At 43.0% G+C, this 144,179-nt stretch overlaps 1 protein-coding gene across 2 annotated transcripts; it reads right to left on the bottom strand.

Moving 5' to 3' along the window:
- Positions 1-42,598: 42,598 nt before the first annotated feature.
- On the bottom strand, positions 42,599-139,621 carry LOC140486472 (immunoglobulin superfamily member 5-like). Of its 2 annotated transcripts, none has more exons than XM_072585688.1 (9): positions 139,374-139,621; positions 125,712-125,791; positions 103,697-104,011; positions 98,778-99,077; positions 96,482-96,613; positions 95,228-95,252; positions 91,238-91,350; positions 81,031-81,092; positions 42,599-44,317 (listed from the first exon to the last, which is right to left on the bottom strand). In XM_072585688.1, the coding sequence occupies exons 2-9, from the start codon at positions 125,755-125,757 to the stop codon at positions 44,207-44,209; spliced, it is 1,104 nt and encodes a 367-aa protein (XP_072441789.1). In that variant the 5' UTR covers positions 125,758-125,791; positions 139,374-139,621; the 3' UTR covers positions 42,599-44,206. The 2 variants fall into 2 exon arrangements, with proteins under 2 accessions (XP_072441789.1, XP_072441790.1); XM_072585689.1 differs by having other exon boundaries at positions 96,482-96,598.
- Between the last annotated feature and the right edge of the window lie 4,558 nt (positions 139,622-144,179).

Raw genomic sequence — 144,179 nt, 5'->3', positions numbered from 1 at the left:
GATGATGTTGAGTCCACTTGGGAGGAGGTAAATAACAGAAAGGGAAAGAAGACTTGCCCCCAAACAACATGCCATACTGTAGGAAAGGATATGAGTCAACAACTAACAGGAGCATGTAACAAGAATAGAGCAATAATTATGGATGACTTAAATCTACATGTTGATTGGGTTAATCAAATTGGAAAGGATAGTTACAATAATGAATTCATAGACTGTATTAGGGATAGTTTCATACAGTAATATGGAGCCAACCAAGGACCAGGCTTTCTTTGATCTGGTGATGGATTATGTGGCATGTTTAATAAATCATCTCAGAGTAATAGATTCCTGAGTGATCTGGGCAGGTAGGTCCGTGGGAATGACAATAAGTTAGGAGTGGCAGACATCTAAGTAGGTAACTCAGCAAAAATACATCCCAGTAAGAAGGAAAGATTCTAAGAGAGGGAAAAATCCTCCCTGGTTAACCGGAGAAGGTAAGAGTTTAAAGTTGAAAAAATATATCCGGAGGCCGGGATAAATTCAGAATCTAGAAAAGGCAAACTGAAGAGATTATAAAAACTAAACTAAGACGGCAAGCTAGTATTTACTCCATTAGGGTTTGAGTACTGGATAGTGTAGTCTTGTTTCATTTATATAAGAACTTGGTTAGTTTACACCTGGAATGCTGTGTACAGTTTTGGTCTCTTTATCTCAGGAAAGATATAAAAGGCATCATGGGAATGCAACGGACATTTACCAGAATGGCGGACTGTCTATGATGAGAGATTGAACAAACAGGGACTGTTTCCAGAATGTCAATGAATGAAAGATGATTTAATTGAAACTTACAAAAGGGATTGACAGGTACAGTGTATCCCTTGGCTGGGAAATCTAAATCAAAGAGGCCAATTTAAAAATAAGGGAGTTGCCACTTAGATCAGTGATGAGAAGAAATGGCTTTACTTAGAGGGTTGTTAATCTTTGGAATTCTCTGCTTCCAAGAGTTGCAGAAGTTCAGTCTTTGAGTAGAGTTAAGTATAACTTGAAGATGCCAAGATTGCACTGGAGTGGATAAAGTCAAAAGTGACACAGTACCAGGTTATGTTCCAACAGATTTACTTAAAATCACAAGCTTTCAGAGCACTGCTCCTCTGTCAGATGAAGAGTGTGGCGCACAGGCATAGAATATATAGGCAGACGGATAATGGAAAGATAATTCCAAGTAGTTAAGAATATTAACAGACAAGGACAAATAATGTGACTAGAGTGTCAACAGGTCACAGGTCGTTCCAATTTAAGAGAGATGGGTGCAGTGTGTTCCGGAAAATAGTTGTTTATAATGCCGAAATCTAGTTTGTGTTGTCAGGGCGAACTTCAGCTTCCAGTGTTTTATTTGCATTGTTTTGTTGTCTGCAAATACAAGCACATGTTTACATTTATCTGATTGCTTGAATGCATATAATGTTCCCCTATACTGGGCAATGACAAGCTGCGAGACTCCAGTAGTCATTGCAGAACAGGGTAGCTCTGACTTAGAGGGTGTCCAGAAAGAATGTAATTATAGACTGTTGTGAGGTGCTGCAATAGGGGTTGGAAAATGGGGTTATATATATGAGGGAATGTCAGCCATGTGCAGTGTGGCTTTACAGCTGCTGTGCCTTGACAGTGCTGAATTGCTGCAGGTATTCATTGAGTAGCAAACCTCATCTTCAGTAGCTCTATTGTGTGCATCACTACAGCCCTTGTTAAAGCATGGGCAGCCTTGTACCTCTGAACTAGCTTTGACAAATGGGATTAAGCAGAATCCAAAAGGATTCTACAAATACATTAAGGACAAAAGGGTAACTCGGGAGAGAATAGATCAACAAGGTCACCAAAGTGTGGAACTGTGGGAGTTGGGTGAGTATTTTGTATGAGTATTTTGTATCTACTGTGGAGAAGGATATGGAAGATGTAGAATGAAGGGAAATAAATAGCAACTTCTTGAAAAAGTCCACATTACAGAGGAGGAAGTGCTGGATACCTTAAAATGCACAAAGGTTGATAAATCCCTGGAACCTGACCTGATGTACCCTGGAACTCCGCAGGAAGTGAGGGAAGAGATTGTTGGGCCCCTTGCTGAGGTATTTGTATCATCGATGGTCACAGGTGAGGTGCTGGAAGACTGGAGGTTGGCTAACGTGGTGCCACTATTTAAGAACAAAACATTGATGAAGCCAGCATTGGATGTATTGGGCACCAAAGGGGCAGGATTGGTAGCTAATGTGGCAGGTTTTGCAGGATGCAGTGAGAAATCTCAGTAGATATCATGGCAGAAATCCTTCCAAAATAGCCAACACATCGCAGGTCAAAAAAATATAAGATATAACCCAATATTTTCAAGGCTTTTTCCTCATATTCAGATTTCCTCAAACCAGGCAGCAACCGATTGCAGCTTAGATTAACATTTCAGTCTCCCATAAGAAAGGAGAATGTGCTGTTTGCCCTCTAGTGATTGTAGCTTTACAGGAAAAGGGGCTCTTAAAGTATACTTAGTTCCTTATTCAATTTGCAGGGTTGTGTAGGGTCACAGAAATCTGATCCGATGTGATGTGACATTCTAGGATAAGAGCTGGAGGATCAATAATTTATGAGAAAGCAAGGAATAAGGAGCGATGGCAATGATGACGAAGGCACACTGTTGAATAAATAGGAGCACTTTATTGATGAATTGCATTCTGATGGTCCCTTGAAGCTGTCACCTTGGGGTCTTCTGAGTGACAGCCCATTTGATGCTCCAATAAACTCGCTCCTGCTGCTTCTGAAACACCATGATCCAAGAATAGCACTGCGATCATATGGCTGGTAATACAGATACCTGGACTAATGTTCCAATGATATGAGGTCAAATCCCAAACTGGCACATTTCGATTTCATTAATTAATACATGTGTAATTAATTTTAAAAAAACACTACTCTCAAAAACACTATTCTCACTACATGAGAAAACCGATTGATCTAAAAACTTATCTGGTTCACTGAAATCCTTTACTAAAGGAAATCTGCCATCCTTATGTAGATGTGACTCCAGACTCACAGCCAAGTGGTTGACTCAACTCCCTCTGAAAAGGTACCGCAAACCAATCAGTTGTGTCAAACCACTGCAGAAAAGTCCAGCAAGAATAAATCCAGGCAGGTTGACCATGGGAGAATCCTCCTCACTAATATGTGTGCTATATTTTGGAGAAGTGTTCAATAGGCTGTTCCAGCAGCAGCCTGACACAGTCATACTCAGCAAATTTATTTCCAAACACTAGTATATGTACCACCATCACCATTCCTCAGTATGCCCTCCCCTAATGGCAGGACACACCCACCAGATGTGGCCTAATTGCTGAGTCCTAGTTAATCTACCTGTGACCAATGCAGATGTCTACAATGTGGGGTGGCAGCAGTGGGAAGTGGAGTTGAGGCCACATTCAGATTAACCATGACATAATGAATGATAGAGCAAATGAGAGGGCTGAATGGTCTACATCTGTTCCTAATCCTTCTATTCTTCTGACAGCATTGCTAGGAGTGGCCTTGTGGAGACAAATCCCGTTGTGGACATCCTCCACTGTTTTGTGTAGTGCTAGCTTGAAACTAGGAAACCATAGTCACGAACTGTAATCTTGTAATGCTGTAAATGCATATCCTTCACTCTACCATTATCCTTAAGCCCAGGAGAACATGCCAGAAGCTGCACAGAACATACCTAGAGAGGGTTGCTAGCCTGGTGGATCTACAACACAGGATGACTTGCATGCTGAAAGATGCACCCAAGACATGCTAGGCAAAGTTAACTCAAATGCTGACATAGTCTATATTCAAATGCAGAAAGACCTGGAAGATATTCAGATTTGGACTCAGAAATGGCAAGTGTTGCTTGTGCCATACAAGTGGCAGGTAACAGACATTTCCAGCAAGAGAATCTAACCATTGCCCTTTGACGTTCATAGGCATTACTATTGCTGGATTTCCACACTATCAACATCCTGGGAGTTACCATTGACCAGAAGCTGAACAGGACTGAGCATATAAATACTGCAGCTACAAAAGAGAGTCAGATGCTAGGAAGTTCTAATGAGTAACTCATCCTCTGACACACCAAAACAAGGCACAAGTCAGGAGTGTAATGGATCCACACTTGCCTGGATGGTTGCAGCTCCAAGAACTCTTAAGAAGCTTGACACCTTCCAGGAGAAATAAGCCTGCTTGATGGCATCATAACCACCAGCCTCAGCACTCATTCTCTTTCTCACAAACATAGCAGAACCTGTCTGTATGCACTGCTTGAACTCAGCAAGTCCACTTTGACGGTCCTTTCCAAACCTAGGGCTTCCACTAGAAAAGAACATAAGCAGCAGTCACATGGGAAATCACTATGTGTAAGTTTTACATCCTAACTTGACACTATGTTAATTTTCCTTCAAAGTTGCTGGGGCAAAGTCCTGATGTTCACAATATAATAGTACTGTACCTCATCATATGAGTTCGGTGGTACAAGGAAACAGCTCACTATAACCTTCTAAGGAAATTAGGATGGTCAAAGAACGCTGGTTTTGCCAACAGTCTCCATGTCCCATGTAAGGCCGTGCCTCTTACCAGGGATATATTGACACCATCACTGTGCTAAGTAATATAACCTGTGGCCATGTCAAATACACACTGTAGAAAGTATTGTAGAATGAACTCTGATGTGACATAAATGCAAAAGCTCCCCTTTGGGAGCCCCATGATTCTCTCTTTAAGAAGGGTCTGTTTCCACGCTGTACACCTCTCTGATTCTATGAAGTCTCAAGAAACACATACTGTGTTGTGTTAGTCTAACCTGCTGTTCTGACAACTTTTGCACGGGTGATCGCTAAAATTGGATGGTGGTAGCATGTTGCTGCCAAGCTACATGAATTGCCCAAGGTTAATTCTTGAAGTGTGTGTCAGCAGCCCGACGAATGATTCTCCAGCTACCTCCCAGTGTGATGTGACACAGATCCCTTGTGACAATTTCTTTAAATGGTATAAAAGTCAGATGTGGTCATAATTTTTATAACAACCAGTACAAGCTGGCTGGGCAGATGATCTTAGCTGCAGGCTTCCATGCAATTAATGATATTGGCTCTTTAATTCAGTGCATTCTTCTCATATATCATGAAATCACTGAATTCTTAATGGCATCTTCTGGCACGTCCTGTTAGTCACACACTTTACCTCACACTTCAGCTCAAAATGTTTTGGTGCTACAAATTGCTGTAAGTGGAAGCTGATATAGGCATTAATGATGTCAATAGGATCTTGGTGAATGTCTGGACCCATAGTCTGCCTTCATAACTTGATCCAAGAGTATTTAGAATTATTGAACCAAGGTGGGCAGATATAAATCTAACTGAAAATGCAACAAGCTTGAGAGGCTGGATAGCTGGCTGCTATTTCTAAGCTTTTATACTCTGGGAACAAAACGTGTAGCATTCTGATAGACCTTGTAAAAATGTGACAAATGCTTTCTGACAGTCATCCACAAGACAAGCTGTAAAGAATGCAGAACAATCAAGAAATGTGACCTTGTAGCTTGTCCAAAAGAAACGGAATTCACTGGATTTAAAGAGAGAGATAACTGAGGGTAGATTAGTCAGGGTAGGTACATCCTTCTCGATAAACTACGCAAACCAGAAATGAAGATATGATTTGAAATCAGTTTCAGATAAATCACGATTCCCAAATATAAACACCGCACTTCAGCTGCCTGAAGGTCAAGAACAATATGTTTCAGCTTTGTGCAGCTTATTGACAGTGATGTCATAATGATGGATGGAAAAGCTGGTATTGGAGGTAGATGCATTCTGAGCATTCAGTGCTGTTCCCAGCATGTCAGCTGATGTGCTGTAGCAAAAGATGTTTGAAGGAAGATCAAAGACAGATATTGAACTATAGCTTACTTTGCTGATTGCTGGGTTTTGCAAGCAACTATCTAACAATGAACCTGTTGACAAAGGACAGCACTCAAACACAGCAATCCCATTAGAAGTGTCAGCCTTTGTAACTGATCATGCAAGGCACAGGCACAAAGTGTAGGATTGTGTTTTGAAATCAGTCTTGCTATTGTACATACTAGACATTTCAAAAAAGGAATTCAAATCAGCTGTTGTACAAGAAAAGACGACTCTCCCCAAAACAGTCATAGAGCCATAGAGATGTACAGCACGGAAACAGACCCTTCGGTCCAACCCATCCATGCCGACCAGATATCCCAACTCAATCTAGTCCCACCTGCCAGCACCCGGCCCATATCCCTCCAAACCCTTCCTAGACATATATCCATCCAAATGCCTCTTAAATGTTGCAATTGTACCAGCCTCCACCACTTCCTCTGGCAGCTCATTCCATACACGTACCACCCTCTGTGTGAAAAAGTTGCCCCGTAGGTCTCTCTTATATCTTTCCCCTCTCACCCTAAACCTATGTCCTCTAGTTCTGGACTCCCTGATCCCAGGGAAAAGACTTCGCCTATTTACCCTATCCATGCCCCTCATAATTTTGTAAACCTCTATAAGGTCAGCCTTCACCCTCCGACGCTCCAGGGAAAACAGCCCCAGCATTTATTAAAATAAAAAGAGTGTTACTGTTCATTCAGGAAATCCAAGTTACTGCAGCCATATGCACTTCATATGCATATTGTGGTATTACCTTGATTGCCCCTGCTGGGTTGTTAACCACATCTGCCAAATTGTGGTACAGGGTAATCGTTGCTTGAGGTAATTTGCTACCATCCATCCTCCTTTTTTCTAAGTTTTCAACAAACAATAATTGTGCTTTGGTTAAGTCTCATCAGTTATGATACCATATCTCTGGCTTGTGTAATGATTAGTGGTACAGGATATATCACTGTAAAGTCTTTCCAGGAGAGGCATTATTCTAAATTAACAACATGACTTATTGCATTATAGCAATAAGTATAGTAAAGTATAATTACTAGGACCCTAAAAACCAGCAGCAATTATATCTACGCTCTACAAAACCAAGAACCCAAAGACTGGGTGAAATCAGCAGAATGGATGGAATCCAATGTAACAGGAACATTAACTCCTTCAGAACCATTGCATTATACAACGTCTTTCCCAAGCCGTAACCCCAATAATAAGCCCTGCATACATTTGTGTGTATAGCTATATTTACCACTCTCATCTCCCCTCAAGTTTCTGACTTCATCAATGCAAAGTTAAAAATCACACAACATATAGTCCAACAGGTTTAGTTGGAAGCACACTAGCTTTCAGAGCGTCGCTCCTTCATCAGGTGACTCAATCACCTGGTGAAGGAGCGTCGCTCCGAAAGCTAGTGTGCTTTCAATTAAACCTGTTGGACTATAACCTGGTGTTTTGTGATTTTTAACTTTGTAAACCCCAGTCCAGCACCGGCATCTCCAAATCATGACTTCATCAATGCAGGCAGACTTGGAATTTCACTATTTTGCTCGGACACACTTTGTTCTGAAATGGAAAAATGGTTGGTGTTTTAACTGAGAACTGTTGGCTTTGGTTCTGTCGATCATTAAGCTTAGGATATTTTATCTCCTGGATAATCCAGACAGAGTTTGTTGTTCCTTGTTGACTTTGTTATTTGAAAGACCTAAAATCTTGTGAATTTCCTTCCTGGAAGTTAGATGTGCTGTTGAAGTAAATACTTTATTCCATGGAGTGTCCTGGATTTCTGGATCAGGCAATTGTTTTCTAGTTGAGCAAATTGTCTCTTTCTTGCAATTTCCTGGATGTTCCGACCAGGCAATTTCTTCTTTTTGATCATGTTGTGGATCTGCAGGTATTGGTCTGGCTCTCTCGGAGTCATACACAGTTTGTCTCTGTTGAGACAACAATACCGACATCGGTAAAAGTGAAACCCATTTGTCTGTATTTTAAAAATGCAGATTCCAAAAATAACAATGTCTTGTGCCTCTTTATCCCCATAAATTGCCAATCCTTTCACATTTGACTGTATTAGATGACAATGAAAGTCAGTGTCAGGTTATCTGCCACCACAAAGCAGGAGAAGTGGTTAAAGGTGACAGACGATGAGTCAGACTTACCAGTTGAGTCCTGCAGCTGGTCCTTCAGCAAGAATACTTTCAACTTAATAAAAAGATTGAACATTTCAAAGCAAATGAGGGCCCACGCAGGGTAACCAGCATACTGACACCATTCACACATTGACTTCTGCTCCCAGAAGTCACTCCCATGAATGGCCATCAGAGGTCTGCGCAGATGGAATCAAAATTAGCTGGAATGCTGTTTGTGATGGATAGTTTTCAGAAATTGGTCAAATTCTGCATCTAAGCATTCCACAAGACATGGTTAACCTGATATGTGCACCCTGAGTGTCTGGTCAATACAGGAGTCAAAAGGCAGTCACGCTGTATGGATACATCTACAAACAGTAGAACTCGGAACACACCTTCAGACTTAGAGGCACTGCATATGAATGACCTTGCAAATACTGATTTCAGAGAACCTTTTTAGATTAAAATGAAACGGACCTGATATAACCAGTACCTTCCTCATCAAAACTGCCTTCATGGGTCAATGGACTATTGTGAAATGGTTGTATTATTTCAGATTTGATGAGAATTGTTTGAGACAATCTTTGACACAGCTGTGACTTTGGGTTTATAGAAATGTGTATTTCGGTAGAGTAGTATCAGCAGCCAAAATGAACAAGGGGAAAGCAGCAGCCAAAAACCTCAGTGGGAGCACTGCACAGGAACACTCTGTAGCTCAGTAATTTGTGACTGTGAAATTGTTTTAACTTCAGGAAAGAACCAGGGTTTTGATGTTTGTAAGTTCATTTGTAAGTGCTGATGTAAAATGAAATGGTTCCAGAGTGCTTTGTATTGTGCTTGTAAATTTATCATAGAACATCAAACATAGAATAATATAGCACAGTACAGGCCCTCCGGCCCTCGATATTGTGCCAACCTTTTATCCTACTCTAAGTTCAAACTAACTGACACATCCTTCATTGTACTATCTCCCATGTGCCTATCCAAGAGTCACTTAAATGTCCCTAATGTATCTGACTCTACTACACTGCTAGCAGCGCAATCCATGCATCCACCACTCTCTGTGTAAAGAACCTTCCTCTGTTATATCCCCTAAACCTTCCTCCAATCACCTTAAAATTATGCCCCCTCATGATAGTCATTTCTGCCCTGGGAAAAAATCTCTGCCTATCCACTCTATCTGTGCCTCTCATCATCTTGTACACCTCTATCAAGTCACTTCTCATCTTTCTTTGCTCCAATAAGAAAAGCACTAGCTCCCTCAACCTTTCTTCATAAGACATGCCTTTCAGTCCAGGCAGCATCCTGGTAAATCTCCTCTGCACCCTCTCCAAAGCCTCCACATCTTTCTTATAATGAGGTGACCAGAACTGAACGCAATATTCTAAGTGTGGTCTAACCAGGGGTCCATAGAGCTGCAGTATAAACTCACAGCTCTTAAACTCAATCCCGCTGCTAACAAAAGCTAACACACGATACGCCTTCTTAACAACCTCATCGACTTGGGTGGCAACTTTGAGGGATCAATGAACATGGACTCCAAGATCTCTCTGTTCCTTCACACTGCCAAGAATCCTGCCTTTAACTCTGTATTCTGCATTCAAATTTGACCTTCCAAAGTGAATTACTTCACACTTTTCCAAGTTGAACTCCATCTACCACTTACCAGCCCTGTCAATGTCCTGTTTCAACCAACAAGAGCCCTGCACACTGTCCAACTCCACCAATCTTCGTGTCATTGGCAAACTTATTAACCCACCCTTATGCTTCCTCATCCAAGTCACCACCACCTTCTGTCTTCTGTGGGCCAGCCAGTTCTGTGTCCAGATAGCCGGATTTCCCTGTATCCCCTGCCTCCTTACTTTCTGAATGATTCTACCAAACGCCTTGTTAAAATCCATGTACACTACAGCTAATACTCTACCTTCATCAATGTGTTTTGTCACATCCTCAAATAATTCAATAAGGTTTGTGAGACAGAACCTGTTTTTACCCTCACAAAACCATGCTGACTATCTCTATGGCTTTCCAAACAATCATAAATCCTGACTCTCAGAATCCTCTCCAATTCATTGCCCACCACAGATGTAAGACTGAGTGGTCTGTAATTCCCAGGGTTATCCCTATCCACTTTCTTGAACAAGGGAATAACATTTGCCACCCTCCAATCATCTGGCACTACTCCAGTGGGCAGTGAGGACATAGAGATCATCCCTCGCTTCCCATAATAATCCCATTTGGATTTATCTATTCTTATGTTTTTCAAAATTTTCAGCACATCCTCCTTCTTGACATCAATGTGTTTGAACATATCAGTCTGTTTCATGTTGTCCTCACAAATGTCAAAGTCCCTCTCAGTAGTGAATACTGAAGCAAAGTATTCATTCAGCACCTCCCCTATCTCCTCCAACTCCAGGCACAAGTTCCCTTCACTATTCCTAATCAGCCCTACCCTCAGTCTGGCCATCCTCTTATTCCTCACATAAGTGTAGAATGCCTCATGGTTTTCCTTAATCCTACCCAGTAAAACTTTTTGTGCCCCCCCCCCTTCTATCTCTCCTAAGTCCATTCTTCAGTTCCTCCCTGGCTACCTTGTAAACCTCTAGAGCCTTTTCTGATCCTTGCCTCCTCAAGTAAGCTCTTGACTAACTGTTCCACATCCCTTATCAACATCATTATAGACTAATAAAAGAAGAACAGAGCACCATTTCCAATCACTCCATCTTGATATAATCCTTGAAAGTAGAATCGCAGGTAGACAGGAGAGTGAAGAAGGCATTTGGTACACTTGCCTTTATTAGTCAATGCATTGAGCATAGGAGTGGAGATTTCATGGACCCACTGTTCAAGACGTTGGTTAGGCCACTTTTGGAATACTGTGTTCAATTCTGGTGTCCCTGCTATAGAAATGATGTTGTTAAACTTGAAAGGGTTCATAAACAATTGACAAGGATGTTGCTGGGGTTGGAGGTTTCCAATGATAGGGACAGGCTGAGTATGGTGGGCCTTTTTTCCCTGGAGCATTGGAGACTGAGGGTTGACCTGATAGAGATTAGTAAAATCATAAGGGCATGGCTATGGTAAGGTCTTTTCCCAGGGTAGGGGAGTCCAAAACTAGAGGGCATAGGTTTAAAGTGAGAGGAGAAAAATATAAAAGGGACCTAAGGGGCAATGTTTTCACACAGAGGATGGTGCGTGTATGGAATGAGCTGCCAGAGGAAGAGGTGGAAGCTGGTACAATTACAACATTTAAAAGGCATTTGGATAGGTATATGAATAGAAAGGATTTAGAGGGAAAAGGGCCAAATGTTGGCAATTGGGATTAGATTTATTCAGGATATTTGTTCAGCATGGATGAGTTGGACCAAAAGGTCTGTTTTCATGCTGTATATTTCTACGACTCTATCTGGTTGAACATAAGGGATAGAGATCACAGGGAGGTGAGAGTTCCCTCATCATCATCTAGAGTGCATAGGTTTTAGCAAGATCCACAAGGCAGGTTGCTCATTGCATTAAAAGTTCATGGAAACCAAAGGCAAGCCAATGGCAAGCTGGGTTCAGAGTTGTTCGCAGGAAGCGAAGGAAAATGGCCAGCAGTTGTTTCTGTGGCTTAAAGATTCTTTCCCCTTGGTTTCTGCTGGGCTGAGGCTCCTTGTTGCTCATCGTGTATATCAGTAAATTGGATTTAACTGGATAGCACATGGTTAAGCAATTCACAGCCAATTCAAAAATTTGCTGAGGGATTAACTTGAGGAAGAAAGCTTTACACCATAGGTAGATATCAGTGGACTGGTCTGGAGACCAGGGAAGTGACAAATGAGTTTCAATCCGGGAAATGTGAAGTGTGCATTTGTGCAGGGCAGACAAAGGGAAATCCACAGCAAATAGTAAAATACTACAGAGTGTAAAGTAACAGGAAGATATTGGAGTACATATCCCTTAAGGTGGCATGACAGGGAAATAAGATGAAGTAAAAACAATAACTGCAGATGCTGAAAACCAAATACTGGATTAGTGGTGCTGGAAGAGCACAGCAGTTCAGGCAGCATCCAAGGAGCAGCGAAATCCACGTTTCGGGCAAAAGCCTAAGATGGTTAAGAAGGAATTATGGGACACTTTCTTTTAATAGCTGAGAAATGGAACGTACCAGACAGTAATGTTAAAACTGAATAAAATGAGTTACGCCACAAACAAAACAGTTTCTTTTCTTATTCACTCACAAGACGAGGGCATCACTGGCCAGGCCAGCATTTATTACCTATCTCTAATTGGCCATAGGGTAATTAGGAGTCAACCACATTGCTGTGGGTCTGGAGTCACATGTAGGACAGACCAGATGAGGATGGCAGATTCCTTCCCTAAAGGACATTAGTGACCCGGATGGGTTTTTCCTGACAATTGGCAATGGGTTCATGATCATTATTAGATCCTTAATTCAAGATTTTTATTGAGTTCAAATTCCACCATCTACCATGGCAGGATTCAAACTTGGGTCCACAGAACGTTACCTGTTTCATTGGATTAGCCCAATGATAATACCACCAGACCATTGCCTACCCCTGTAAAATTCCTTACTGAAGGAAGGACGTGATTGTTTTATAAGGATTTTGCCAGGATGGCAGAAAAGATTTAATAGACTGGATTTGTTTTCTTTGAAACAAATTAGGCTATTGGGAAAAGTGTTTGAGGGGGTCAGACAGAGTGGAAGGTCCAGTTTCCTTTAGTAGACAGTCAATAACTAGGGGGCATAGTAAGACACATAGAAAAGAAACAAAGAAACACAGAAAATAGGAGCATGAGAAAACCATTTGGCTCCTTGAGCCTGCTCCACTACTCGATACAATATTCGCTACTTCCTGCCGCGCGAGATCACCTCCGCTATCCTGACAGCAGTTTACATACCACCCCATGCGGAAGTGAAGAGTGGTCTTGATGAAATGTATACTGCTATAAATGGACTTGAGACATATTACCCTGAAGCCTTGTTCCTTGTAGCCAATGACTTCCACTAGGCCAACCTCAAGAGGGTGCTACCAAAATACTATCAACATGTCCCCTGTCCTACCAGAAGGCCGAACATCTTTGATCATTGCTGCACAACCATCAACAGGGGATGAAACATCTGCAACACAAATTCCCAGCTCGGCGAACAGAATCACAACAACTTCTTCAAAAACTCAATCAAGTTTGTGAGACATGATTTCCCATGCACAAAGCTATGCTGATTACCCCTAATCAGTCCTTGCCTTTCCAAATACGTGTAAATACTGTCCCTCAGGATTCCCTCCAACAACTTGCCCACTACCAACATTAGGTTCATCGGTCTATAGTTTCCTGTCTTGTCCTTACCACCTCTCTTAAATAGTGGCACCACGTTACCCAACCACTAGTCTTCCGGCACCTCACCTGTGACTATCAATGATACAAATATCTCAGCAGAGGACCCAGCAATCACTTCCCAAGCTCCCCACAGAGCTCTAGGGTACAACTGATCAGGTCCTGGGGATTTATCCACCTTTATGTGTTTCAAGCCATCCAGTACTTCCTCCTCTGTAATATAGACATTTGTCAAGATGTCACAATCTATTTCTCTACATTCTATATCTACCATGTCTGTCTTCACAGTAAACACTAATGCAAAATATTCATTTATATCTCCCCACCTCCTTCACTCAATCTCTCCTGTCTATACCTGACATACGCTTCTTTCTTTTTCTTAACAAAACCCTCAATTTCTCTCGAGATCCAGCATTTCCTACACCTACCAGCCTTTCCTTTCACCCTATCAAGAATATATTGTCTCTGGACTCCCATTATCTCATTTCTGAAGGCTTCCCATTTTCCAGCTGGCCCTTTACCTGCAAACATTTGCCCCCAATCAACTTTTGAAAGTTCTTGCCTAATACCGCCAAAATTAGCCTTCCTCCAATTTAGAAGTTCAACTTTTACATCCAGTCTATCCTTTCTCCATCAGTATTTTAAAACAATTAGAATTATGGTCACTGGCCCCAAAGTGCTCCCCCACTGGCACCTTAGTCACCTGCCCTGCCTTATTTCCCAAGAGTAGGTCAAGTTTTGCACCTTTCTTCCACTTTGTATGGTATGATCTACCAGTACAGCATGCAAAACAAAACTTTTCACTTTACCTCGGTACATGTGACAATAATAAATCAAATCAACAAACCAAACCAATAAATAGATATGACCATAGCTGATTGTCAAACTCAATACTTTGGTCCCACTGTCTCTCCATACTCTTTGATTCCTTACTAGCCCTAAGAACTGTACCTAACTCCTTCTTGAAAATGTTCAATATTTTGGCCTCTAGAATTTTAAAATTTGATATTCTCTCATTTTCCTTTGACTGATGCAAAGCTAACAGACCTGTAGCTCCCTTGTTTCCTTTTAAATAGTGAGGTGACATTTGTTAGATTACAATCTGCAAGAACCATTCCAGAATTTAATAGTTCAAAGAACCGGAGAGGCGATACAAAGTTTTTTTCTTGTCTCACACTGAGGGCGATGCAAATCTGGAGATCTTCTTCTGAAAGGGTAATAATTGCCAGAAATCCTCATCGCTCCTGAATATGTGCTTGAAGTTCCATAAAGCTCCAAGGTTACAGAGTAAGAGCTGGGTAGAGGAATTACCTGGATAGCTCTTTTCAGATAGGCACAAACACAGGGCTGAATGGCCTGCTTCTGAGCTCTACATTTGTTGATAGCATGAGGAATGACTTTTTTGGTCAGCGAGTGCCAAGGCACAACTATGATTAGAGTTTGGTTATTTGGGGTAATGTCAGCTAGTTCACCTTTAAGCAAAGTGTGGTGAGAGCCTAGAATTCTCCCCAACCACCCTCCACTTCCACAGCTATTGAAGGGTTAATTGGAAAATGTAAAAGTGTGATTTTATTTGACAAATATCTTACCTAGTACAAGTGAAGTTATGATCCAGGTGAGTCATGATCAAATTAAATGGTGGAACATGCTTGCGGGATTAAATAGCCTACAGTGTTGTCTCTATCATCCTGCGAATGCAAATACTCTGCAGGATCTGGTAAAGTAGAATTTGTGTTTTGAAATGGCAGAATGTCATGAAAGTGGATCTCATTAATTATGCTGAGTTCTTCCAAGAAGAACAAAGTGATTGTGCAGGTCCCACAGGAGGTAGCCTCAGCTGTGAAAGCACAGCTTAAGATGCTTCACACATCAGCTAAGATACTTTTGGGGAAACAAAGATAGTCAAGTATTTAAAACCAAACAGTGCAACAGCTTTTCTGTTAACTGTATTAATGACAGGAGGGCTCGCACATAAACTTTATGCAGAAACAGGCCATTCAGCCCATCAGATTGATTTTGGTATTTATTCTCCACGAGTCATCTTCTACCCCTCTTCATCCAACCCATTCCTTTTACTCCATTCGTTTTCATGCATTTATTTGGTTTCCTCTTCAATGTATTCCTTCGGGTATAGAACTCACTTCCTGGGAAAGACGTGCTTCCTGAATTCTTTATCGGACTTATCATTTCAAAGCTTCATAGAAATGTAATGTACAAATGTAATGTACAAGGAAGTTGTTTTAAATGTGTATTGAATACTTGGCCCAACCTCAAGTGGAGAATTGCTTCAGATTGTAGGCATCACACATCAAAAAGGAATGTGGAAACGTTGGAGATGATACAGAACAAAAGGATCCAAGGATGAGGAATTGCATTTACATTGAGAATTTGGAAAAGTTGGGACTGTTTCTTTTGGAGTTAAAAAAAACTAGAAGCGAGAGGCAACATCAACTGAAGCACCAAGCAGAGACTTGGGTTATTATTTGGAAAGAAAGAATGTGCAGAGTTACAGAGAGTGGATATAGGTTAGCTTCCCGCCAGTGTGGAAACAGGTCCTTCGGCTCAACAAGTCCACACCGACCCTCCGAAAAGTAACCCACCCAGATACATTTCCCTCTGACTAATGCACCGAACACTATGGGCACTTTAGCCTGGCCAATCCACCTAACCTGCACATCTTTGAATTGTGGGAGGAAACCAGAGCAAACCCCCACAGACATGGGGAGAATGTGCAAACACCACACAGACAGTCACCCAAGGCTGTAAGCGAGCCTGGATCCCTGGCACTGTAAGGCAGCAGTGCTAACCACTGAGCCACTGTGCCACCCACAAATGTGAATTGCTTCTTCAGAGAGGCAACACAGTTACAAGAGGCTGAATGGTCTCCTTCTGTGCTGTAACCATTCTGTGGCATAGTAGCTACCGCGCATTTATAACCCCTGAGTTCAGAATCCAGCAAAATGAAGAGTAAGAGCAGGGAACTAGCTGGCTGAATGGTACTCGATAAACCAACTGGACAATTCATATTGTATTATGTACAAGGGCAAGGATGCAATATGATACATTCACTCAACCAAACATTGCATTTTATTTGCAGCATATCAAGCTGCAGTGATGTTTCTGAGGAAGAAAGATCTCTGGTGCAGTTCTCTGGTGACAAGACAACCTGCAATCAAATTAAAATTCAACACAAGCTGCTCATAGCTCACCCGACAAATCCATCACTGATCAAGGAGAGAGGAAAGAGCAGAGGAGTTTCCCAAGCTGCTGAAAATGGCTGTAATAAAAAGGAAAAATACTGATAAAACTTCGGAAGGTGAAAAAACTTTGGAAGTTGAGATTTGAAAAAACATTTGTTTGGAAACTTGAATAAGTGTTATAGTGGACTCAAAACATTAACTCTGTTTCTCTCTCCACAGTTGCTGCAAGACCTGTTGAGTTTTGCAGTGCTTTCGCTTTTTATTTCAGATTTCCAGCAACCATAGTATTTTGGTTTTAATGGAATGAATCGATACAAAGTTCCAGTGGATGTGGGTTATGTGCACTGATTATAAGTGGGCGGCACGGTGGCACAGTGATTAGCACTGCTGCCTCACAGTGCCAGAGACCCAGGTTCAATTCTCGCCTCAGGCGACTGACTGTGTAGAGTTTGCACGTTCTCCCCGTGTCTGCGTGGGTTTCCTCCGGGTGCTCCGGTTTCCTCCCACAGTCCAAAGATGTGCAGGTCAGGTGAATTGGCCATGCTAAAATTGCCCGTAGTGTTAGGTAAGGGGTAAATGTAGGGTTATGGGTGGGTTGCGGGTCGGTGTGGACTTGTTGGGCCGAAGGGCCTGTTTCCACACTGTAAGTAATCTAATCTAAAAGTGTATACAGTGCAGCAACTGGAAGTTTGTAGATGCTTCAAAGGCAAACAGGCCCTAAGTGTTCCCAAAGGCAAATGTGGCTTCTGTATGTTTTTTTGTTCACTTTTGGTATTGTTGAATTAGAAGTGAATGTTTTGAATATTTTGAAGGTTTCTGGCTGCATTAATTGGGCTACACTAGACATTGGGAAAAAAGTAGCAATCTCTTGGACAGGACTTGAAGATGACTGTGTGTTGTCCATAATGTTGTTTAGCTAAATGCAACTGGTCAGAAGATGTGTACAGATGAGAAACCAGTGCATTACTCTATAAAACAAAGCAGAGCCAGAGAAGACCTAAATAGAAACTGTCCTCAGAACCATACAATTCTACGCCACACAAGAAAGCCATTCATCTAATTGTCCCTGTGCTGGCTCAGTAGAATAGTCATCTCATTGGTTCCATACTATTCTTCCTTCCAAACAGCTCTACATTATTTTTCTTCCCACGTATATTTCCTGTTGCTACTTGGAAGTTGCGATTAAAACTATTTCCTTCACCCATTCAGGTTGTGGTTTCCAACTCATGATAACCCAGTGATAAAAGAAAGCTCCTTATTTCCATCTAGTTCCTTTGACAATGATCTTAAATCTGTATCATCTAGTTATCGAACCTCTGTCAGAAGAAACAGTTTTCCCTTATCTAATGTATCAGAACCCTTCATAGACATTGAAAAAAACACCTTGATTTATGCTGTTTGAAGCACTGAAGCAGCAAAACTGGGAGATAAATAACATGAAATATTTTTGAATCTGTGTATCTAAAGCTTGTTTGATAAGTGGACGTGAGCAGTGTGGGCACAAAAACTGACTCCGAGCCAGAAAAGAGAAATGTGAATTGTTGCTTTTTTATAGACAACTAGACAATGACATTTCCTCAGTGACTAGTATTAGAACAGAACAGAATAGAATCCCCACAGTGTGGAAACAGGCCCTTAGGTGTCATACTTACACAAAAGTCAAAAATCACACGACACCGGGTTATATTCCAACAGATTTATTTGAAACCGCTTTTGTAGCACCTGCTCTTTCCTCAGGCTCCAAATGTTTGCAGTTGCAAATAAACCTGTTGGACTATAACCCAGTGTCATTTGATCATCAACTTTGTCCATCCAAGTTCAATATCGGCACCTCCACATCATGCTTATACAAGGTCCACGGAGCAGTTCATGAGGTGCAGATTTGAGCATATTTCTTAGTTTCTTAAGTGTTCCAATTTAAAAGTAATCCAAACAAATGATAATTTATTTTGTTACTATCATCAAACATTGCTAAGTAAAAGTGATTGTTATTATCTTAAAAAGACTAAAAGTAGGTTTGGATAAAAGATACTTACAAAGATGAAATAAGATCAGGTATTCGTTGCAGATCTGTTATTTCCCTGTAGACTCTCTTTCTGAGATGAAGGAGTTGAAATGCAAATTCAGCTTTTGCATTGGCTTCAGTAGTTGAATGGCTGGAGGTTTCCTCTACTGGTGAACTAAGCAGAAAACATTCTAGGTGGGAATCAACATGAATTTATTTTGCCTTTATGGCACTACACGATGTGACTCTTCATAGCCTGACTCTCTATAGCATTCTTGATGAAGAGCTTATGCTCAAAAGGTCGACTCTGCTGCTCCTCGGATGCTGCCTGACCTGCTGTGTTTTTCTAGCACCACACTCTCGACTCTGATGTCCAGCATCTGCAGTCCCCACTTTCCCCTGACCCAACACAGCAGTCCATCAGCTGGCTTGGCTTTTCCCTTGTGCTTCTTTTGGCTGAGACCTCTCCTTTCTGATGGTGTCTCCACAGTTTTTCTTTGAGCTCTAAAAGATGCGTCTCATAACTTGTCTTGTACAGATTAAAATTCCAATGGCTGTGACATTAACATTGATTAATTATTGTTTCACAAAGCAAAATTCTTTGGAATTTTCTGTGGTGTTCTTCCAATTTTCTGTCTTCTCTGAAGCTTTTAATTCTCAGACGCTTAGAAGGGTCAACAAAATCAGTCATGTTTTGATTAGAGTGGCGCTGGAAAAGTGCAGCAGGTCAGGCGGCACCACTCTAATCTAAACTCTGGTTTCCAGCATCTGCAGTCCTCACTTCTACCAAAGATCTGTCATGTACTGGGGGATCTCTGGGAGATGCTGTGTCCATTTGGAAAGGTTACATTAGCCTTCTTTACAAAATATATATAATTTTGTAAAGACACCATCATGACAACTACTCATTTGGATCGAATGATTTGAATATAATGGATGCAATTTGCAGATGATATAAAATGTGCAAATGCAATGAGGAACATGGTAACAGGCTGCAGGAGAACATAGGCAGACTGACAAAATGGCAGACTAACTACAATGTAGAGTAAGTTTTTGTTTTCTCTACTGCAAACATTTTTATGAACGTTCTCTTCGTATCAACCACAAACACCCCCAGCAACAAATGAGAAGAATTAGAAAACTTCTTTGTTACGAAGAATGGCCTATCCAGTCAGCTATTTCAGTGGCTTTCTCCCTTCTCCTAGCCCTGCAGGGCTAACTATCTCAAAATGAGGTAGTCAGCCTTGACACGTCAATCTAGTTCTAAACGTGCATCTTTTTCTGGTTTCTCTCTTATCACCTCTCAAGCCTTTCTGAATTCAACACTTCAATGAGAACACCTCATCCTGCATTTTTGACTACATTTAACTAAACTGCAGACTAGTTAACTTTAATTCCGGACTCCCATTATTTAAACATGACTATTGTGGAGAAACAACACATTTTGTTAAAGTTGTTGCTGAGTTTGAACTCCTCCAGTCCCAGCTATCCCAACGCAAACCAACAACTAGTGAAGGCACTGGATACACAAAAGCACATACATATTCCAGAATTCCAAATGCTTTGACAATTCTCACAGTGAATGTCTATCATTGTTGTAAGACCTACCTGGAAATGTACATTCACAAATCTGACAAATGGACAGGAATAGCCATCTTTATTAAATGTGACTATAGCATTTGAACACCGCTCTTAATGATAGATTCAAATCTGCTTCCACTGGCACTGCCTTTCAACCTGACCTGCAATGTTGCTCAAACATGAGCTAAAATATACTTGTTGGGTGTGTGTAACAGCCCAGCTCTCTTAAACATCTTTTAGGTCCATGAGAGACCTATCGTTGATGGAATGAAACCTAACATTCTAATCTTCCATATTTCTGGCATGTTGATAATGTCTTTGGTATATGCAAATCTGCTGCTGTATATATGAATTTCCTAAAGTGTCTTAATTAACTCTATTTTGCACAAATTCACTTTTGAAATGGAGCAGTAAAATAATCCTGAAATAGATTGCATCAAAGTCATTCTTTGGAAAGTTAAAAATCACACAACACCAGGTTATAGTCCAACAGGTTTATTTGGAAGCACTAGCTTTTGGAGTGCTGCTCCTTCATCAGATGGTTAAAGTGGTAGTGCTTTGAAAGTTAGTGCTTCCAAATGGGCCTGTTGGACTACAACCTGGTGTTGTGTGATTTTTAACCTTGTCCACCCCATTCCAACACCGGCACCTCCAAATCATCCTTTGGGATAACGGCTACCCTGATCCTAACATTTCTCCTTGTTTATCACACAACTCCTGAATAGGTCTAGGCCACCCCTTTTATTCTGGAAAGTATCCAGTTAACCTCAGGTTACCCTGCAGGGTTAAGGAAGCTCAAAACTTGGAGCAGAAGGGGAAGCTAACTATCTAAACTGTTATTGTGCAGGAGTGACATGAGTGTGCTCACCATTAACAGGAAGCTGCCATCAAAAATTAGATACTACCTATCACTCAAATAAGTAATGTGGTACGTGAATTTCAGTGTCAGTGTGATATAGGTAGGGTATTGACCACATGTTTGTAAAACTCAAAACACAGCGTCCAGAAACAGATCTGATGACATGATTTGGAAGCATTAGTCAAATAAATGTATTTACAGCTGAGAATTGTGCTGACAACGAAACTAACTTGTCAGACAGGCTATTGTATGTTACATTTGCACATACTGGAAATTACATAGAGTAATGAACAGGGCACTGCTGGTTGAAGACACTGCATCTAGTTGAACTGAATAATATAGGTGACAGTTATTCTTTGGTTCATACCACAAGGCAATGCCTTTACCAATCACCATCAACCTGCCTAATTTATAATGTAAGCAAAGTTTAGCATTTACCTGTCAGTCATAATCATAGATTCATAGAGTCAAACAGCATGGAAACTGACCCTTTGGTCCAACCAGTCCATGCTGAACATAATCCCAAACTAAACTAGTCCCACCAGGCTGCTCCTGGCCGATATCCCTCCAAACCTTTCCTATTCATGAATCTATCAAAATGTCTTTTAAACATTGTAATTATATGAGCATTCACCACACCATCTAGTTTATGGATTCTCCATGACAACACCTCTACCAATCAGAGTTCGTTGTCGGCCAAAGATACATTTTGTCCTGAGGACTACATCACAAATTGCTTGGACAAAATGTGTATTTTTTTCGGTAATACCCATGGTCTGTGGCACCAAATAACTATTTAGGTGGGAAACAGTCCCCTTTCCTCAGGTTTTGACCATCCCCCACTTTCATTATCACCCTTCATCACCACTGCATCCTTGCAAACTGGCTCCCCAGCACCAATCTCCCTTTCCTTTCTAAAGTACGTGAATATTCTGTTGTTTCCTAAATATGTGCCAATGTTTCCAAATACTCAATATTTGAATCCATCAATTGGATATCTAGCCCCAGCACAATACCAAGACTTCTCTTATCATAATACTGACAAAGGGTCTGAAGAAGGGCTGCTTGTCTTGAAATGTTAACTCTGTTTCTCTCCCCACAATGCTGCAGACCTGCTGAGTTTCTCTAGCACATTTTCTTTTTGTTTTGCATAGGACATCCCATGTGACTGAGAAAAATAAATTATTCCTTTTCATCCTTCAGGGGAGGCGATGAGCTCACGGTATTATTGCTATACTATTAATCTAGAGACCAAGATAATGTTCTGGGGACCTGGGATCAAATCCTGCTAAGGCAAATTGTGGAATTTGAAAACAATAAAAATCTGGAATTAAGAGTCTAATGATGACTGTGAAACCACTGTCAATTACTGGAAAACGTATCTGGTTCACTAATGTGCTTAAAGGAAAGAAACTGCTCTCCTTACCTGGTCAGCTACATGTAACTCCAACTCACAGCAATGTGGTTGACACTAGATTACTCTCTGGGCAATTGGGGATGAGCAATGAATGTTGGCCTGACTAGTGACACCCATATCCTGCGAACGATTTTTAAAAATTTCTTCTCAACCTATTTCCAAGCTTGACAGAGTTGACCACATCGACCTCCTCCGTTGTTTCATCCAGTTGGATAAAATATCATTTGTCTGGTCCTGTTCATTTCTAATCACAGCCTGAGATGTCTCCTTTTTCTATTCGTGCGCCTTATCTCTGGTATCCTTCAAGTATCTATATTACGTTTCAACATCCTGCTCCTTGCTAACAGCAAGTTAAAACAATTCCATATGTACATTGATGTCAACCTGCTGTAAAACACCATCTCCATAATGCTTCCACTCTTTAAATTGTCACACAGTTTGTCCAACATTTAATGCTGGAGTGGCAGAATTTTCCTTCAAATTCCATCCCTTTCTCCACCACAGTTTTCTGAGGTTGAATAAGCTGGCCCACAACCTTTAGTTGAATTTCTGACCTTATATTTGACCCATCATTGAGACTGAGTGTTTCCACCTCTCCAACACCAACTGACTCTGTCCCTGCCTCAGCTCTTACATAACCAAAACTCTGATCCATGACTTTTCTACTTCTAGTCCTGGCCTGTCCAACACAGTCCTGGACAGCCTCCTATTTTCTAACATCCATCAATTTGAAGTGCTCCAAAACCCAGCTGCTTGTGCACCAAGTTCTGACCCTCAATACTTCACTGACCTACACTAGCACCGAGTTAAGCAAAGCCTTGATTTTAAAGTTATCTTCATTGTTCTAAAATTCCTCAATGGCCTACTCTTCTACATCTTTACAATCTTTTCTCGCTCTGCAGCCAACTGAGATATCAGCATTCCTCCTATTCTAGTCTTTGCCATCCCTAGACATTTCAGTATTGGTGATCATACCTATAGCTAAGCTCTGAACTCTGAAATTTCCTCCCTTTACCCCTTTGCCTCTCTACTTTGTTTATCTCCATTAAGGTATTTTTAGGAACCTACTTTATTCATCTGTTGTAATGTGACTCAGTGCGTAATTGTGTTGGAAACACCCCAGTGAAGAACCTTGGGACTTTTTACTATATTTGAGGCAACGTTTTGCAGGCTATCCATGAGTATTTCCCTGCTCCTTCCCAAGGAAATATGACCTCTTCCTTCCTGTTCATCTCCATCACTCCAACTATATGCTCCTGAACCTTGGAGTCCTCTCTCTACTGTCACCTTCTTTAGATTTACAGTAATTGCCTTTGACACTAGCCTGTCATGATTGCATTGCTTTAAGAGGGACAGGCTGCCTTTAGGAGCAGAAAGATGTTGATGCAATGTGCTTTCTGCAAGCACAGCTGGATCCCAGAATATGCAGCATGCCCTCTGTTTGGATAAATACTACAATGAGGAGGCAGGATATGGTTTGCATGCTACTTACCTCCATGACAATGGGCAAACTATGGATCATTTGCCAGGCGGCCTGAAAATAATGTGCAGCAAGCTTTATTGATCATCCTTGTATGTGTCCAAGAATTTTAGGATTGACTGTGTGTTTTTGCTGTACTCATCACTTTTGGTGCAGGACAAATTGAATGAGCTGGGAACTAGTTTTGATAGGACACAAAAACACCGGATGCATGGATATCCATCAATGATTCTGCAGTGGAAACCGAATGTAGAAATCCCCATTATTGATGCTATAGGCTGAAAACACTTGAGAAGGAGCAATCAACAATATCACAGGTGACATGGTATATTTCAGTTCATCAGTAACATTGCACACCCACTGAGTGACCCTTACCCTTAATGTTCCCTTATTTAGCAAACAGAACTCTAGTTGCAATATTTACATTTTAAAGCTGAAGGAACTATTCAAGCTGCACTGTAGTACTGGCAAGGTGTCGTAGAGTATAGCATACAATTCATACTTTAGTACCTGTCACTGAAGACATGCTTGAGGTGTGATTTCTCCATTAGATTTCATAGTAAATTAGAATTAGCAAGCTACCTATGGGTGGCATGGTGGCTCAGTGGTTAGCACTGCTGCCTCACAGTGCCAGAGACCTGGGTTCAACTCCCACCTCAGGTGACTCTCTGTGTGGAGTTTGCACATTCTCCCCAGGTCTGCGTGGGTTTCCTCCGGGTGCTCCGGTTTCCTCCCACAATCCAAAAATGTGCAGGTTAGGTGAATTGGCCATGCTAAATTGCCTGTAGTGTTGGGTCGGTGTGGACTTGTTGGGCCGAAGCGCCTGTTTCCACACTGTAAGTAATCTAATCTACCTTGCCTGATCTGCTCCCCAGCTCTATTTCATGTTAGAAAAAAGTCAGCTCTTCAAAAATACAATTAGTAATATGAAAACTGGAATTATGCACAAGAAATGAATCTGTCGGTCTTCATCAATTTTTAATTCCAAGAATTGTTGCAGTAGCTAATTAAAAAGAGATAAATGTTGTCCTATGTGATTGGAGCTTGAGCTGATTATTAACAGTATGTTGAACATCCATTCTTTTAATGAATGTGCGCAAAATTACAAACCATACTGGCCCCCCAAACACGTGTGCCCAATGCACTGTCTGGTGTAGACCTATTGCATATCATACCAGGAATACACAGCTCCACTCTCAGCTTTTACTGAATTAAGTCAAAGTGATATAGCAAACGCTGCCTATCATTCAGAAAAAGACTTGCATTTTTATAGGTTTTATCACACTCATTGGTGCACTCAATGACAATGAATTACCTTGATGTGCAGTCACCATTGTTGTATATTTATGTTGCTAGGTGACCTCAGTGCTTCGGAAAAAGGAGGAGAAAATTAGTTACGAACAGCCCTCCAAGAAATCCAGCTGAAACATTTGTGGACATCAAGTTGAATTATGGTACCATCTGTGCTGTAATCATCTACAGTACTGGTCTTCATTATCAAGAATTAGAGGTGGAGGAGATGGAATGATTATCGAATCATAGAGTCATAGAGCATGGAAGCAGACTGTTCGGTCCAACCAGTACATACCGACCATGGATGAACATTCAGGAGACGGGTGGAGAAAATTGAAGATAATGCCGAATACATTTCTCATTGCTGAGTGAAATGTGTCATTTTTAGTAACATCTAACCTGCCTAGATCTTAGAGGGATACAGCAAGGAAACAGATCCTTCAGTTCAACTAGTTCATACCGACTATGTTGCCAAAGTAAACTCGCCCCTTTTGCCTGCATTTGGTCTAGATCTCTCCAAATCCTTTCTATTCGTGAACTTATCCAAATGCCTTTTAAATGTTGTAACCATCCTGCATCCATCACTTCCACTGGCAGTTCATTTCACGCACGAACCTCTCTCTAGGTCAAAACGTTATCTCTCATGTCCTTTCTAAAACTTGCTCTTCTCAGTTTAAAAATATGCCTCCTGCTTTTGAACTCCCCCACCTTAGGGAAAAGATCCTTGCTGTTCAACTTCTTTACGCTCTTCATGATTTTATAAACCTCTACAAAGGCACTCCTCAGTCTCCTATGCTCCAGATAAAATGCCCCACCCTATCTAATCTATTTTTATTAGCAAACCCTCCATTCCTGACAACATCCTCAAAATCTTTTCTGAACTCTCTCCAATATCTTTCCTAAAACAGGATGGCCCAAACTGGACACAATACTTCAGAAGAGGCCTCACCAACATCTAACATGATGTCCCAATTCTTATACTCAAAGGTCTGAGCAATGAAGGCAATGTCTTCTTAACCACCATGGCAACCAGTGACACAAATTTCATAGAATGAGGTATCTGAATCCCTAGGTCTCTCTGGTCTACAAAACTACCCAGGGCCTTACCTTAACTGTATAAGTCCTGCCCTTGTTTGTTTTACCAAAATATGGTAGCTTGCATTTATCAAAATTAAATTCCATCTGTTATTCTTCAGCCCATTGATCTAAGTGATCAAGATCTGCTTGCAATCGTACAAAACCTTCTTTGCTATCCAATATACCACCAGTTTTGGTGTCATGCGCAAACTTACTAGCCATGCCTCCTCTATTCTCTCCAAATTGTTTATATAAATAACAAACAAACATGGACCCAGTACAGACCATGAGAATCTGCCAAGGTAACATGGTTTCAGACATCTTAAAGGTCCAGTTCAAAAATAGGAAAACAAAAGCTCAATTCCAGTTTCTGGTGGAATTGACTGTCCTTGGCATCAAGGTAGCACTTGACCAACTGTTACATCAAGCAGCCTTAGCAAAGTGAAGCTTCTAGGAATCAGAAGAAAAATACTTTCCATTGGTTGATAACATACTTAGCACAAAAGAAGACAATTGTGGTGGTGGTTGAAAATCCATTGTCACAGTTCCTGTGTATTGTTGCAGGATTACTCAGGGAAGCCTCCTGGGTCCAATCATCTTCAACTGGAGAATGAAGCTTTTTCATTAAGAACTTCTCTCCAACATAAGGCCAGAAGTGGAAATGTTTGCTGATCCTCAGATGCTCAATCAGTCCATGCTTTCAAGCAACAAAAAGCCGAACAACATTCAAACTTGGAAGATAACTGACAATTAATATTTGAGCCACACATGTACTAGGCAATGATCTCCTTCAACAAAATATAATCCATCCATTTTGACATTCAATGTCCTTACTATTACTGATCCATTACCACTAATATTCTGGGGACTGCCATTGACAAGAAATTGAACTAGGCCAGCCATGTATGTACAGAAGTTGCAAGAGCAGGTCAGAGGTTGGAATTCTGTGATGACTAACTCATCTCTCCCCCCAAACCCTGTCCACCATCTGCAAGGCATAAGTTAGAAATGTGATGGAATACTCTTCACTTGCAGCTCCAACAACACTCAGGATGCTCAACATTATGCAATACAAGACAATTGATTTATGATGCTAAACATTGATTCCTTCCACAACCTGTATGCATGACAGTGATGAGCTCGATCTATAATATGCACTGTAATGGCCTCATTGTAAGCACCTCCCAAAGCCACAAGCTCTATCACTGAGGAAGACAAGGCCAACACATACATTGGAACACACGTGAGAGGCCCTTGAAGATGCATGCCATTGTGAAAAATGTCACTGCTCCTTCAATGTGGCTCAGTGAAAATCCTGAAACTCCCTCCTGAGAACATTGTAGGTGTATCTGCAAATCATCCGTTTCAAGAAGGCAGCTCACCACCAGCTTCGTAAACTAAATTAGGGATGCTCAATAAACTCTGGTCTTACCAGCCATGTCAAGATCCCAAGAATAATAAGTTAAACAAATTCTTCTGTTCCCAGTGATATCAATAATATCATTTTGCATTTATATTGTACTTTTAATAAAGTGTAATAATTCAGTCAGGTGCTTCATAGGAGCATTATTTAGCAAAGCTGTAGCACATGGCCACATAGTGAAGTAAGTGACTAAATGTTTACTTAAAGAGAAAGTTTTTAGGGGAAAGGAACAACTAGATATGGAATGGTTTAGGGAGGGAATTCCAGAACTTAGGGTTAGGCCATTGAAGACCTGACCAGCAATTATATCGGGGAAGCACAAGAGGTCAAAATTGAAGGAGTATAGATATCTCAGTACATTTAAGGTTAGGGAAGACTATCGAGATCAGAAAGGGAAGTCAATGTAAATCATCAAGAACAATGTGATGGATGAACAATACTTGGTGCAAGTTAGCATACAGGTAGCAAACACTTAGATCACCTCAGGTTTATGGAGGATAGAATGCAGGAGGTCAAGCATCAGTACATGAGAATAGTCAAGTCGAGAGAGGACAAAAGCATAGATGGGGATCTCAGCAGGAGATGTCCTGAGATAGCCACAGAGTAGAGCGATGTTACAGAGATGTAAATAGGTGATCATGATGACTGCATGATTATGCTCTCAGAAGCTCAACTTGGGGGTCAATGATGACACTGAGGTGCCAAGCAGGCTAGTTAATACAGTCCAGAAACCTGGTTCATACAAAGGGCTAAGGACTTCCCTTTTTTAATTGGAGAGCATTCAAGCTCAGTAGAAATTGTTAGACAGTGGACCAGGGCAGAGATGGGTATTATCGGATCACATGTGGAAACCACCAGATGATTCTCATATGTCACTGAAGAGCAACATCTGGATAAGAAACAGAAAGGGTTCAAGAATAGATCTCTGGTGATCCTTGAGACCATGGTACTGCCACTGCAGACAGTTCCCTGACTATGACTGGACAGATAGACATCCTCAGTGAAAGGTTGACAGTTCAGAATGTTTAATCTCTCCTCAAATTAAGAGGACAGTAAGTGGAAGATCAGCCAGAGTTTCTCAAAAGTTTCTTGTGACCAGTTATCAAGCAGGGCAATGGAGCTTCAGTAACTAGATCACCTGGACTAAGGATAATGTAGCAATATGGAGCGATAAAGGGCACAGGAGAAAAACAACAATTTATGAGGAAAGAAATTCTAGCAGCTAGTGTGGAGTAATCCTTGCCTCCCTTAATATTTCCAATGCATAGCATGCAGGTAGCCTCTCAACTCAAGCTGGATGTATTGTGAGAGGTTTGGGCATATGTTTGCCAACCATTTCTGGCATTGGTCATCCAACCCACCCAACCGCCTGACACACTGCCGACAACTGACGAGGCACTCCATTACCCGATGATATGATTCCTGGTCTAGCAGCCCTTGCTAAAAGCTCACTCAATCCCCACCACATCTTTGGGGTTCTTGTTAGTACCTTTCTGCCAGCTTACTTGCAGTAATATCTATGGAGGCTTGAGGAAGGAATTAATCTGTACTTTCTGAAGTTTCAGCTCGATTAATCGCGTGTGTGTGTATCTTTGTTCAGCTATCACCACAGCAACAGGCAAATGTTAAACAGCAAAGTCGATATTTCCCTTGCATTCCTACTTTCCGTCGTTGAAAGCATCTCGAGGGCCAGTTGTATTCAATCTGTCATTTATTGTGCAAATTACAATTGAATTTTGGAGTTCAATTTTTAAATGAATTAAACTTAAGCTGAAGTTAATTTCCATTTAATCACAAAATCATATGCCTGCACTGAAAGCATGCATATGGAATTCTATGAAAACAATTTACAAAACCTCACAATACTGTCAACTTTCTTGACTTACAAATCAATTACATTATGGATGCAAATCAAGTAAAAGAAATTAAATTTCACCACTAGACAAACAAAACATTTGTAGACTAAAATTAGAAATGCTTCCTGGAGGTAGAATGAATCAACTTCTGTTTAGGTTTATTCTGAACATAGACAAAAAGGACTTGCATTTATATAACAGAGGTGGACAAGGGGCTAAAGGGTTATTGGAAGGTAGGCAGGAATGTGGATTTGAGGTTCTAATCAGATCAGAGAAGACTTTTTAAATGACAGAGCAGGCTCAAGAGACAGAATGAAGTCAAGATTAGAGTGGTGCTGGAAAAGCACAGCACGTCAGGCCGCATCCAAGGAGCAGGAAAATCGACATTTCGGGCAAAAGCCCTTCATCAGTCCTGCTCCTCGTATGCTGCCTGACCTGCTGTGCTTTTCCAGCACCACTCTAATCTTGACTCTGATCTCCAGCACCTGCAGTCCTCACTTTCGCCTCAAGAGACAGAATGAGCCATTTCTGCTTCTTGCCAGTATGTTTATATCTGGAAGTTTATTAACAACTGACCCTGTACATTAATGTGACAAGCAAACTTACTGATGGTGTGGATTCTGTGCTTGCTTAACTTACTATTACACCAGATACAAAGTTGACTGAGTGTGTAGTTGACGACTTGTCTAAGTAATTGCTTTCCTAAACAATTGATTGACTGCACAGAGTGTAAGATGGTGAATTTTTATACAAAAGCATCACATGCTGTCAAGCAACCTTAGCGATCGAGTGTCTTTCTGGGATCTGTGTAATAATACATTAGTGCCCCAACAGTCTCTCTGCCTTTAAGCCCATCCTCGGGAGTTTCCATGAAATCTAGCTTACTCTCCTTACCATAAAATGAAAATGTTTGCATGTCTGAAATGAAACTAAAACTAAGTTAATCTACAATAGACCAAGAGTGGGCTATTGATTCTTTAAACCTGTTCTTCCATTCAATCAGATCATGGCTGATCTGTACCACAAAGTCATCTACATGCCTGGTTCCAAACTCCTTAATATGCTTATCGAACAAAAAAACTATCAATATTCCATTTGAAATTATCAATCAATCCCCAGATTGTATTGCTGTTTGAGAAAAGAAGTTCCAGATTTCCACTAAGCTTTGTACTTCCTGACATTAACCCAGAATGAAATTGCTTTGATTTTAAGGTTATCCTTCCCTGTTTTTGGACTGCACAACCTTTTCAGTCTATGATTTGATTCCACTAAACTAATCTCAGGTATTAACTGCAAGGCATGAAATAGATTAATTAATCTGCCAACCAGGTATTAAAGGATTATTTGTTGGAAGATGCAGCTACATTTACAATTTAAATAGAATGAGCATTGTGTTGATTATGATGCATGTCCACACATTAACATTTTTTAACTTCAGCACTTCTGCCATTGTTTAAGTTTGAAAATGTCGCCCCCATCTTCCTTGATTCGTATTTCATCTAACCAGTTTCCATTTCTACATATTCGATTGTGACTTGAATTTCACGATAGAATCTAATATTCTTATCTCTTGACAACCATTAACCAATTGTCCATCTAGCAGTTAAAGATCCCATGGAGGAGAAGAGCAGAATCAATGTTTGACTCTTTACTTTGCTCAGTGCTGACTGTAATTCTTCCAAGTACCAAAGATGGTATTCAGTTGACCAGCCGAAGCATTTTAGTACAAATATCTCCACACTTGCTGCTGTCTCCTTTAACCAGTTCAAGCTCAAAGGCTTTAACTCTGGTAAATTGATATTTCTCAGAAGAATAACCAACAATTGTAAATAAAAGTATTCAGCTCCTCAAAGTCTTATCCCTCACAGGATAGATGTCAATGAGAATGGCTTCGGTCATGTTATTTGTGGTTGCTAATAATCTTTAAATGCTGTTGTCCTGCTTTTTAAATATGGATTATTCACTGTCCTTTCTGAAAAAGCACACTCCACAGATTAAATAAACTTTACCAGAGCGAAGAAACCATTCACCCATTTTGTGCATCTTATTTGGTCTGTTTTTCCTTGAAGGGTAGGGAGGTTAATACATTGGTCTTTATACTGGCTGAACCTTCATGTCCAGTAAAGCATTAAGCTGTTTCCTTATGGTACCATGAATTGAACTCACTGTTCAGTATGAGCAAGATTTTAGTTTTGCTGTAGCTTATTTTTAATTAGGAATTTAAGTTTTTTTCTTAATCATTCCTGGGATGTGAGTAACTTTCCTTCCAGGTAACTTGTAAATCCTCCTATTGCACCGATTGTAGGTGCAGAGAATACAGGAGTCTCCTGACCCAGCCACAGAATCATGTAGTAGCAGTAACACACAGCTGTGTTACAATATTCAAAAGTCTTCAGGCACAGGTTCTTGTCTCCATGGTAATCATCCTCCTCACTTGATAATATTGAAATTTCTTTAGTTAGTTTTTCTTTAGCCACAGGTCATCAACTAAAATATGACCATACGACCATAAAACATAGGAGCAGAAGTAAACTGTTCAGCTCCGCCAATTAATGAGATCATGGCTGATCTGATCATGCTCAACTCCACTTTCCTGCCTATGCCTCATTGCCCTTGATTTCCTTACTGATTAAAAATCTGCCTACTTCGGCCTTGAACATACTTAACAGTCCAGTCTCGACAGCCCTCTATAGTAAAGAATTCCACAGATTCATAACAGCTGAGACAAGAAATTCCTCCTCATTTGTGTCTTTCATATGTGACCCCTTACTCTGAGATGCCATCTGATTCTAGAGTCTCCCACAGGAGAAACAACTTGTCCATATCTACCCTGTCAAACCCCCCAAATAAAGAATCTGTTATGTTTCAGTAAGGTCACCTCTCATTCTTCTAAATTCCAGTGAGTACAGGCCAATTCTACTCAACATCTCTTCATAAGACAATAACTCCGCATGCTAGATATCAGCCTGGAGAACCTTGACTGGCCGGCCTCCATGACATAGCCAACAGTTTTTCCTGTAAGTCCAATAATAAATGCGCAATTGTGCATTAAAGTTAGGGATGATGGTGAACTGGCTTAATCAACTGATCACAACCAAGAGCCATTTATAAACTGTGCATGTGGCTTCCCTGAAGCAATAAACTCAAATCGATTGTCGGGCGATAAGGGGTTGAGGTGATCCCTCTGTCTCATTTGCTCCACAGCTAAAAAGACTTTCCAGCACTCACAACACAAGGGGATCTACTTTGGAGAGGTCCTGGATGAGGGCCAGGCCAGTCCATCATTTACCCCAGTGTAAGCCAGAATCTTCAGGAGACAGGTAAAGAATAAATCATTTGTTACACAACAAAGGGGAAAAGAATTGTGGTTTTTCTTTGGAGTTCTTGCTTAAGCAGTGTTATACAAAATATAAATCTTTTGTTGCTTGTCACTGATACTGACTGGAGGTAGAATGTCTAAAATGGCCATTAACTGCAATAGATACTGACTGTGAAACCTAAACTCCCTCACACTGTCAGGATGACGTAGGTTTGGAATGGAATCTAGCTGCGATTAGCTTCAAGTCCATTACTGTTGCCATATGACATAACAGAAAAGGTTAAAGATACCACCACTGTAATGGATTGTTAATAGGCAACTTGTTAGTTTTGTTAATGTGCCTAGAGGGGTGACATCCATTTCCTTGAGCTTACCCTACACTCAGCTAAACCATATGCCCTGTCACATTATAGTTTTTGACACACTGTTCCATTTGCATAAGTTCATGAGGCTCTATTTAATTCAGGCAGAATTGTTGCCAATAAATAAATGTGCCTGGAGGGATAACATTATTTTGACATAGCAGGAATCATAACAAAGAGAATTACAAATGTCCTCGTCAGCTCTGATGATCTACAGGAGCACAGTGTGAAAGATGTGTAGGAGCACTATGTGTTTTATCGATATGTGCTGTTAAAATCCTTCCTTCAACCTTCCTCATTGTTATAGAAAACAGAATAAAGATGAGGCCATATAGCCCAGTCAGGCTCTTGCACCATTCAAACACCAGCTTCAGCCTCGACTCCATTTCCTATCCTTTAACTCCTGAAGAATCTGTCTATCCCAACCTTGAGTATAGTCAGAGAGAAGCATCCACAAGCCACTCGAAGAGACAACCTTTGAGTGAAGAAGTTTCTTCTTATCTCAGTCCTAAATGATTCACCTCTTACCCTGAGACGGTGCTTCCATTTCTAGATGCCCCAGGCAGAGGGAAACAACCTGTCAGTATCCACCCTATCCAAGTTCCTTTAGAATCATGTATGTTTCACAGAATCACAGAATTGCTAAAGGATTAGTGGTGCTGGAAGAGCACAGCAGTTCAGGCAGCATACAAGGAGCTTCGAAAAGCCCTTCATCAGGAATAAAGGCAGTGAGCCTGAAGCATGGAGAGATAAGCTAGAGGAGGGTGGGGGTGGGGAGAAAGTAGCATAGAGTACACTGGGTGAGTGGGGGAGGGGATGAAGGTGATAGGTCAGGGAGGAGAGGGTGGAGTGGATAGGTGGAAAAGGAGATAGGCAGGTAGGACAAGTCCGGACAAGTCATGGGGACAGCACTGAGCTGGAAGTTAAGAACTAGGGTGAGGTGGGAGAAGGGGAAATGAGGAAACTGTTGAAGTCCACATTGATGCCCTGGGGTTGAAGTGTTCCGAGGTGGAAGATGAGGCGTTCTTCCTCCAGGTGTCTGGTGGTGAGGGAGCGGTGGTGAAGGAGGCCCAGGACCTCCATGTCCTCAGCAGAGTGGAGGGGGAGTTGAAATGTTGGACCACGGGCCGGTGTGGTTGATTGGTGCGGGTGTCCTGGAAATGTTCCCTAAAGCGCCCTGCGAGGAGGTGCCCAGTCTCCCCAATGTAGAGGAGACCACATCGGGAGCAACGGATACAATAAATGATATTAGTGGATATGCAAATAAAACTTTGATGGATGTGGAAGGTTCCTTTAGGGTCTTGGATAGAGGTGAGGGAGGAGGTGTGGGCACAGGTTTTACAGTTCCTGCAGTGGCAGGGGAAAGTGCCAGGATGGGAGGGTGGGTTGTAGGGGGGCGTGGACCTGACCAGGTAGTCACGGAGGGAACAGTCTTTGCGGAAGACGGAAAGGGGTGGGGAGGGAAATATATCCCTGGTAGTGGGGTCTGTTTGGAGGTGGCGGAAATGTCGGCAATGATTTGGTTTATGCGAAGGTTGGTAGGGTGGAAGGTGAGCACCAGGAGCGTTCTGTCCTTGTTACGGTTGGAGGGGTGGGGTCTGTTGGGCAGAGGTGCGGGATGTAGACAAGATGCGTTGGAGGGTATCTTTAACCATGTGGGAAGGGAAATTGCAGTCTCTAAAGAAGGAGGCCATCTGGTGTGTTCTGTGGTGGAACTGGTCCTCCTGGGAACAGATCCGGCGGAGGCGGAGGAATTGGGAATACAGGATGGCATTTTTGCAAGAGGTAGGGTGCGAAGAGGTGTAATCCAGGTAGCTGTGGGAGTCGGTGGGCTTGTAAAAAATGTCAGTGTCAAGTCGGTCGTCATTAATGGAGATGGAGAGGTCCAGGAAGGGGAGGGAGGTGTCAGAGATGGTCCAGGTAAATTTAAAGTCAGGGTGGAATGTGTTGGTGAGGTTGATGAATTGCTCAACCTCCTCGCAGGAGCACGAGGTGGCGCCAATGCAGTCATCAATGTAGCGGAGGAAGAGGTGGGGAGTGGTGCCGGTGTAATGACGAAGATCAACTGCTCTACGTAGCCAACAAAGAGACAGTCATAGCTGGGGCCCATACATGTGCCCATGGCTACCCCTTTGGTCTGGAGGAAGTGGAACGATTCAAAGGAGAAATTGTTAAGGGTGAGGAAAAGTTCGGCCAAACGAATGAGAGTGTCAGTGGAAGGGTACTGTTGGGAATGTCTGGAGAGGAAAAAACGGAGGGCTTGGAGGCCTTGGTCATGGCGGATGGGCCCACAGCTTCCAACCTCATAGTCTGGGAAATCTCCCACCCACAGCTTCCAACCTCATCGTTCAGGAACACCGCACTGCCCGGTTCTACCTCCTTCCCAAGATCCACAAGCCTGACCACCCTGGCCGACCCATTGTCTCAGCATGCTCCTGCCCCACTAAATTCATCTCTACCTACCTCGACACTGTCCTATCCCCCCTAGTCCAGGAACTCCCCACATACGTTCGAGACACCACCCACCCCCTCCACCTCCTCCAAGACATCCGTTTCCCCGACCCCCAACGCTCATCTTCACCATGGATATCCAATCCCTCTACACCTCCATCCACCATGTCCAGGGCCTCCAAGCCCTCCATTTTTTCCTCTTCAGATGTCCCTGTTCTCTGCCACATCTCTTGCTATCAGTCTTTTCTCACAGTTTTTCAGCTTTTGCCAGGCTTCCCCTCTCTACAGTCTAATGCCTATGTGACCCTTGAACTCTACCTGTTGTTTGCTGTGATCACTGAGCTTTTCATCAGGCATTTCCTTCACCTCTGTCATTGGATCACTGCACCAGGTTAGTCCTTCACTGTGCCGTCTCTGGGCTCCACTCAAGCTGTGGTCTGTTGCTTGCCTTTAGATTTAAGTCTGGTCATTGTGTGCCATCAAGTAGTGAGATGAGGTCCACTCATTTGCACGCAAATTTTAACAGTTTAGTTTTTTTTAAATTCTTGATGTGAGTGCTGCTGGCTAGGCCAGCATTTATTGCCATCTCGTGTTGCCCCTTGAGAAGCTGTTGGAGTGAGCTAGGTTCTTGAACGACTGTAGTCCGTGTACTGGAAGTAGATCCAGAATGCCTTGTTCCTGGGAGTTCCAGGATTTTGACCCAGTAACAGTGAGGGAACAGTGATATATCTCCAAGTCAGGATAGTAAGTGATTTGGAGAGAAACTGGCAGAGTGTGGTGCTCCCATGTTTCTACTATCCTTGCCCTTCTAGATGGAAGTGTTTGTGAGTTAGGAAGGTGCTGTGTTTCAGCTTTATCTTTTATACTGATATAGTAGGTTGCTCCATTATTGAGGTTAGGGATAATATCATATGGGAACAGACTGAATGCATGCACCCAGATGAAGGATAGCAGCCAGCACTGTTTGGCTGAAGGACTCATCTCCATGCTGCAACTGGCATGTTTTTCAAAGTTCTCCCAATACAGAGACCTCTTTCCGCAACCGACCTTTACGACAACTGTATAAGAATGGACTCTATTGCACATAAATTGAATTAGTATAGTTTGGTGTTTGTTAGTTGGCATTGACATGGTGGGCCGAAGGGCCTGCTTCTATGCTCTATGACTCCATGACTGTCTCTATGACTCTGGGACATATTCTGGTGCCCTACAGATTGAGGCTTCAATTCTGTGTAACCTGACATATCTTGAACATAATTCTTTAAGTACATGTTCAGTAGCTATACATTAAGTAAAGGTAGGGTTAATCTTTCACTCCACATGTAGATTCATCCCTACAGTTTACAGTGAATTGCAGTCACTGCTAAACTGCATCACACAGGTCTTGTGACAGATACATAATGAATGACAGATGATAAAATGATGAACGATGATTCCATACTTAGATTGACAATATCAAAAGTACTTCACTGGCTGGAAACTGTTTTGGTACATCTGGAGATGATAACAGGTACTACAGAAAGAGAAGATTTTCTTCTCCCATTGTAATCTGTTACCGAATCATTGCTTGATATAATTGTGCAGCACATCAAATGTCATGTCGGTGTAAATGCTTCATTTATGTTACAACTAACCTACTTGAAATGCTAGTCAAACAGCCTCCAACCCTGGTTGGACCAGTGGTTTCCATAGAACTGATTAAAGCAGGCACACCATATACATGCACGTTAACATCAGCTTCCTGTGTTCAAGTGTGCTGTTGAGGTAAAACCTGACCTCTTCCTGGAAGAAAACCTGGGAGAGGAATGATTAGTGGTTTATCATTTTTGAAAGTGCTCATCAGACCTGAATGTAACAAATTCTGGGCTGTTAAGAGTGAGAAAACTGCCAAGGTTCAGACCATTACTTTCCAATCCAGTCTAGCTACAGGTGACATGCCAGAAACCAAGAAGGCACCTAGTATCATTCCATTGCTTAAATAAAAAGAGAAATAAGAACAGACTGGGAAATGAGAAGTCAATCAGCATCAGTTTGGTGGTGGATGAATACTTAGATGGATCCTGTGGAATGTTATAAATTACCATTTAGAGAGACCCAAATTAAACAAGGCCAGTCAGCATGGACTTGTTAAGGGAAGTCATGTCTGACTAAAATAGTCAAAAAAGGTGAGAGCTGACCTGACAGCATCTGTGGAGGGACAATTAATGCTTCGAGTCTGATATGGCTTCTTAACAGCAGAAAGGGATTTGAAAATTATGGTTTTTATGCTGTTGACAAAGTTGGAGAAGACTGAGTGGAGCAGATGGTGAGAATTCTAATGGTAGTAGAGGAGCTTTACAGACAAAGGATAGATGTCAATGGTAAAGGTTCACAGCAGAAAATAGGTGAGCTCTATTGAGAGCAAGTCCATGAAAGCAATAGGAATATTGTTTCCATCAGGATTCTTGTGTTTTGTGGTATTTATTGGTGATTTAGACTTAATGTAGGGTAGAATAAGAATCGCAATCATATAAAAATTACTCATTTGGCCGATAGTGCTGAGGAAAACATTCAAGCCATCCCGATACAGAACTGGCTCGAAGATAGAAGACAGAGGTTGATGCCGGATAATTGCTTTTCAGACTGGAGGCCTGTGACCAATGGTGCACCTCAAGGATCGGTGCAGGATCCACTGCTTTTCATCATTTATATAAGTGATTTGGATGTGAACATAGGAGGTATGTTTAGTAGGTTTGCAGATGATGCCAAAATCGGAGGTGTAGTGGACAGTGAAGAAGGTTACCTCAGATGGGCCAATAGGCCAAGAGGTAGTTGATGGGATTTAATTTAGAGAAGTGTGAAGTGCTGCATTTCGGAAAGGCAAGTCAGAGCAGGACCTATATACTAAACGGTAAGGTCCTGGGGAGTGTTGCTGAACAAAGAGACCTTGGAGTGCAGGTTCATAATTCCTTGCAAATGTAGTCACAGGTAGATAGTTTAGTGAAGAAGGTGTATGTTATGCTTGCCTTTATTGGTCAGTACATTGAGTATAGGAGTTGGGAGGTCATGTTAGAGCTATTCAGGACATTGGTTTGGCCACTTTTGGAATACTGCATACTATACTGGTCCCCTGTTACAGAAAAGATGTTGTGAAACTTGAAAGGACTTAGAAATGATTTACAAGGATGTTGCAAAGGCTGGAGTGTTTGAGCTATAGGGAGAGGCTGAATAGGCTGGGGCTGTTTTCCCTGGAGTGTCGGAGGCTAAGGGGTTACCTTATAGAGGTTTATTAAATCATGAGGGGCATAGTTACAGTGAATAGACAAAGTCTCTTCTCCGGGGTGAGTGAGTCGAGAACGAGAGCGCATAGGTTTAAGGTGAGAGTGGAAAGATATAAAAGTGATCTAAGGGCTAACTTTTTCATGCAGAGGGTGGTGCGCTTATGGTGGAGGTCGGTACCATGACAACATTGAAAAGGCATCTGGATGGATACATGAAAAGGATGGGTTTAGAGGGATGTGGGCCAAATTTAACTTAGGATATCTGCTCAGCAATGTCGAGTTGGACTGAAGGGTCTGTTTCCATGCTCTACAGCTCTATGACTATGACTGCCAGGAGTTAGCTGTAGATTGGGAGAAAAAAAGCCACGATGCATGTGGCAAAGTCTAACACAACAAAGAAGTGCAAAATAAATTATGAGAAGTGAGAGGGGAAGTGCAAGGGGATGTTGGAGACTGTATCTACAAATATCTCAAGGTAAGGGCGTGGAATGTCCTGCCTGCCAATGTAGTTAACTCAGCCACATTAGGGAGATTTAAACAATCCTTGGATAAGCACATGGATGATGATGGGATAGTGTAGGGGGACTGGGTTTAGATTAATTCACAGGATGGCGCAACATTATGGGCCCAAGGGCCTGTTCTGCTCTGTATTGTTCTATGTTCGATGTAACAGGACAGGTAGGTAATATGGCTTCTGCATGTTGCTGTTTATTACCCAAGGCTAGAATAGAAGAGCAGGTAGTGAAAATTGAGTTTATCACTTACAGTTTTGTCACTGCCTTATAGAAAAGATGACAGAAAGGATTCCCTTACCACCCAATGTCTGGAGGAAAAACGTCACATCTTAATCCTCGGGACCCTCCAACCCCATGGCATCAATGTGGACTTTTCCAGTTTCCTCATTTCCCCTCCCCCCACCTTACCCCAGTTCCAACCTTCCAGTACAGTACCATCCTCATGACCCGTCCCATCTGTCCATCTTCCTTCCCACCTATCTACTCCACATTCTCCGCCAACCTATCACCTTTACCCCACCTCTATCCACCTATTGCACTCTCAGCTACCTTCCCCCAGTCCCACCCCCCCCCCCCCTCCCATTTATCTCTCCACTCCCAAGGCTCCCAGCCTCATTCCTGATGAAGGGCTTTTGCCTGAAACATCGATTTTCCTGCTCCTCAGATGCTGCCTGACCTACTGTACTTTTCCAGCACCACACTCTTGACTCTAATCTCCAGCATCTGCAGTACACACTTTTGCCCACAGAAAGGATATGTTCACTCTGAAGAATGTACAGAACAGACTTGAAAAATGCTCATAGGACCAGAGAAAATTAGCAATGAAGAAAGAGTGAACACATTGTGATTATTTGCAACAGAGGAAGCTGAGGAGACAAAAATGGAGGTGCATAGAATGGATTTAGAATGGATAACAAGAAGCATTGACTTACATTAGCAGTAGGAGAAACAAAGGACAGCTGAAAAATAGATTTTTTTTTTACCCAGAATGTGGTGGGGATCTGAAATGCGCTGCCTCAAGGAGTGATGAGGGCTGAAGCCACCATTGTATGCAAGAATTACTAGATGTGCCCTTTTTAAATTCCATTAATGTGTGGAGCTGTGAACCAAGAGCTGGGAAGTGAGATAATGGCTTGTTGGCTGGCAGATATATGGTGGAATGAGTGGCCTCCTTCTGTGCTGTAAATTTCAACAAATCTATGGCATTATTAACTGTCCTGGAAGCACAACAAGAAACTCCTTGTCACTTTTCTGATGCTTTTTCATCACTTCAGTATATGAAATGTTCAATATTTTTTCGCGAGAATTAAATGTAGGAACATGCTAAAATTGACAAGCAGGAAAGGATTCTCATGCCATTCATGTGCCATGATGGCTGGCACAACATAGACTTTTTTTATACACTGGATGTTGGCACCACTGGCTAGGCCAGTATTTATTGCTCATCCCTCATTGCCATCTGAACTGATATTTCAGAGGGCTGGTGTGGATCTGGAGTTATATGTAGGCCAGACTATGTAAAGATGACAGATTTTCTTCCATGAAGAGCATTAGTGAACCAAATTTTTTTTATTTTCAAAACACAAGAAATGTTGCATAGTCACCATCAAGCCAGCTTTCAATTCCAGACTTCCATTTATTCAAATGTCACCATCTGCCATGGTGTGATTGGAACCACATCTTCAGATACTAACCTGGGTTTGCTGGATTACTAATACCAGTGACAATATCACCACACCATCTCTCGCTCCCTGCATTCTCCTCCCCTCCCCTTTACTTGGGAGAAAAGTGGAAAGGATGGTGTTGGAAAGGAAATCGATGCCTCTTAAATGTTGTTTGATATTTGCAGTACTTATCAACGTCAGGATTTTCAATGCTGGCAGTGAAATACTTTTCCATTTCAGAGTTCAGACATCAGCATTAAATGTGATCAGGTCAGACTTAGATAGATAAAGAAATGTCATCCATTCATTAACCATATATGTGTTTCACTCTGATTATTGCAGTGCCCTCCCTTCCAACAATATCAGTTGATTTTTTTTCCACTTACTTACTGAACAGACTGCTAGGTTCAAGCCATTTGGTGCCACATTATGCACGGTTTTGTGCCTACATTACCCTAGAGGGTGAAGTAAGACTACCTAAGTAGGTCACTGAAGAGCTGGCTGAAACAGTCGACATCAAATTCATCCGTAGATCCCAGCACTGACAGCCAGCTCAGTATATTCCTGTCTGCTGCTCAATTAGCCACAAGCAGGTGAATTTGAATTGCTTATTTTTCCCAGATGAATGTAAAAGATGGCTGGTACCAAGTTGGTCCTGTCAGTGCCAGTAACATCCATCTGATCCTTCAAAACCACGTCCTTGAAGCCTTCAGAAATGCAACCTAATGTCCATGAATAACAGGAGGAGAAGGAAAAGAAAGACAAGTCAAAATGCACAGTGCACATTACGATAATCATGATGGATACTTGCAGGCTGCAAAGGACAGCATCACTACTTCACCATTCACCCCATGAAGTAGTGGGGTAAAAGGAAGGGAGTTCAACACGAGGCCTAACTAGCTGGAGATGTTGCCAGTTTGCTGTGATGAAGAAGGAATGCGCATAACTGGTGTGGGGGTTTGGAGGACTGGAAGAAAGAGATCGGAATTGAAACACAAGGGTGATCACTTTTGATGTGTTGTTTTTGGGGACCCAATAAGGACATGCAAGGAGAGCTGTTCCGAGTGACGGGGAACTTAGTGCAGGATAGGAGATGAGCAGCAGAACTTTGAAGGAGCTGACATTTATAGATGGGTAAAGATGAGAGGCCAGCAGGAGATCACTGGAGTTGTCAGGCATGGATGAGAGAGAATGTGTGCCAAGCTAAAATAATTTCGGGTAAAGGCTCAGAAGTATCGGTCATCTGTTCTAAATGGCATTGCATTTCATAGACAACTCAGTGCAAATTCGGACTGTCCAACTGCAAAATCATGTATTAGCTTATTAAAGCAATTTTAATAACATACAACAAATCAGTTAATTAATCAAACTCATGTTCAGTCAAATAACATCCGTGAATTAACAGTCAACAGCATTTGGCAATGGTATAAAAATTGTTTATTAACCATGCAATCATTCAGGAGGAAATATGGATGCAGCAGCAAGAATAAAAAACAGCCTTACACGGGCAAACTGTCTGAAGGACAGGCCATCAGCAAGAGGTGAAACCATTGGGATAAATGTTCCTCACTGTCTAGAGAGACAGCGTGATTTGATGGAGCTGACAGTTTGTCTTTAAGAGCAGAGGAGTTCTCCTCAGTGTCCTGGCTAGTAATGTAGCACCTCCATATCTGCAGATTCGGTTTCCGTGGTTTCAGTTGTCTATGATTTACGGCGGTTTCAAAATATTACATGGAACATTCCAGAAATAAATCTGGAGGTTGCCAGGGAGGTAAGCTTCCCATTTGAATGATAGAGTTCACCATTATCTGCAGTTTCAGGCATCCATGGTAGGTCTTGGAACGTATCACCTACGGCTTCGGGGGGACATAGATATTTAACTCTCAATCAACATTATTGGTCATTATTACATTGCTGTCTGTGGCAGCTTGCTATGTGCAAATTGGCTGTTGTGTTTCCTACATTGCAACAGAAACACTGCTTTGAAAATACTCTGGGATGCCCTGAATTGTGAAAGGCGCTATGTAAATGCAAGTTCCTTCTCTCTTTGTGAATGTGGATTTAATGGAATGAGAGTGATCTAGAAAGGGTAATGTTCCACTGACCCAGATTATAGCCCTGTGGGCTAAAGGCAGGCAGGCAGGGTTGGCTATCGATTTAAATAGTTAAAAATGCACACAACACCACATTTTAGTCCAACAAGTTAATTTGAAAGCACTGACTTTCGGAGTGCTGCTCCTTCATCAGGTAACTGTGGAGCAGGATCACGACCAGGAAGGAGCGGTGCTTCCAAATAGTTTCCAAAGAGAAGCTAGTGCTTCCAAATAAACCTGTTGGACTGTAACCTGGTGTTGTGTGATTTTTAACTTTGTCCACCCCTGTCCAATACCGGCTCTTCCACATCAGTTGAAGTAGTGACCAACATGATTGTAGCACAGAGGTTTGAAACTCAACAGTTGGTCATACAGAGGTGTGGCTGTTGGGTGCAGGGGCTCACAGGTTAGAAGCAAAAACAAGATTGCGAACTTTTTCGCCAAGCAGAATAAGATGACTTTGACCACTCAGGGTTTGCCGGAAATTAGGGTTAGTTCACCCTTGACCTGGTGTTCAATGGGCTCCATGCTAACAGAGAGAGGGCTGAGGGAGTGGAGGTGCAAAAACTGATCACAATCCCTTTTAATGGCACTGATGCATCGTGACTCAAGGGCAATATAAATAAATCATACTCCAAAGAGCACCGAGTAATAAGAAACAGCTTTCCCTTCATTTGGAAAAAATGCCTTGTGGGAGGGAATAGAAATCCCCAGCCCTGAGTTTAATTTCATTTGTATCAAATTGCCTCAGTCCACATAGCTTTGATCAATCGCACAATGCTTGCAACTCAACCACCTTCCAACAATCAATCTTTTTTCCCATTAATGAACGACTCTTGCTGTCAAAAATTCTTCACATTCAAAATGCTTGCCAGTAGCCATGATTTCTAATGCAAGAAAGTAGCGTGTACAAAAAGTAGATAGAGCCATAAAGCATACAAAATCCTCGAAGGCACAGTCAATCTGGTCAAACAGCAGTCACATGCCTCGTTTTCTGTGGGTATGCAGGAAAGTTGATTATGTATTGATTTACTATTTGCTCCTGGCTTCCAAAACTATTGGCTGAAACCATTGGCACCTGTTCAAGGCAGAGAAAAGACAGGTAAATCCAAACTAAGCTTCATACAGATTGATTACACTCAAAGGCTAATTTTCCCAAGTACAAGCCTCAGAACGAGGTGCACTGAAGGTTCACAGAATTTACTCCTGCAATGAAAGGCATGCCCTGTGATATGGACCAGACCAGTCTCCTTCAAAGGTAACCTGGACTCTAACTTTTCTTATTTTAAAGACAAATGTAATGTGCTGTTTTCCAGATACAATTCAACTGATCAAACTACTCGATGTAAAGCAAAACATCATTTATTCAACACCATAGTTAAATTACAATAAAATTAAATTTTATTAGATTCCCTACAATGTGGAAACAGGCTCTTCGGCCCAACTAGTCCACACCGACCCTCCGAAGAGACACGCAATCAGACCTATTCCCTAACTCTATGGGCAATTTTAGCATGACCTAACCTGCACATTATCAGACTGTGGGAGGAAACCAGAGCACCCAGTGGAAACCCACGCAGACACAGGGAGAATGTGCAAACTCCACACAGACAGTCACCTGAGGCTGGAATCGAACCTGGGTCCCTGGTGCTGGGAGGCAGTAGTACTAACTACTGAGCCACTGTGCCCCCCCTTATGAAAGAACTTAAAGTAACAACTCTATTGGAAAACTTTACACATAGATACAGTAACTATTACTAATTAACTGTCCCAATATAGTAACATCACATAAACACACTCTTTGGCAAAAAAGACAAATTCAGAAATCAGATTTTCTCAAATGCCACATCCACAATAGGAAGAGAAACCCTTGCTCCTAGCTGTAACCGAGAGAGAGGGGAAAAAAATAGCTTATATTTCTTCAAAACTCCAGCAGCTCCTGCTGAACCTGAAAGCTAAAAGAAACTAGCAATCCTGGCTTATGCAAGCTGGCTACACCCATACAGGCTGCTTCTATTGTTCCAGTTTCTAAAAACGTCCCAAGGCCTCATAACCTGTTTAAGTTACTACAGATAGCTCAGCAACTCTCACTCAATCTCTTTCTTAAAAGAAACCAGGACAAAAAACACCTCTTAAAGCCAAAGCATTGTCACACCTGTGAACAGAAGTTATGTCGAATAGGCTCATATTTTCTGGGGATTAGAGGGCTGAGAGACCATACCAGTGAAATGGGTACAATTTCTAGAGAGCTTAACAGATATGGAGAAGTTGTTTCCTAAAGCTCAAGGGTCTAGGCATAAGGGTTAGCCATGTAGGGCTGAGATAAGGACATATTTCTTCATTCAGTGAGTAGCGAATCTTTAGAATTCTATACCCAAGAGATTTGTGGATGTTCAATTATTAAGTATATTTAAGATTGGGATAAAAGTTATTTTTAGCAACCAAGGTATATGGGAGGAGTTAGCCAAATGAAGTCAATGTCGAAGTTCAACCCTGATCTTGCTAAACGCTGGACTAGACTCAAGGGGTCAAGTTGCTTGCTCCCTCTCTGACTTTTGCTATTCTGAGCTGGGAATATTTGCCTGATGCTTAAATAGATTGGGATGTTCATGGACAACTTGACCAACAGATTCTCAATTTGATGGAAGCAACTGATGATCCTTGTCAATACCGTGTACTTGGAAATGTAGCCCTTAAACAATTTGAATTTAAAATGTTTTATTTATCAACAGATTGGCATCACTAGACTGGACACAGCTTGCTGATAATGAGTTACTCTGAGAAAATTGTGCTGAATCTTCAATACCTCTGCAATCCCCATTCCCCAGGCTTCTGTGTATCCCTGTCTCCTGGCATTCCTTACTTGGTTCCAGAACTTTCAACTCCTTTAGTCCCACCTTCTAGAATATTCTTCTTCGGTCTCTTTACTTTGCCAATTTTTATGATGTCTTTACTAATTAAACCAACATGTTTCATGTTCCATTTCCCACTTCTCTACCGTTCAATCCATTTCTTTTTATTAAAATGCATGGACTATTTCATTAAAGTGGAGAGAAGATTGTGATAATGGTGAAAATAGTTAGAATGAGCTTCATGCAGATCACAGTGATCTAATTGATCTCATGACTCTGACATTAGTAAGAGAGAAGAGAAAAATCTAGAATGCACATATGAAGAGAGAGTTCTTAAACAAGACAGTTGTGAGCTGCATTTGATAACTTACTCTGTACAGGTATGAATAAAGATGTGTGTCAGTAAAAAAGTTTATTTCGTGATAATGAGCAAGAAGCCTCAGGGACAGGGTGGCACGGTGGCTCAGTGGTCAGCACTGCTGCCTCACAGCGCCAAGGACCCAGGTTTGATTCCTCCCTTGGATGACTATCTGTGTGAAGTTTGCACATTCTCCTTGTGTCTGCGTGCATTTCCTCCGGGGGCTCCAGCTTCCTCCCTCAGTTTAGAGGTGTGCAGTTGGATTGGCTGTGCTAAATTGCCCATAGTATCCAGAAACGTGTAGGCTAGGTGGATTAGCCATGGGAAACGCAAAGTTACAGGGATTGAGTAGAGGGGTGGGTCTGAATACGATGCTCTTCGGAGGGCCAGTGTAGACTTGATGAACCATTCCTGATGAAGGGCTTTTGCCTGAAACATCGATTTTGCCTGCTCCTCGGATGCTGCCTGACCTGCTGTGCTTTTCCAGCACCACTCTAATCTGGACTCTGATCTCCAGAATCTGCAGTCCTCACTTTTGCCTTGATGAACCAAATGGCCTGCTTCCACACAGTGAGGATTCCATGACTCTACAACAGTATTTGACAACCACAGCCAGTGATACTCCAGACCAGTATCTCAATTTGCAGGTAGCAGTACTGGCTTAAAGCTCAATATGAAGCACCAACTGCACACATAAGCTTTTGCATGGACAATTGACTTTAGCAGCAGGGGCTCCAATTGAAATGCAGGGATAAATGATGTTGCTTGAACCATATGTTTCCAACAGTGAGTTACAATGGCACCAACATGAAGACCATGAGGGATGTTGGTCTTGATCACAAGACAATACAAATGGAGATCAATAGGAAGAGATTGACAAGCAAATTTATATTGAGGAGATTAACTTTTTGTTTTAAAATAGAAAAAGGAACCTGTGATAGGAGCTAGAGATTAACAAAGTTTTGTGCCCAGATTATGTGAAACTTGAAGTTGGTTTTGAAGGCTTCAGGGTAGAATGAAAACAGATGGAACAGTAAAAAGGCTTTTCTTGTACAGGTCAAGTCTTTGGAGTCCAAAGGGACAACTGCACCAGATCTTCAGTTAGTTAATGGACTGTCACATGGGGCCCTTGATTTTTATTCATGTTTATTGTCTAAATCAAACATTCAATCTTTATACTCGTTAAGTGGGTAATTAGCTTATTGAAATTGGAGAAAAGTAATGACTGTGGATGCATTGTGACAGGTCAATTTTCGGTCAATCTGACTGAGAATATCTTCTGCAAGAAATGTTTTAGTAATACTATTTTACTTTGTATTAGTGGGGCCACTGACACCCTTAATAATTGTTAGATGCAGCATTTTTAAGTTTACTTGGAAAAATATATTCCTCAATACAGATATTTTGAATTCACAAGTTTCATGAAAAATGAGAAGTCACTATTTCATTTATTTTCTTTTTATTCATGGAGATTGAACAACATTTGCTGTCCTAAATTGCTCTCGAGAAGATGCTTAGCACTGTAGTCCAGGAGGGGTAGGTACATTCACAATGCTGTTGGGAAGGAGTTCCAGGGTTTTTACAGCAGTGAAGCAACAGTGATATAGTTCCCAGTCAATAGACAATAGGTGCAGGAGTAGGCCATTCTGCCCTTCGAGCCTGCTCCACCATTCATTATGATCATGGCTGATCATCCTCAATCAGTATCCTGTTACTGCCTTATCCCCATAACCCTTGATTCCACTATCTTTACGAGCTCTATCCAACTCTTTCTTGAAAGTATCCAGAGACTTAGCCTCCACAGCCTTCTGGGGCAGAGCATTCCATACACCCACCACTCTCTCGGTGAAGAAGTTTCTCCTCAATTCTGTTCTAAGTGGCCTACCCCTTGTTTTTAAACTGTGTCCTCTGGTTTGGGACTCACCCATCAGTGGAAACATGCTTCCTGCCTCCAGAGTGTCCAATCCTTTAATAATCTTATACGTCTCAATCAGATCCCCTCTCAGCCTTCTAAACTCAAGTGTATACAAGCCTAGTCACTCCAATCTTTCAGCATAAGATAGTCCCGCCATTCCAGGAATTGACCTCGTGAACCTACGCTGCACTCCCTCAATAGCCAGAATGTCTTTCCTCAAATTTGGAGACCAAAACTGCGCACAATATTCCAGGTTTTGTCTCAACAGAGCCCTGTACAGCTGCAGAAGGACCTCTTTGTTTCTATACTCAATTCCTCTTGTTATGAAGGCCAGCATGCCATTAGCTTTCTTCACTGCCTGCTGTACCTGCATGCTTGCTTTCATTGACTGGTGTACAAGAACACCTAGATCTCGCTGTACTGTCCCTTTATCTAACTTGAACCCATTTAGGTAGTAATCTGTCTTCCTGTTCTTGCCACCAAAGTGGATAACCACACATTTATCCACATTAAACTGCATCTGCCATGCATCCGTCCACTCACCTAGACTGTCCAGGTCACCCTGTATTCTCCTAAAATCCTCCTCACATTTCACCCTGCCACCCAGCTTTGTGTCATCAGCAAATTTGCTAATATTACTTTTAATACCTTCATCTATATCATGAATGTACATTGTAAAAAGCTGCGGTCCCAGCATTGATCTCCGCGGCACACTACTGGTCACCGCCTGCCATTCCGAAAGAGGTCCTTCTGCAGCTGTACAGGGCTCTGTTGAGACAAAACCTGGAATATTGTGCGCAGTTTTGGTCTCCAAATTTGAGGAAAGACATTCTGGCTATTGAGGGAGTGCAGCGTAGGTTCACGAGGTCAATTCCTGGAATGGCGGGACTATCTTATGCTGAAAGATTGGAGTGACTAGGCTTGTATACACTTGAGTTTAGAAGGCTGAGAGGGGATCTGATTGAGACGTATAAGATTATTAAAGGATTAGACACTCTGGAGGCAGGAAGCATGTTTCCACTGATGGGTGAGTCCCGAACCAGAGGACACAGTTTAAAAACAAGGGGTAGGCCACTTAGAACAGAATTGAGGAGAAACTTCTTCACCGAGAGAGTGGTGGGTGTATGGAATGCTCTGCCCCAGAAGGCTGTGGAGGCTAAGTCTCTGGATACTTTCAAGAAAGAGTTGGATAGAGCTCGTAAAGATAGTGGAATCAAGGGTTATGGGGATAAGGCAGTACTCTTTGTTTCCTGACAGCAAACCAATTTTCAATCCATGTCAGTATTTTGCCCTCAATACCATGTGCCCTAATTTTGCTCACTAACCTCCTATGTGGGACTTTATCAAAGGCTTTCTGAAAGTTCAGGTATACTACATCCACTGGATCTCCCAATTCCATCTTCAGAGTTACATCCTCAAAAAATTCCAGAAGATTAGTCAAGCATGATTTCCCCTTCATAAATCCATGCTGATTCTGACCTATCCTGTTACTACTATCCAGATGTGACGTAAGTTTGTCCTTTATAATTGACTCCAGCATCTTTCCCACCACTGAGGTCAGACTAACTGATCTATAATTCTCTGTTTTCTCTCTCCCTCCTTTCTTAAAAAGTAGGACAACATTAGCCACCCTCCAATCTGCAGGAACTGACCCTGAATCTATAGAACATTGGAAAATGATCACCAATGCATCCACAATTTCTAGAACCACCTCCTTCAGTACCCCGGGATGCAGACCATCAGGTCCCAGGCACTTATCAGACTTCAGACCTAACAGTCTCTCCAACACCATTTCCTGCCTATTATAAATTCCCTTCAATTCAGGTCCTTCAGCCACTATTACATCTGGGAGATTGCTCGTGTCTTCCCCAGTGAAGACAGATCGAAAGTACCAATTCAACTCTTCTGCCTTTTCTTTGTAATAAATTCACCCGTTTCTGCCTTCAAGGGCTCAATTTTAGTCTTAACCATTTTTCTTCTTTTCACATACCTAAAAAAGCCTTTACTACCCTCCTTTATATTTTTGGCCAGTTTACCTTCATACCTTATTTTATCTTTGCATATTTCCTTTTTAGTCGAGGTGGTGAGTGGCTTGCAGGGAATCTTGATTGGTTAGTGTCCTTATGCATCAGCAACCCTCATCATTTCGAATCAAATTGGAAGATGCCATCCAAGGAAACATGAGCGAGTTGCATGTTCTGGTTGGTGGAAATGATGCTGCTGCTGCAGGGCATCAGTTTTGGAGGGGTGGAAGTTTGAAAGTGGGTGGATGAGGTACTAATCAAGCAGGCTATTTTTTTCCTGGATTGTATTGCGTATTGCATTACATTCCTGACTTGTGCCTTGTAGATGATGGACTGGAGGTGAGTTAGTTACCACAGAATTCCCAGCCACTGGCCTGTTTTTGTAGCCAATGTGGTTATCAGTCCATTTATCTTTCTACATCCAGTTTGCCTCTTGATGATGTCTAATAATTTAAATGATAATGAGTTTCAAGAAGATTTGTAGCTCAGGTTAAGTTTCTGGATATAGGTTTGCTTGCTGAGCTGGATGGTTCATTTTTAGACACTATGTCACCATACTAGGTACCATCATCAGTGAGCCTCCAGATGAAGCACTGGTGGTATGGCCCGCTTTCTATTTATGTGTTAAGGTCCTTGTGTTGGTGATGTCATTTCCTGTGGTGATGTCATTTCTGGTTCTTTTTCTCGGGCGGGGGGGGGTGGTAAATGAGATCCAAGTCAATGCGTTTGATGATAGAGTTCCAGTTGGACTGTTATACTTCTAGGAATTCTCATACGTGTTTCTGTTTGACTTGTCTTCGGTTGGATGTGTTGTCCCAGTCAAAGTAGTGTCCTTCCTCATCTGTATGTAAGGATATTGGTGAGAGAGGGTCATGTCTTTTTGTGGCTAGTTGATGTTCATGTATCCTGGTGGCTAGTTTTCTGCCTGTTTGTCCAATGTAGTGTTTGTTATAGTTCTTATAACGAAAGAATGTGGGCGGCACGGTGGCACAGTGGTTAGCACTGCTGCCTCACAGCGCCAGAGACCCGGGTTCAATTCCCGCCTCAGGCGACTGACTGTGTGGAGTTTGCACGTTCTCCCCGTGTCTGCGTGGGTTTCCTCCGGGTGCTCCGGTTTCCTCCCACAGTCCAAAGATGTGCAGGTCAGGTGAATTGGCCATGCTAAATTGCCCGTAGTGTTAGGTAAAGGGTAGATGTAGGGGTATGGGTGGGTTGCACTTCGGCGGGTCGGTGTGGACTTGTTGGGCCGAAGGGCCTGTTTCCACACTGTAAGTAATCTAATCTAATCTAAAATGAGTTCTTGTAATGAAAACAAATCTTCCAGCTCAGCGAGCAAACCTACATCCAGAATTTAAATGATAACAACTGATAGCACAACTTAAAACATACTGTTAAATGGCTGCATGCTTCAGCATGAGGTCAAACTTCTTGCAAGCTAATACCATTACAGCTCACTCGCTCACTTTAAAGTCAGTTGCACATCTGAAAGGGGAGGTTCATTCGAGCGGCAGTACAGGGTGAAGATGGCTGTCAAAAACACTTTGAGCACATAGAACACTGATTAAGGCCTACAGGACAGAGAACAGACTCCAAGATTCTCCAATTCAGCACTGGAGGCCTTGATGCAGGAGGTAGACTGGAGTAAAGAGGTCTTCAATTCACAGGGAAGCAAAAGTCCCTCCAGACAGACACTGCAGGGCAGTAGGAGAAGGTCATTACCCATGTCTACAGGAATAATGCCAGCAGACTAGAGGACAGCAAATGTTGTTACCTTGATCAAGAAGAGACAACCCTGGAAATTATAGACCTGTGAGCCTTACTTCGGTTGTGGGTAAAGTGTTTGAAAGGATTATAAGAGATAGGATTTACAATCATCTAGAAATGAATAAGTTGATTAAGGATAATCAACATGGCTTTGTGAACGGTTGGTCATGCCTCACAAACCTTACTGAGTTATTTGAGAAGGTGAGAAAATAGGTCTTGAAGGTAATGCGGTTGATCTGGTGTATATGGATTTCAGTAAAGCATTTGATAAAGTTCCCCATGATAGGCCACTGCACAAAATATAGGAGCATGGGATTGAGGGTGATTTAGCGGTTTGGATCAGTAATTGGCGAGCTGAAAGAAGACAGAGAGTGGTGGTGGATGGGAAATGTTCATCCTTCAGTTCAGTTTCTAATGGAGTACCACAAGGATCTGTTTTATGTCCACTAGTGTTTGTCATTTTTATAAATGACCTGGATGAGGGCATAGAACGATAGGTTAGTAAATTTGCATATGACACTAAGGTTGGTAGAGTTGTGGATAGTGACAAAGAATGTTGTAGGTTACAAAGGGACATAGCTAAGCCGCAGAGCTGGGCTGAGAGGTTGCAAGTGGAGTTTAATGTGGAAAAGTGTGAGGTGATTCAGTTTGGAAGGAGTAACAGGAATGCAGAGTACTGGGCTAATGGTAGGATTCTTGGTAGTATAAATGAGCAGAGAGATCTCGGTGTCCAGTTTCATAGATCCTTGAAAGTTGCCACCCAGGATGATAGGGTTGTTAAGAAGTTAAAAGGTGTGTTAGCTTTTATAGTTTGAGAGATTGAGTTTTGGAATCATGAGGTCATGCTGCAACTGTACAAAACTCTGGCAGCCAGACTTGGAGTATAGGAAGTATGTGGAAGCTTTGGAAAGGGTTTAGAGGAGATTACTAGGGTGTTGGATTAGTGGTGCTGGAAGAGCACAGCAGTTCAGGCAGCATCCAACGAGCAGCAAAATCGACGTTTCGGGCAAAAGCCCTTCATCAGGAATAAAGGCAGTGAGCCTGAAGCGTGGAGAGATAAGCTAGAGGAGGGTGGGGGTGGGGAGAGAGTAGCATAGAGTACAATGGGTAAGTGGGGGAGGAGATGAAGGTGATAGGTCAAGGAGGAGAGGGTGGAGTGGATAGGTGGAAAAGAAGATAGGCAGGTCGGACAAGTCCGGACAAGTCAAGGAGACAGTGCTGAGCTGGAAGTTTGAAACTAGGATGAGGTGGGGGAAGGGGAAATGAGGAAGCTGTTTTTACCTCATTACTAGGATGTTGCCTGGTCTGGAGAGAAGGTCTTACGAGGAAAGGCTGAGGGGCTTGAGGCTGTTTTCATTAGACAGAAGGTGCTTGAGAGGTGACTTAATTGAGACAGATAAGATAATCAGAAGGTTAGATAGGTTGGACAGTCAGATCCTTTTTCCTCAGATGGTGATGGCTAACACGAGGGGACATAGCTTTAAATTGACGGGTGACAGATATGTGACAGATGTCAGAGGTAGTTTCTTTACTCAGAGAGTAGTACGTGCATGGAATGCCCTGCCTGCAACAGTAGTAGACTCGCCAACTTTAAGGGCATTTAAATGATCATTAGATCTGCATATGGATGAGAATGGAAGTGTAGTTAGATGGGTTTCAGGTTGCTTTCACAGGTCGGTGCAACATCAAGGGCCAAAGGGCCTGTACTGAGCTGGAATGTTCTATGTTCTATTTTGTTGCTGGCACACTTTCTTATTCTCAACAACTCCTTTATTAGGTGACGCATTAATGTAGTAACATTAAATTCTGTATTTGTGTTGACAGAGAGAGAATTTGGACTCACATCAAAGCAGAATTAGAAGAACTAAAATATTCTTAATAATTATCTGTCTCACAAGGAAAGCATTACTTTCCTAGATACCACAGTATTTAAAATTGTGCGAGATAACAGTTGTAAGTTAGCATCAAAAATGTTTCTCAAAATAATTAACATATACTTCCACAAAAAGTTATGATCCTAAACACACCTTCCATAGAAGTGGGGTCACTGATAATGTGTTTCTATCACATATAAGCAAAACTAGAAGACTTCTACTCATCTCAGTCTTCCATCTCAGATTTAAATTTAACAATGTTGTTTGTCAAGTTAGCACATTCTCCCTGTGTCTGCGTGGGTTTACTTTGGGTGCTCCAGTTTCCTCCCACAGTCCATAGATGTGCAGCTTAGGTGGATTGGGCATGGGAACTGCAGGGTTATAGGGATGGAGTGAGTCTGGGTGAGATACTCTTTGGAGGATTTGTGCAAATGCAATGGACTGAATGGCCTGCTACCACACTATGGGGAATTTATGTTTCTAATTGGCACAGTGTACATTACAATCAAATTCACTACATGTTTTCCAGGTAGCAGCTGCTGAACATATGCAGCCTTGAACTAGAGAGATCACCTTTCTTTGCAAATACATCATTATTTCAGTGATTTAAATATTTCTTTGCATCTGTTCAGGTGAGTGTTCCATTTCTTTGCAGCCTCCCTCTTTCTTCCACCACTTTGCAGCCTCTCGGACTTGGCCATTCTCTCACAGCTTTGCTGTGTCCCTATCCGCCCCCCACTTCCCATAAGCCTGCTGTCTCCCCACAGTGCTTGTGGAGTCTTCCCATCTCCCTCAGCCCCTCTACCCCTAGACCCTGTCTCCCAATGTTTGCCTTGTAGCCTCACAATTTTCCACAAGCCCCTTTGCAACCCGTTGCCTCTGCCAATCTCCTTGTGACATCTCTGTCTTCCTCCAGCCCACTGTGAACTCTGTCAAGGGTTAGGCTTCAACTTCCTAGTAACATTATTTATTACACATTAATACCAAGTGCTGCTATACATTAGGTTAAGGATTCTGGATTAGTGGTGCTGGAAGAGCACAGCAGTTCAGACAGCATCCAAGTAGCTTCAAAATCAACGTTTCGGGCAAAAGCCCTTCATCAGGAATAAAGGCAGTGAGCCTGAAGCGTGGAGAGATAAGCTAGAGGAGGGTGGGGGTGGGGAGAAAGTAGCATAGAGTACAATGGGTGAGTGGGGGAGGGGATGAAGGTGATAGGTCAAGGAGGACAGGGTGGAGTGGATAGGTGGAAAAGGAGATAGGCAGGTAGGACAAGTCCGGACAAGTCATGGGGACAGTTACTGAGCTGGAAGTTTAGAACTAGGGTGAGGTGGGGGAAGGGGAAATGAGGAAACTGTTGAAGTCCACATTGATGCCCTGGGGTTGAAGTGTTCCGAGGCGGAACAGGTGGTTTCGGAAGGGGGGATGGGGGGTGGGGGGAGAAGTAGGAAGTTACAAAAAGGATGGGAGAGTCAGGGTGTTATGAATAAATCGACCAGAAGCAATCAGGATCATTTACCAGAAAGCCCAGCTAGTGACGTTCATGTCTCATGAGTGAATAAAAAAATCTGGGTTAGGGGAATAAAGTTCTGACAATGTGTGCATGACCCTTATGAAGGCTAAATGTGTGAAGAGCCCAGTAGAGTTCAATTTGTTCATGAGAAATACATCAGAATGTAGAAGTAGTAAAAGTGGGAAAGTTTCCAGTAATTTTGATCATTACATCATGCACTCTGAGGTGATGATAGAGAAAGATATACGGATTATGAAAACCAAGTTGGAGAAAACGCCATAAAAAAACAAATCTTTTATTTTTAGAGAGTTGAAAAGTAGGGAAATTATGCTCACTCTGTATCAAAGCTTGGTCTGACCACACATTTAGAACATTACCTGCAGTTCTTGGCCATCATAGTATTTAAAGGATTTAGGGATACTGGAGAGTGTGCAGGGAATATTTATAAAAGTGATATCAGAAATGCACAGATTCAAACATAATCTCAAAAGAGAATTGAAATGCTAGTCTCACCCCTTATAGAAAAGAAGGCTAAGGGGTGATCTGATGCAGAATTTTAAAATTATTAATATTTTACACACAGCAATTAAATCTCCTATCAGCTTCTTCTATTCAATAGACAATAGGTGCAGGAGTAGGCCATTCTGCCCTTTGAGCCAGCACCATCATTCATTATGATCATGGCTGATCATCCTCAATCAGTATGCAGTTCCTGCCTTATCCCTATAACCCTTGATTCCACTATCCTTAAGAGCTCGATCCAACTCTTTCTTGAAAGTATCCAGAGACTTGGCCTCCACAGCCTTCTGGGGCAGAGCATTCCATACACCCACCACTCTCTGGGTGAAGAAGTTTCTCCTCAACTCTGTTCTAAGTGGCCTACCCCTTATTCTAAAGAAAACAATCCCTGGCCAAGTAATCTTTTCTCATAATCAGCACAACAGTCTTACAAACTTTCTCATGAGTCCTCTGCAATACAATTACATTGTTCCTGTAATGTATTGACCAGCACTGCACATAGTATTCCAGTTGTCATTTAACTTGTGCTAAATACAGGTTTGGCATAATCTCAGTGCTGTTATAGATAGTTTTAGTCAATCTGTCTAGGTGTATTATTAAATGCCTCTAGAGAAGGTGCCATTTGAATCCAGGCCTAAAGGTAGGGACAGATTCACTCAGCAACTGTATTGTGGGAGGTAGCAGGTTCTAATGGGATCACCAATAGCAGATGATAGCTCCATTCTGTCAAGCCCTGGGTTTTAAGCCCAGCACACTCCAGCTGCACCAACCTGCCAGCTTCACTGCTGTTGTATTCTATATCTCAGCTTGTAAAGAAAGCTATCTGGTGTGCTATCTTAAATGACCTTGTCTGTCTTTCCTGCTACCATCAAGTATCTGCAGATATGGAATTTAATGTCCCTCTGCTCCTCTAAATCTCTCAGGATCTTACCCCTTGTTGTGTATTCCCTCCTTATGTATTCCCTTGCTTTGTTTAGCTGCCTCCTGCCCCCACTGTTCAAAAACCAAACGGCTTGGCCTCAGCCAAAGGTAGTGAAAGAAAATCAGTCAAAGTTCATGATCTTGATTCTGTTACCCAAGTGCATTGCATGATGTGATACACTATCTGTGTGTGGTGGGTGGTACAGGGTTGTAGCATTGTACAGAAAATAAATGGTCATTCATCCCGTAGTGCTCATTCAAGCTCTTTGAAAGAGCAATCCAATTTAGTTCCAGTTTTGGCCTCTTCAAGTGCACATTCAATTGCCTTTTGACAGTTACTAGCAATCTATCAGAAAGTGTGAAGGAGTTTCCCAATATTTATCCTCTTGTTTTTCTGCCAGTTGGTAACCTACCTACCCAGAGGAATTATTTTTGGCTCTATCAAACTCCCTCTAAATTTGAATACCACTGACAGGTTTCCACCTCAGCTTCTATGCTCCAGCAAAGCTGTCACAATCTCTCTAAATATCTGAAGTCACTCATCATTAATGTCTATGATTTGGAGGTGTCGGTGTTGGATTGGGTGTACAAAGTTAAAAATCACACAACATCAGGTTATAGTCCAACAGGTTTATTTGGAAGCACTAGCTTTTGGAGCGCTACTCCTTCATCAGGTGGCTGTGGAATGTATGCATATCTTCCACAATCATCTGATGAAGATGCAACGCTCCAAAAGCCAGAGCTTCCAAATAAATCAGTTGGATATAACCTGGTGTTGTGTGATTTTTAACATCATTGATATCAACCTGTTAAACCTCCTGAATACATCTCCAGAGCCTCGGCATCCACTGAATGTGGTCCCAGAACCTGCACCTGAAGCCTGAGCTTTACAGAGATTTAGCCTGACTCCCTTGTTCTTGCATTCAATTCTCGGTTACAAAACCAAGCATCCCCTACACATTCACAACTGCTTTATCACCAACACATTCAAGGATTTGTGATTTGGTCACGCTGCACTGACATTCTACCTGAACATAATGTCATCAGGATGAACAGGATCTCTGTACATTTGTTCTTCCATCAGTTCCCACTTATCCACTTTAAATGTGTCTGTCTGTTTCACCGGTGTGCACCTGCGGTCTGCTAAGAATAGGCTTGCTACTAGCTGCATTGTTTTTTGGTTATCAGTAACAAATTCTGAAATTGATCTCCCAAATAAAGTCCACATAATTTATGTATATTAAACGCATCGGTCTTAATATTGAGTCCTGGGGACCCCACTACATATCTCCCTCCAGTCAGAAATTCACCATGACTGTCTATCTGCTATCTCTTAGGTAAAAACAAGGACTGCAGATGTAGGAAACCTGAGTCTGGATTAGAGTGGTGCTGGAAAGGAACAGCAGGTCAGGCAGCATCCAAACAGCAGGAAAATCGACGTTTCGGGCAAAAAGCCCTTCATCAGGAATAGAGGCAGAGAGCCTGTAGGGTGGAGAGATAAATGAGAGGGGGGGTGGGGGTAGGTGCTATCTCCGAACCAATTTTGTAGCAGGTTACCGTTGTCATATTTATTTGCAGTGTGTAATTGATGGGTGATGACAGGGTTTTAGCTTAGCTGTGAAATTGTTCACAGGCATGTCGTCTCTGAACAATCATGATTTAGCCTCACACTTGAAGAATTGGCATACAAGGATGACTGGATGCTTATTGAACTGTAATCCAGTATTAATAAGCAGGAGAGGATGAAAATGCTTCACAAAATATTTACATGTGAGTCACACAGTATTTATTCTGACAAGATTTGGAAAGTTCAGAAGTATTGTTTTCAAATTTCGGAGTGAGCTGTACCATGATCAAGGAGATTTTGAAGGTTGGTGATATAGCAGGTAGGATCCAGGACATGGACGTTGCACAGAGTGTAATTACCAGGGCCCATTAAATCAGGATAACATCATCCCTCTCCCTCCCTCAGCAACTAATCTGAACAAGGTCGCCTCAAACAGGAGACAGACAGGATTTGTGAGTACCTGCTGCTGCAAATCCCACATTTATTGCTGATAGCCTTAATATTGAACCTGTCAGCATTAAACACTGTGATTGTAGCAACTGCGTGCAAGTGGCTGCAGAGGGCAAGTCACTGAGATTGCTGAGCACACAGCCGGCCTCAGGAATTGCTGCCAATGAGGTCCAAGTCTCAGGGATCCCTAGATCCAGGGAAGGCTGCCTGCTACAGGGATTGTGCACCGAAAAAGGAAACTGCAAGTTTTGGGTGGAGGGGGCAGTGGTCAAACAATAAGGCTGCAATATGGAGGGCCAAAGGTGCAGGGGTATGGAGAGAGGAAGACTGCAAAAGACAGTGGTTATAAACAGGTGAACAGTGGACTATCCAACTGCCTAGGAACCAGGAAACTTGAAATCACTGGAACAATAAATTCTTTATAAATGAATGTTGACTCTCTATCTTATGGCTGTATCACATCAACATTGACTATCTGGGAAGAAACATAGTAGGTATTTTTATAATCAGCACTGTCTAAATGTTAACCTTAACACTGTAATTGAGATGTAAGACATAGGATATGTAGTGGCCACTTGGTTAAATGATTCAGTTTTCTGTCAATGGGATGGAAACACATTCACTCAGAGGTCATCTGAAGGTATGTTTATGGTGAAGGCTTTTCTTGTGTCAAGAATTCTATTGGTTACTTTGGAAAAAACCTTTTGTTACTAATATATGCCTGTTGTCTGGTGCCAAATTAAATGTTGTGGTGTTGAGAAAAGTGATGTTTTCTTTGTGTGTTGTGGTTTTAAGTTTAATGGACTATCGATAATTGAGGATGTATCTGAAATCTTCTAATCTGTTACTGTGCAAGTCCAAATGCCGTATTGACTTAAATGCAAAAGGTACTTTTGCTACGTAACTTCGTAAACTGATAAATGAGTGAGGATGAAAGAGGAGCCCTTCAAAATAAAAGTATAACACTATTAAGACTATAAGAGATAGGAGCAGAAATTAGGTCATTCAGTCCATTGAGTCTGCTCCACTATTCAATCATCACTGATAAGTTTATCAACCCCATTCTTTTGCTTTCTCCCCATAACCCTTGATCCCCTTGACAATCAAGTATCTATCTCCATCTTAAATATACACAGTGACCTGGCCTCCACAGCCTTCTGTGGCAGTGAATTCCATAGATTCGCCACTCTCTGGCGGAAGAAGTTTCTCCTTATCTCCATTCTAAAAGACCTTCCCTTTATTCGGCACGGCACGGTGGCACAGTGGTTAGCACTGCTGCCTCACAGCGCCAGAGACCTGGGTTCAATTCCCGCCTCAGGCAACTGACTGTGTGGAGTTTGCACATTCTCCCCGTGTCTGCGTGGGTTTCCTCCGGGTGCTCCGGTTTCCTCCCACAGTCCAAAGATGTGCAGGTCAGGTGAATTGGCCATGCTAAATTGCCTGTAGTGTTAGGTAAGGGGTAGATGTAGGGGTATGGGTGGGTTGCGCTTCGGCGGGGCGGTGTGGACTTGTTGGGCTGAAGGGCCTGTTTCCACACTGTAAGTAATCTAATCTAATCTATTCTCAGACTGTGTCCTCGGGTCCTAGTCTCTCCTACCAATGGAAACATCTTCCCAACATCTACTCTGTGCAGGCCAAAAGTACGAAGTAGTACAAAAGAAGAACCCGAGAAAATAATTACTTTCACTTTGGGCCTGATTGTATATTATGCATGACCGATTTGATTGTCATGGTCTGAAAAAAGCCATGTTTGTAAAATGAATCATTATTGAAAGTTGAACATTCAACAGGCAGAGAGAACAAAAGTGAACAAAAGTCATAAACCAGTGTGTCTATAGTTTCCAATTCTGCTAACCAGACAATGGGAAAGCTTTGCCGAGGGTTTACAAGAGACTTATTAGAGCTGCTCTAGTGATGTGGGATTACAGATAGGCAAAGGTTACTTTCAAAGGGGTCGAAAATCAGGAGATTTGATGGATGTGTATTAAATTATGAAGGGTTTGGATAGAATAAATAGAAATAGTTGCCAAATGTTGAAGGATAAACAGCCATTTGACTCAGATTTTTAGTTTCCTATGAATTGATTGGTAAAAGAACTAGGAGGGTAAGGATTTACACAAAAGTGAGGTTAGAATTTGGAATGGACCCCTTCTTTGGGCATGGATTCAAATCAGTGTTTGAAAGAGAAATGCTTCCAGAGAAAGAAGCGGGGGAGAAAGATCTGCAGGGTGGGGAGTTGGTGTGGTGTGGGGCATTCGTAGGACTTACTGAATCCCTCTTCAAATGTACTGGCACTGACTCAGTGGCCCTAATTTGCTGCACTGTTCTATTGGGTCATGGGTCGGGGGATGTAACTTTATCCTCACACTCTGGGCAATAATTGGCAAAGTAGGTCCTGCCCTTTCTCTCAGCATTTCATGACAAATCAAACAGGATTCTGAAAGCAATAGAAAACGCACTCAACCCAGTTACTGTCCAGGCACAGGAAGAGAGGAATGGTGAGCTGGGTTTACCAGCAACCTAACACACAGGTCAGGCTAGGAATGCAATCCCTAATGAGTTAGCACTTTCAGGCAACAAAATAAACAGAGAACGTCATCGTTTGGCCCAATATAACGACCCTTTGAAAGAACTAGCCGAACTCGATCCTCTGTTTCAAAATACAAGCAATCCCAGGGTTGCAAGTTCTGTTCTGGTCTCTGTTCACAAATAATCAATTTTTCTGCAAGTCGGAATACAAGGCAGGACAATGTGAATCAGCCGTCCATAAGTAGGAGTTAAAGGAAATGTCTGTATGTTAGACCTTTAAAATTACACCCTTGTGAAGGACTCCATTGGTAAGTATGAGTGTTTCTAAGTCGGATGTTCGTAAATCAGGGATTTTTGTACGCTGTTTTCATTCACATATTGATCATAGTCACTCTCCCCCACCGCCACTCTGTTAACACACTTCTCATCCCTTGAAAAATCCAAACAGTATCATCACTATGGAAATGGTTGGAAACAGAACGCTGTGTGATGCAAGGTGCTGGAGTTCCTATGAGAAAGGACAGGGGAGAGAGATTGGCATAACAACTGGGAGAAGGCCTTTGTGATTCTCCTTTGGCACACCAAGTGCAAAAGGAAAGCAGCCAGTTTCTTGAAGATGATTCCTTAAAATATTCTTTCATTATGGTGACTTTTGCTCCTTTCGACTGCAATTGTTATGCATTAAGTAATGTCCAATTAATTGCACGCATTTATCAAATTGCATTTTGGATTTAAAATATCACGTTTTTATATTTGTGAATTGCGTACACACATTGCTGAGTTTCACAGGGGGTGAAGGGGGGATTCATTCTGTGACCCGACAAGTCGCAACTGCCTGACCAGATCTCTCACTACCACTACGAAAATGCGCTACCACCAAAACTGGACATGAAGATCCCTCCTTCTCAACCTCTCCCCTTGCCTGAGGCACAGTGACCCTCAGGCTAAACCAACATTGGCCGTCTCACTCACTTTCTCCAATAAGAGAGCAGCTATGGATTATGCTGAATTTGCTTACTTTACCTGTTAAAAAGGCCAGTGGTTTTCTGCTTTCATGCACAGTTAGGTTCAGTCTGCAAGGCATTAACACACTAGCCACGCTAACTTATATTAATAAAATCTCGGAATTGACAACTAGACTTCTCTGACCACTTGGGTTTATGACAGCCCATACACCAATAGTCATGCCGATAGGAACAAAACCAAACACATTCCAAAAGACACAATACAGCAGCGCTTCACTGGAGGCTCCAAAGCACTGAGGACATCACCCAGAACGGGGATGAAATGTTATCAAATTAACTTCCCAGCCCGGCAAACATACCCACAACTATGGCAACTGGCACTCGAGCAACAAATCTTTACACAAACCTTGAAGGAATCAGAGTTAATATTTCAGGTCGAGTAACCCTTCTCCAGAACTCTGAGGAAGGTCACCTGTCCTGAAGCGTTAACTCTGATTTCTTTTCACTGATGCTGCTAGACCTGCTGAGCATTTCCAGCATTTTCTGTCTTCGTAATATCTTTTCTACATCTAATTTGTAAACTCCCGTTAGTATTTTACATGCCTTAATTAAATCTCCTCTCATTCTTCAAAACTTCAGAGTGTAAAGGCCTAGATTGCTCAACCTCTCTTCATAAGATAAACCCCTCACCTCTGAAATTAATGGAGTGAACCTCCTCTGAACTTCCTCCAACATAACTACATCCGTCATCAAATAAGTGGGCTAAACTTGGACGCAGAACTCCCAGGTATGGCCTGACTAATGCCTTGTATAGCTGCAATAACAACTTTCTACTTTTATACTCTATTCCTTTGGAAATAAATGTCAAAATTCCATTTGCCCTGGTATTGCCTGCTGTACCAACATACAAGTTTTGTGCAATACGTGCATGGCTCCAAGATCTTGCTGCAAAAAAAGCACTCTGCAGTTTCTCTTCATTTGGATAATAACGTGTCTTTCTATTTCTCCAACCTAAATAGATAACCACCCACTTATCTATATTAAACTTCATCTGTTAAGTTTTAGTCGATTCACCCAACCTATTTATACCCATGTGTTAATTTATGATTTCTTCATTGACCACTTGTCAATTTTCAGTTGACTGTGTAACATTACCGTATACACACATGTATAGGTCGAATTTTGAAGATTTGTTTAAAATGTAAAATTATGAGGTCAGCTTATACACGAGACATTGTTTTTGAGAGGATGAATATTTATCCACAAAATAGATAAATGGGAAATTTATCATCCTGGCAGCCCCCTGGTCCCTGGTTCTGGTACATACCCTGTAAAATCGACGTTTCGGGCAAAAGCCCTTCATTCCAGATGAAGGGTTTTTGCCCGAAACGTCGCTTTTACTGCTCCTCGGATGCTGCCTGAACTGCTGTGCTTTTCCAGCACCTCTCTAATCTAGACTCTGGTTTCCAGCATCTGCAGTCATTGTTTTTACCTGCATACCCTGGAATATGTTGGGGCGGTGGTAAACCGCGGGTAACTGAAACTGATTCCGCAGATACGGCAGTCGCCCTGTACTGTCATACCATTACAGTAATTCTGAAAACCTGGAGTGGAGCGTGAAGGCTGGTGGACTGGAAGACCCGGAACTGAGTGGTACGGCCAACTTCAATATGCAGGTGGACTGGGTGAATAATGTTGCTGGTGGATCCAAAGAAAGGGAATTCATGGAATGCTTACAGGATGCCTTTTTAAAATAGCTTGTGATGGAGCCCACAAGGGAGCAAGTTATCGTGGACTTAGTGCTATATAGTGACCCAGACTTTATAAAAGACCTTAAAGTAAGGGAACACTTAGAGGCAGTAATCATAATATGGTAGTGGTCAGTCTGCAGTTTGAAAGAGAGAAGGCAAAATCGGATGTAATGGTGTTACAGTTAAATAAAGATAATTGGAGGGGCATGAGAGATGAACTGACAAAAATTGATTGGAAGCAGAGCCTAGGGGGGAAGACAGTAGAGCAACAATAGCAGCAGTTTCTGGGTGTAATTGAGGACATAGTACGGAGGGACATCCCAAAGAAAAAAAAGATTATCCGAGGAGAGGTGGGTGTTGAGAATTAGACAGTCATGGTTGACAAAGGAAGCCAGGAAATGTATCAAAGAAAAGGAGAGAGCCTATAAAGTGGCCAAGAGACTGGAATTGGGAAGACTACAAAAACACAGGATAACAAAGAGAGAAATAAGGAAGGAGAAGATCAAATATGAAGGTGAGCAAGCCAGTAATATTAGAAAAGATAGTAAAAGTTTATTTCAATATATAACAACTAGAGGGCATAGGTTTAGGGTGAGAGGGGAAAGATATAAAAGAGACCTAAGGGGCAACTTTTTCCACACAAAGGGCGGTACGTGTATGGAATGAGCTGCCAGAGGAAGTGGTGGAGGCTGGTACAATTGCAACATTTAAGACGCATTTGGATGGGTATATGAATAGGAAGGGTTTGGTGGGATATGGGCCGGGTGTTGGCGGGTGGGACCAGATTTGGTTGGGATATCTGGTTGACATGGGCGGGTTGGACCGAAGGGTCTGTTTCCATGCTGTACATCTCTATGACTCTAAAACATAAACGAAAGTCAAAAGTCGAAATTGGGCCATTCCAAATTGATACAGGAAGGCTAGTGATGGGAGATAAGGAAATAGCTGAAGAACTTAATAAGCATTTTGCATCAGTCCTCACAGTGGAAGACATGAGTAATATCCTAACAATTAAGGAGAGTCAAGGGGCAGAGTTGACTATGGTAGCCATTACAAAAGAGAAAGTGCTGGAAAAACTAAAAGGTCTAAAAATTGATAAATCTCCTAGCCCCAATGGGCTACATCCTAGAATTCCGAGGGACGTGACTGTGGAAATAGCAGAGATGTTGGTTGTGATCTTTCAAAAGTCACTGGAGTCAGGGAAAGTCCCGGATGATTGGAAGATCGCTGTTGTAACCCACTTGTTCAAGAAAGGATCAAGACAAAAAATGGAAAATTATAAGCCAATTAGCCTAACCTCGGTTGTTGGTAAAATTCTAGAAATCATCATTAAGGATGAGATTTCTAAATTCTTGGAACTACAGGGTCAGATTAGAACAAGTCAGCATGGATCTAGTAAAGGGAAGTCAAGCCTGACAAACCTGTTAGAATTCTTTGAAGAGGTAACAAGTAGGTTAGACCAGGGAAACCCAGTGGATGCTATCTATCTAGACTTCCAAAAGGCCTTTGATAAGGTGCATCATGAGAGTCTGCTGAGTAAGGTGAGGGTCCATGGTGTTCGAGGTGAGCACCTGGCATGGATTGAGGATTGGTTGTCTGACAGAAGGCAGAGAGTTGGGATAAAAAGTTCTGCAGGATTCAGTGTTGGGGCCGCAGCTTATATATCATTTTATATATTAATGATCTGGATCACGGGATTGGGGGCATTCTGGCAATGACATGATGTTAGCTGGACAAGCAGGTAGTTCTGAGGAGGTGGGGAGGCTGCAGAAAGATTTAGACAGCTTAGGAGAGTGGTCCAGGAAATGGCTGATGAAATTCAATCTGAGCAAATGTGAGGTCTTGCACTTTGGAAAAATAGAATACAGGCATGGACTATTTTCTAAATAGTGAGAAAATTTATAAAGCCAAAGTACAAAGGGATCTGGGAGCGCTAGTCCAGGATTCTCTAAAGGTTAACTTGCAGTTGAGTCCATGATTAAGAAAGTGAATGTAATGTTGTCATTTATCTCAACTGGGTTGGAATATAAAAGCAGTGATGTGCTTCTGAGACTTTATAAAGCTCTAGTTAAACCCTATTTAGAATACTGTGTCCAATTTTGGGCCGCACACCTCAGGAAGGACATTCTGGCACTAGAACGTGTCCAGTGGAGATTCACACAGATGATCCCTGGAATGGTAGGCTTAACATACGATGAACAGTTGAGGATCCTGGAATTGTATTCATTAGAGTTTAGAAGGTTGAGGGAAGATCTAATAGAAATTTACAAGATAATGCATGGCTTAGAAAGGATCGACTTTGGGAAGTTGATTCCGTTAGGTAGGGAGACTAGGACCCAAGAGCACAGCCTTAGAATTAGAGGGGGCCAATTTAGAATGAAAATGAGGAGAGACTTCTTCAGCCAGAGAGTGGTGGGCCTGTGGAATTCATTGCCATGGAGTGCAGTGGAGGTCAGGAAGTTGAATGTCTTCAAGGCAGAGATTGATAAATTTTTGATCTCGCAAGGAATTAGGGGATGCTGGGAGAGTGGATTTGAAATGCCCATCAGCCATGATTAAATGGTGGAGTGGACTCAATGGGCCAAACGGCCTTACTTCCACTCCTATGTTTTATGGTCTTATGGCCAGCAGAGTAGAGAGCCGGAGCGGAGTGCAATGTACAGGCACACTGACTCATAAATGTTAATCTGTAACTGTGAAGACCTAGGGTTAACTTACACATGAGATATGGAAAATACAAGATTTTTGGCCAAAAATAAGGGGTCGACTTATACATGAGATCAATCAATACATGAGTATATATGGTACTTAAATGCTCCTTAGCCATGTGACATTTGCCCACTGATTAAACATTATTACATTTCCCTTGGTTGAAGATATAATATCACCAGTTGTTGAGAGTGTGTTGCTGGAAAATCACAGCAGGTCAGGCAGCATCCGAGGAGCAGGAAAATTGACGTTTCAGGCCAAAGCCCTTCATCCACTTCCGCTCCCTTTGTAAACATCATTACTGACCCCAAAACCACGCCCATTCAAGCCACTGTCTCTGCCCCCACCTCAAACTCCAGCCCCACTCCAGGTGCTAGCCCCCAACCCACCTCGAATTCCAGCCCCACTCCAGGTCCTAGTCCCCATCCCTACCATGTCTTCACCATTCCCCCAGACCTCCCCCTCACTGAGGATGAACATTTAGTTTTCAGTAAAGGCCTCACCTTTATCCCTCTATGGTCCCAGATTAATGAATTTGACATATGCTGCAACCTTGAATGTTTCTTCTGCCATCTCTACCTCTGTGCTTACTTGTACAACTAAGACACCTGCCTCCTACCAAGGACCCCTTCTCCCACCTCCAACACAGCCTATTCACCTGGACACATCCTTGACCTCTCCATTTCAAAATGCTGGCGTGACATCAACTGTTTCAACCTGTCCAACCACCTCACCCACTCCAACCTCTCACCCTCACAATGCACAGCCCTCCACTCCAACTCCAACCTCACCATCAAACTAGCAGATAAAGGGGATGCAGTGGTAGTTTGGCCAGGCCCCAACTCAAAGACACCTCCTCCTACCACCCCCTCCACCATGACCTCACATCCCATCACAAAACCATCATCTCCCAGATCATACACAACCTCATCACTTCAGGGGATCTCCCACCCACAGCTTCCAACCCCATAGTTCGGGAACCCTGCCTCACCCGATTCTACCTCCTACCAAGATCCACAAGCCTGACTACCCTGGCTGACCCATCGTCTCAGCCTACTCTTGCCCCACCGATCTCATATCCACCTATCTCGATACTGTCCTATTTCCCCCCGCCCCCCCGCAGTCCAAAAACTCCCACATAAGTTTGGGAAACCACCCATGCCCTCCACCTTCTCCAAGACTTCAGTTTCCCTGGCGCCCAATGCCTCATCTTCACCATGGACGTCCAATCCCTCTACACCTCCATCCGCCATGACCAGAGTCTCCAAGCCCTCCATTTCTTCCTCTCCCAACGTCCCCACCAATACCCTTCCACTGACACTCCTATTTGTTTGGAAGAACCGATCCTCACCCTCAATAACTTCTCCTTCCAGTCCTCCCACTTCCAAAAAAAAAATTCCTGATGAAGGGCTCCGGCCCGAAACATCAATGCTGCCTAACTTGCTGTGATTTTCCAGCAACATACTCTCAACTCTGATCTCAAGCATCTGCACACCTCACTCTCTCCCAGTATAATATCCTCAGCCGCAAATGAAATATGTGGTTTGTTTTCTGTTTTATAGCAAGATTAATTAGTTAATTTATAAATCAAAGAAAAAAAGAATAGGAAGATTTAAGGATAAGCATTGGGCAATGAAAAGTTTATCTCAGATTGAAACAGGACCTTGATCAGATGGGCCAATGGACTGAGGAATGGGTGATGGAATTTAATTTAGATAAATGTGAGGTAGTGCAGTTTGGAAAGGCAAATCAAACAGGCCTTGTACACTTAATGACAGGGCCTTGGGGAATGTTGCTGAACAAAGAGACCTTGGGGTGCAGATGCACAGTTCCCTGAAAGTTGAGTCGCAGGTAGAGAGGGTGGTGAAGAAGGTGTTTGGTATGCTTGCCTTCATTGGTCAGTGTATTGAGCATAGGAGTTGGGATGTCATGTTGCAGCTACACAGGATATTGGTAAGGCGACTTTTAAAATATCGCATTCAATTCTTTTCTACCCATTATAGGAAAGATATTGTTAAACTTGAAAGGGTTCAGAAAGTATTTACAAGGATGTTGCCAGGGTTGGAGGATTTGAGCTATAGGGAAAGGCTGAATAGGCTAGGAACTTTTTTACCTGAAGTGTTGGAGGCTGAGGGGTGACTTTGAAGAAGTTTATGAAATCATGAGGTGAATAGCAAATGTCATGTTCCCAGGGTGGGGAAATCCAAAACTTGAGGCCCTAGTTTTAAGGTAAGAGGGTAAAGATTTAAAGGGAACCTAAGGGGCAACATTTTCACACAGAGGGTGGTGCGTATATGGAATAAACTGGCAGAGGAAGTGATGGAGGCTGGTACAATTACAGCATTTAAAAGGCATCTGGATGGGTACATGAATAGGAATGTGAAATAACACCACTGAGGCTGGTAACCCATCACCAACTCACCCTCTATTTGGAAAGTCCTTGACACTGATCCAGCTCCCTCAGAGCCATCTCTCAGAGTGAACAGAACCTCTGACACTCCTGCTTATATTATCAGCCAGGACTCCCTGATTGGACATGATTAACAGCCCCAATCACAGAACTCACATTCTATAAGGCCCCCTTGGTTGACCTTGTTACAATCAATACTGAAGGGAGTTTAGAGCGATATTGGCCAAATGCTGGTAAATGGGACTAGATCAGCTTTGGATATCTGTTTGGCATGGGCAAGTTGGACCTAAGGGTTTGTTTCCTTACTGTATAATTCTATGATTCTAAAAGTGATGCCTAAAAGAAAGCTATTCCTGTGATAGTTCCTCAGTAATAATGACAGATGAAACTCCAAGTATTTATCACCATTCGACACAATGATCAATGCAAGTAACTTTCTAACTCAAGTTTCCATGCTATTATATGACATTTTGCTTTACAATTTACAAGTTATAAAAACAATAAAGATCGAGTCAAACATAATTAATCACTGACTCCCACACACCATGACTGAAACAAAGCTTCAGGGCAATGGGGTTGTGTACAGAGAGGAGTATCAAAGATGCCTGACTCCCAGGAACAAAATATAGTATACAATAACATTACAGAACAATCTCGGTTATCCAAACATCAATTATCAGACTTTCGGATTAACCAAACAAGATTTCAAGATCCCTGCATGCATTTCAACTGAAGTAGGAAAATTCTATTCCTCGTCCATTTAATGCATCATTTTGTAAATTTGAACAGGAGCATTAGATGCAAGTATGCTTTAATAAATAATTAACTTCAAATATATACTCGAGATATGATGTTAGAGTTAAGACTTACACTTTTTTATAAAAAGCTCTCTGATAATTATTTTCCTGAGGACAAAGGGTTGTGACTGTGGACACGCAAGAACAACACATGTGCACTCTAATAGCAAGATTCCCTCTCAATGTTGAACTCGCTCCATTTTGCAAACCCAACAATTTTTTTCCTTAGCTCATTCTCCAGAAAATTAAGTCATTTCCATTGCTTTTTCTTCCTGTTATCCCATGATGACGCATTATTTTCCAAACAAAACGTAGTTCAATATCTTTCAGCTGACAAAAAAATTTAATGAAACTTTTGTTTTGACCGGGGAGAGGGAATCGTAGTGAGTCAGCACACATGAAAATAGGTAAAAGTGAGGACTACAGATGCTGGAAACCAGAGTTTAGATCAGAGTGGCGCTGGAAAAGCATAACAGGTCAGGCAGCATCTGAGGAGCAGGAAAATCGACATTTTGGGCAAAAGTCCTTCACCAGGAATAGAGGCAGGAAGCCTTCAGTGTGGAGAGATAAATGGAGGGGAGGGGGGGGGGGGGTGGGGGAGAAAGTAACAAAGAGTGCAATAGGTGAATGGGGTGGGGATGGAGGTGATAGGTCAGAGCGGAGGGTGGAGTGGATAGGTGGGAAGGGAGATCGGCGGGTAGGACAAGTCATGGGGAAAGTGCTGAGCTGGAAGGTTGGAGCTGAGCTAAGGTGGGGGGAGGGGAAATGAGGAAACTGGTGAAGTCCACATTGATGCCCTGAGGTTGAAGTGTTCTGAGGCGGAAGATGAGGTGAAAATAAACAGGAGGAAGACTTGACGGGAAGAAACACGAGGAAAACATTACCCCCTTAAAAGAAATTGATGAGAGAATGGAAACTGAAGTCAGCGAAAAAATATTCCTCCCTCTCATGTCCCTCCCTGTAGTTTATGCCTCTCTCTCTCTCTCTCTCTCTCTCTCTAAGGGCTCAGCAGTCACTGAGGAGGGAGGGACAACACTTGGTTAGTCTGGATGGCGGGACAACACTGAACGGAAGGTTGCTGGCTGCTGTTGTGGAATGGGATAAAATTGAGGAAAATGTCTGTGAAACATTACACAGACTTCAGTCAAACTCGAGGCAAAAATTTTATTTGTAAAATATCATGAATTTTTAAGCAATATCCAATGTTTGTACATATTTTATCGATCGAATGAAATAAAAACTCTGTAAACATGCTTTTTTATGTAATTATGCTCAGAATGGCTTCCTTTGTTTACAATCAGATCAGTTATCCAATCAATAGGTAATCTGAACAAAATACTCTCGGTCCATGTCATTCAGATAATCAATCTGTTCTGTACATAACATTCTGACATGTGATCTCCCTCCCTCCCTTTAATGTTTTTCTCTTACGTCCCTACTGTATCTCTCCCAACTTGTGCTTGCCCCTTACACTTCTCTTTCCCACCGTTTGTGTCTGTCTATCTCTCTCCCTCTTGCCCTCCTTTTCCAGTGTTCACCCATCAGGAAATTCCTGCCCTTACCTCTTCAATGGAAAGCCCATTTTCCCTCACAGGAAGGAGACCCTGCCTTCTCTCCCCAGGATTTCTAATGGAACTCATTCACGGGGCAGGGAGGGACAGATACCATTCTGTCAAAATGGAAAGACCAAAGGGAGATGGATTAAAACTTAAAGACCAGGAAACCCTTTCTTGCACTGTGCTGGGCCAGTGTTTCTCAGTATCAGCATCAGTCGCCTCTGTCACCAAAGGTTTTGGTGGAGAGAAACATCAAACAGGGTTCCAACTGGCCCTTTGCGGGAAGAGTCACCTTGGCTGGAAAGCAACAGGATTGACTGCAACATTCCCACAGTTGTCCAGTTCACAAATATCCTCATCTCATTTCCCCTCCTCAGACAAAAGCCAAAACGGAAAAGCAACCAAACACAACTTTAACCTGAGCACCTAGGAGGCTTTGAGCTGGTCACATCAGAGCTTCCCATTTGAGCCACAGAGGAGACCATTCAACGTCATTTTCAGATTCACATAGAGTATCACCAAAATCCAAGCAATACCAGGCAGGAAAATCAAGCCACAGCTCACACACGAGTTACTGACCAGTTTTGGGAGACACCGGAGAATATCCAACATTTCCACAAGCAGCAATGTGATATCATCAAAGCATCTGCTTTGGTGATGTTGATTATGGGATATTGATTTTGATATTAGGGAGAACACCTCTGCTTTTGTTAAAGTTGCACACTGGAATTTTTCATGCCCACTCTAGAGGGCAAAAAGGGCCTTGATTGAACTTCTGACCCAAAAGGCCTACAGCAGTGCAACGCTCCCTCAGCCCTGCTTTGGGCTGGTGGCCTGGATATTGTATTCAAATTTCTGGAGGGCTAGAGATGGAGAGGAGATCACTATCACTAAACACAATCGCATTTTTCTTGTTAAATCTATAATCTTCTGCAACCTAACAGTCCTCCACAGTATCTGCCCTTCTTTAATTCCGGCCTCACTGATTTTGATCTCACTCTTTGGCAATCATGTTGGATATTCAACATCTAACATTAGGGAACTTTATCCCTAATAGCCTCAGCGCATCTTCCACTGAAGTCCTCATCCATGGCTTTGTTCCATCTAGGCTTGCCTATGCCATAGCCTTCCATATACTGCCGTCTAGAAATCTTAGGTCATCCAAAGGTGCCACCTGTTGTAGCTCACATCAAATTCCACATCTCTCCAGTATCTGCTGATGTGAACTGGCTCCCAGTCAAGGAAAGCCTCAATTTTAAAATTCTCATTCTTGTTGTTAAATCTGTAATCTTCTCCAGCCTAATAGTCCTTCATAGTATCTGCCCTTCTCTAATTCTTGCTTCACTGATTTTGATCTCACTCTTTGGCAGCCATGTTGGATTTTCAACATCCAACATTAGGGAGGATTATCCCTACAAGGTGTCACAATTATCTTAGGTAAGGTGGGGAGACGCTTTACAGAAAGTAAATAAATATTTCAAAAGGTGTTGATGTTGGAACCATTTCTGAATTGGTTTCTGGACCAAATGGAAGTTGCAGGAGCATTTGCAGCAGCCAGGATCGATTCAGTGATATTTTTGCAGCTTTATTGTGTAGTTATAGTGCTGACTTCGTATTGATGTAATATGAAAACCTTGCAACATGGACACATATAAAACCCTACTATACAAGGTAAACTGACAGCACTGGTTCGGTGATTGTGATCTCCTCTCCGTCTCGGGCCCTCCAGAGATTTGAATACAATATCCAGGCCACCAGCCTAAAGCAGGGCTAAGGGAGCGTTGCACTGCTGGAGGTCTTTTGGGTTAGAAGTTCAATCGAGGCCTATTTCGGCCTCTAGGGTGGGCATGAAAGATTCCAGGGTGCAACTTTAAGAAGGCAGAGGTGTTCTCCCCAGTATCAAAATCAATATTTATCCCATAATCAACATCACCAAAGCAGATTTCTGATGATATTGCATTGCCGCTTGTGGAAGGTTGGTCTGTACAGATTAATTGCTGTTTTTGACATTGTTGTGATTTGTTGTTGGGATAAGAGCAAAGCCAGCATTTATTGTTCATCCTTAATTGCCCCAGAGGTGTTAGAGCCATGTCAAGAATGCATCATTTTCCATAAAGCACTTTGAGACAATTTGAGGTCATGAAGGACACCACATTAATGCAAGTCTTTATCCTGCGCTTGCTGAACAGCTGACCACCTCACTCCCCTTCCTGCTACACATGTCGGCTAATATAGTGAACAGGTTTCTCTTTTCCACTGACTACCCACTCCCCTTTAAATCCGCTATCATCGTTCATCTCCTTAAACTAAAAACAGTTCTTCACGCTTCCATTCCTGAAAACTACTGCCACATCCAACATATTGATGTAGGAACATACAAATTAGGAAGAGGAGTAGGACATTGGCCCCTTGAGCCTTCTCTCTGAGATCATGGCTGACCTGATTGTGTCCTCAGCTCCGTTTGCCCATTTACCCCAATAATCTTTGTCTTCTCATAGCCTCAGCTCATCTTCCACTGAAGTCCTCATCTATAGCTTTGTTCCGTCTAGACTTGACTATACCATAGCTTCCCATACACTGCCATCCTGAAATCTGAGGTCATCCAAAGGTGCCACCTGTTATAGTTCACATCAAATTCCACATCTCTCCAGTATCTGCTGATGTGAACTAGCTCCCAGTCAAGGAAAGCCTCAATTTTAAAATTCTCATTCTTGTTGTTAAATCTGTAATCTTCTCCAGCCTAACAGTACTTCACGGTGTCTGCCCTTCTCTAATTCTGGTCTCACTGAATTTGATCTCACTCTTTGGCAGCCATGTCTTCAGCTGACAACAGCCCAAGCTCTGAAATCCTTCCTCCTTTTTCCTCTTTTAATTCACTCCTAGGTTCTTGTCTCTTTGGCCCAGCCTTCGGCATCTGTCCTAATACCGTCTTGTGTGGCTGATGTGTCAAATATTATTAGAAAATACTTGAAGCCCCTTGGGATGTTCTACTAAGCACAATAGGTACTAAAGAAATGCAATTGTTGTTTGCTGAGTTTTGTCTTTCTTTTTATGAAGGCGATAAGTGTAGACTTGATGACGTTCAGCAACAGAGGAAATTCAAAGCCAACTAATCTACATGTCACCGCTGTGTCAGCAGCTAGGATCTATACTGAGTGTCACAGAGGAATTTTGCAATCTACAACGCAAGTCATGGACAGCAGTAGATCTGATGAATTACTCTACAAGTGAAGCTGCTCCACAACTCTCAGTAATGAATTAGCATGTCAGTTTTATAAGTGCGAGTATTCATCAGGCCTCACTATAAGTCAGGGTAATATTACACTTCAAACATTTGTAGGTAGAGCGCTTTCAGCTCCATTAAATTTAACACCAGCAATTGAATTTTGTCCAAGTTTGAGGAGCTAAATCTTTACCTCTGGGAGCTTAGGTAGAAGACTAACCTCCACTGAGGGGATTTAAGGAGGTGGAGAGACATAGGAAGGCAATTATAGAGCTATGGAGCAAGGCAGCTGGAAACTGAGCATTTATCAACAGAGCTAGGTAAGTAGGCAGAATTGGAGAAGTGTATATAATTGGAGATCAGAAGGAATAGTTACAGGAGTAACTATTCAGCCCATTGAGCCCGATTCAATCTACATGCTGTATATCCCCCAGTAAGTAAGGAAACAGTAGCTGAACACTGTGTTCCAGTAGTGGTCTCACCAACATCCTGTACAACTGTAGCAAGGCATAAAATCAGAGACTCATACAGCACAGAAACAGACCCTTCAGTCCAGCCAATCCATGCTGAATATAATCCCAGACTAAACCAGTCCTACCTGTCTGCTCCTGGCTCATATCTCTCCAAACCATTCCTATTCATGAATCCATTCAAATGTCTTTGAAATATTGTAATTGCATCTACATCCACCACTTCTTCAGGAAGTTTATTCCACATACTAATCACCCACTGTATAAAATATTTGACCCTGATGTCTTTTCAAAATCTCTCTCCTCTCACCTTGAAAAAGTGCCCTCTTGTCTTGAAATACTCCATCCGAGGGAAAAGACAACTACCACTAACTCTATCTATGCCTTTCATTATTTTATAAACTTCTACCAAGTCGCCTGACAACCTTCTACGCAGCGAAAAAAGTACTTACTTTATAACTGAAACTTTCCATACCCAGCAACAACCCGGTGAATCTCTTCTGATCCCTCTCCAGCTTAATTGTATTCTTACTATGATTGAGCGATCAGAACTGGACACAATATTCCAGAAGAGGCCTCACCAATGACCTGTACAACCTCAACATCTTTACTTTTATATTCCATCCACTTCATAATAAAGGCCAACGTTCCATTTACCTTCCTAATCTGTACCAGCATGCTGTACCTGCATGTTAACCATTTGTTTCACATACAAGGGCATCAGATCCCTCTGTACTTCAACAAACTGTAGTCTCTCTCCAATTAATTTGCATTTCATGTTGCTATTTTTCCTACCAAAGTGGACAATTTTATATTATCTTGTATTACACCCCATCTGCCAGATTTTTGGCCACCCTCTTAAATTCTTTATCATCCTTTGCAAACTGTTTCTTCTCTTCACAATTTGATTTCCTACCTATCTTGTATCATGAACAAATTTGGCTACAATACTGTTGGTCCATGTCGCTTCAATAATAGTCAATAATGCAGATAGTGAATAGTTGAAGCCCAAGTACTGATCCTTGGAATATCCCATTAGTTACAGTTATCATCCTGAAAATTGACACATTCCTGATGAAAGGCTTAGGCCCAAAACATTGACTCTCCTGCTCCTCGGATGCTGCCTGACCTGCTGGGCTTTTCCAATGCCACACTCTCCAACTCTGATCTCCAGAATCTGCAGTCCTCACTTTCTCTCAGCCTGAAAAAACTTCGCTTATCCTAAACATCTACTTCCCATTAGCAAATCAATCTATCCTCTATACGCTCTAACATACCATCCCAAGATCATAAGTTCTTTCCCATTTCATCTTTTAATCTATTTTCAGATGCACTTTAGCCAACTCTATTTTCATGCCCCCATTTAAGTTGAAAACACGAGTTCCAAACCCACATTTCTCACCCTCAAAATGAATGGGGTATCCCATCATGTTATGATCACTTTTACCAAAAGGATCCTTTAGAAACATTTAAAATAGTAGGTCATTCAACCTTTTCAGCCTGCTCCACCATTCAATGTGATCATGGCTGATCATCCAACTCAGTACCCTGTTCCACTTTCTCCTTATATCTTTTAATCCCTTTATCCCTAAGGACTATATCTAACTCCTTCTTGAAAGCATTCAATGTTTAGGCTTCTGCTACTTTTGTTGGTAGAGAATTCCACAGGGTCACCACTCCCAAGGTGGAGAAATTTACCATAAAATCTTTAACTAGAGTCATAGAGTCATAAAGAAGTACAGCACGGAATCAGACCCTTCGGTCCAACCCGTCCATGCCGACCAGATATCCCAACACAATCTAGTCCCACCTGCCAGCACCCGGCCCATATCCCTCCAAACTCTTCCTATTCATATACCCATCCAAATGCCTCTTAAATGTTGCAGTTGTACCAGCCTCCACCACTTCCTCTGGCAGCTCATTCCATACACATACCACTCTCTGTGTGAAAAAGTTTCCCCTTAGGTCTCTTTTATATCTTTCCCCTCTCACCCTAAACCTATGCCCTCTAGTTCTGGACTCCCCCACCCCAGGGAAAAGACTTTGCCTATTTACCCTATCCATACCCCTCATAATTTTGTAAACCTCTATAAACCTCCACGCTCCAGGGAAAACAGCCCCAGCCTGTTCAGCCTCTCCCCATAGCTCAGATCCTCCAACCCAATCCAATCTCATTGCATATTACCAGCTCTAAGGTAGTTCCCTGGTTGCAGCCAAAACATACTGTTCCAAGAAGCTGTCCCTAATATATTCTATCAACACATTCTCTAAATTGCTGTTGCCAATTTGATTCAACTAATCTATGTGAAGATTATAATCTCCTAGATTATTGAAGCACCTTTTTATACATCTCATTTCTTCGTCATACATACTTTGTTCAATAGTGTAGCTCCTGTGAGAAAGATGATAAAATAACCCCATTAATGACCCTCTTGCTTTGCTACCTGAACTGATTTGACATTTTGATAAAGGTGGGTTGAGCAATGAAGAAATTTATAGAGAAAGAACGAAGTGAGGCCCTTGGGGAAGGAGGTTAGCACTCTCGCAGTCCACTTGGAGTCCCAGCTTGAACCAGGTAGAAAAATCGATCCCATTTTGATTTAATTCTTTCTCTTCAACCAGTTCAGTCTTTGGTCCTCAGAAAGATTCATTTGATTTTCCAAAAATTGACTTCCAACAATTCAATCAAATGCTTGTGCTGTCTATCTGTCATTAAATCCCTATTTTCACTTTAAAAATTGATTTATAACTTAATAAGCAATAGTTTTTCTATTTATACTTGCAGACTGACACATCTTAAGCACTTTACACAATTAATTGTAATAAATGAGGTATCTAAAATATATAGATACTATTCCCATTCAAGGCAACAAGACCAAGGAGTACTAATTGAAGATATATTCCACCATGCAAAATAGGTCATGCCTCAAAAGTGGGCATCCATGAGGTTCTGTGGATGATCAGCAGTGATGGAATTGTACAAAAAGGACAAATCAGGACAAATTTAACCGGGACAAATATTGCCCTATTGCTCTGCCATTGATCATCAGCAAAGTGGGAGGTGTACCCGAGAACTCTGTGGGAAGCTAGGGAAGTGATTGCTGGGCCTCTTGCTGAGATATTTGTATCATCGATAGTCACAGGTGAGGTGCCAGAAGACTGGAGATTGGCAAACATAGTGCCACTGTTTAAGAAGGGCGGTAAAGACAAGCCAGGGAACTATAGACCCCGGTGAGCCTGACCTCAGTGGTGGAGGGAATCCTGAGGGACAGGATGTACATGTATTTGGAAAGGCAAGGACTGATTAGGGATAGTCAACATGGCTTCGTGCGTGGGAAATCGGAAAGATGTTGTGAAATTTGAAAGGGTTCAGAAAAGAATTACAAGGATGTTGACAGGGTTGGAGGATCTGAGCTACAGGGAGAGGCTGACCAGGCTGGGGCTGTTTTCCCTGGAGCGTCGGAAGCTGAGGGGTGGTCTTATAAAGGTTTAAAAAATTATGAGGGGCATGGATAGGATAAATAGACAAAGTCTTTTCCCTGGGGTCAGGGAGTCCAGAACTAGAGGGCATAGGTTTAGGGTGTGAGGGGAAAGATATAAAAGAGATCTAAGGGGCAACTTTTTCACGCAGAGGATAGTACGTGTATGGAATGAGCTGCCAGAGGAAGTGGAGGAGGCTGGTACAATTGCAACATTTAAGAGGCATGTGGATGGTTATATGAATAGGAATGGTTTGGAGGGATATGGGCTGGGTGCTGGCAGGTGGGACTAGATTGGGTTGGGATATCTGGTTGGCATGGACAGGTTGGACCGAAGGGTTTGTTTCCATGCTGTACATCTCTATGACTCTATGACCCTAAGCGATGGAAAGGAATGTCAAGAATGTTATCAAGCACAACTTATCAGGGAATGGTCAGCTCACTGACACTCAGTTTGGGTTTCACTAGAGCAACTCAGCACATCTCACATCCCTACCCTGTTTTGTAATGAGTTTCCATTCATATAACTAACCTGTTCCTTTGAAGAAGCCATGATGCAATCTGTCTCCACCACACTCTGACATGCAATGTGTTCCAGCTCCTAGCCACTGATGTATTAAAGCAGTTTTTGTATTATTCATGTATTAGGATGTCACTGGCTCAGTTGTTATTATCCATCATTAAGTGCAGTGGAGATGGTGGTGCTGCAATGCCTTCTTGAACCACTGCAGCCCTTGCCAACTAAGTGGCACCCACCGTGTTGCTAGGAAGATGATTCCAAGATTTTGATCCAGCCACAGTGCTCGAATGTCGATATTGTTCCAAGTTAATACGGTGTGTGGCTTGGAAGGGAACTTGCAGGTGGGCTGCCTCCATGCAATTTCTGCCCCTGTCAGTCACAGGTTTGGAAGGTGCTATTGGTGAGTTGGTGCAGTGCATCAGGTATGACTGCCACTGTGCACCAGTGGTGAAGGGAAATGAATATTGCAGGGGTTGGATAATGTCCCAGCTACTTTATCCTGATGGTGCGAAGATTCTTGAGCCTTGTTGAGATTGAACACATCCAGGCAAGTAGTGAGTATTCCAACACACTCCTGGCTTGTGCCTTATCAATGATAGCGAAAGTGAGGACTACAAATGCTGGAGATCAGAATCATGATTAGAATGGTGCTGGAAAAGCACAGTCGGTCAGGCAGCATCCAAATAACAGGAAAATCGACGTTTCGGGCAAAAGCCCTTCATCAGGATGCTGCCTGACCGGCAGTGCTTTTCCAGCACCGCTGTAATCTTGACTCCCTTAACAATGATGGACAGGCACTCGGGAAACAAGAAGTGAGTTACGAACAGCAGAAGCTCTTGCCTTTGACCTGTTCTTGCTGGTCTACTTCAGTTTCTGCTGAATGCTAATCCTGTTGCTGTTGATCAACAATGCTGCTGATTTATTGGGTAGGAGTGTCATAGTGCTGACATCACTGAACAAGTAATCCAAAATCCACACTAATGTTCTGAGGACATGAGTTCAAATTGCACCACTGGAGATGATGAAATGTCAATCTGATTTTTAAAAATGGTGGCCATGTGACCACTTTTGATGGTTGTGAAAAATAAACCCATCCAGTTCACTAATTTCTTTTAGGCAAGGAAATCTCTTTTTTTTTCCTTTGAGATAATAGGACTGCAGATGCTGAAAAGTCAGAGTCAATAAAGTGTGGAGGTGGAAAAAGCACAGCAGGTCAAGCAGCAGAGGAACATAAGAGTCGATGTTTCAGGCAGGACCCTTCATTAGGACAGTTGTCTTTACCTGGTTTGGCAAACATGTGAGTCCAGCCTGCAGTCATATGTGATGCTTAAGTGTTCTCTGAAATGCCCTAGCAAGCCACTCAGTTTAAGAGTAGTTAGGGATGGAAAATGGGCTGGCTGGGCCAATGATGCCACATTCCATGAGCTATTAAAACAAAATGTCAGCAATAATAATAACATTGATCATCAAGTTCTTAGGATACGTGTCAAGATTTAGTTTCCTGTTATTATTCCAAAAATCAGACAAGTTGAACAGCCTAAAGAAACCCTCATCACATCTGATTTAGTTTACACTTTAGATGTTTGTATGGTTGGGATGTTAATGTTAATGAAATGAATTGTGCTTACCTTTATGGTATGTATGTTTGCATTCTCATTCTGTGAGTTTGTCTGGCTAGTTGCAGGAACAGCTGAAGAAGAAACAAGTACGATGAGCAACATTAAATTAGATGACATTACATTCAAAATCAATGTTAACAAGCTGCATTTTATTCACCATATAACTTAGCTCAAAAATATAATTTGACTATCATTGAGTATTTCAGCATCTGCATCTTAATTGGAAATGTGCAAAGTGCTTTTTACAGCCAAACCTTTTATTAAGCTTTTTCTTCCAATGATGTGTTTCTATCTAGTATTACATAATACCGTTGAGAGAGGGTAGGAAGGCAAATCAGTGCTAAACCTGAGCAAATGATAGCTCTGAAAGCAGTCTCTTTGTGGGGCCAATTCCAATAAAAATCAAAAGAAATCTTGAAATCATATAATGGTACAACACAGATAAAGATTATTTGGTGCCTAAAATCCACACCAGTGTTTTCAAACTGAAATCCATTTAGTTCCACTACCCCATTCATGTCTCACATTTCAGCATTTTTTTCTCCTATTAATATTTATGCAACTTTCTTCTGCAGTAGGATGTGCATACATCACTCCATCAGGCAATGAATTCCAAATCTGAACCAATGAAGTTAAAAAGAAGGTTTTGTCCTTATGGCAATACATTCTGCCCTTTGCTTAGTAAAAAGATAGAATTCCTACAGTCTGACTTTTTCATTAGAGAGAGAGAGAGACAACTGGTGGTGGTTTAACCTATGAATCATCACACCTCAGGTGAGGAGAGAATTGAGAAGGAGAGTCCTGCATGGTGACCTCAACCAATGTAGGAACTGAACCCTACGCAGTTGGCACCACCCATTATCGCAAACTAGCCAACGGATTCGAGCTAACCCATTTCATCCTTTGGAAATAGTCTCACCTTGCTGAATTGCTGCATGATGAATTGGTTGGTTGGGAAAGATCAAATAAAGAAGTTTCCAAATATCAAAGAAAAAGGGTCCGATTTTCCTCTTGAGATTTGAACGGCAAGATGAGAATCTCATTTGTGAAGGGTGAGAGGCCTATTTGCGTCCATTAAAATCTCACTATTATGCTATGCCCTCACCTCACTTATACGTACTTTGCTGCTCTCCCATGCAGCAGACAGAAACAAGATGGTGACAGTTCTTGATATGAAAGACAAAACAGGTACCTGGTGGCTGTACCTCAAAACTGAACTTTGGAGGGCAGTGAAGAAGGTTATCTCAGAGTACGAGACCTTGAACAGATGGACTAATGAGCAGAGGAGTGGCAGATGGAGTTTAATTTAGAAATTGTGTACAAACCAGAGCAGACTTATACAGTCATTGCTCGGGCCCTGGGGAGTGTTGCCAAACAAAGAGACCTAAAGCTACTGGTGCACAGTACATGAAAGTGGAAACACAGGTAAGCATCATGGTGAAGAAGGCATTTGATATGCTTGTCTTCATTAGTCAGTACAATGAGTATAGGAGTTGGGAAGTCATGTTGCAACTGTACAGGACACTTTTAGAATACTGTGTTCAATTTTGGTCTCCCAGGTATAGAAAAGATGTTAAATTTGAAAGGGTTCAGAAAAGATTTACAAGTATGTTGTCGGAAATGGAAGGTTTGAGCTAGAGGGATAGGCTGATCAGGCTGCGGCTTTTATCCCTGGAGCATCAGAGGCTGAAGGGTGACCATATAGAGGTTTCTAAAAACATGATGGGCATGAATAGGGTAAATAGACAAGGTCTTTTTCCCAGGATAGGGGAGTCCAAAACTAGAAAACATAGGTTTAAGGTGAGAGGGGAAAGATTTAAAAGGGACCTGAGGGGTTACCTTTTCTTGCAGAGGGTGATGCGTGAATGGAACGATCTGCCAGAGGACATGGTAGAGGCTGATACAATTACAACATTTAAAAGCCATCTCAAGAGGTACATGAAAAGAAGCGTTTAGAGGGATATGGGATAAATGCTGACAAATGGGATTAGGTTAGTTTAAGACATCTGGTCAGCATGGATGAATTAGACTGAAGGGTCTGTTTCCATGCCGTACATCTCTATAACTCTGTGACTCTATGACACCTTTCATTGAAATGCTGCTGCCAGGCCACTGACAAGGACCCATCTCATGTGTTGGAACAGGGTGCATCCCAAGACCAAAATAAACTGTGAGTGCTAGAAATCCAAAACAAAATGAGAACGTGATGGAGAAACTCAGGGAAGTAAAGATTTTCTCTCCACAGATACCACTGAGTTTCTCCAGCAATTTCTGATTTTGTCTCAAATTTCTAGCCTCCACAGCTCTTTGTTTTATTTTAGTCTTGTGATCCTGCCTGACCTGTTGAGTTCTTCCATCGCTTTCTGATTTTGCATCTGAAAACTGTTTGTTTGCATTTTTAGCATTCACTCACCTTACACCTACTTGAAAGTTCACAGTGTCTCTGCCCTGCCTTGCCTTACCTTTTTGTATCATGTCTTCTCATTCAGAACCTAACGTGCTTCTGTCCTGATTTGTCTTTTAGCACAGACACAAAGCCAGCCAGCATGTCATGCCTGCCAGCAGTGATCTATCATGGGATTGAATATGTTGCAGTATGGCATCATGCCATAGCAATGTCACACTTACACCATATGCCAGCAGCAGACACAGCAAGCACATTAAATGTGCTGCAACTAAACAGCTATGTCTTACAGACTAAGGGGAGGAGTCCTTAGTCAAGTGAAGAGGGACTGTTATCAGTCAGAGTATTGCTTCATAGTCAGCCAAGAGCAGTGTCTGGTCTCAGTCCAGATGCTTGGACAAGCAGCCTTGGGGTGGTCAGAACCAAGGTTCTATATCGAAACAGTTCAGGGAGTGGGTCACAGTGACTGCTGCAGAACCAGTGTAACCAGTCAGAGATTAATGGTAAGTCAGTCAGGAGTTGCACAGATATCAGTCAGGAATCCAGTCTCTCATCAATTGGGGCAGTCCTTCCAAATTAGTCAGGATGAAGGCTACAGTCTGTCCTGAGCAATAATAAGATGTTACACTATACTCAGTGTTTGGGGTTTAGACAGATCTCTAACATGGGATTCTTGCAGCTGCAATTCCAATGACACTCACACAGGTGATGATGTAAAATGACAGTGCATTTACAAATGTGAGATTCAATTTGCAATCAAGTGTCACAGTGTCACTTATGTGCCTTCAGAAGCATTTCTTGTTTTATTTCCCTTCCGCTACATGTAATGTCAAGGGTTGGTCTTGCCTTGCAATGATAGGTCTGGCTTTTAATTATGTTGCCAGTGATGGGAATCCCAGAAGGCCCTGGGAGTACTTTCCACCATTAGAGAGAGCACAACAGCGTGAGAGCAATGACACAGACACATGGCACATATAGAACGAGGTGAGCTGTGGAGAATTGCTTAAGAGAAGTCACTAGAACTCACAGAGAAAAACTCTACAGGCAACTCCCCAACATTGACACCAAGCTATGTTTGGTAAAATTCAGCCCTCTATCGAAACCCTTCACATTGTAAGCGTCTCTAATAAATCTCCTTGTGCGTTCTCTTCTCTACAGAGAACAAACGCGACACCTCCAATGTACCTCGAATATAACTCTAGTAAATCTCTTGTGTACCATGTAAAAAAAAATTTGTAATTTGTCCTTATGTATGGTGCCAAAGAATGAGCTCAGGTCCAATATCTGCTTTCCAGATGGTTGCATTCTCTGGGCTGAAACTGCTGGTAGGGCCAAGTCCAGCAGAGGATGGGGAAGTGACCCTTGGGTCCAGGTTGGCTTTTCTCACAATTATGCATTTCTCTGCTCATTGTATGTGCATGCACAAGGAGGACCACATATTCTGTGGTGGGAGCTGGCAGAAAGCCTATGAGGTAAAAACAAATGACTGCAGATGCTGGAAACCAGATTCTGGATTAGTGGTGCTGGAAGAGCACAGCAGTCCAGGCAGCATCCAAGGAGCTTCGAAATCGACGTTTCGGGCAAAAGCCCTTCATCAGGAATAAAGGCAGTGAGCCTGAAGCGTGGAGAGATAAGATAGAGGAGGGTGGGGGTGGGGAGAAAGTAGCATAGAGTATAATGGGTGAGTGGGGGAGGGGATGAAGGTGATAGGTCAGGGAGGAGAGGGTGGATTGGATAGGTGGAAAAGGAGATAGGCAGGTCGGACAAGTCAAGGAGACAGTAACTGAGCTGGAAGTTTAGAACTAGGGTGAGGTGGGGGAAGGGGAAATGAGGAAACTGTTGAAGTCCATGTTGATGCCCTGGGGTTGAAGTGTTCCGAGGCAGAAGATGAGGCGTTCTTCCTCCAGGCGTCTGGTGGTGAGGGAGCGGTAGTGAAGGGGGCCCAGGACCTCCATGTCCTCGGCAGAGTGGGAGGGGGAGTTGAAATGTTGGGCCACGGGGTGGTGTGGTTGATTGGTGTGGGTGTCCCGGAGATGTTCCCTAAAGCACTCTGCTAAGAGGTGCCCAGTCTCCCCAATGTAGAGGAGACCGCATCGGGAGCAACGGATACAATAAATGATATTAGTGGATGTGCAAGTAAAACTTTGATGGATGTGGAAGGCTCCTTTAGGGCCTTGGATGGAGGTGAGGGAGGAGGTGTAGACACAGGTTTTACAGTTCCTGCGGTGGCAGGGGAAAGTGCCAGGATGGGAAGGTGGGTTGTAGGGGGGCATGGACCTGACCAGGTAGTCACGGAGGGAACGGTCTTTGCGGAAGGCGGAAAGGGGTGGGGAGGGAAATATATCCCTGGTGGTGGGGTCTGTTGGAGGTGGTGTCCCACCATTCCTTTATGGAGTCAAAGGTCATGGTGCCTCATTTAAAGGGCACCAGAACAGGCATCCATTCCCTGCAAGCCAGAAGCATCATTCAGGATCTCAGAGCGGATGTCTGCTACTAAACTTCCTGGCACTTCTACATTTCACTGGTCAGCCTGGCTCCCATGGTCAGATGCACTTCAATGCTTGGTCAGCCTGCTTAATCTCTAGCTTTCCTCTCTCAGTCACCCCATATGCCCTATGCAACCTAAGCTACTGCTACCCGATTTCAATCGTGGCGTGCCATAGATGAGCATTACCAAAGAGGACAAAGCAATGGCTCTGAAGTCCCACAAGTACAGTAACACTGCACAAATCTTGCGCATTGGAAGGCACATATTGTTCAAATGCAAGGAATGTAATTAGGAAGGAAACCTTAATTCAGGTAAGCTGGCCTTTTAATAAGGATGCAAAAACATGCAAAAACATGCAAAAACACTTCCTGACACTTTGAAAGTTCCAAGGACTGAATTGCAACGTTTCACCCCACTCCTGATTTTGGTTTCTCACACATTAAGGCTCTACTGCCCAGCTTGCTTCCCACTCCCAGGAGCAGCACAAGATTCTGCCCTCGGCCTCCCTTCATAAAGCTCATATTCCAATGCGTTTTATCAACAGCTTTCTTTCACCCGTTCTGACAGCTTCAAACACTCATGCAATAATTCTCCCATCCCCACTCTAAAATCATAGCATATGTTGCCACGTCTCAGTCTGCCTGCCAAAATGAAGTATTGCCTACATTTTGGAATTAAATTTTATTGACCAAGAGTCCACCCATTCCACCAGCCTACCTACACGCTCATGAAGTCTGCTGATAACTTCCTGAGAGTTTATTACATTTCTTGGTTTTATGTCATCAGCAAACTTTGAAATTGTGCCCTGTACCATTATTATCTCTCCTATCCCATGGATTTCAACTTTGTGAACAAGACTAAAACGTGGTATTTTATTAAACATCTTAAGATAGTTTCTATCAATGATAGATCAGGCAGCATCCAAGGAGCAGGAAAGTTGATGTTTCAGGCAAAAGCCCTTCATCAGGAATGAGGCTGGGAGCCTCAGGGGTGGAGAGATAAATGGGAGGGGGTGGGGGTGGGGGGAAGGTAGCTGAGAGTGCAATCGGTGGATGGAGGAAGGGGTAAAGGTGATAGGTCGGAGAGGAGGGTGGAGTGGATAGATGGGAAGGAAGATGGACAGGTAGGACAGGTCATGAGGATGGTGCTGAGCTGGAAGATTGGGGTAAGGTGGGGGGAGGGGAAATGAGGAAACTGGTGAAGTACACATTGATGCTCTGGGATTGGAGGGTCCCGCCTCTCCTGCCTTGGGACCCATTTCAGTTCTGCCCTCATGACCTGTCCTACCTGTCCATCTTCCTTCCTATTTATCGGCTCCACCCTCCCCTCCAACCTATCACCATTACTTCCATCTATCACACTCTCAACTACCTTGCTCTCAGCCCCACCCCCTCCCATTTATCTCTCCACCCCAAGACTCCCAGCCTCATTCCTGATGAAGGGCTTTTGCCTGAATCATTAATTTTCTTGCTCCTCAGATGCTGCCTGACCTGCTGTACTTTTCCAGCGCAACACTCTCGACTCTAATCTCCAGCATCTACAGTCATCACTTTCTACCAATAATACTTCCTCTGTTATCACCCACCTCCTCTTCATCAGTCAACTCTACTAAATCAATCAAGCATTATTTTGCCTTTGGTAAATCAATAATTTTCTCGTGCATTAGGCTATGGTCATCAAAGTGGATTTTAACTCCTTTCTCAAATTTTGTTTCTACAAGCTTTCCCATACTGCTACTAAACTGTCTAGCCTGTAGTTTCTTGATTTATTCTTCTTCACTTTCTTGAGTATTTGATCCCCTTCTTTCCTGATCCTCCAGACTTTTGACATTAATCGATCAGAAAGTTTTGGCCAGGATCTCTGCAATTTCTATTCTGCCTTCCTTTGGTAGACTAGGATGGATCCCATCCAGACTTACCTACTTCATACTGCTTCCTCCCTCATACCTCCTCTTGTTTTTATCTCAAATATTCAGGTATGCTCTTTATTTACCATAGCTTGGATAAACAGCAATGCAAAGTACTCATATCAAATTTCAATTGTCCCTTCTATCTCCAACTTTAGACCTCCATACTAATTTCTCATTGGCTCCATCACTCCCTTAACAACCCTAGTACTGTTAATTTGCATTTGAACTGTCTTTACATTCTCTTTTGCAATAGCATAGAATAGTACAGCAGAAAAGGAGGCCATTGCAACACACTATGAATGCACTAGGTCTTTCAAAGACCTCCAATTATTCCCATTGGTTTGCTTTTTCCCTGCAAAGCTTCCTCAGCAAGTCTCTTGTGACGATTATTGTTCAACTTACTTTATTGAATCTACCTTCCACCTCTGACATTCAGTATAATACATGGCATTAAAAAATTCTCACGTTCTGGTGGTTGCCTGGTTACCAACCTTCTGTCAATGGAAACAGCTTCACCCTATCAAAACCTCTCATGATTCTCAAGCCCTGTGCTAAATCCTTTTTAACCTCTGCTCTTCAGAGATCATGCCTGCTTTCTCTATCTGCTGGTGGGACCTTTATGGTATCCCTAGCTGGTACGGGAATTGAACTCACACCATTGGCGTGACTCTGCCATGCAAACCATCCTGATGAAGGGCTTTTGCCTGAAACATCGATTTTCCTACTCATCGGATGCTGCCTGACCTGCTGTGCTTTTCCAGCACCACTCTAATCTTGACTATAATCTCCAGCATCTGCAGTACCCACTTAGAGTCATAGAGAAGTATAACATGGAAACAGACCCTTTGGTCTAATCCTTCCATGCCGACCAGATATCCCAACCCAATCTAGTCCCACCTGCCAGCACCCAGCCCATATCCCTCCAAACCCTTCCTATTCATATACCCATCCAAATGCCTCTTAAATGTTGCAATTGTACCAGCATCCTCTACTTCCTCTGGCAGCTCATTCTATACATGTACCACCCTCTGTGTGGAAAAAGTTGCCCCTTAGATCTCTTTTATATCTTTCCCCTCTCACCCTAAACCTATGCCCTCTAGTTTTGGACTCCCCGACCCCATGGAAAAGACTTTGTCTATTTACCCTATCCATGCCCCTCATAATTTTGTAAACCTCTATAAGGTCACCCCTCAGCCTCCGACACGCCAGGGAAAACAGCCCCAGCCTGTTCAGCCTCTCCCTCTAGCTCAGATCCTCCAACCCTGGCAACATCCTTGTAAATCTTTTCTGAACCATTTCACGTTTCACAACATCTTTCTGATAGGAAAGAGACCAGAAATGTGTGCAATATTCCAACAGTGGCCTAACCAATGTCCTGTACAGCCGCAACATGACCTCACAACTCCTGTACTCAATACTCTGACCAATAAAAGAAAGCATACTAAACACCTTCTTCACTATCCTATCTACCTGCGATTCCACTTTCAAGGAGCTATGAACCTGCACTCCAAGGTCTCCTTGTTCAACAACACTCACTAGGACCTTACCATTAAGTTTATAAGTTCTGCTAAGATTTGCTTTCCCAAAATGCAGCACCTCGCATTTATCTGAATTAAACTCCATCTCCTACTTCTCAGCCCATTGGCCCATCTGGTCCAGATCCTGTTGTAATCTGAGGTAACCCTCTTCGCTGTCCACTGCACCTCCAATTTTGGTGTCATCTGCAAACTTACTAACTGTACCTCTTATGCTTGCATCCAAATCATTTATATAAATGACAAAAAGTAGAGGGCCCTGCACCAACCCTTGTAATACTCCACTGGTCACAGGCCTCCAGTCTGAAAAACAACCCTCCATCACCACCCTCTGTCTTCTACCTTTGAGCCAGTTCTGTACCCAAATGGCTAGTTCTCCCTGTAATCAATGTGATCTAACCTTGCTAATCAGTCTCCCATGGGGAACCTTGTCAAACGCCTTACTGAAGTCCACATAGATCACAACTACTGCTCTGCCCTCATCAATCCTCTTTGTTACTTCTTCAAAAAACTCAATCAAATTTGTGAGACATGATTTCCCACACACAAAGCCATGTTGACTATCCCTAATCAGTCCTTGCCTTTCCAAATACATGTACATCCTGTCCCTCAGGATTCCCTCCAACAACTTGCCCACCACCAAGGTCAGGCTCACCGGTCTATAGTTCCCTGGTTTGTCATTTCCACCCTTCTTAAACAGTGACACCATGTTAGACAACTTCCAGTCTTCTAGCACCTCACCTGTGACTATCGATGATACAAATATCTCAGCAAGAGGCCCAGCAATCACTTCTCTAGCTTCCCACAGAGTTCTTGGGTACACCTGATCTGGTCCTGGGGATTTATCCACCTTTACCCATTTCAAGACATCCAGCACTTCCTCCTCTGTAATCTGGTCATTTTGCAAGATGTCACCATCTATTTCCCTACAGTCTATATCTTCCATATCCTTTTCCACAGTAAATGCTGATGCACAATACTCATTTAGTATCTCTGCCTTCTCTATCTCCCCACTGCACATCACCAAACCTCCTTTGTAAGCACCTTTCACACTCATGACCATGGAAACAGCGTCACCTATAGGTTCACCTCCAAGACACTCACTGTCCTGACTTGGAACTAAATTGCCGTTCCTTCATTCCGTGGATCAAAAAAGTATAACTCCCTTCATAACTTGACTGCAGGTATATCTACACCACAATACCTCTGCAATTTAAGAAGGCAGCTCAGCACCACATTCTCAAGGACAATTAGAGAATAGGCAATAAATGCTAAGGCAATAGTGAGGACTGCAGATACTGGGGACCAGAGTCTAAATTCGAGTGGTGCTGGAAAAGCACAGCAGGTCAGGCAGCATCCAAGGAGCAGGAGAATCGACATTTCAGGCAAAAGCCCATCATCAGGAATGAATGCTAACCCAGCCAAAGAGGCCCACAGTTCACAAATAAGTAATAAATAAAGATGTAGCCGAAGACCCTTGCTTTTTCCTTTTGTATTGTACCATTTTGATTATGTTTGAATTGCCCATTTATTGTTGTTGATCCTTTGCCCCCAATTGACATTTACAAAATTAAAAAGCAGTGTTTTCTCCATCATTAAGCTCCTTCTGCTGGATACAAGAGTTGCATATTTTTAAGTACTCCTTCACTTAGTTTTTAGTGTCTGCCCCCCCACTTCTTGAGTGAAGAGATGACACCATCTTTTGCCTTGCACTTCTTTAGGTGAATTGGCTATCAGAAACAAGTCCATCTCAAAATATTTATCTAAATTGAAGTTCACTGAAAAGACTGAGTTAGGGACCATGCAAAGTCTCTGAGATACATTCACTCAATAATTAAAAAGATTTGTTAATGCAAACAGATGTGTACTTCATCACCAACCAGAGGGGATGTTGAAATCATCTAGACTTTCAGAAGACATTCCGAAATTTTCCAACCCGGAGCTTTTCTGATCACCCATAGTCGTCTCAAGATGTTTCCTTTTTGATATTTTCCTAAGAGTGACAAAAACAGTAGTAGAATCAAAATGGAGTTTATACATATGTAAAATCTGATTGAGAAAATTATACATTGGTTGTTGAATGGCTGACAGTGTTTGTTTCCCAATGGTACAAATAATATCAGATCAAAATCATTGGTCAAATGAGAATGACTTAGTGTGTTTAAACACAGATGGAAAAATTTCTACAGGGCCTGTCCCACCAATTGTGCAATTAATTCATTACATAGTTACAGAAGAGTAATGGGATTAAGATCAGCTGCATACATGATAATATATTATTGATGTCTCAATCACATAGAGTTGGAAGGGAGGAGAAGGTCTGGCTTCATGTGAAAATCATATTGATACAGATCGCGCTCTAAATAAATGGTTTTTGCTGAAAATACAATGGATTTAGCAATAATATTTTAAATGACTAAGCAGTGAAAAACAGAACCCAAACACAGAACAAAGCAGTGACTTTGGAATTCAAAATATTCAAAGCAAAGGTTAGGCCACCTAACTGGTCTGATGAACGAACAAAGGAGCTTGTGCCTGATAACTTTTCAGCCCCTGAATTAACAAGAATCAATCTGCATTTCGGGCAGGAGCCCTTCATCAGGAATGAGGTTGGAAGCCCCAGGGATGGAGAGATAAATGGGAGGGAGTGGGGCAGGAGGAAAGGTAGCTGATAGTGCATTAGGTGGGTGGAGGAAGGGGTAAAGGTGATAGGTCAGAGAAGAGGGTGGAGCGGACAGGTGGGAAGGAAGTTTGACAGGTGGGACAGGTCATGAGGATGGTGCTGAGCTGGAAGGTTGGAACTGGGGTAAGGTTGGGGGGAGGGAAAATGAAGAAACTGGTGAAGTCCACATTAATGCCATGGGGTTGAAGTGTTCCGAGACGGAAAATGAGGCGTTCTTCTTCCAGGTGTCAGGCGGTGAGGGAGTGGCAGTGGAGGAGGCCCAGGACCTGCATGGTCTCAGCAGAGTGGGAGGGGGAGTAGAAATGTTTGGCAACGGGGCGGTGGGGCTGATTGGTGCGGGTGTCCCAGGGATGGTCCCTGAAGCACTCTGCGAGAAGGCGTCCAGTCTCCCCAATGTAGAGGACACCGGATCGGGAGCAATGGATACAATAAATGATATTGGTGGATGTGCAGGTAAAACTTTGATGGATGTGGAAGCCTCCTTGGGGCCTTGGATGGGGGTGAGAGGAGAGGTGTGGGTGCAGGTTTGGCAATTCCTGTGGGGGCAGGGGAAGGTGCCAGGAGGGGAGGGTAGGTTATTTGGAGGCATGGACCTGACCAGGTAGTCAGGGAGGGAACGGTCTTTGCGGAAAGTGGATAGGGGTGGGGAGGAAACTATATCCCTGGTGGTGGGGTCTCTTTGTAGGTGGCCAAAATGTCGGCGGATAATGCGATTTATGCGGAGGTTGGTGGGGTGAAGGTGAGCACAGGGGGGGGTCCCACCTCTTGCTCCCATGAGGAGGTTGAGCACTTTATCACTTTCACCAACACAGTCCACCCCGACCTTAAATTCACACGGACCATCTCTGACACCTCCCTCCCCTTCAATGATGACCGACTCAACACCAACATTTTTACAAACCCACCGACTCCCACAGCTACCTGGATTGCACCTCCTCCCACCCTACCACCTGCAAAGATGCCATCCCATATTCCCAATTCCTCTGCCTCCACCGTATCTGCTCCCAGAAGGACCAGTTCCACCACAGAACACACCAGATGGCCTCTTTTTTTAAAGATGGTAATTTTCCCACCCACGTGGTTAAAGATGGCCTCCAATGCATCTCATCCACATCCCGCACCTCTGCCCTCAAACCCCACCCCTCCAACCGTAACAAGGGCAGACCCCCGGTCCTCACCTTCCACCCTACCAACCTTTGCATAAACCGCATCATCTGCCGACATTTCTGCCACCTCCAAACAGACCCCAGCACCAGAGATATATTTCCTTCCCTACCCCTATCCGCTTTCCCCAAATACCATTCCCTCCGTGACTACCTGGTCAGGTTCACGCCCCCCCCCCCAACAACCCATCGTTCCCTCCTGGCACCTTCACCTGCAACCGCAGGCATTGCAAAACCTGCGCCCACACCTCCCCCCCTCACCTCCATCCAAGGCCCCAAAGGAGCCTTTCACATCCACCAAAGTTTTACCTGCACATCCACCAATGTCATTTATTGCATCCTGTGCGCCCAGTATGGTCTCCTCTACACTGGGGAGACTGGAAGCCTTCTCGCAGAGCGCTTCAGGGAACATCTCCGGGGAACCCACACCAATCAACTCCACCGCCCCATGGCTGAACATTTCTACTCCCCTTCCCACTCTGCCAAGGACATCCAGGATCTGGGCCTCCTCCACCGCCACTCCCTCACCATCCAACAACTGGAAGAAGAACGCCTTATCTTCCGCCTTGGAACATTTCAACCCCAGAGCATCAATGTGGACTTCACCAGTTTCCTTATTTCCCCTCCTCCCCCACCTTACCCCAGTTCCAACCTTCCAGCTCAGCACCGTCCTCCTGACCTTTCCCACCTGTCAATCTTCCTTCCCACCTATCCACTCCACCCTCCTCTCTGACCTATCACCTTTACCCCTTCCTCCATCCACCTAGTGCACTGTCAGCTACCTTCTCCTCTGCCCCACCACCTCCCTTTTATCTCTCCACTCCTGAGGCTTCCAGCCTCATTCCTAATGAAGGGGTCCTGCCTGAAACATCGATTCTCCTGCTCCTCGGATACTGCCTGTCCTGCTGTACTTTTCCAGCACCACTCTAATCTTGACTATAAACGTAAGGTAGTTTTGCTAAAACTATAGAAGGGACTGGACAGATAGCAGCTAGAATACTGTGAACAATTTTTAGTGGGCGGCACAGTGGTTAGCACTGCTGCCTCACAGCGCCAGAGACCCGGGTTCAATTCCCACCTCAGGCGACTGACTGTGTGGAGTTTGCACGTTCTCCCCGTGTCTGCGTGGGTTTCCTCCGGGTGTTCCAGTTTCCTCCCACAGTCCAAAGATGTGCAGGTCAGGTGAATTGGCCATGCTAAATTGCCCGTAGTGTTAGGTAAGGGGTAAATGAATGGGTAAGGGTGGGTTGCGCTTCGGCGGGGCGGTGTGGACTTGTTGGGCCGAAGGGTCTGTTTCCACACTGTAAGTAATCTAATCTAAAAAAAATTTTGTTTCCCTAATCTAAGAAAAGATACACTGACATTGATGGCAATGCAGCAAGGATTCACTTGGCTGAATACAGGTATTGAATGATTGTCTCATGAGGAGAGGTTGAGTAGGTTAGGCCTGTACTCACTGGAGTTAAGGATTATGAGAGGTGTCCTTATTAAAAGATGTATGTTTCTTAGGGGAATAAAAACTGAAAGAACTGTGTAAGCTGTAGATCAGGAACAAAAACAGTTGGTGGAAATGCTCAGCAGGTCTAACAGCATCTCTGAAGAGAAATCAGGTCCAGTGAGGAAAGCTTCTGAGGAAGGGTCACCAGACCAGAAACGTTAACTTTGATTTCTCCTCACAGATGCTGCCAGACCTGTTGAGCTTTTCCAAGATTCTTAGGGGACTTGGCAGGGTAGATGTGGAAAGGTTGTTTCCCCTCATGGGGGAATCTCAGACCAGAGGGCATAATCTCATAGTAACAGGTTACAGATTGAAAGATGAGGAAGAATCTATGGAATGCTTTACCATACAGGCTATAAAGGTTGGGTTATTAAGTTCATTCAAGGCTGCGGTCAATAGTCTTAAAATCACCACTGCCAGCTTAGTTAAGACTGCCCTAACTCTGCAACATTCACTGTAATATTGGACACATATTTCTTTGAAACAAGTGCACAACATTGTAAAAGATCTGATCTGTGCTGTTTACCTTATTTCATCTTGATAACTGGATTCTAGGAGGAAAGGAAAGATAAAGAAAGACATTGTCAATCGTATCATTAACAATATAATTTCTTGGGTAGCTTGCTATTTTCACAAGTGGAGTTTTCTTTCTACTGCAAGTTGATATCTTAGCTGGGTCTTTGCGCATGTAGTTTGTGTGTTAAGCTGGAGGAGCAGGAATTTGTCTTGTGTTACACAAAGGTGAAGTGCCAGAGCAGACTGGATGTGGAAAATCATAACTTCATGATTAGGTGATCACAGATTTGGGCTCTAACAGTCTCTGGGTTGAACAGCCACTGAAGTAATGAAGGTTGTAAGAGTTTCATTGCTTAGGAGGCAATATGCTGGCATTGGAGATAATGTAATCAATTTTAAAGGGCAAGGTAATGACTTCAAATAAATCTCTGAGGACATGCGTGAACTGAATGCACTGCAGTGATTTTAGTTCAATTAATTTTGGTCAAACTTAGGGAACCAATTGATAATTGGTTAGTTTTCTTTGGCACACACTGGCACACAGTATTGATGAGAAAAGAAATATGCTGCTTTCTTACAGGCATCAGGACTGAATTGCAAGAATACCATATCTTAAACAGAATAGGCAATGATTTTTGCAGTTCTGTCCGGATAGAATGCAAAATGAAAAGCTTTGACTGCACAACATTTTTTTCAGCAATAGTCTATATTTAACTGTTTTGCATGGATGGCAAGAACTCATCGAGAATTCCTGTAAAGGAATAGAGAACATTTGCAAATGCAAGATAAAATTATATGGTTGTTTGCGGAGGTATAATTTGAGGGCTATTTATTAAATGGTTCTTGGTAGCCTATTCAAGACCCCTGCATTCCTATGTCCCTTTCCTGTCTTGCCTTAAACTACAAAATTTAATTTCTTCATAGTGAAGCTTTTATAGCACCCTTTCTACTTAAAATAAGTTAAACATCAAAAGCCTTGAGAACACAGATAAAATCAGATATAGTTACTGAAGTCACGGTTACCTGCAATACATTAAATACTGCAACAATCAGATGATGAATTTTAGGGACAGGAATATCGTATCTGCATGAATATTATGATTATACAACATCCAATCATATTCATATCCAATATCCACTTTCAACTGATACATTGTGCATTACAAATTTAACGTAATATGTGGTAACGAAAGAACAAGCACAATTTTAAAAATTGCAAACATATAAGCATTTAAAAGGATAAATGTAAAAGAATGACACTGACCTGAGTGTTTGGTCCGTTTTATGCAGCAAACAATCACAATGATGAGTATTATAAGCAGGAGAACCACAGCAATAGGCACCACAATAGCAACAATTAACCAGGTCCAATCGTGACTGGCTGTAGAGTCAAGCACTTCAAGGAGTTATTTAGCAGCAGATAACCTAAGCACACAATCATTCCTGATAATGTCTGATATATGGACTCTTGGTAGATAAGTGACAAGAAGCTACAAGTTTAGACTTATGTCTTAAAGCACCACAGTTAAGTTCAAATTAAGATCAAATTCTTTCCCAACCTCATTTAAAATGTAAATCATTTTTTATTCTGTTTTCTGATATAATTGTCACAAAAAGTACATTTATGACACTATTCTCTCAGAATAACATTGTATCGTACTTCTGTGGCTTTGGAGTCGTCATAATTTAAAGAGATTTGCAAGAGCCTAACAAGCTGTGGCCCCATTTGTAGCATTTTCATCTCAGAGTTCAAAGGTTGTAGGTTCAAACACAAAATAAAACTGATATTCCAGTGCAGTACTGTGGGAGTGCTGAACTGTCACAGATACTGTCTAGAACACAAGATACTCAAACGAGATCCAACCTACTTTCTCACATGGACATTAAATTTCCCCAACATTGACCTGGCCAATACTTACCCACAACCAGCAACTTAAAAATAAATCAACTGGTCATTATTACATTACTGTTCAAAGTCAGAAGTCACACGACACCGAGTTACAGTCAACAGGTTTGTGTGAAATCACAAGCTTTCGGAGCATAGTCCTTCGTTGGGTGATGAAGGAGCTATGCTCCAAAAGCTGATAACTTCAAATAAATCTGTTGATTTATTTCCAAGAAGATTGCACAAATCAATCTTCTGCCTTACAGACGATGTTTCTACAGAAATGCAAGAAAGCAGGAAAGATCCTAAAAGGATTACAGATCACAAACCCTCCTAGGTTGACCTACAACGTAGACTACACTGGCACCTCCACACCAGGTTCAACATTACTGTTCATGCAGCTTACTGCACACAAATTAGCTGCCATGTTTTCGACAATGCAACAGTGATCACACTCCCAAAAAGTGTTTAGCTGTGACACGATCTGGGGTGTCTTATGGTTCCAGAAGGTGCTTTAACATAGATAATAGGAACATGAGTTGGCTATTTGACCCTTCAAGCCTGCTCCACCAATCAAAATGATCATTGCTGATTATTCAACTCAATTCCAGTTTTTTTCCCCCATTCCTTTTTATCCTTTTAGCTCGAACAACTCCATCTAACTCCTTCTTCAAAATATTCTATTTTTTGGTCACAACCTCTTTCCATTGGCTCATTATTCTCTGGGTGAAGAAATTCTACCTTATCTCTCTCCTAAAGTGCCTACATGTATCTTTAAATTATGACTCTGGGTTCTGGACTTCCCAGTCACTGGGGACATCCTTCCTGCATTTATTCTGTCTCGTCCTGTTAGAATCTTATAGGTTTCTAAGAGATCCTCCCCTCCTCATTATTCGAAATCCTAATGGATATAGTCCCAACCAATCCAGTCTCTCTTCATATGTCAGTCCTGCCATCCCAGGAATCAGGCGAAAGTGAGGACCTGGGCCTTCTCCATTGCCATAATCTAACCACCTGACATCAGGAGAAAGAATGCTTCATCTTTCACCTTGGGACCCTCCAACCACACGGGATCAATGTGGATTTCACCAGTTTCCCACTTCTCCTGCCTCCTTCTTATCCGAGTCCCAGCCTTCCAACTCAGCACCACCTTCTTGAATGGTCCGACCTGTCCATCTTCCTTCCCACCTATCTGCTGCACCCTCCTTCCCGAACTATCACTTTCACCCCCACCTTCGCCTACCGATCGCATTCCTAGCTACCTTCCCCCCAGTCCTACCTGCCCTCCCATTTATCTCTCAGCCCCCTCAGCCCACAAGCCTAATTCCTGACGAAGGGCTTATGTCCGAAACGTCTACTATCTGCTCCTCGGATGCTGCCTGAGCTGCTGTGCTTTTCCAGTACCACACTCTTCATCCAAGGAATCAGTCTTGACAATCTTTGCTGCACTTCCTCCAGCGCCACAACACTCTTCCTTTGATAAACAGGCCAAATCTGCACACAATACTCCAGACGTTCTCACTAAGGACCTACACAATTGCAGCAAGACATCCCTGCCCCTGCATTCAAAAATTTGCCTAGTGACTCCATTCAGAGAATCCAAATGAACCCTTGGCCTCATACAAATTGTGACAGATCAGTAACTTACTGTAAAAGCATAAGGCATTATACTTACATGGTTTCACAGTGATGTTAAGTTCAACCGTCTTAGGCTGAGGAAGTGCTTTGATGGCAGCAAGGCACATTACTTCAGCATCGGCACTAAGGGTGAGATTTAAGGTGCTGATGGCTGTGTAGAGATGTCCTGAAGGTGGATGAACGATGGTGGTGTACCTTTCTGAATGTACAGTTGTTCGGTTTATTGTCCAGGTGATTGTTGGATCAGGATTCCAATCTTCTGCCTTACAGACGATGTCTGTGCTGCGATCTGTCACCACGGATGAAATCTTGCTCTCAAAAAATAACTTCCCTTCAACTGTGACATGATAACAGACGATGTTTAGTTTTATACACAAAGAAAAAAAGTGCAGATTATTTTTCTAAATAGTCTAAAATTAATATTCCCAAATTAGTTTAAGTGCTTTAATTACCTTTCAATATAATTTCCTTGCTATTGATACTTTTTCTACCACCCTACGTACACATACAGGTGTGCATTTTCCATTTATCTTTGGGCTGTCTCTCATTGACCCAGCATTTATTAACCATCCCTAACTATCTGCAAAATGCGGTGGGTTTTGAATTTCAAAATAATTTCAGGTATTAGTTAAACGTTAACTACCTTGATGTCAGACTGGAGTCACATATAGGCCCAGACAGGATATGGACAGCAGATACAGATCGTTCCTTAAAGACCTTTACTGAACCAATTGTGTTGTTACAACAATTCAACAGCTTTGTGGTCACTTTTGTTGATATCAGAATTTTACCTCCTGATTTTCTTAACCTGCCATGGTGATTTATGGAATCATATTGTTTGGATTGCCACTGGACTATTAGTCCATTAACATAATCTGACAAGATTTTACTTTGAACTAACATGCTGAGGGGAAAATATCCAAACTGCTCTGAAACCAAGTCTTCCCAAATCGGACTTACAATCAAATACACAAACAAGAAATGAGTAGGCCACTCAGCCCTTCAAGCCTGCTGCGCAAATTGAATAAGATCATGACTGATCTGATTATAAACTCGACTCTACATTCCTACAGATCCCAGATAATCTTTCAGCACTTGATAATCAAAAATCTGTCCAGTTGCTGATGGACAGAAGATAAACCACAGAAGATTAACATGTCATTGGATTGAGAATTCTTGAAGCAAAGTGTCTGCCCTGATGAAGCTCTGCTGCTGATTTACTCTAGATGAAAGTGAGGACTGCAGATGCTGGAGATTAGAGTCGAGAGTGGATGGCTGGAAACGTACAGCAGGTCAGGCAGCATCTGAGGAGCAGGAGAATCAACATTTCGGGCAAAAAAGATTCTCATGCTCAATTCTGTCTGTGCCTCTCATATTGTTGTATACCTCAAATCAGATTACCACCTCAGCTTCCTTTGCTCCACAGAAAACAAACCAAGCTTATCCAGTCTCTCTCTCTCACTACTGAGACTTTTCATCCCAGGCAACATCCTGCTGAATCTCCTCTGACCCTCTCAAATCCATATTACTAATGACACCAACAAAAAAATCCCAGGAATGGGGGAGCACAGGGTTAGATACAGAGTAGACGTCTCTCTACACTGTCCCCATAAAACACTCCTAGGATAGGGCCAGCATGGGGTTAGATAAAGGATAAACTGCCTCGACAATACTCCCATCAAACCCTCATAGGAGAAGGGCAGCCTGTCATTCAGAGTACAACTCCCTCTACTTCACTTTACTCAGAGAGGAGTAGGGGTGTGGAATGCACTGCCTGTAATAGTAGTAGACTCACCAACCTTAAGAGCATTTAAATGATCATTGGATAGGCAGGCGTATGGGAATGGAATGGGCTTCAGATTGGCTTCGTAGGTCAGCGCAACATCAAGGGCCAAAGGAGCTGTACTGCGCTGTAATGTTCCATGTTCTATGTTCTATGAAAAGAATTATTGGGAAATGCATTTGTAAGGGCAATGCACACTTGTGATTTGCCATTGCCATGTGAACTCTGTTGCAAATGACATCCATTCAAAGAGACAAATCAAGAAACCTACACAGAAACAGAGAATCACATGAGCTGCATAATGGCTATGTTAAAATGGGGCCTGATGTATGAATCCTGACCCAAAGATAATGTTCCATCCTGTCCTTTGACCCTTCTTGACACAATCACAGTCAGTTTCCATCCAACAGCTCCGTTATTTGCTGCAAAATAAGTTCCCAGCTAATGTAAGAGTGGGTGAAGGAGGATGAAAAAGTAAAACAAATCAAAGTTGCTATTGAAATTGTTAAATAAAAGTAGAAAATGCCAGCAATATTCAGCAGGTCTGATAGCATCTGTGGAAAGAGAATGAGCAGGGTTGTTCAACAACTGATTGCTTTTTAAATCAATCTCACTCCAAGTGCTCCCTTACCACTGGCCTAGCTTTATAACCCCCAAACACTTTGTTGGGTGTCTCTTCTTTCATACCTTTCTTCACCCAGAGTGGTGGGTGTATGGAATGCTGTGCCCCAGAAGGCTGTGGAGGCCCAGTCTCTGGATACTTTCAAGAAAGAGTTGGATAGAGCTCTCAAGGATAGTGGAATCAAGGGTTATAGGGATAAGGCAGGAACAGGATACTGATTGAGGATGATCAGCCATGATCATAACGAATGGTGGTGCTGGCTTGAAGAGCAGAATGGCCTACTCCTGCATCTATTGTCTATTGTCTTAAGGTCCAGCACATAGACTGGAAGGATTGTTGTATTCCCAGCAGTGGTTAGGCCTGCAGAGCCAATCCAATTAGCCAGTATTCTCTGAGGTGGTCCCGAGTGAGGGAGAAAGTGCAAAGTGATTGCATGATTGAAAGTACTGTGTTTCCCTTTTACTTCTTATTCTAAGACAGAGGAACCCACCTTCCCGATATTGTCCCCCAGGAAAAAGAGGTTTTCAACAGACTCAGAGGCAGGCAAAGAAGGAGGAGTCGATAAAGAGGAGTGCTGGAAAAGCACAGCAGGTCAGGCAGCATCCGAGCAGCAGGATAATCAATGTTTCGGGCATAAGCCCTTCATCTGGAATGAGGCTTGTGGGCCAGGGCGGAGGAGGCTAAGAGATAAATGGGAGGGAGTTGGGGCTAGGGGGGTGTCAGCTGGGAATGTGGTAGGTAAATGAAGGTAGGGGGTGAAGGTAATAGGTCAGAGAGGAGGGTGGAGTGGATAGGCAGCAAGGAAGATGGACAGGTCAAGAGAGTATCCCCACCTTCATCCACCTATTACATTCCCAGCTACCTACTCCAGCCCCACATCCATTCCATTTATCCCTCAGCCACCCCCAACCCCCCCACCCCCCCCAGATGACAAGCCTCATTCCTGATGAAGGGCTTATGCCTGAAATGTCAATTATCCTGCTCTTTAGATTAGATTAGATTACTTACAGAGTGGAAACAGGCCCTTCGGCCCAACAAGTCCACACTGCCCCGCCGAAGCGCAACCCACCCATACCCCTACATTTACCCCTTACCTAACACTACGGGCAATTTAGATTGGCCAATTCACCTGACCTGCACATCTTTGGACTGTGGGAGGAAACCGGAGCACCCGGAGGAAACCCACGCAGACACGGGGAGAATGTGCAAACTCCACACAGACAGTTGCCTGAGGTGGGAATTGAACCCAGGTCTCTGGCGCTGTGAGGCAGCAGTGCTAACCACTGTGCCACCGTGCCGCCCTAATCTGCCTGACCTGCTGTGCTTTTCCAGCACCACACTTTCAACTCTAACCTCTAGCATCTGCAGTCCTCACTTTCTCCTAAGGAGCAGGAGAGTCAATGTTTCGGGCAGGACGCTTCCAACCTATCGACTCTCCTGTTCCTCAATCCTAATAAAAGGTCCTGCCTGAAATGTTGATGCTCTTGCTCCCCACATGCTGCCTAACCTGCTGCGTTTTTTCCAGAACTACTTTATCGACTCTGACTCTCTAGCATCTGCAGTCCTCACTATCTCCTAAAGAAGGAGGAGTAAAAAGGGAACTTTTGTGATAGTGTGAAAGGCAGCAGTAATAAAATTATATAAGAGATGATGTTGCAATATAACTTTTTGTGCAAGTGTCTCAAAACCCTGGAGCAACCTTGTGATGATATCACAGAGTTGCACTTCACTGAGTGTAAATAGCACATTCTAGAACATTCTGGATGACTCATATGAGAGCATGGACATGAATACGCAAAGATAATAGATTAGTCTTTACCTATTACAGGTCTAAGTCAGAGCCTGGAATATTATGATTATCATGTACAACATCCAAATTAACGTATAAGAATTGAGTTACTTTGAAGTCTGAGCCTGAAGTCCATCCTTAACTTTGCTTTCTGTTCAACCAGTATGTCTTGAATCCAAGCTCATAATAAAAGAATTGCATGAAGTGATAATCTCATAATCCTGGAGCAGTGAAGGAGGCCATTCAGCCTATTATACTTATGCAATTCCTTAAAAGAGCTAACCACTGAAACAGAGGATACAGCCTTATGCCTAAACCCTGTAAAATGTTTACTTTTCAAGCCTATATACATTTTCTTTCATAAGTTAATAATAAATGTACTCACCCCTCCCTTCCTGCTGGGATCCAAATCACAATAACCCATGGAGAGAGAAAATGCCGGAAAATCTCAGCAGGTCTGGCAGCATCTGTTAGATGCTGCCAGACCTGCTGAGATTTTCCAGCATTTTCTCTTTTGGTTTCAGATTCCAGCATCCGCAGTAATTTCTTTTTACACAATAACCCATAGTGTGTCAAAAGTAAATCACATAATTAGCATTTTGTCAATCATATTAAATTTGAGACTCAATGACCATCCATCATGTTGAATCCCTCCATCAAATCTTCTATCAATCTTTTCTGCTCTACAGACAACAATCCCAGCTTCCCTAGTCTCTCCACATAATGGAAGCTCCTCATTTTTAATGGCAGTATTGTACTGACCTTGCACAAACAAATTTGCCCGTTGACTTCCATCAGTCTGGAGACTGCACTCCACGGTCGCATTGTTTTTCAATGACACTCTTGAGATGATAAGTTCTGAAGTAAATGATTCTGGAAATGTATAATTTCGCTGTCCAAACTGAGAGTCTGTGATTATGGGTCGATCAGGTGTTATGGTAAGGACGGGTGTCGAATTCATCATCCAGATAATAATAGTCCAAGGTAAGGACACTGTGCAGTTGAAGGCAGCATCAGAGTTAAGCAAAACGAAGGCATCTTTTGGACCTTCTATGATTTGAATAGGCAAACATGTACCTAAAAAGGAAATAGGTTTACATTAGATAAAAATAACCTTGAGCACAGCAACAAACTGCCTTCAAGAAAAGAGCAATTAGCAACATGAGGCCTCTTTGCTTTTCAACATTAGTTTGTATAGGTGATCAATCAGCCCAGTAATTTTATTACACATTTCTGGAGTAGGTAGGACATGAGCCCAGGGTTTCTGTATCGGAGGTAGGGACATTACCACTGCACCACAACAGCTCTAGCCCTGGCATTTTTTTTTATATTCCCCTATTTGTCTAATCTATCTGTTCAGAGATGTTATTACCACATCTCTGGAGCAAGTGGGATTTGAACCCACGTCTCCTGGCCCAGTAGTTGGCACACTACCACTGCACTACAAGAGAGCCCCCCAGTGCTGATATTAATGCTAGACTCATAAATTCACAACACCTGGATTTGGAAAGATAAAGACTATAAATGGGATGTGAGCCTAAGCAGGCCTCTGCTGTGAGCCTCCTGTGTAGTGCAGCATTGCTTAGGGTCACTCAGCAAGTTGTTTTTAAGCAACTGTCTCACAGCAGATTAGAAATTCAGCTGTGGCTAATTTCCATAGGGCACAGTGAAGCCAACGAAACTAATTTTTAAGACTTTAATCCCCACATCAATTGAATGAAACCCATCAACTTTTGTGAGTAAGAATCGTACTACTTCCCTACCTTTAGATCTGTCACACCATCAGGTAAGAATGGTCTGATATCATAATCCTATAGTCTCTAAGTATTACATTGAGGTAATCAAATCACATTGCATCCTTACAGTGAGTACTTAGAATCTCTTATCTCAGCAAGCTAGCCAGGTGAGAGAGGAATGGTTAGAGGTGACAGGTTAATGGCAAAACTATTGTGTGTTACTCAGTACCCAGGGAGAGGGGTAGGTGATGGGATGCACATGGATGTTCTGCTCATTGGTAATCCAACAATGGATTTGTATTTGATGGAGCATTCCTACCAGTGAAGACACTCACCTAATGCCTGTAATTATTTCAGGTAGTACTACATCTAAAGTCTGCTTGAATGTACAATGAAGGCCTTCCAGTTTGGCATCTCAGAGGAAAGGTTGACAAATGATGAAAGGCTGAGTCAATTAGACTTTGCGAATGGAGTTTTCCCTTTGGCAGATAAAGTCTATTGGTGAGTGGGTTCATGCCAAAAGGTCCTACCGTGGCCCAAGAAAAGTTTTCTCTCAACAAGCTTCCGCTCTTCACCTCATTAATTATGCAACTGGGCTGTTCAAAGTCAAAACACAACACCAAGTTTAAAAAAAAATCACACAACACCAGGTTATAGTCCAACAGGTTTAATTGGAAGCACAGCTTTCTGAGTGCTGCTCCTTCATCAGTTGGTTGTGGAGTATAAGATCATAGGACACAGAATTTATAGCAAAAGTTTACAGGGTGATGTAACTAAAGTGATATATTGAAAAAGACCTGGATTTTCAGTTAAGTCTCCCATCTTTTAAAATGGGCATGTAGGTTCATATGTAAATCCCAGAACTTTCTTAAAGCTACATTCTCAAGTGAACTTTAACAATAGGTGCCATGTCGGCCCAGATAATGCTTTGAAGGTATGAGGTGCCCTGTGTGAGGCTGTCTGTGCCCCAACGTTCAGACTGATTCTAATCTAGAAAAGGGAATAACAGAATCTCACATGGATTCATGCAGATTTTAAGCAAAATAAAAAGTAATTCTGCAAGTACAAATTCACCTCACAAACTAAAATGTATGTGTGGGTATGTGTGTGTGCAGGGGGTGGGGGGGTGCTATGAGTGTCTGTGAGTGAGTGTGTGTATGTGTGTGAGTGTGAGTTTAAGAACATAGAACACAGAAAAGTACAGCACAGAACAGGCCCTTTCGCCCACGATGTTGTGTCGTGGTTTAATCCTAGTGTAAAGTAAAATAACTTAATCTACACACCCCTCAACTCACTGCTATCCAGGTGTATGTCCAGTAGTCACTTAAATGTCCCCAGTGACTCTGCTTCCACCACCACAGCTGACAACACATTCCATGCATTCACAACTCTCTGCATAAAGAACCTTCCTCTGATGTCTCCTTTATACCTTCCTCCTAATATCTTCAAACTATGACTTCTCGTACCAGTCAATCCTGCCTTGGGGAAAAGTCTCTAGCTATTGACTCTATCTATTCCACTCATTATTTTGTACACCTCGATCAGGTCTCCTCTCTTCCTCCTTCTCTCCAGAGAGAAAAGTCCAAGCTTAGTCAATCTCTCTTCATAAGGCAAGCCTTCCAGTCCAGGCAGTATCCTGGTAAACCTTCTTTGCACCATCTCCAAAGCCTCTGTATCTTTCCTATAGTAGGGTGACCAGAACTGGACACAATATTCCAAGTGTGGTCTCACAGGGTCTTGTAGAGCTGTAGCAAAACCTTGCAACTCTTAAACTCGATTCCCCGTTAATGAAAGCCAAAACACATTTGCTTTCTTAACTCTTTGCTAACTTCCCCCACCCTCCTCTCTGACCTATCACCTCCATCCCCATCCCCATTCACCTATCTTTGCTACCTTCTTCCCACCCCACCCCCCCTCCCCATTTATCTCTCCACCCTGGAGGCTCACTGCCACCATTCCTAATGGAGGACTTTTGCCCGAAACGTCGATTTTCTTGCTCCTCAGATGCTGTCTGACCTGCTGTGCTTTACCAGCACCACTCTAATCTAGACTCTCTTTTCCAGCATCTGCAGTCCTCACTTTTAACTGCTTTCTTAACAACCCTATCCACTTGGGTGGTGACTTTGAGGGAGCTGTGTACTTGTGCACTCAGATCCTTCTGTTTCTTCACACTGCCAAGAATCCTGTCTTTAATCTGATATTCAGCATTTGAGTTCGACCTTCCAAATTGCATCACTTCTCTTTTATCCAGGTTGAACTCCATCTGCCATTTCTCAGCCCAGCTCTGCATCCTGTCTATGTCACACTGGAGCCTGCAGTAGCCCTCGATACTATCGACGACACCTCCAATCTTTGTGTCATCTGCAAATTTACTAACCCACACCTCAACCTCCTCATCCAAGTCATTTATAAAAACTACAAAGATCAGAGGCCCAAGAACAGAGCCCTGCGGGACCCCACTCACCACTGACCTCCAGGCAGAATACTTTCCATTTCCAACCACTCTGCCTTCTGTCAGCCAGCCAATTCTGAATCCAGATAGCCAAATCTCCCTGTATCCCATACTTCCTGACTTTATGAATGAGCCTACCATGGGGAACCTTATCAAATGCCTTGCTGAAGTCCAAGTACACCACATCCACTGCTCGACCTCTGTCGACCTGTCTTATCACCTCCTCAAAGAACTCAATAAGATTTGTGAGGCATGACCTCCCCCTCACAAAGCCATGCTGACTGCCTTTAATCACGCTATGGTTTTCCAAATAGTCATAAATCCTATCCCTTAGAATTATTTCCAAAACCTTGCTGACCACAGATGTAAGACTGACTGCTCTGTAATTGCCAGGGATTTCCCTATTACCCTTCTTGAAAAGAGGAACATTTGCCTTCTTCCAATCCTCCGGTATGACTCCCGTGGAGAGTGAGGAGGCAAGTATCCTCGCCAGCGGCTTAGTAACCTCCTTTTTCACTTCCTAGAGCAGCCTAAGATAAATCTGGTCTGGCCCTGGGGACTTATCAATCTTAATGTTTTCCAAAATTTTCAGCACATCAACTTCATCAATCTTGATCTGTTCCAGACTGTATCCCAGCTCCTCAAAGTTCTCATTCACGACAAGGTCCCTTTCCTTTGTGAAAACTGAAGCAAAAAACTCATTTAGGGCTTCCCCTATCTGCTCAGACTCCACGCACAAGTTCCCTCCACTATCCCTGATCGGCCCTACCTTCTCCCTGATCATTCTTTTATTCCTCACGTATGAATAAAATGCCTTTGGGTTCTACCTAATCCTTTTTGCCAAGACTTTTTCATGCTCCCTCCTGGCTCTCCTCAGTCCATTTCTGAGCTCCTTTTTAGCAAACCTATAATCCTCTAAAGCTGTGCTAGATCCTTGCTTCCTCCACCTTACGTAAGCTGCCTTCTTCCTTTTGATGAGAAGCTCCGCTGTTCTTATCATTCAAGGTTCCTTAATCCTACCCCTTCTTACCTGTCTCAGAGGAACAACTCACAACAACTGCTCCTTAAACAGTCTCCACATGTCTGCTGTGCCCTTTCTGTGGAACAATTGCTCCCAGTCCGTACTTCCCAACTCCTGTCTGATCGTGTCATAATTTCCTTTCCCCCAATTAAATATCTTCCTTCAGTAATTGCTCCTTTCCCTCTCCAAGGCTATGGTAAACGTGAGGCAGTCATGATCACTGTCACCAAAGTGTTCTCCCACCGCAAGATCTGACACCTGTCCTGGCTCATTGCCAAGAACCAAATCCAAGATGGCCTCTCCCCTTGTCGGCCTGTCAACATACTGAGTAAGGAAACCCTCCTGCACACACCTGACAAAAACTGCTCCATCCAAACCATCTGCACTTTGGAGGTTCCAGTTGATATTGGGAAAATTGAAATCACCCATAACAACAATATGCATTTTTCCAGAATCTGCCCACCTATGAGTTCTTCAATCTCTTCAATGCTATTAGGTGATCTGTAGAAAACCCCCAATGCAGTGGCTGTTCCCTTGCCGTTCCTAACTTCCACTCATACTGACTCAGTAGACAAACTTTCCTCAACAACCTTCATTTCTGTAGCTGTGATGCACTCTCTGATTAACAATGCTACACTCCCTCCTCTTTTTCCACCCTCCCTGTTATTTTTAAATGTTCTAAACCCTGGAACATCAAGCAACCATTCCTGCCCCTGTGAAAGTTTAAGGGGATATAAGTCTGTGAGAGTGAGTGTTTGTGTGTGTGTGGTGGGGGGGAGCGGTGTAAGTATCTGTGAGAGAGTGTATGTGTGTGAGTGTGAGTGTAAAGGGGTATAAGTCTGTGAGTGGGTGCGTGTGTGCATGTGAGTGTAGGAGTGTATGTGTGAGCTTATGAGAGAGAGGGTCTGCGTGAGTGTATGGGTCTGTAGGTGTGTGTGTGTGTGTCTGTCTACCTGTGAGTGTATGTATTTCTGTGTCTGTGACTATGCTTTACACACACTCACAGACAGACACACACACACAGACACTCCTACATACAAACACTCCTACAGACCCATACACTCATGCAGACCCTCTCTCTCATAGCTGAAAATGTATTGCTGGAAAAGCGCAGCAGGTCAGGCAGCATCCAAGGAACAGGAGAATCGATGTTTCGGGCATCAGCCCTTCTTCAGGAATGAGGAAAGTGTGTCGAGCAGGCTAAGATAAAAGGAGGGACTTGGGGGAGGGGCGTTGGGAATGCGATAGGTGGAGGGAGGTCAAGGTGAGGGTGATAGGCTGGAGTGGGATGGGGGTGGAGAGGTCGGTCCGAATCGACACGGACATTTACTATAAACCGACCGACTCCCACAGCTACCGAGACTACACCCCCTCCCACCCTGCCCCCTGTAAAAACGCCATCCCATATTCCCAATTCCTTCGTCTCCGCCGCATCTGCTCCCAGGAGGACCAGTTCCAAAACCGTACCACCCAGATGGCCTCCTTCTTCAAGGACCGCAATTTCCCCCCAGACGTGATCGACGATACCCTCCACCATATCTTTTCCACTTCCCGCTCCTCCACCCTTGAGCCCCGCCCCTCCAACCGCCACCAGGACAGAACCCCACTGGTCCTCACCTACCACCCCACCAACCTCCATGTCCAATGTATCATCCGCCGTCATTTCCGCCACCTCCAAATGGACCCCACCACCAGGGATATGTTTCCCTCCCCTCCCCTATCAGCGTTTCGAAAAGACCACTCCCTCCCTGACTCCCTCGTCAGGTCCACACCCCCCACCAACGCAACCTCCACTCCCGGCACCTTCCCCTGCAACCGCAAGAAATGCAAAACTTGCGCCCACACCTCCCCCCTTAACTCCCTCCAAGGCCCCAAGGGACACTTCCATATCTGCCACAAATTCACCTGCACCTCCACACACATCATCTATTGCATCCGCTGCACCCGATGTGGCCTCCTCTATATTGGGGAGACAGGCCGCCTACTTGTGGAACGTTTCAGAGAACACCTCTGGGACACCCGGACCAACCAACCCAACCACCCCGTAGCCCAACACTTCAACTCCCCCTCCCACTCCACCAAGGACATGCAGGTCCTTGGACTCCTCCATCGCCAGACCATGGCAAAACGACGGTTGGAGGAAGAGCGCCTCATCTTCCGCCTGGGAACCCTCCAACCACAAGGGATGAACTCCGATTTCTCCAGTTTCCTCATTTCCCCTCCCCCCACCTTGTCTCAGTCAAATCCCTCGAATTCAGCACCGCCTTCCTAACCTGCAATCTTCTTCCTGATCTCTCCGCCCCCACCCCACTCCAGCCTATCACCCTCACCTTGACCTCCCTCCACCTATCGCATTCCCAATGCCCCTCCCCCAAGTCCCTCCTTTTATCTTAGCCTGCTGGACACACTTTCCTCATTCCTGAAGAAGGGCTGATGCCCAAAACGTCAATTCTCCTGCTCCTCAGATGCTGCCTGGCCTGCTGCGCTTTTCCAGCAACACATTTTCAGCTCTGATCTCCAGCATCTGCAGTCCTCATTTTCTCCTCTCTCTCATACACTCACACATACACTCCTACACTCACATGCACACACGCACCCTCTCACAGATTTATATCCCTTTACACTCACACCCACACACATACACACACTGTCTCACAGATACTTACACCCCGCCACACACACACGCAGACACATTTATATGTTTGTGGGGTGAATTTGTCCTTGCAGAATTACATTTTATTTCGCTCAAAAACTGCATGAATCCATTGTTCCCATTCTGTAAATCCCTTTGTTAGAAATAGAATTAGTCTGACCATCGGGGATAGGCAGCCTTACACAGGCCACCTCACACCTTCAATGCATTATCTCGGCCAACATGACACCTATTGTTAAAGCTCACTGGAGAATGTAACTTTAAGAAAGTCTGGGATTTACATATGAAAGAACTGAAACTAACATGGTCATTCTAGAAGATGAGAGATTTAACAAATAATCCAGGTCTTTTTCAATGTACACTAGCTCCTCGATTTACGAACTTAATCCATCCCGGGACCCGGTTCGCGAACTGAAAAGTTCACAAACTGAATCAATTTTTCCCATTGCTCGGATAGTGTACGAATGCTTGGATGGCTGTTCACAGCGCACGCGCCAAAGATGAACTGAATGAGATCACGCGGGGCCCGAGATCTTTTGCGTTCAACAAGCGTGTAGCAAAGCAGAACAATGAAACCACGTGGTCGCACACGGGCTTTTTGCGTTCATACCTTGAATTTCGTACGTACGTTGAAGCAAAATTTTACATACAATCCTGTTCGTAAACCGATTTGTATGTGAACGGGATCATTCGTATGTCGAGGCGCTACTGTATTACCTCAGTTACATCACACTGTAAACTTGTGCTATAAATTCCATGTCTTACGATCTTATTCTCCACAACCACCTGATGAAGGAGCGTCGCTCCGAAAGCTAGTGCTTCCAAATAAACCTGTTGAACTATAACCTGGTGTTGTGCGATTTTTAACTTTGTACACCCCAGTCTAATACTGGTCCCCCAAATCATAACTGGGCTGTTGGCTGCTCTTTATGGGGTGTCACCACCTGGTGAGCATGACCGAAGTGCTCACCCCTGCCACGGGGAACATAAAGACTGACACTAAGAGTTTCTATAGGTACGTGAAGGGAAAGAAATTAGTGAAGACAAATTTAAGTCCCATACAGACAGAAATGGGGGAGTGACAAAGGAATGGCTGAGCAACTGAATACATACTTTGGTTCTGTCTTCACAAAAAGAACACAAATCAGATACGAGAAATATTGGGGAATGCAAGGTTCAGTGAGTGGGAAGAACTGGGGGAGATAAATATTAGCAGAGAAATGGTGCTGGGAACATTGAGGGGATTGAAGGTGGATAAATCCCCAGACTCTGATAACCTACATCACAAAATATTTAAGGAAGTGGCTCTAGAAATAGTGGATGCATTGGTGGTCATCTTCCAGGATTCTATAGGCTCTAGAAGAGTCCCTGCAGACTGGAGGGTAGCTAGTGTTACTCTAATATTCAAAAAGGGAGGTAGAGAGAAACCAGGGAACTATAGACCCGAAAGCCTAACATCCATATTGGGGAAAATTCTCGAATCCCTTATCAAGAACTTTATAGTGGAGCATTTAGAAAGCAGTGGCAGGGTCAGACAGAGTCAGCACGGATTTGTGAAGGGAAATCATGCTTGACAAATCTGTTGAAATTCTATGAAGATGTAGCTAGTAGAGTTGACAAGAGGGAGCCAGTCAATGTGGTATATTTGGACTTGTAGAAAGCATTTGACAAAGTCTCACATACAAAATTATTGTGCAAGATTTAAAGCGGATGGGATTAGGGTAAGTATATTGAGATGGATAGAAAACTGATTGGCAGAAAGGATACAAAGAGTAGGAACTAGTGGGTCCTTTTCAAATTGGCAAGCAGTAACTAGTGGCATGTCACAGCGATTGGTGCTAGGAACCCATCTCTTCACAATATATATTAATGATTTGGAGTTTGCAGATGATACCAAGCTAGGTGGGTAGGTGAACTCTGATGAGGATGCAGAGGTGCTTCAGCATGTTCTGGGCAGGTTGGGTGAGTTGGCAAATCAATGGCAGATGCAATATAATCTGAATAAATGTGAGATTATTTACTTTGGAAGCAAAAACAAGGTAGCAGATTACTACCTGAATGGCTGCAAATCGGGAGAGGGGAGTGTGCAGTGGGACCTGGGTGTCCTTGTGCACCAGTCACTGAAGGTAAGCATGCAGGTGCAGCAGGAGGTAAATAAGGCAAATGGTATGTTGGCAAAAGTGAGGACTGCAAATGCTGGAGATCAGAGTCTAAATTAGAGTGGTGCTGGAAAAGCACAGCAGGTCAGGCAGCATCCGAGGAGCAGGAAATTCATCAGGAATTCCTGCTGAAGGGCTTTTGTCTGAAACGTTGATTTGCTGTGCTTTTCCAGCACCATTCTAATCTAGACAAATGGTATGTTGACCTTCATTGCGAGAGATTTTGAGTACAGGAGCAGGGGTGTGTTGTTGCAGTTGTGAGATAATGTGTTTTAGGTTATCTTTATTAACTCACTCATCCGTTTGCTATATTAATTAATAGCAGATTCCTGTTCATTCATTCATAACCCTTTACTAACCTGTTATTTACCATAACATGGTTTCACTCAGTAATTCATAAAACTGTGGTTTTGTAGTCTATTTGATAGACCAAATTCAAACAACCCTTTCTAATTAAAACAACCCTTTCAAACCTATTTTCACACCTTATCAGCAGTGGTTACCTCTGAATAAGTGTAGCATACAGAGCAATACCACTCCCATCAAGTCACCACGTAACATTATAATATTAATCAGCCCTTACCAAGCATCTCCTAGACCTGAACAGATTCCCCAGTTACTACGTATCTGGGCCTTTTAACTGGACCATTATCCCTTTAAGAAATGATTCAGAGATGCCGGTGTTGGACTGGGGTGTACAAAGTTAAAAATCACACAACACCAGATTATAGTCCAACAGGTTTAATTGGAAGCACACTAGCTTTCGGAGCGACGCTCCTTCATCAGGTGATTGTGGAGGGCTCGATCGTAACACAGAATTTATAGCAAACATTTGCAATGTGATGTAACTGAAATCATACATTGAAGAATTGATTGTCTGTTCAGCCTTTCATCTGTTAGAATGCAGTGATAGTTTCACTTCTTTCATGTGTAATCACAAAACTCTTTTTTTAAAAGTTGCATTCTCAGGTTAGCTGTTAACAATGGGGATAGCAAGACAATATGTTGAAGGTGTTAGCCCCCTGTGTTCTCTGTCTATGACCTGATGTTTAGATTGATTCCAATCTAAAAAGTGAGATAACAGAGTTTTACATAAATTCATGCAGTTTTTGAGCTCAGAGTTCTACATGAATGTATGTGGTTTTTGAGCAAAGTGCAATGTAACTCTGCAAGTATAAAAAAATTCACCACACAAAATATATGTGTGCATGTGGGTCTTTGTCTGTCTGTGTGTGTGTCTGTCTGGGGTGGGGGTTGTGAGTGTGAGAAAGTGTGTGTGTGTGTGTGTGTGTGGTGAGTGCAGAGTGTCTTAAGTCTGTGAGGGGTTGCATGTGTGGGAGTGTGTGTGTCTATAAGGGTGTGTGTGGGTGTCTGTGTGCGCGTCTGTGTGTACCTGTGTCCGTGTGCATGTGAGAGTGTGTGTGTGCAGGAATATCTGTCTGTGTGTGTGAGTGTAGGAATATCTGTGCATGTGTAGTGCAATGTTGATCACCTGTAATGTGACATGAACCCAAGGTCCCGGTTGAGGCCCTCCCTATGGGTACCGAGTTTAGCTATCAGCCTCTGCTCAGCCACTTTCCTCTGCTGCCTGGAAAGTGGCCGATCAGAGGCTGATAGCTAAGTTCGGTACCCATAGGGAGGGCCTCAACCCGGGACCTTGGGTTCATGTCACATTACAGGTGATCACCATTGCACTACACACACACAGATATTCCTACACACACACACACTCTCACATACACACGGACACAGGTACACACAGACGCGCACACAGACACCCACACACACCCTTATAGACACACACACTCCCACACATGCACCCCCTCACAGACATAAGACACTCTGCACTCACTACACACACACATACACACATTTTCTCACACTCACAACCCCCACCCCAGACAGACACACACACAGACAGACAAAGACCCACATGCACACATATATTTTGTGGGGTGAATTTTTTTATACTTGCAGAGTTACATTGCACTTTGCTCAAAAACCATATTACATTCATGTAGAACTCTGAGCTCAAAAACTGCATGAATTTATGTAAAACTCTGTTATCTCACTTTTTAGATTGGAATCAATCTAAACATCAGGTCATAGACAGAGAACAGAGGGGGTAACACCTTCAACATATTGTCTAGCTATCACCATTGTTAACAGCTAACCCGAGAATGCAACATTAAAAAAAAGGGTTTTGTGATTTACACATGAAAGAAGTGAAACTATCACTGCATTCTAACAGATGAAAGGCTTAACAGACAATCAATTCTTCAATGTATAATTTCAGTTGCATCACACTGCAAATTTTTGCTATAAATTCTGTGTTACGATCGAGACCTCCACAATCACCTGATGAAGGAGCGTCGCTCCGAAAGCTTCCAATTAAACCTGTTGGACTATAACCTGGTGTTGTGTGATTTTTAACCCTTTAAGAAACTAATTGACAGAACAGTGCTTCCATGAAATTGCATGAATGAACGAAACTCATACAGGCAAACAATAAATAAATCTTGTAGCCCAGCTGCAGTAATCAGTTTAATATCCTTTATTCTTTTATTACAATTCTCAATTTACTTAGAGCATGTAGGCCTAGTACATGCACTAATTTAAAAGACAAAAGGTCTAACACCTCCTAATTATGCAAGCAGACCAGACAGACATTCTTAATTCCATCAGAAGTATTTAGCCATCATTTAGCACGTTTTAACCCATCTCCTCTCTCCTAGGACAGAAGCCTTTCAAACCTTTGCGTACTATCGATAAAACAATGTACCATCATAGTAATGAAATTTAAATACATGTAAGAATGTGTGTAAGAACTGTATTTCGGGATTCTATTGCAGCCTTGAACTTGTGCTGTGATTGCTGAATAAAAAAGGCTATGTTCGCCACTTATTAATTTTGGTCATTATTTGAACACGATCCCACAAAGTGATACTTGGTGGGCCACACCTAGAATATTTTGTGCAGCTTTGGTCTCCTTTCCTGAGGAAGGATGCTCTTGCTCTCAATGGAGTGCACCAAAGGGTTACCAGGCTGAATCCGGGGATGAGTCAAAACGTGTGGTGCTGTAAAAACACAGCATGCCAGGCAGTATCTGAAGAGCAGGAGAATCGACGTTTCATCAGGAATCCTGATGAAGGGCTAATGCTCAAAATGTCGACGCTCCTGCTCCTCAGATGCTGCCTGACAAGCTGTGTTTTTCTAAAACCGCACTTTTCGACTATGATTCTCCAGCATCTGCAGTCCTCACTTTCTCATGATGCTGGGGATGGCGGGTCTGACATATGAGGAGAGATTGACTAGGTTACAATTGTTTCCACATGAGTTCAGATGAATGACGCGGGTGGGGGTGGGGGTGGGGGGGGGGGGGAGGGGGTTGGTTGGATCTCATAGAGACTTAGAGAGCTCTAGCAGGCTCAGACAGGGTAGATGCAGGGAGCACGTTCCCGATGGTAGGTGTGTCCAGAACCAGGGGTCACAGTCTGGGGATTCAGGGTGGACATTTAGGACGGAGATGAGGAGACATTTCTTCACCCAGAAAATGGTGAACCTGTGGAATTCATTACCACAGGAAGTAGTTAATGCCAAAGTATTGAATGTATTCAAGAGGTGAAAGTGAGGACTGCAGATGCTGGAGATCAGAGCTGAAAATGTGTTGCTGGAAAAGCGCAGCAGGTCAGGCAGCATCCAAGGAACAGGAGAATCGATGTTTCGGACATCCTGAAGAAGGGCTGATGCAGAGAAACGTCGATTCTCCTCTTCCTTGGATGCTGCTTGACCTGCTGCTCTTTTCCAGCAACACATTTTCAGCTCTGTATTCAAGAGGTGGCAAAATATAGCACTTGGGGCAAATAGGATCAAAGGTTATGGGAGTTGGGCAATCAGCCATGATCTTGATGCATGACAGAGCAGACTCAAAGGGCCGAATGGCCTCCTCCTGCTCCTATCTTCTATGTTTCTATGTTTCTATGATCTGCTGGTGTCCAAGCCTTGTTATGTGTTGTCTTACAGTCAGCATGTCAAAAGAGACATCCTCATGATATTATCACTGCAACACAGTATGAGATGTGAGGAACTGTCAAAAAAGCTCATTGAGTTCATCAACATTGTTTCCCCAATTAAATCCTATAGGAAGGATCTTTTGGGCAAGAAGAATGACCAAACTATTGACTTATTACCTGAGGATACACACAAGTAAGAAGCCATTGTGTCAGCCTGTATTCCTGATGAAAGGATTTTCCTGCTCCTTGGATGCTGCCTGAACTGCTGTGCTCTTCCAACACCACTAATCCAGAATCTGGTTTCCAGCATCTGCAGTCATTGTTTTTACCTCGCCATTATGTCAGGCCAACAGCAATCACATGCTTGGTGCAGCCAGTACGATTACTACATTCAGCAAAGATGTGGAGGTGCCAGTGTTGGACTGGTGTACAAAGTTAAAAATCGCACAACACCAGGTTATAGTCCAACAGGTTTATTTGGAAGCACTAGCTTTCAAGGCGCTGCTCCTTCATTCGGTGGTTGTGGAGTATAAGATCGTAAGACACAGAATTTATAACAAAAGTTTACAGTGTGATGCAACCAAAATGATATATTGAAAAAGACCTGGATTGTTTGTTAAGTCTCTCACCTTTTAGAATGACCATGTTGGTTTCAGTTCTTTCATATGTAAATCCCAGGACTTTTTTTTAGAAGTCGCATTCTTAAGTGCACTTTAACAAAAGGTGCCACGTCAGCCCAGATAATGCATTGAAGGTGTGAGGTGCCCTGTGTGAGGCTGTCCATGCCCCAGTGTTCAGACTGATTCTATTTCTCAAAAAGGGATCTACAGAATCTTGCAAGGATTCATGCAGTTTTTGAGCAAAATAAAATGTAATTCTGCAAGTACAAATTCACCCCACAAACGTATATATGTGTGTGTGTGTGTATGTCTGTGTGTATGTGAGAGAGTATGTACTGCAGTGGGGTCACCTGTAGTGTGACATGAAACCAAGGTCCCAGTTGAGGCCATCCCCATTCCCAAACTTGGCTATCAGCCTCTGATCAGTCACTTTGCGTTGTTGCCTGCCCTGAAGTCGGCATTGGAGGATGGTCACCTGAAGGCCCGAGGTCGAATGTCTGGACCGCTGAAGTGTTCTCTGACTGGGAGGGAACACTCCTGGCCAGTGATTTTTGTGCGGTATCCATTCATCCATTGCCGTAGCCTCTGATCGGTCTTGCCAACGTACCATGCCTCAGGGCATCTTTGCCTGCAGCATAAAGGATAAACAATGTTGGCCAAGTCACATGAGTACCTGCCACGTACATGGTGGGAGGTGTCCCCATATTTAATGGTGGTACCCACGTCCACACTCAGACACATCTCGCAACGAATACCATGACAAGCTTGTATGGTGTTGTCCTGAAAGCCAAGCAGTTTGCTGCGAACAATGATCTGTTTGAGGTTTGGTGGTTGTTAAAAGGGGAGAAGTGGAGGCATGGAGAAGGTCTTGGCGAGGTGCTCGTCCTCATCAATAATGAGTTGCAGACTGCAAAGAACATGGTGTAATTTTTCAGCTCTTGGAAAGTACTGGACAACGAAGGGTGTCTTGTCAATTGCAGCTCATGTCTGTCTCCTGAGGAGGTCATTGTTCACAGCAAACTGCCCGGATTTCAAAACAACACCATACACCCTATCACCGCAAAACATGTTAGAGTGTCAACATGGATACTACCATTACACATAGGGACACCACTACCATCGACCATGTATGTGTCAGGTACTCATGTGACTCAGCCAACGTTGTCTATCTCATACACTGCAGGCAAGGATGCCCTGAGGCATGGTACATTAGCAAGACCGAGCAGAGGCTACAACAACAGATGAATGGACACCGCACAACAATCACCAGTTGAGAAACACTTTAGCGGTCTGGGACATTTGAACTCGGACCTTCAGGTGACCATCCTCCAAGCCGGACTTCGGAACAGGCAACAACACAAAGTGGGCGAGCAGAGGCTGATCGCCAGGTTTGGTACCCATGGGGATGGCCTCCACCCAGACTCACGCAGACCCTCTCTCATACACTAACATATATGCACCCCCCACACTCACACCCGCGCACACGCTCTATCACAGACTTATACCCCTTTACACTCATACTCACAAACATACACACACTCTCTCACAGACACTTACACACCGCCAACCACACACACCCAAAAGCACACACACATATAAGTTTGTGGGGTGAATTTGTCCTTGCATTTTATTTTGCTCAAAAACTGCATGAATCCATATAAGATGGTGTAGATCCTTTTTTTTAGAAATAGAATCAGCCTGAATATTGTGGCACAGACAGCCTCACACAGGGCACCTCACACCTTCAATGCATTGTCTAGGCCGACATGTCACCTATTGTAAAAGTTCACTTGGGAATGTAACTTCAAAAAAACATTCTGGGATTTACATATGAAAGAACTGAAACCAACATGGTCATTCTAAAAGATGAAAGACTTAACAAACAATCCAGATATTTTCAATATATCATTTTTTTTGCATCACACTGTAAACTTTTGCTATAAATTCTGTGTTCTTATGATCTTATACTCCACAACCACCTGATGAAGGATCAGTGCTGTGAAAGCTAATGTTTCCAGATAAACCTGTTGGACTATAATCTGGTGTTGTGTGATTTTTAACTTTGTGCATAAAGCAAAGTGCAATAATCCAACAAAATCTTTAACTGGTATGATTTATCACAAGCACCCAAATGCTGCCAAATTTTTTTCCTAATATCCAGGAAGCAAATAGCATCAAATATTAGTTACAAAGGCCAAGCCAGACCCCAGGACTAAATACAGGTGACAAGATAGCACTGGAAGCAAGGCAAGCATTAGGATGGTGTACAAAGGCAAACCTATCCACGTAGTTCAGGGTCAACCATGTGAAAGGTACATTTCTGGAGATGATCAAGCTTTCCATGTTATTAACCTCACACATCATGTTGACAGTATAAGGTAATCAGAAACTATTTACAACCATTCATATCATAAATCCATGGAAGGCAGGGCATCACATATTAAAAGCCAAGATCAACACAGGAGCTAGTGTCAGCATATCCCCGTGACACCCTGAAACCCTGTATGTCAGCAAGTGGCATTTCATGGTAAAACCTGTGAGAGATATGTCGCAGTGTATCACTAATTCTGTTCATTAGCAGAATCAGATTGCAGTGTCGATGCACAAAGGTCATCTTAGTAAGAGTTGCAAAAAATCCCACAGTCCAAAGATGTGCAGGCCAGGTGAATTGGCCATGCTAAATTGCCCGTAGTGTTAGGTAAGGGGTAGATGTAGGGGTATGGGTGGGTTGCGCTTCGGCGGGGCGGTGTAGACTTGTTGGGCCGAAGGGCCTGTTTCCACACTGTAAGTGATCTAATCTAATCATTATCCAGGGATGGCCTGATAATACTGGAGAAGTTCCTGACAAGATTTGTTAATTTGGGCAATACAGAGAAAAAAATTGGGATATTACGACAAGGTCATTTTCAAGAACAAACTGATCCTAATACCACAGCATTGTGATGAAATTTCATAAGCATTGTCACACAAGGGATCCATGGATATTGAATATACATGAATCTATATGGGGGCCAGGGATAAATCAGGATATTCAATGACTTGTGAATGTCTATCAAAATCAACAGAGGGAGATGTCTTTATATCCACACGAGGTTCAAACCATTCCCTGAAGAAAATAGCAACAAACCTATTCACAGCGCATAAGAAAGATAAAGTTCTTACAATGGATCACTTCACTAAATTTCCTATTGTTTGATGATTTAGTAACACAACAAGTGCTACCATCAGTAACACAAATTTTCAAGCCTGTTCAGCACCAAATAGTGTAGATAACAGAGCACAAAACACTAGCAAACCAATTCAGGATGTGTACAAATTGGGGAGCAAATCATATCCCACAAAGCCCATAACACTGAAAATTCCCATGCCCTTGTTGGCCCTACATCCTCTGGTGTAGAGGACATGAACCACATAAAAACAGGCAGCTTGTAATTCAGTGCTGATCTCAGTGCTGATCTCAGAAAGCAAGGTGAGACAGGCAGAGACTGGCAGCCTCCAAGTAAGTGCTAAAGTAAGTGGAACAAAGGAGCACATGTTAGTGTAAGTGCAATTGCATTCTGTTAGTGAGATGTGTGTCTGTCTCTGTGTGTAAAACGACCTGGCAGAAATAAGTCAGAGGTCTCCCTGAGCCCTGAAATAAATTCAATAAGTAAAATGAAGTGTTGAGTCTGAGAGAAGACAAAATGATGTGGTGAAGTTGGTGGTTTGCCAATGATGACTTGCATGGACAAAGATTGAACAAAGAACAAAGAAAATTTACAGCCCAGGAACAGGCTCTTTGGGCCTCCAAGCCTGAGCTGATCCAAATCTACTGTCTAAACCTGTCGCCTAATTCCTAAGCATCTGTATCCCTCTGCTCCTCACCTACTCATGCATCTGACCAGGTGGATCTTAAATGAATCTCTGTGCCTGCCTCTACCACCTCTACTGCCAACACGTTCCATACGCACACCATCCTCTGTGTGAAGTACTTGCCGCGTGTATCCCCCTTAAACTTTCCACCTCTCACCTTGAAAGTATGACATCTCGTTATTGAATCCTTCACCCTGGGAAAAAAGCTTGTCTCCATCCACCCTATCTATACCCTTCATGAATTTGTAAACCCAATCAGGTCCCCCCTCATTTTCCCTTTTTCTAATGAAAACAAACCTAACCTACTCGACCTCTCTTCATAGCTAGCACCTTCCATACCAGGCAACATCCTCGTAAACCTTCTCTGCACCCTCTCCAAAGCGTCCACATCCTTTTGGTAATATGGTGACCAGAACTGTACACAATATTCGAAATGCGGCCGAACCAATGTCTTGTACAATTTTATCATGACTTGCCAGCTCTTCGGCTCAATACCCCATCCAATGAAGGCAAGCATACTATATGCCTCCTTGACCACTCGATCCACCGATGCAGCAACCTTCAGGGTACAATGGACCTGCACTCCCAGATCTCTCTGCTCATTAACTTTTCTCAAGGCTCTTCCATTCATTGTATAATTTGCTCTAGAATTAGTCTTGCCTAAATTCATCACCTCACATTTGTCTGGATTGAAATCCATCTGTCACTTTTCTGCCCAACTCTCCAGTCTATCTGCATCCTCCTGTATTCTTTGATAGTCCCTTATGCTTTCTGCTACTCCACCAATCTTCGTGTCATCTGCAAACTTGCTGATCATACCAACAGTGCCCTCTTCCAGATCATTTATGTATATCACAAACAACAGTGGCCCCAATACTGACCCCTGTGGAACTCCACTGGTCACCTTTCTCCATTTCGAGAAACTCCCTTCAACTACTAGTCTCTATCTTCTGTTACTCAACCAGTTCTTTATCCACCTAGCTAGAACACCCTGCACACCATGTGACTTCACTTTCTTCATTATTCTACCATGGGGGACCCTATCAAAAGCCTTACCAAAGTCCATGTATATGACATCAACAGCCCTTCCTTCACCTATCAACTTGGTCACTTCCTCGAAGAACTCTATTAAGTTGGTAAGGCACGATCTCCCCCACACAAAACCATGTTGCCTATCACTGATAAGCCCATTCTTTTCTAAATATAAATAGATCCTATCCCTCAGTACCTTCTCCAGCAACTTTCCTACCACCGACATCAGGCTTACTGGTCTGTAGGTACCCAGAATATCCCTACTTCACTTCTTGTAAAGGGGGACAACATAAGTAACCCTCCAGTCCTCCATAACCTCACCTGTATTTAAGGATGCCACAAAGATATCTGTGAGGGCTCCAGCTATTTCCTCTCTTGCCTCCCTCAGCAACCTGGGGTAGATCCCAACCAGTACTGAGGATTTGTCCACCTTAATAACCTCTAGCCTACCCAACACGTCTTCCCTACTTATGTCAACGTGACCCAAACTAATCAAGCTTCTATCTCTAATCTCAAGATTCATCATGTCCCTCTAATCAGTGAACACTGATACAAAGTAATCATTCGGAATCTCACTCATTCTCTCAGGTTCGACACACAGCCTTCCTTCATTATCCTTTAGTGGACCAATCCTTTCTCTAGTTACCCACTTGCTTCTTATATAAGAATAAAATGCTTTGGGATTCTTCTTAATTCTGCTCATTAAAGCTACTTCATGACCCCTTTTAGCCCGCTTGATTCCTCGTTTAAGACTTGTCCTACTCTTCCGATATTCCTCCAGGGCCCGTTCTGTTCTTAGCTGCTTAGACCTTATGTACGCTTTCCTTTTCCACTCGGCTAGTCATGCAATTTCTCCTGTCATCCATGGTCTACGAATCTTGCCTTTCCTATCCTTTGCCTTCAACGGGACATGCCTATCCTGCACTATCTTTGAAAGCCATCCAAATATCAAATGTTGAATTCCCTTCAAACAGCTGTGCCCAATCCACATTTCTGAGCTCCTGCCTAATTTGATAGAATTGGCCTTGGCCCAGTTTAGTACTTTTCCCTTCGGACCACTCTCATCTTTATCCATGAGTATTCTAAAACTTACAGAATTGTGGTCACTGTTCCCAAAGAAATCCCCCAATGAGGAGGACAGTGGTCCAAAAAACATTAAAGATGCAAAGTGGCTCGATAAGCATTCAGTGAGTGGCAGCCATCCTGTACCCACTCAGCTTTACCAGTTGCAAATTTTTTGCCATTTACTTTCCTGGTGGAAGAAACGAGAATTGGAAATAGTACATAAACAGGGTGAGGTGGGGCCTTAATGAGATAGTCATCACTCAATGGCAAATATCTAAAGCTGCCATTTGTGGTTAGAGTGGAAAATCTTTCTTGATGTTGCAAAGCTTATTCCTTTCCTTCTCCTAGAATTCTCTCACCATCTTCAGGATTTCTGATGCCATACCAGGAAGAGAGAATTTCCTCATAGACTCTGGAATGTGGAAGAATGAAAGGTGTTTTCAGTGAAACAGGCAAGGTGCTTGTCAGGGTAGTCACTGGGAGATTTCAGCTGGTGGGGAATGTGGAACACAGGGGTACCCTCTCAGGACAAGTGACCAATCATTTAGGGATGAGGCAAGGACAAATTTCTTTCAACCATGTGTTTAGAATTGTCCATCCTTGAATGCTGGATGTTCCAATGCTGATATTATTTAAAGCTGAAATTGCCAGAGTTTAGATATTGAGATTAAGGGAAAAGTGGTACAAGTGGAAAAGTAAGATTGAGGCACAATATCATTCTGGATCAGATTGAGTGTTGGAGCAGGGTTATATGTCTACTCCTGTTCCCATTTCTTATGTCCTTAATTACATTATCTATTCTTTGCTCTATTACTTTACCATTTACTCATAGAAAGGTGCCTGCTCAGTTAACAATCCATTTGGCCCGCATAAGTCAAATTCTTGGTAATACAAGAATATTCATCTGAAACCTGACAACTCACTTCAATGGGTAATAAAAAATATAAAAAATAAAAAATAAAAGGATCAAAAGAGCATGCATCTACTGAAATGCATGTTGTTCAAGCACGTTAATTCTCCTCAAGTAACTTAATGACCTGAAACTGCACACTACAGTTAAGAGATTTTGTATGTTTCATATTACCTGTTGAATTTGTCGAAGTGCTCATAACATTCAAAAATTTAGTTACTGATATTTTACAGATTACATGTTATACCAACACCATAGGCTCACACTTCACTGTAATATCGAGGGAGGCTGCACTGTCAGAAATGCCGTCTTTTGAATGAGACATTAGGCTGAATCTCCTCTCAGACGAGCACAACAAAATGCAACGATTCAAAAGAAAACAGAGTAACTCGGGCGATTGACTGTGTGGAGTTTGCATGTTCTCCCCGTGTCTGCATGGGTTTCCTCCGGGTGCTCCGGTTTCCTCCCACAGTCCAAAGATGTGCAGGTTAGGTAAATTGGCCATGCTAAATTGCCCGTAGTGTTAGGTAAGGGGTAAATATAGGGGTATGGGTGGGTTGCGCTTCGGCGGGGCGGTGTGGACTTGTTGGGCTGAAGAGCCTGTTTCCACACTGTAAGTAATCTATGGCCCCTGTATGATGACCAATAATTATCTTTAACCAACATCACTAAGTCTGATTACTTCATTGATATCACATTGTTCCATGTGAGATCTTACTTGGTGCAAGTTGGCTGCCAGATTTCCTATATTATTCTAACAGTGACTACACTTTAAACATACTGTAATTCATTGGTTGCAAGGCCCTTTGAAACTTCCAGTGGTCATGAAAAGCTCTATAAATGTAAGTTGTTGGAATTCTTTTCACTCCAACAGCTCAGTGAAACATCAGCCTAGGTGCCAATTCTGACCTGTATTTAATGGTCCCTATTGGAAAGATAAACGTTTGGGGAGAATTGAACTCAGTGCTAATGCCCTCCACTTTCACAGGTTGCTGACATTCACTACTTGGAAGCAAGTGAGCACTGCTGGAGATCAGACTCAAAAAGTGTGGTGCTGGAAAAGGAGGAGCAGGAGAATCGATGTAGAGCTTATGTTCGAAACATCGACTCTCCTCATTCACAACCTGCAGGCTACCCTGAAGAAGGATCACAGGGGAGAGACGTGGGAAAACTGCTTGTGACCTTGGAACTACGACAAGAGAACACGTTTTCACTGTTAGTACTCCTTATTGGAAAATGTTCATGAATTATATAGTTTACTCACCCAACAATATGCTAAATAATGTTATGAGCGTTCCGACAGTTCCCATGATGTACAAGTAGTGTCATCTCAAAAACTGTGGACTGAAAAGAGAATACTTCAAATCATTGTAAAAAGACAATTCACACAAGAACACAAGAAATAGGTGCCAGAGTAAACCCTATGACCCATTAAGCCTACACTATTCAATTAATTTGAACTGAATTGAATTGAATTTATTGTCACGTGTACCGAGGCACAGTGAAAAGCTTTGTCTTGCGAGCAGTACGGGCAGATCACATACATCAACTACACTTTTCCACCTTTGATTTCCTGAATAACAAAAATCTGCGTCCCAGTGTTCAATGTATTCAATGTTGGAGATTTCACAACTCTCTGGGGTGCAGATCTTCAAAGATTCCAATCCTTTTGAGTGAAGAAATTTCTTTGTTTCTCTTACTCAATTTCTGATCACCAATATTGAAAGATCTATCAACTCCTTGTTCACCCATATCTGTACATAAGGAAATGAATAGAGAACTAAGATGTTCTACTCATGTAGGACCAATTGTTAATTTAACAAGAGAAATGAATGGCGAACAAGTATTGAACATTGCACACCTGCATTCGAAATTGGATAGAGACAAGGATGAAACATTGATTAGACTGTGCAATTTTAATATATAAATCAGGCATATAGGAATCCAACATAGCAAAGAGCATACACATACTCAAAACATGGAGGAAAACACCAGAGGCATAGTCGATCAATGCAAGATACGGAGGTTACTGGAAACTTAAAGTAAAAACAGAGTGTGCTGGAGAAATATACTACATCAGGCAGCATGTGTGGAGTAAAAAGATAGTCATTATTTTGAGGCCAATGTGATTCTTTTTTATAACTCGATATAACTCCAATATTAGATTGCTTCCCTCTGTATGCATCTAATGAACACAACTAAATGTCTTGAATATTGTAGTGTGAATAGAGTTCAAAACTTCTTAGAGTCATAGAGATGTACAGTATGGAAACAGACCCTGCGGTCCAACTTGTCCATGCTGACCAGATATCCAAACGTAGTATAGTCCCACTCACCAGCACTTGACCCGTATCCGTCTAAACCCTTCCTATTCATACACCCACCCAGATGCCTTTTAAATGTTGTAATTGTACCAGCCTCCAGCACTTCCTCTGGCAGTTCATTTCATACACACACCACCCTCTGCATGAAAAAGTTGCCCTTTAGGTCCCTTTTAAATTTTTTCCCTGTCACACTAAATCTATGCCCTTTAGTTCTAGAAGCACATAGCCCAGGGAAAAGATTTTGTCTATTTACCCTATCCATGCCCCTCATTCAGCCTCTCCCTATAGCTCAAATCCTCCAACCCTGGCAACATCCTTGTAAATCTTCCCTGAACAACATCCTTCTGATCAGAGGAAGACCAAAATTGTATGCAATATTCCAAAAGTGGCCCAACCAATGTCCTGTACAGCCACAACATGACTTCTCAACTCCTATACTCAATACTCTGACCAATAAAGGGAAGGATACTAAATGCTTTCTTCACTATCCTATCTACCTGCAACTCCACTTTCAAGGAGGTACAAACCTGCACTCCAAGGTCTCTTAGTTCAGCAACACTCCCTAGCACCTTACCATTAAGTGTGTAAGTCCTGCTGAGATTTGCTTTTCCAAAATGCAACACCTTGAATTTATCTAAATTAAACTCCATCGGACACTCCTCAGCCCATTGGCTCATCTGATCAAGATCCCGTTGTAATCTGAGGTAACCTTCTTTGCTGTCCACTACACCTCCAGTTTTGGTATCATCTGCAAGCTTACTAATTATACCAACTGTCTTCACATCCAAATCATTTACGTAAATGATGAAAAGCAATAGACCCAACACACCACTGGTCACAGGCTTCCAGTCTGAAAAGCAATCTTCCACCACCACCCTCTGTCTTCTACCTTCAAGCCTGTTTTGTATGCAAATGGCTAATTCTCCCTGTATTCCATGAGATCTAACCTTGCTAACCAGTCTCCCATGAGGAATTTTGTCGAGTGCCTTACTGAAGTCCATATAAATCACATCAATTTCTCTGCCCTCTTTGTTACTTCTTCAAAAAATTCAATCAAGTTCAAGACATGATTTTCCACACACAAAGTCATGTTGATTATCCCTAATCAGTCCTTGTCTTTCCAAATACATGTAAATCCTAGCTCTCAGGATTCCCTCCAACAACTTGCCCACCATTGATGTCAAGCTTACCAGTCTATAGTTCCCTGGCTTTTCCTTACCACCTTTCTTAAATAGCAGTACCATGTTAGCCAACCTCCCGTGTTCCAGCACCTCACCTGTGACTATACAAATACTTCAGCAAGAGGCCCAGCAATCACTTCCCTCGCTTCCCACAGAGTTCTAGGGTACACCTGATCAGGTCCTGGGGATTTATCCACTTTTATGTGTTTTAAGACATTCTTGTAGCAATCTTTAATGAAAATAGTTCTCCCTGATGCTTCAGTTAACACGTGATAAACTCATTCAGTATATCATGGCACCAACATGGCAGCAAGGACACTGTAACAATGTTAATTAATTCTACATAAATTCCACACAGATTTCACCACTGACCTTATAGACCCAGTGGACACATAAATAGTAAAAGTGTCAGAAATGGATGTGGCCAATTAGGCACTAAAAAGCAGCCTTACACTAGGAAATTGACAGTATGACTAAGATTTTAATTCAAACCTTTAATTTGTCTTCAGCAAGGTAGCAACCAATACCAAAGTCATAGTGAAAGAAGAAGTAAACTGGAGATAATATGATGGTTGGCTGAATTTCAAGTTCATAAGTCACCAGGATCAAGTTTTGTGTCATCTCTAAACTTTGAAATTTCGCCCTATGCACCAAAGTCATTAATATGTATCAGGAAGTATAGCTCAAGGAGAAAGTGAGGACTGCAGATGCTGGAGATCAGAGCTGAAAATGTGTTGCTGGAAAAGCGCAGCAGGTCAGGCAGCATCCAAGGAACAGGAGAATCGACGTTTCGGAATCGGACGTTTCTTCAGAAGGGCTTATGCCTGAAACGTCGATTCTCCTGTTCCTTGGATGCTGCCTGACCTGCTGCGCTTTTCCAGCAACACATTTTCAGCTCAGGAAGTATAGCTGTCTAACACCGACAATTGTGACACCATCACCTCTGTTACAGTCTTCCCTGCTCACCTAGAATATTAACATGCCGATCCTGCCCCCTCACTCAACCATGCCTCCATGACAGCAATGACTTGTATCTTTGTGTGTTAATCAGGACCCTCAAATTATTTATCTTACTGCAAGACTCCCTGCATTATAATAAATGCACTTAACCTTGCCTTGCTCCTTTGTGTCTTTAGTTGACTGTATACACACTGTCTTGTGATTAATTTGGTTTTACTTCTGTATTTGTCTGTGTATTACCCCATAGAACATCTCCACACCATTACTCTCCACTAAAAAAGTTACTTTAAAACCCTGCATAATCCCTTTTTAAATGCCTCTCCACTTTTTACCACCTTTTTACAATTTTGGAACATGAGGTCAACCATCTCAGACTGTAAACTCTTTTTGAACAATAAGAGTTGGTTAATGATTCAGTAAGTCCCATTAAGACCTCTAGACACATTCTTGCTCTCTTACTTGTTTCATCCATACACCCTCTTGTGTCATTCTGTTTCCTGTCTTCCACCCTACCAAAGATGTTCCTTTTTGTTTTTTTTAATTATTAGTTCTCCCTTTCCCTGTCTCTGTATGTGTTAATATACCTGGTTATTGTCTGTTTTGTTTTAATGTTCCAGCAATCTAGTATTGTGCTGTTGTGTTCTCATTCTTTCATGTTTGGAGCCCTGCAAATCACCAAGGCAGTCTATCATTGAGCTGCATCACCTCTAGCAACTGGAATCTACAAACAAAGGTTTGGGCAGCACTGCCTGCAGCTAACAAGGTCATCATGGCCCTGAATTTTCTTGCAAAGGGCTCCTTCTTACGGCGAACACATGACATCAGTGGCAACTCCCAGCTTTCTGCACTGCTATACCCAGAGGGAAGAGAATGGGGAGCTTTCCAATGTAAATCTGTCTATTTTCCATGACATGAGAGTCCTGCAGAAGGGTTACAGTAGTTAGCACTGCTGCCTCACAGTGCCAGGAACCCGGGTTAGATTCCAGCCTTGGGTGACTGTCTGTTGGAATTTGCTCATTCTCCCCGTGTCTGCGTGGCTTTCCTCTGGGTGCTCCAGTTTCCCCTCACAGTCCAAAGATGTGCGGGTTAGGGTGAATTGGCCATGCTAAATTTCCCATAGTGTTCAGGGATGTGTAGGTTAGATGCATTGGTAAGGGGTAAATAAAGAATAATAGGATGGGGCAATGGGTCTGGGTGGCTTACTCTCTGGAGGGTTGTTGTGGACTTGTTGAGTTGAAGGACCTGTTTCCACACTGTAGGGATTCTACGATTCTCACCCTCAACTTTTACAATGTTTAAAATGATGTACAAATAAATCAAGAGTGATGTGCGAAAGCAACATCTCTGCACAGCGAGTAGTTAGGGTATGGAATGCACTGCATGGTACTGAAGTGGAGTCAGGTTCAATTGAGGCATTCAAGAAGGAATTGGATGATTATTTAGATTTAGATTTATTTAAGATTGTCACTTGTACCTAGGTGACAGTGAAACGTGTACAATGTCACCATGTTGGATACAAATGGTGTGTAGGGATATGGGGAAAGGTAGGAGATTGATGCTAGACAAAATGGACCGAATGGCCTCCTTCTAAGCCATCACAGTTCTGTGATTCCGTAATTCTGTGATCTCTTTCCCAAAATCTTAAAACATTTTCTCCCAGCCCTTGTGCCATCAGCTAAAGAGAAAGTCTTTTATTCATTATTCGCTCAAGGGACATGGGCATTTCTGGCTAGGCCAGTATTTATTGCCCATTGGGCAGTTAAGAATCAACCACATTGCTGTGGGTCTGGAGTCACAAATAGGCCACTAACCAGTAAGGGTAACAGATTTCCCTCCCTAAAGGGCGTTAGTGAAATGGATGGTTTTTTTCCTGACAGTCAAAATTGATTTCGCAGCCATCATTAGACCCTTAATTCCAGCTTCTTTTGAATTCAAATGTCACCATCTGCCATGGTGGATTTGAACCTGGGTCCCCAGAACATTAGAACATAAAACATTACAACGCATTTCAGCCCTCGATATTGCACTGACCTGTGAAACCAATCCAAAGCCCATCTATCCTCCACTATTCCATTCTCGTCCATATCTCTAGCCAATGACCATTTAAATGCCCTTAAAGTTGGTGAGTCTATTATTAGCTGAGTTTCTGCATTAATAGTCTAGTGATAATACTACTAGCCCATCACCTCCATATAGCCTTCGTATAGAACCAAAGAATATAATAGCAGGTTGTAGGCCATTTGGTCTTCTGAGCCTCCCCATTATAGAACATAGAACATAGAAGAATACAGTGCAGTACAGGCCCTTTGGCCCTCGATGTTGCGCTGATCCAAGCCCACCTAACCTACACTAGCCCACTATCCTCCATATGCCTATCCAATGCCCGTTTAAATGCCCATAAAGAGGGAGAGTCCACCACTGCTACTGGCAGGGCATTCCATGAACTCACGACTTGCTGAGTAAAGAACCTACCCCTAACATCTGTCCGATACCTACCATCCCTTAATTTAAAGCTATGCCCCCTCGCAATAGCTGACTCCATATGTGGAAAAAGGTTCTCACGGTCAACCCTATCTAAACCCCTGATCATCTTGTACACCTCTATCAAGTCACCCCTAAACCTTCTTTTCTCCAAAGAAAACAGCCCCAAGTGCCTCAGCCTTTCCTCATATGATCTTCCTACCATACCAGGCAACGTCCTGGTAAACCTCCTCTGCACCCGTTCCAGTGCCTCCACATCCTTCCTATAGTATGGCGACCAAAACTGCACACAATACTCCAGATGCAGCCGCACCAGAGTCTTATACAACTGCAAAATGACCTCAGGACTCCGGAACTCAATTCCTCTACCAATAAAAGCCAGTACGCCATATACCTTCTTCACCGCACTATTTACCTGGGTGGCAACTTTCACAGATCTGTGTACATGGACACCAAGATCCCTCTGCTCATCCACATTACCAAAGTGAATCACCTCACACTTAGCTACATTGAACTCCATTTGCCACCTTTCTGCCCAGCTCTGCAGCTTATCTATATCCCGCTGTAACCTGCCACATCCTTCCTCATTGTAAACAACTTTCATTTCATCTGCAAACTTGCTCACCCAACCTTCTAACCCCTCCTCCAGGTCATTTATAAAAATGATAAACAGCAATGGTCCCAAAACAGATCCGTATTTTTTGCAGTAGCCTACCATGGGGAACCTTGTCAAACGCCTTACTAAAATCCATATACACCACATCTACCGCTTTCCCCTCGTCCACCTCCTTAGTCACCTTCTCAAAGAACTTAATAAGGTTTGTGAGGCACGACCTGCCCTTCACAAACCATGCTGACTATTATCGATCACATTATTCCTTTCCAGATGCTCATAAATCCTATCCCTTACAATTCTCTCTAAGGCTTTGCCCACAACAGAAGTGAGACTCACCGGCCTATAGTTACTAGGTTTATCCCTACTCCCCTTCTTGAACAAGGGAACCACATTTGCTAGCCTCCAGTCTTCTGGCACTATTCCTGTAGACAACGAGGATATAAAAATCAAGGCCAATGGCTCTGCAATCTCCTCCCTAGCTTCCCAGAGAATCCTAGGATAAATGCCATCAGGCCCAGGGGACTTATCTATTTTCACCCTTTCCAGAATTTCCAACACCTCTTCCCTACATACCTCAAGGCCATCCATTCTACTTAACTGTGACTCAGTATTCACATCAGCAACAATGTCCTGTTCCTGAGTGAATACTGACAAAAAGTATTCATTCAGCGTCTCCCCAATCTCTTCAACCTCCACACGCAACTTCCCACTACTATCCTTGACTGGACCTATTCCTACCCTAGTCATTCTTTTATTCCTGACATACCTATAGAAAGCCATAGGATTTTCCCTAATCCTACCAACTAAGGACCTTTCATGTCCCCTCCTTGCTGCTCTTAGCTCTCTCTTCAGGTCCTTCCTGGCTACCTTATAACTCTCAATTGCCCCAATTGAACCTTCACGCCTCATCTTTACATAGGCCGCCCTCTTCCATTTAACAAGGGATTCTAATTCCTTATTAAACCACGGCTCCCTCACACGACCCTTTACTCCCTGCCTGACAGGTACATACTTATCAAGGACACTCAATAGTTGCTCCTTGAACAAGCTCCACATATCAATTACGCCCTTGCCTTGAAGCCTACTTTTCCAAGCCACGCATCCTAAGTCATGCCTCACCGCATCATAATTTCCCTGCCCCCAGCTATAACTCTTGCCCTGCAGTGCACACTTATCCCTCTTCATCACTAAAGTAAAAGTCACCGAATTGTGGTAACTGTCCCCAAAGTGCTCACCTACCTCTAATTCTAACACCTGGCCTGGTTCGTTACCCAGAACCAAATCCAGTATGGCCTCACCTCTTGTTGGCCTGTCTACATATTGTGTCAGGAAACCCTCCTGCACACATTGGACAAACACCGACCCATCTTGAGCTTGAGCTGTACCTTTCCCAGTCAATATCAGGAAAGTTAAAGTCTCCCATAACAATCACCCTATTACTTTCACTCTTCTCCTGAATCATCTTCGCAATCCTTTCTTCTACGTCTCTGGGACTATTAGGAGGCCTGTAAAAGACTCCTAACAGGGTGACCTCACCTCTCCTATTCCTAACCTCAGCCCAAACTACCTCAGATGGCGAGTCTTCATCCATCGTCCTTTCCACCGCTGTAATACTATCTTTGACAAGCAATGCCACACCTCCCCCTCTTTTACCCCCACTTCTGACCCTACTAAAACATTTAAACCCTGGAACCTGCAACACCCAATCCTGTCCCTGCTTACCCATGTCTCCGTAATAGCCACAACATCGAAGTCCCAGGTACCAACCCACGCTGCGAGTTCACCTACCTTATTTCGTATACTTCTTTCATTGTAGTATACACACTTCAAGCCACTTTCCTGTTTAAAGGCACCCTCATTTGAGATTGATGCCATGTTCCTAACCTCTCTACACTCCAGGTCCCGCACCCTAAAGCGACAGTCTAGGTTCCCATGCCCCTGCAGAGTTAGTTTAAACCCCGCCCCCCAAGAGCACTAGCCAAGGATACTGGTGCCCCTCAGGTTCAGGTGTAGACCATCCTGTTTATAGATGTCCCAGCTTCCCCAGAAAGAACCCCAGTTATCCAAATGCCGAAATCCCTCCCTCCTGCACCATCCCTGTAGCCACGCGTTTAACTGTTCTCTCTCCCTATTCCTCGACTCTCTATCACGTGGCACGGGTAACAAACCAGAGACAACAACTCTGTTCGTTCTAACTCTGAGCTTCCAACCTAGCTCCCTGAAAGCCTGCCTAACATCCTCAGCCCTTCTCCTACCTATGTCATTGGTGCCAATGTGGACCATGACTTTGGGCTGCTCCCCCTCCCCCTTAAGGACCCGGTCAGAGACATCACGTACCCTTGCACCTGGGAGGCAACATACCAAACGTGAGTCTCTCTCGCCCCCACAAAACCGCCTATCTGTGCCCCGAACTATCGACTATTATTCAGTATGATTATAGATGATCATCCTGTTCCCATTTTCTCCCCGTACACTTTGATCCCATTACAGGGCAGGCTTGACACACAACTAATAGCAAAATGATGTGTAGGTGCATTAAACAGTAATCTGCTCTGGGAGATAAGCTAGGATTACATCCTTGCTCTTCTGCTTCTCCATGGGAAGATAGAATAAAATGTCATGTCTCTTGAGCACAGAGCCTCAGTGACTTCCCTTATGCAACAGTGGTACAAACTGTGAGGTATTGCAAATATCCCCAGCTTCAGCCTGAAAGGATATCAATGCATACACCTTTGTCACTACATTCAACTTCACAACCTCTGGTAATGCAGTCTCTGCCCATGACTTAATTGATGACTGCAATTGCAACAAGTGACACATTTCAGTGAGGCCACTCTCAATCAAACACAAATGTCTCACACATTGTTTCCCACTGAGGTTCAAGGTTAGAAGATTGCTCACTCTACACCCTGGGCCATCTCATGAGAAGTCTCTTCCCTCTCCTCCTCCCTTTTCCAGCAACTTGTCCCATTCTGGATGACCTTCGCTCATTTTCCAAATTATGTTATCTGAAATTTTATAATACTTCCGCATCTGAAAGCAAATAATCTGAGCCAGGGAATCTTAAGGTTTTATACAAGTACTATAACTTCTATCACACATGTTACTTTGGACTTTGACATCACAAAACCTGTGGAAGACACCTGTCACAAGTAGGATCATCATTTACAAGGGCGATTCTTTGAACACATCAAGTCAGTTTCAGAATTTCCAGTTGATGGGCTCCCAGCCTCCTCTTTACCATGGACGTGCAATTCCTTTACATTTCCATTCGCCATCAGGATGGTCTCAGGGCTCACCTTTCTTCTCTGAACCATCTCTATCCACCATCATCCTCCTTCATCTGGCCGAGATCGTCCTCACCCTGAAGAACTTCTCTTTTAACTCCTCTCATTTTCTCCAGATCGAACGGGTTGCCATGGTTACCTGTATAGGCCCCAGTTGTGCCTGTCTCTTTATGGAGTATATGGACTTGTTCCAGTCCTACTCTGGCCACCAGCCACAACCTTTTCTCCAGTAGTTGGATGATTTCATTGGTGCCGCTACCTTTTCTCATTCAGAATTGGATAAAATTGAACAATTTCACTTTCAATTTCCACCTCCTGCTCTCACCTTCAACTGGTCCATCTCTGACCCCTCCCTTCCCTTCCTCCACATCTCTGTTTTCATTTCTGGGTATAGGCTGGCCATCCATATCCCAAACCCACTGACTCCCACAGCTACCTTACCTATCCATCCTCACACCCTGCTTCCTGGAAAGAATCTATTCTATTCTCCCAGTTTCTCCATCTTCATCGCATGTTCTAGTGATGCGCCTTTCACAGAAGAGCCTCAGAAATGTCAAGCTTTTCCTCAATCGAAGACTCTGCTTGTGGTTAACAGGCATCTTCGCTATAACTGGCCCATCTCCCACACGTCTACCCTCACCACTTCTCTTCCCTCCCACAACACCAATTGGGTCCCCCAGTCCTCACCTACCATCCCACAAGCATCCACATCCAGAGGATCATTATCCGCCATTTCTATCACCTCCTGCAGGATGCCACCCTCAGATACATATTCCCCTCCGCTTCCTTGTCAGCCTTCCGCAGTGATACTCTGGACCACTCCATCTCGACTCCAAACACCTTCCCACAGCCTCACAGCACCTTCCCAAGCACCTGCCCGTTTACTTCCTCCCTCCTCACTATCCAAGGCCCCAAGCACACCTTCCAGGTTCACTCAATCCACTCCACAGCGCTCGCTGCTCACAATCTGATCTCCTCTACATTGGGGAAATGAAACACAGACTGCGTGAGCACTTTGCAGAACACCTACATTCTGTCCACAAAACAAAAACACTGAGTGTCCAGTTGCCTGCCACTTCAACACACCACCCTGTTCTCTGGCTAAGATCTCTGTCCCAGGCTTGCTGCATTGCTCCAGCGAAGCTCAGCACAAGCTGGAAGAACAGCATCCCATTCTCTGCTTCAGGACTCAAGTTCAACAATTTTAGATTAGATTAGATTAGATTACTTACAGTGTGGAAACAGGCCCTTCGGCCCAACAAGTCCACACCGCCCCGCCGAAGCGTAACCCACCCATACCCCTACCCCTACATCTACATTTACCCCTTACCTAACACTACGGGCAATTTAGCATGGCCAATTCACCTAACCTGCACATCTTTGGACTGTGGGAGGAAACTGGAACACCCGGAGGAAACCCACGCAGACACAAGGAGAACGTGCAAACTCCACACAGTCAGTCGCCTGAGGCGGGAATTGAACCCGGGTCTCTGGTGCTGTGAGGCAGCAGTGCTAACCATTGTGCCACCGTGCCGCCCTCTTGAACACCTTCTTCTACATCCTTGACCCACCCCCACACTCCAGGCCCTGTCATGACATGGGCTGCTTTCAGTGCAGCCAATCCATTGTCACCTACTTATGGACCCCATCATCAGCTTTCCTTTCTCCTGAGCTGACCATTATCCATCCCATCGTCTGCCTCACTGAGTATCTCTCTTTATGGTACCCAACTCCATCTATTTGCTTACTTCTCCCCAACATGTTGTTCTCAGCATATAACCTAACTGCTAATATTTCTGAAGAAGGGTTGCCAGACGCAAAATGTTAACTCTGCTTTCCCCGCACAGATGCTGCCAGACCTGCTGAGCTTCTCCAGTAATTTTTATTTTTGGTTCAGATTTCCAGCATCCACAGTGCTTTGTTTTGTTATATTGTTGTATGATCTGCCTGTGCCTAGAGCAAGTGCTCGCCCAACCTGGCCAATATGACAGTCAGCACAATCTTACCCGCAAGCATTTACATGTGATCTGGATGTTATTTTGGAGTCAAAGTCACTCATAAATTTAAAACATGGACATTAACAAAACCAATTCCTCCCAATATCCTCTACCACCTCTGTAATACTTTCCTTTCACTTGTCAAGACCTTGATCATTTGGACTAAAGGGTGGAGGAGTAGCAGATGGAGATCAATTTAGGTAAAGCATGAGATCAAGGTCAATTTCAAAAGAAATAAAGAGAAATATTGTCAAAATGAAACATTGCTACCTGAAAAAAATTAGAGAAGGAGCAAAGTCTGATTTCAGGGCACAGACAAAGAATAAATGAGTCCAACTATCAGTTCATTTCAGACCCGGAAGGATTTTGTAACTAAATTGAAGGATAAAGTTTGCAATAACCAAATCAAAGTTTAATATTTAACCAGAAGCTGCTGTCGTCAGGGGTGTTACCTACAGCCTCTCCCACTTAGCCAAAATTCATACCACTTTGAAAATGGTGAAAATACCTTGACTTATTTTCATAAGAGTGATTAACACATTGGTGCTGCATTTCAGAAAGGCAAATCAGGGCAGGACTTACACGCTCAATGGTAAGGTCCTGGAGAGTGTTGCTGAAACAAAGGGACCTTGGATGGAAGGAACATAGTTCCTTGAAAATAAACTCTCAGGTAGACAGCATAATGTCGAAGTCGAGAGTATGGTGTGGAAAAAGCACAGCAGATCAGACAGCATTTGGGGAGCAGGAGAATCAACCTTTGGGCTCTTGCCAAAACGTCAATTCTCCTGCTCCTCGGATGCTGCCTGACCTGTTGTGCTTTTCCAGCACCATGCTCTGGACTCTGATCTCCAGCATCTGCAGTCCTCACTTTCTCTAGGATAATGAAGAAGGCATTTGGTATCCTTGTCTTTATTCGTCAGTACATTGAGTATAAGAGTTGGGAGGTCATGTTGCAGCTCTACACTATAATTGGTTAGGCCACTTTTGGAAGACAGCATTCAGTCTGGTCTCCCTGCTATCGGAAGGATGTTGTGAAACTTCAAAGGGTTCAGAAAAGATTTTCAAGGATGTTGCCTATGTTTGAGCTATAGGGAGAGGCTGAATAGGCTGGACTGTATTCCCTGGAGCATCAGAAACTAAGGGATAACCTTTATAAAATCATGAGGAGCATGAATAGCCAAGATCTTTACACCAGGATAGTAGAGTCCAAAACTAGAGGGCATAGGTTTACAGTGAGAGGGAAAAATTTTAACAGGAATCTAGGGGACAACTTTATCAGTCAGAGGGTGGTGCATGTATGGAATGAGCTGCCAGAGGAAGTGGTGAAGACTGGTACAATTACAACATTTAAAAGGCATATGGATAGGTATATAAATAGGAAGCATTTTGAAGGTTATGGATTAAGTGCTGGCAAATGGGACGAGATTAATTTAGGACAGCTGGTCAACATGGACGAATTGGACCGAAGAGTCTGTTTTCATGCTATACAGCTCTATGACTCTAAATGTCTCTCCTGCCACTTTTGTCAAAAATGTACGAGTCGGGGAAATGTTGATGCAGTGACGTAATGGCAATGTCACTGACCAGGGATCCAGATTAAGGTTTCCCTGTGACCCGAATTCAAATCCTACTTTGGCAGTGGTAAAATCTGAATTCAATTAAAAAGTGGAATAATCTTAAGAATACGAGACATCTTACAATTGTCATAAAAGCCCAACTGGTCCACAAATATCCTTTAGGGGAAGAATTCAACTGTCCTTACGTGGTACAGTCTACATTTGATTTCAGACCGACAGCAATGTGGTCGTCTGTTTGCTCTCAAAAATGCCCAGTTCATGGTCGACGTAGGATGGTCAACAAATGGCAACCTTGTCTGCATTACCCACACCCCATAACAGAATATTCAAAACTCTGAAGCAAACAAACCCTTCTGTTGGCACTTGAGCTAAACAGCCTTCTTGTTCTCATCACACACTTTAAACTTAATCAAATGACATTTCCTATACTGTCACTTCTTAATTGAGTTAACTTCCTCCTGAACTCATAGCAGTGTATCTCTAAAATGCAAATGTATACATACCTGCTCGTTGGCTTTGCCAAGAAGAAAGTAAAACTTTCATTTTCTTACTTCTGTGAAGCGTACACAAGCAATAGTAAATCATTAAAGAACGTTTCGGTGTATTCTCAGTATCGCCCTGAGCATAAGTCAACATAAAGTCTAGGACCCAAGCCCAAAACAAGATTAACGTTCAAAGCTTGAGATCAAGGTCAATTTCAAAATAAATAAAGAGAAATATTGTCAAAATGAAACATTGCTACCTGAAAAAATTAGAGGAGGAGCAAAGTCTGATTTCAGGGCACAGACAAAGAATAAATGAGTCCAACTATCAGTTCATTTCAGACCCGGAAGGATTTTGTAACTAAATTGAAGGCAAAAGTTTGCAATAACCAAATCAAAGTTTAATATTTAACCAGAAGCTGCTGTCGTCAGGAGTGTTACCTACAGCCTCTCCCACTTAGCCACAATTCATATCGCTTTGAAAAATGGTGAAAATACCTTGACTTATTTGCATAGGAGTGATTAACACATTAGTGAAACTAAAGTAATGTATTGCTTTCAAAATGACATGACTCTCATGAAAACAATGACCCGGATATACTAATGACCATCTAATTGTCAGAACAGGACAGGCTGGAATTATCAAATGCAACAGATTTTGTGGGAATTACTCTGGGAAACTGACAATTTAGATTGGTGAGACAGCCTGTATCTGGAACCTTTTGAGCGTTCAGGGGGTTCTGCTCTGTTAGATTGGAGTTAGGCAATTAAAAACCGACAGCTAAAACTTAGGCTTTCTTGGTCGTGTGAGTTGGAGGCATTCTCACTGTGAAACCTGGTACAATTTCTCACTGTAGCTTAACGAACATGCCTCATTAACTACTCTGCCCTTATGGTAACCCTTACGTCTAATTTTAGCCCAATCTCGCTAGCACTGTTGCCAGAATAACTCACCAGGTATCTGCTGAAAGACCAGCATTGCTGGTGCATGACCCAAATTTAAGAGGCTGCTATACTTCTGGAGGAACACTGATATTCCGAAGCGGCCCTGCTTGGTCAAGGACAGTATCCGAACAGAGCAGATAGGTGGGACTTGTTTAGTTTTGGATTATGTTCAGCATGGGCTGGTTGGATCGAAAGGTCTGTTTCTATGCTGTATGACTCTATGACTCTTTATCTATAGAAGAGGAAGGCAATGTCACAATTCTTCACCAGGGAGCTGGAGGTCTTCATGGACATGGTGCTGTAAAAGAAGGGCTTTCTCTTTGAAGAGGACCACCACAGGAGGCCACTTGCTCCAAGGTCACCAAACAGGTTATGCTACTGAAATGGCACAGAGGAATAACTTGAGTCACAAAAGAAGGTCAATGACCTTCTTCTCTCGGCCAAGGTCAGTCCCACTCTTTTATTTGCTAATTCACACTCTGTCTTTGCTAGAGCACCCATTTCCCACCAGGACACATGCTCTGTTGCTCCCACTTTTACCTGCAACATCTTCTCCCACTTGCTCTGTACTCCCACACCAGCAAACCCTGCATGACCCGTATATTGTTTATTCACTCATACAGGACACCTTTTGGACCAGCACTAACTTTGACATATAGATACAGTGGCTACAAGTGCAAGTTAGGAATACTGCAGCAAGCAAATCACGTCCTGATTCCCCAGAACCACTCTGCCATTTACAAGGCAAAAGTCAGGGGTGTGATGGAATGCACTCCACTTGCCTAGATGAGTGCAGCTCCATCAAGACTCAAAATGTTGGCACTATCCAAGACAAAGTAGCCTGCTTGATTGGCACCATATTCACAACCTCCACTCCTTTCACCACTGACGCTCAGTAGCTGCAGTATGTGCCATCTACGAGATGCACTGCAGAAATTCACCAAACTCTTAGACAGCACATTCCAATCCCAAGAACACTTCCTCTAGGACAATATCAGAAGATGCATGGGAACACCACCAACTGCAAGTTCCCCTTCAAGCCATGTAGTATCCTGACTTAGAAATATATCACCACTTTTTCCCACAGCAGCTTCCCCCACTCCATACCCTCCCCCCGTCACCATCCCTTTTCCCCTTAGTTTCTGTGGATGGACTCGACAGTTTGACCGTGGCCCACCCGTTAAACCAACCACTGCCCCAGACAAAATGAGCCTTGTTCTCTGACTGATGGCAACACATTTATCTCTTTGGCAACATCATACCTCCTCCAACCCTCTCGACTGGCCACAGTGGAGGCCCAGGGCCATTGGCTGGACTGCAGACCCATAGACCCAATGACCAAAACCACCATAACTAGGCAGCAGACTGTGATTAATCCCTTACAATGGTATCAGAGACTGCTCTTTACTTGCTGTGCCAGGGCCCCAGACAGATGAGTGCCTCCATGGACCTCAATGAGGACCAGCCTTCTTGGACTTTGAGAAATTGCTACCGTCTAGTTGCATGTGCAGTGCATTTGCCTTATAGTATCCTGGCACATGGTGCAATAGTGATATTAGTGTAACACCCTGCTATGTCACCCTAGGATGTCAGGTCCCTTGATTTAAAATATTGATGGAAAGGATAGGCCAGATCTAAAAGTTGAAGTTCTAAATTGGAGAAAGGCCAATTTTGACGGTATTAGGCAAGAACTTTTGAAAGCTGATTGGGGGCAGATGTTCGCAGTTAAAGGTATGGCTGGAAAATGGGAAGCCTTCAGAAATGAGATAACAAGAATCCAGAGAAAGTATATTCATGTCAGAGTGAAAGGGAAGGCTGGTAGGTGTAGGGAATGCTGGATGACTAAAGAAATTGAGGGTTTGGTTAAGAAAAAGAAGGAAGCATATGTAAGGTATAGACAGGATAGATCGAGTGAATCCTTAGAAGAGTATAAAGGAAGTAGGAGCATACTTAAGAGGGAAATCAGGAGGGCAAAAAGGGGACATGAGATAGCTTTGGCAAATAGAATTAAGGAGAATCGAAAGGGTTTTTACAAATATATTAAGGACAAAAGGGTAACAAGGGAGAGAATAGGGCCCCTCAAAGATCAGCAAGGCGGCCTTTGTGTGGAGCCGCAGAAAATGAGGGAGATACTAAGGAAGTATTTTGCATCAGTATTTACTGTGGAAAAGGATATGGAAGATATAGACAGTAGGAAATAGATGGTGACACCTTGCAAAATGTCCAATTTACAGCGGAGGAAGTGCTGGATGTCTTGAAACGCTTAAAGGTGAATAAATCTCTGGACCTGATCAGGTGTACTCTAGAACTCTGTGGGAAGCTAGGGAAGTGATTGCTGGTCCTCTTGATGAGATATTTGTATCATTGATAGTCACAGGTGAAGTGCCTGAAGACTGAAGGTTGGCTAACATAGTGCCACTGTTTAAGAAGGGTAGCAAGGACAAGCCAGGGAACTATAGACCAGTGAGCCTGACATTGGTGGTGAGCAAGTTGTTGGAGGGAATCCTGAGGGACAGGATTTACATGTATTTGGAAAGGCAAGGACTGATTCAGGATAGCCAACATGGCTTTGTGCGTGGGAAATCATGCCTCACAAACTTGATTGAGTTTTTTGAAGAAGTAACAAAGAGGATTGATGAGGACAGAGCAGTAGATGTGATCTATATGGACTTCAGTAAGGCATTCGACAAGGTTCCCCATGGGAGACTGATGAGCAAGGTTAGATCTCACGGAATACAGGGAGAACTAGCCATTTGGATACAGAACTGGCTCAAAGGTAGAAGACAGAGGGTGGTGGTGGAGGGTTGTTTTTCAGACTGGAGGCCTGTGACCAGTGGAGTATTACAAGGATTGGTGCAGGGCCCTCTACTTTTTGTCATTTATATAAATGATTTGGATGCAAGCATAAGAGGTGCAGTTAGTAAGTTTGAAGATGACACCAAAATTGGAGGCGTAGTGGACAGCGAAGAGGGTTACCTCAGATTACAACAGGATCTGGACCAGATGGGCCAATGGGCTGAGAAGTGGCAGATGTAGTTTAATTCAGATAAATGCGAGGTGCTGCATTTTGGGAAAGCAAATCTTAGCAGAACTTATATACTTAATGGTCCTAGTGAGTGTTGTTGAACAAGGAGACCTTGGAGTGCAGGTTCATAGCTCCTTGAAAGTGGAATCACAGGTAGATAGGATAGTGAAGAAGGTGTTTGGTATGCTTTCTTTTATTGGTCAGAGTATTGAGTACAGGAGTTGGGAGGTCATGTTGCGGCTGTACAGGACATTGGTTAGGCCACTGTTAGAATATTGCACGCATTTCTGGTCTCTTTCCTATCGGAAAGATGTTGTGAAACTTGAAAGCGTTCAGAAAAGATTTACAAGGATGTTGACAGGGTTGCAGGATCTGAGCTATAGGGAGAGGCTGAATAGGCTGGGGCTGTTTTCCCTGGAGCATCGGATGCTGAGGAGTGACCTTATAGAGGTTTACAAAATTATGAGGGGCATGGATAGGATAAGTAGACAAAGTATTTTCCCAGGGATCGGTGAGTCCAGATCTAGAGGCATAGGTTTAGGGTGAGAGGGGAAAGATATAAAAGAGACCTAAGGGGCAACCTTTTCACACAGAGGATGGTACATGTATGGAATGAGCTGCCAGAGGATGTGGTGGAGGCTGGTACAATTGCAACATTTAAGAGGCATTTGGATGGGTATATGAATAGGAAAGGTTTGGAGGGATATGGGCCGGGTGCTGGCAGGTGGGACTAGATTGGGTTGGGATATCTGGTCAGCATGGACAGGATGGACCAAAGGGTCTGTTTCCATGCTGTACATCTCTAAAACTCTAAGACTCTCTGACTGAGGACTGCAGACTGGCAAGGCAAGCTGACT

This window comes from Chiloscyllium punctatum, chromosome 15 (assembly GCF_047496795.1).
Source record: "Chiloscyllium punctatum isolate Juve2018m chromosome 15, sChiPun1.3, whole genome shotgun sequence".
NCBI classification, from domain to species: Eukaryota; Metazoa; Chordata; class Chondrichthyes; order Orectolobiformes; family Hemiscylliidae; genus Chiloscyllium; species Chiloscyllium punctatum.
This window is presented reverse-complemented; position numbering and strand designations above follow the sequence as displayed.

Excerpts from the sequence above, each read along its gene's own strand:
- LOC140486472 (XM_072585688.1), bottom strand. The coding sequence starts at position 125,757 with ATGGGAACTGTCGGAACGCTCATAACATTATTTAGCATATTGTTGG. Across the intron at positions 96,614-98,777 it reads TAACATCACTGTGAAACCAT|TGCTTGACTCTACAGCCAGT; the intron begins GTAAGTATAATG and ends AACTCCTTGAAG. Across the intron at positions 91,351-95,227 it reads AGTTATCAAGATGAAATAAG|GAAAATATCAAAAAGGAAAC; the intron begins GTAAACAGCACA and ends TGTCACTCTTAG.